Genomic DNA, 144,179 nt, shown 5'->3' on the forward strand with positions numbered 1-144,179 from the left:
GCCTGTAAGGCCAGAAATGTAGACATCAGTTAAGTTGGCATGGCTGCATAACACAGGATAGCGTTAGGGGCCAGGGAACAAGGGAACAATCCGTTATAGAGATGTTCACCTGTTATGTTCAAAATAAACACCTGTGCACAAAGGCTCCAAACTGCCTCGGTGCTCTTTCAGAGGGTGTGGGGGATGGGCTGTGCAATGCTAGGCTGGGCTGCGCTGGCTGCTGAGGGGCGCAGTGGGCAGGGGGGTGAAGATGGGCGGACGCTGGAGGTGGGAACAGGCTGGGGCCTAAGGACGGACAACGCCCCGGTACCAAACCCCTCTCCCCTCACCTGCTCCCCATCCCAACCTCCACCATCCCAAGGGTTCACTAGTGTGATCGAATAGCCAGCTTGCATGCAGAGATCATCCAGGTGGCCGGTATAAAGTGCTACCGTGGGCCAGAGTCAGACATTGTCAAACAATGCAGAGTGCCAGAGCTCATCGCAGAGCCAGTCGTTATCATCCTTCATCCCATGGACCAGACCCATTGTTACTGCCAACCCAAGGCCAGCACCCCATAGTGAGGCAGGTAGGAACCACGGATGGGATTGCAGGAGGGGGGTGATGCAGGGAGGGTGGTCGGCCGGGGGGTGTGGAGATGGGATGGGATGTTCGTGCCGTCAGCCAGGCCCCCTAGTCAGTGAACCTGACGGCGATTAGAGCATTTGTTGTGCTCCGGCTTTGGCCCACACGTTGTGGGTCCATCTGTGCTTGTTTGGGCCCCATGGCCACCCTGGCCCTCCTCTGCATCATACTCAGCAGAGAAGACCTGACATTCATCCCCTCCTCTAGCATGTCACACCTCTGCTGCATGATGTTGTGGAGGCCGAAGCAGGCCACCACAATGTGGGAGTCTCTCCTACTGCTATACTGGAGCGTCCCTCCAGAGAGGTCCAGGCACCTGACCCACATCTTCAGGACGCCAATGCACTACTCGATCACTGCATGGCCGCTGCATGGGCATCATTGTAGCGGGTCTCCACATCAGTCTGTGGTCTATGGATAGTCGCAAGCTGGCATGACCGCAGCAGACGAGGCAACCCATCACCTGGGGATGCGCTGCAAAGGTGTCAGCAACCATCGGTCTGCCAGGGTGAAGACGTCTGCACACTGCCCGGGTGTCGGGCACAGATATGCATGATTTGCAGCTCATGGTCACACACCAGCTACATGTTGGACTGGAAGCCCTTTCAGTTTTTAAAGACTGGCCTGGTACTCAGAGGGGGACATGTGTCCCATCAGTCACCCCCTGGACCTGGGCCATCCCGGCGATGCTGGCGAACCCCTCTGTACGAGCATCCTGGTGGGGTTGGTCCATGATGAATTTGATATATTGTGTTGACGGGGCATATAAGGCCTCCGTGAGGTGCGGATGCCCCTGTTCACTGAGCAAGATTCCAGTCAGGTCTCCACTCGGCCACTGGAATGACCCTGTGACGTAAATGTTTAGGGCGACTGTCACCTTGACGGCCAGCAGGAGCGGTTGTCCTCCCCCGTACCCGCGTGGTTCCAGTTGATAAGACGCACGGTCCTGCTGCTCATGTGGAGTCTTCGACAGCATGTCCGACCCAACAACCCATCCCCTGGTCATTGCCCTCTACTCCTCCCCAGCCCTGGCGGACTCCGTCCCCCCAGCCAGATATGCCAGAGGCTGGACCAGCCTCTGGAAACATGTCCAACTAACTCTTACTCTCCTTATTTCTGATACCTGCGCGTGTGTGTGTGTGGACTTGCATGATGGCAGAATGCGTGATGTTGTTATTATTTTTCTCAGGTTTAGTGGTTAATAAATTTGCTCTTTCTCTGAATCAAGAAAACAGTTTTTGATTGGCTCACTGCTAAATTAGTTACATTCTGAACCGGAAAAGACATACCTTTGTGAAAAAAAAACCCCAAACCTATGTTATCACCAACCGAGGAGGTTGAATATAGGAAAGCCAGTTCACCCCTTCTCACCTAGCCATACCAAGTCTTTTCCTAGCTTTCTTTCCATTTCCTGTAATGATTTTCACTCACTTTTCCTCAAAATTGTTACTCAGGAATCTGATGTTGTTTTCTGCCATAAATCAACATCCATCACTGGGTATAATGCATGTTATACAGTTGCCTGAATCAACTATGCAGTATATTTTTTATATTTTCCACTTGTTACACTAAGTGCATCAACAATAGTTAAAGATTGGAAAAAAGGTTTGATTAAAAAAGTAGTTCAAAAAAATGCTGAACTACAATTCATGGTTCAATTACATGAAAATTAGAAAAACGCAGTCATAACTGCAGCACGGTAGCACAGTGGTTAGCACTATTGCTTCACAGTGCCAGGGTCTCAGGTTCAATTTCCTGCTTGGGTCACTTTCTGTGCAGAGTCTTCATGTTCTCGGTGTCTGCATGAGTTTCCTCCGGGTGCTCCAGTTTCCTCCCACAAGTCCCAAAAGACTTGCTTGTTCGGTGAATTGGACATTCTGAATTCTCCCCCAGTGTACCCAAACAGGCGCCGGAGTGTGGTGACTAAAGGCTTTTCACAGTAACTTCATTGCAGTGTTAATGTAAGCCTACTTGTGACAATAACAAAGATTATTATTATAGGCTTCCAGTGTTACACAGGTTGTGAATTGCATAAATGTTCAATCAACAACTTGGACACCATAAAACATCAGATTTTCTGTGAAGCTTAAAGCAGTAGTCACTGCCATTTTGAAAACATTTCCTTATAAACCCCAGTTGCCAAATCTAAGAAATACTGGATAGAAATCTCTCTACTTGCTTTTGGTAGAACAAAGGTTGCCCAGTTGTTAGCTCAAGGTTGTTACAGGAATAAGAAGGTACTTGGGTTTGGGACTTTAGAGGCTGGAAAAAGGTCACATATCCCATAAAAGCAATAAGTATTCATGGCTGATACTGGAAGTCTGCAGAGGGATTTGGATAGTTTTGAGTGAATGAGCTAGGGTCTAGCAGATGGAATACAATGTTGACAAATGTGAGGTTATCCATTTTGATAGGAATAACAGCAATGGGGATAATTTTTTAAATGATAAACTATTAAAAATGCTGCTGTGCAGAGGGACCTGGGTGTGCTAGTGCATGAGTCGCAAAATGTTGTTTTACAGGTGCAACAGGTGATTAAGGCGACGAATGGAGTTTTGACCTTCATTGCTAGAAGGATGGAGTTTAAGACTAGGGAGGCTATGCTAGAAGGATGGAGTTTAAGACTAGGGAGGCTATGCTGCAACTGTATAAGGTGTTAAGTGAGGCTACACCTGGAGTATTGTGTTCAGTTTTGCTTGTTACCTGAGAAAGGACGTACTGGCGCTGGAGGGTGTGCAGTGGAGATTCACTAGGTTAATCCCTAGTTGAGGGGGTTGGATTACAAGGAAAGGCCGAGTTGACTGGGACTGTACTCGTTGGAATTTAGAAGGATGTGGGGGGATCTTAGAAACATAAAAAATTATGAAGGGAATAGATAGGATAGATGCGGGCAGGTTCCCACTGGTGGGTGAAAACAGAACTTGGGGGCATAGCCTCAAAATAAGGGGAAGCAGATTTAGGACTGAGTTTAGGAGGAATGTCTTTACCCAAAGGGTTGTGAATCTATGGACTTCCCTGCCCAGTGAAGCAGTTGAGGCTCCTTCATTAAATGTTTTTATGATAAAGATAGATCGTTTTTTGAAGAATAAAGGGTATGGTGTTTGGGCGGGAAAGTGGAGCTGAGTCCACAAAAGATCAGCCATGATCTCATGGAACGGCAGGGCAGATTCGAAGGGCCAGATGGCCTACTGCGCTGTTCTTATGTTCTAGTATAAAAGCACCATATTTACCATCAGATGTAAAAATATAGATGTCTATATCAGTAATGTTCAAGGTGCTACAGCACACTAACAAAGAGCCCCCAACATTTTGTATTACAGAATGACAGGTTAGTCAATTTGAAGCCTCTTCATACATTGGTTCCAATCTTAGCCATACCATAAGCCAGTAAGCAGAGCAGTTTCTTGACAGGTAACTTTTATTTCTTTGGAGTGAAGCAAAAGTGATTTGGAAAAAGTGCACCACCTATTGACCAATTAAAGAGCAACAATAGTAGAGGATAGGAAGCAGGTTCTCTACATTAAAGTATCTATTACAGCACAACGACCCTGAAGGATTGCAAAGGTCATTTTTGAAATGCAGAGAACGTTATGGATAATGTATAGAATTACGAGAAAGGCCAGGGTCTCAGACTGACAAATACCCATCTCTTCTCTTAAGAATAAATTTGTAATCGTTAATATATCATCTGTCAATCAAGTAGTCAAACATTTTGGGTTTCATCCTTCACTGTAACTGGAATGAGATCTTGAAGTGGAACTGAACAAACCAAAAAGGCGGTAGGAAAGTCAGAAAATGAGGTTAAACTATGAATCAATAGGTTCAAATAGTTTTGAAAATTGTTGTGCTTTGAACAATTATCAGGTGCTCCAAAGTGTTGTACCGACAATGAACAATTTTTGAAGTGTAGTCACTGTTATATTGTAGGAAACATGGCACCAAATATGCGCATGGCAAACTCCCACAAACAGCAATGTGATGAGAACCATAAAATCTGTTCCTGTGATGTTGAGTGAGGGATAAATATTGGCCAGAAATAACTCCCCTATTCATCACTTATGTTCTGAAAAACGTTCAAAAATACATCAGGATGTCAAAATGTAAAGTTTAATTGCAGAATGAAGTTTTATAGTAAATTGGGAAGTTAATAATACTTCCATGCAATTAAGCAAAATAAAATCTCATCCGTTTTCACTTGCTTTATTGTCATACATCATCAAGAAAGCAATCACACTCAAAACTGGGTGCAAAGTAATTAGCAACATCTAAGTTGCTATACATATTTTCAGATGTCCATTCACGTCAGCAAAAATTTCCATGTTAGCTTTTAGGGCATAAAAGTTCAATCATTCCCTAAGGTACAGAAATGAGAATACACCAGCTTGTTGCTCATGCTCAAAAATATTGCACATACTTTGTCAAAAGGTCTATTACGGAAATATCACTTATTCATACTATACCCACACTACATGTAACTGGAATGTTTGGGGCTAGGTTTTGGAGGCAGCAGCAGACCAGACACAAGAAATGTCACCACACTTGTACATCTACATATTCTGAAAATTAAAATCGGACAGACCAGAGAAAACATTTCACTTTTGAATTTTAAACAAATAAAAAGGTTTTTTATATATGTCACACATTTGAAATAAAAGAATAGAGAACACATCTGTGCTAGTTCGACGACGATGGCCAATAAAATTATCCAAATAAAATACTTAAAAATTGACATAAGCTCAGAAAGGACTACTTTCAGCATTAGCAGATTAATATTTAATACACTCATTTATTCCTTCACCCATGATTTTAGTGGTCATAACCAACTAGTGTTAACAATTCAATGGCTGTGTTAAGATATTAGATGGTGGAATGTTGCACAAGTGTAATGAGCATTTGTTTGCTAATACCGGAAACAGTCTCTTCAAGCTTACATATTGGTTTGTAAGGCATGTAACGTGAAAGAGGAAAAAAGATAGTAAACAATTGAAACTGGAGTAGATCAATTTTAATAATCTACAGTTTTACTTCAATCTGCTCAGTACCAAACCTATAATAGTCACACCAAAAACACCAAGTTTGAATTTGCAAATCTTCCTGCCCTGTACAACTGCACATAAGCTGAAGACAAATACTATATAGCACATGCAGTAAATGCTATGTTTGTTGTATTTTTGAAAGAAAACCTGAGCTAAAATTAATCACTGCACTATTTACCGTTCCATTTTTCTCCATGATACCCTGCAGGTTTTAATGAGCATTTATGTACACAAAAAGAACAAATCGGTGGGGAATTAATGGAAAAATTATATTCCCTTAAATAGAAAAATGCATTTGTCATAGCATGGAGTGTAAAAATAGCACAGTTGAACTCAAGTACTTACTGTAAAAGGATAATGTTCTGGTTACAATACTGATGGCTCATTGCAAAGATTTTGTTTATTGGTGACATATGCATGGAACCAGCTTTTAGAAAGTAAATTGGATTTTTGAAACATTGATTCTTTATAGACAGGAATACAAACTGGTTTACTACAGCAAAGAAGCAAAGTAAAGCAAAGTGAATTGCAGGTCCTTTTAATTTGAGGCACTTTCCCAAGCTACCAATCTTGGTTGTCCCATCCATCATCCGTAGTTCCTCCACTTTCTTTTTTTGGTGACTTTTTATTCTTGCTTTCCCCACCTGCGGCCCAATTATCATCCCAGTTGTCCCAGGCATTGCTATGGTTGGTTTGCTTTATCGTGTTGTTCTCCATGCCCCAGGCATCGTCATTCTTTTCACCCGAGCCCCAAACACCAGCACTTGGGGGCATCTTCACCTTAGAATTCTCATCCTGACTAAAATTGTCCCAGAAACCATCTTCAAGTCCACTGTTCTGGTAACTTTCTCCAGTTGGGTAGCTGTAACACAGAATATACCAAACTTTAGAAATGATTGGGTATTTCAAAATTGAGCATTTGCACTACAAGCTGTGCTTGTACAGAGGATTTTCAATGTGTGTATGTATGAAACATTTGTAAGTATGCAATAACATTCCATTTCTATTGCATTAGTGAATGCCACACATCCCATTAAAGAGTGATAAATGCTGCAACTGTTCAATAATTCACCTAATTCAGAGTCAGGGTATCATGTTGGTCCTGTAGGCATGCTTCACGAACAGAGATGGTTTTAATTAAAAGGCTGGGTGCCCAGGGCAGTGCAGTGGCACAGTGTGTAGCACTGCTGCCTACGGCGCTGAGACCCGGGATCGATCCCAACCCTGGGTCACTGTCCATGTGGAGTTTGCACATTCTTCCCGTGTTTGCGTGGGTCTCACCCCCACACCCAATGATATGCAGGCTAGGTTGGTTGACCACGCTAAATTGCTCCTTAATTGGGAAAAAAATAATTGGGTGCTCTAAACTTATTTTTAAAAAAAGGCTGGATGCCCTTCTGAGAGCACATCAATTAATACAAAACTTCAATATAAACGTACAAACGATAAACACCTTTTTTCTCATAATACCTAAATGGTAAATACCTTGCATTTTTTTTTAAAAATGATCCTCATCTCAGAAGACCAAGAAGTTGATTTATTACCTATGCAAGTTGTACACTACAAAATGTGATTTTACCGTAAATGCATGCAATTTCACTGTAACATACCTAAAAGCTATGCATGGAGAATATTGTGCAGATCAGAATCTGTAGGATTTGTAATCAATTTAAAAAACTAAGATTGTATTTTTTTTAAAAAGAGGAAGCTCTGTTGGCCTTACGCCAGGGCAATTCAAGTACAGGTTGAGCATTCTTTTTCCGAAATGCTCGAGGCCGAGTGTATTGGATTATGGAATTTTTCGGATATCGGAATATAAAGTGCATCTGCGGTGTGTCGGGAACTGGCATGTGTGGCGCACGTTCGGAACTACGCATGTGCGTCGCGCGTTAGGAACTGTGCATGTGTGTCATGCATTGGGAACTGCACAAGTGAGACATGTTTTGGGAACTGTGCACTTGCGGCACCCATTTTGAACTGCGCACCTGCGGCACCCGTTGGGAACTGCGCACGTTCTGCATGTGACGGGAACTGCGTAAGTGAGGCAAGCATTGGGAACTGCGCACGTGCAGTGTGTGTTGGGAACTGCACATGTGCAGCAAGTGTTGGGAAATGCGCATGTGTGGCGCGTGTTGGGAAGTGCGCATCGGCCGGGGACTCATGACATCACGACGGTGCTCAAAAAAAAAGTGCGGTTTTTAGTTTTTTAAATTTTGGATAAGGGATGCTAAACTTGTAGTTACTATCAGAAACATAGGGAAAATCATCCAGAGAACAGCAGAGAACATAATTTTGCTATGGACAAACATTGGTTTTTTTGGATACGTAACGATATACTAAAACATTTGAATTTAGAAATGTGATTGTGCATTAAGATTTAGTGCATTTAAATGTACATTACCTTTCAGAGGCAGCTGTTTCACCTTCCTTGTTGGTAAAAAAAGAACTGACGTCTTGCCACCCTTTTACGGTAACTCCCTGTACCTATGAATGTTAATAAAAAAGACTGAAATATCTTTCATAGTAATAGATGTTTTCAAATATGCATAATCATATAGACGTACAAAAATTAGATGCTCCAACAATAGCTATTAGCCTTCTGGCTCTTAGGTCCAGAAAATACTGTTGCTGACATTAACAAATACTATTGACATAAAGTGAATCCACATGATACTCATGGAAACTATCAGAAATTAGGCATTCACCAGTTCATTTTGAAGAGACTAGCCTCTCTCCTACAATAGCAAATAGCTATTTGATTACTAATATTATCAACAGTAATAGCTAGGTTTTATCTAATATACAATATATTTTGAATAAACATTACATTTAAAAATTATTCCAGAACTATGCACATTTTAAGGATAGCTATTAGGGATTAATTAAGGATTAACTATTTGGTCTAAGCAAGAGAACTAACTTGAAAATAATATTGGTTCCCTCTACAATTGATTAACAAATCACTTTTCAATATAGACACTCACCATGTCATCAATTACCAACGATAGCAAAACAAAAGGAAAACAAATTAGCACCAATCAAAAAGGTTTGTCTGGTCACAATAAGGCAGACTCCATATCTGTCAACTGTCCAGGTAAAACAGCATTTATGCAACAATTTTGATGTAAATTGTAATGTGACGTGGTTTGGCTTTACACTTCTTCGAAAGTTGCAGCATAAATCCAGAGTTTGGAAGGAGTCTCAGTCCATTTCAGTCTGGAGTTAGGTTGGACCCCACTATATACCTGCACAACAGATTTAGATCCACCCTATAATTGCGGTATAAATGCAACTTATACAGTTTCACATGAAATTGTTTCAATTACTTATCAGTTTGTATGTGTCAAACACAACTGACAGCCGTGATTTCTAGAACTTGGGGGAATTTTTTGCCGTCCAATAAAATGTAGTTTTGTAATGGTTGAGCAAGAAAATCAATCATTTTTCAAGAAAATTTTTAATTTATCTTTATTCTTAAGCTTCTATAGCAGTTGCACAGAATATGAAGGCTGGCTTTGAGACATGACCAGCCTTATCCTTCTGCATACCTTATTAGCAATCTGTGACACACCAACGGTCACATCATCTAAAAATTTTCCATCTTTCACCTGTGTATATAAAAATGCCTCCAATTAATTAAGCGTTGCAAATGATACATCAATTTACAGAACCAAAGAATGAATTACCCTCATAGGCAGAAATAAAGGAGTACATATATGGGAAGAGTTACATTTCCAGTCCTTCTTCAAAAGAGGAATCCAACAACACGATTATCGTGTTTTCAACAAAGAAAAATGCCCCAAGGGCACAGCCAGAAATGGATACTGAGCCAAAGGAGTTATCAGGATGTGAGACAAAAGCTTGTTCAAATAGATGGATTCCAAGGAGGAAAGGGAGGCAGAGAACGGAAGCAAGGAATTCTAGAGCAGAGTCTACGTGACTGAGAGAATGAATGTCTGCTAACTGTGGGGTGATGACTGAAGACCAGAGGCAGACAACAAAAAATTTCATTAAAGGATATGTATTAGAAATGAATATTTATCTTTAGCCATCAGTCAACAAACTTATAAACTTTCAATATGCAACAAATACAAATGTGGATGTGATGCTAGAGTGGATAGAGATGATGAGGTGCTATCCAGAGTTATCAGCTTCCACAGTTAAACGGTCTGTTGCCAGTAGCTGTCACAATTGAGACACAGGATTTAAAGAATATCACTTGGAAAAGATACTAGAAAGCCACGAGCAGCAATGGAACTGTATTGCAGCATTAATCAGTGTCTTCAGGTAAAAACACCCCCGAAAATTAAGATGCTCGCAGCTTTTGTTTGCTTCTTGAAGGGAAACATATTAGGTGAAATATTCTGTTCCACAAAAAACAAAGGGCAAAAAGGAAATTGTTAGCTGTATCAGATGTTGCAATTAGAGCTAGTATCAGGCCAGAACAAAGACTTTTCCTCTTCATTCATATAATACAGACTTTACCTGGATTATACATCTCCAAAACAAAATTCACCTCTGAATCTGTTTTGGTTTCCTGTCTCAAGGGACAATATTCCATTGATAGCAAAGGTTAATGGGCCACCATAAATGCCAGCTGATGGGGAACTAAGCTATTGGGTTAACTGTATAGCCAGCAATGTGATTTTCATACCACCAGGCTACAGTCTGGAACAATTTTGGTAAACATGCAACCAAGTGATACAGTGACACCAATTACAATGGAAGTAATCTGCAATAACATTTGATATGGTACTACTTAAAAGATTTCTTTATGGCAAAGACAATGGCACTTGGAATTAAGGGGAATGTGGCCAAAAGAACAAAGAAATTGTTGGAGGGCAGATCGCAAAGCAAAAAGGTAAATTGAAGTTCTTCGGAATGAAAAGGTATGCTGAATGGTGGTCTGCAGGGTTCAGTGTTGAGCCTTCTGTTTTATTTGCTGTATGCATAAACAATCAGGGTTTAAGATGAGAGGGAAGATTGAAAATTATTCACACCAATTGTGGGAAGAAGAAGGTATGGCAAATTATGAAAAACAATATCAAGACTGGGACGATAAATGGATAGGCTAGCAGAATAAGCAGCCAATGCAGTTCAATGTAGAAATGTCACAAGTGATACCTTCTGGAATAGTGAAAAGGAATACACTTTAAATGGGAAGATTTTAAATGTAAAGGAGCAGAAGAACATCATGCATCTACATGCACAAGGTGGCAATGGAAATAAATAAGCTACTAACAATATTGATACAGCAACAAGATTTTAATAAGGTCACTTGGAACATTGTGTGCAGTTGACACCCCACTATTGGAAGGACATGGAAACAACACCCACTGATAAATCAAATGTACTATGTCTCTGCTGTACATTTTAATAAAAATTGAATATTAAATGACCAGGTGTACATTAGTACAAACTGCCAAGGAAATAAGACAACAGCATGTGCAATTAAGCAACAACGAAACCATACAAATTCATCTGGAAAACAGCTGAATTGGTATTGTCATACGAGATAGCTAACAAGTACAAATGAAAATGGAGTCCACAATTTGTGAACTAGGTATTACATATTAGTTTGATTTAGGTATCCTTATGGAATAGAAACGCGATCATCTGAGTATGAAACGAGGTTTAGAATGCTCAACTAAAAACAGAATATAAATTCCAAAACTGCTCAAAAGTTAACAAGTACTCATGTGTACAAACATCATTAAAATAAATGCTAAAACAATGACAAAACTGATTTATTAATTTGCCTTTTCAACAAACTATTATAATTATCGATGATTTCACAACATGAGCAGTTCAAAAGTAAAAGAACTTAAAGGGCAAAATTTGTAATTTTTAAACTTTTAATTTTTTGAAGATACTCTAAAATTCAATACTCCAACCATAAAATGAAAAATATTTTTACAGCTAATAAATTCTAAAATGCGAAATGTGCAGATAAACAACCTGCACCATATCAATGCAGATAATGGTCAGAAATTGCTGTGAAGATATCCATGCTATTTATGAGCAAATGGAATATCTACTGCAGTTAAAAGCAAATATTCACAGCCATGGCTCACATTGGTAGCATTTGCATCTGAGACATTAGGGGCGAAATTCTCCCCTACCCGACAGGGCGGGGGGTCCCAGCGTAGCGGAGTGGCGCCAACCACTCTGGCGTCGGGCCTCCCCAAGCCCTCACATTGAGGGGCTAGGCCCGCGCCGGAGTGGTTGGCACCACACCGACTGGCACCCAAACCGGCTCCAGCGGCCTTTGACGCCCACTGCCCGCCACCGGGGCTGGCCGAAAGGCCTTCGCCGGTTCGCGCATGCGCCAGCTGCTGCTGACGCCACCACCGGCGCATGCGCGCTGGGGGATTCTCTTCCGCCTCCGCCCCGGTGGAGGCCGTGGCGGCGGCGGAAGAAAAAGAGTGCCCCTACGGCACTGGCCCGCCGGCCGATCGGTGGGCCCCGATCGCGGGCCTGGCCACCGTGGGGGCACCCCCAGGGTCTGATCGCCCCGCGCCCCCCCCAGGACCCCGGGGCCCGCTCGCGCCGCCGATCCTGCCGGCACAGAGGTGGTTCAAACCACGGCGGTGGGAGAGGCCTCTCAGCGGCAGGACTGCGGCCCATTCGGGCTGGAGAATAACGGCAGCACAGAAACCCGTAGCCTCCCGCCGGCCCCCGCCATTCTCCGAGGCGGGCGGCGAGATTGGCAGCACGCCGACATTTTTGCGGGTGGGATCATTCTGGACATGGCGGGGGCGGGATTTTCGGCGGCCCCGGGCAATTCTCCGACCCTGCTGGGGGTCATAGAATTTCGCCCCAGGTTGTGAATTCAAGTCCCACTCCAGAATTTGAGCACAGAAGTCAATGCTGGCACTCCAGTGCAGTACTGAGAGAGAGTGCTGCATTGCATAAATCAAAAAGTGCAGAGGATACTGGAAGTCTGCAGAGGGATTTGGATAGTTGAATTGAATGGGCTAGGGTCTGGCAGACAGAATACAATGTTGACAAATGTGAGGCTATCCATTTTGGTCGGAATAACAGCAAAATGGATTATTATTTAAATGATAAAATATTAAAACATGATGCTGTGCAGAGGGACTTGGGTGTCCTTGTGCATGAGTCACAAAAGTTAGTTTACAGGTGCAACAGGTGATTAAGAAGACAAATGGAGTTTTCTCCTTCATTGCTAGAGGGATATAGTTAAGACTAGGGAGGCTGTGCTGCAACTGTATAAGGTGTTAATGAGGCCACATCTGGAGTAGTGTGTTCAGTTTCGCTCTCCTTACCTGAGAAAGGACGTACTGACGCTAGAGTGTGTGCAGAGGAGATTCACTAGGTTAATCCCAGAGTTGAGGGGGTTGGATTACGAGAAGAGGTTGAGTAGACTGGGACTGTACTCGGAATTTAGAAGGATGCTGGGGGGATGTTATAGAAACATATAAAATTATGAAGGGAATAGATAGGATAGATGCGGGCAGGTTGTTGCTACTGGTGGGTGAAAGCAGAACTAGGGGGCATGACCTCAAAATAAGGGGAAGTAGATTTAGGACTGAGTTTAGGAGGAACTTTTTCACTCAAAGGGTTGTGAATGTATGGCATTCCCTGCCCAGTGAAGCAGTTGAGGCTCCTTCACTAATGTTTGCAAGATAAAGATAGATAGTTTTTTGAAGAATAAAGGAATAAAGAGTTATGGTGTTTGGGCAGGAAAGTGGAGCGGAGTCCACAAAAGATCAGTCATGATCTCATTGAATGGCAGAGCAGGCTCGAAGGGCCAGATGGTCTAATCCGACTCCTAGTTCATATGTTCTTATTGTCAGAGATGCCATCTTTTAAATGAGGCATTCAACTGAGGCTCCCAGGTTTGAGTTTCTGATAGCTTTGTGGCAGTTTACTGTCTGCCTCACAGTTAGTACATAGAACATGTACATAAAAATGCAGAGGAAGTCAAACTAATGACAGATGACATTGCAGTCAAATCAATCACAATTGGCTTGCTTCAGTCTACATTATATAGGTGGATTGCGAAAATAGTTGTCTAAATTTATGATATAACCATGATTTCAAGTAATTAGTGTACTGATCATCAGTTTGAGCTCCTTAAGCAGGACTATGTTACCTTGTCCTGAGCAGGTTTGATGACACTCTCATTAATTGTGTGACCTAACTCTGTAGCCTATTTAAAAGCAAGAAAAGAATTTATCAGTAATGAAAAGTGTACATCTTAGATATATGTTGCACATGCAGCAAGCAAACAACTCAAAAATACAATTATCTCAGCTTCAGCATGAACCACAGTACATGCAGACAGGACACAAAGACAATTTCAACACAACAGGCTCTCATGACATAACAAGCAAGACTTCATTCAGACATCTATTTTACCATATTGTGAATTTTACTGAATACATGAAGCACAAGATGCTATTATTAATTTAGTCGGCCATACAGTATAATTCTATTTCAGCTGAGTCTGAATTCTAAAGGTCTCTTCCAAATAGCAGTATAAAACCTGTTAAAAATCCTAAAAGGTTCAGAGGGCATTTTGTTTAAAGTTTCATTTTCAGTGCAGGAATATCTTACTTAAATAAGGTAAATTTAACTTTGATGGGGATGCAAAACGACCAAGAGCAGGTCAGCTACCTGTTACATGTATACAAGTCAGGTGGAGTGAATGGAGGGATGGCCAATTCACAACTGCTGGTTTTCCATTTCCACCAGTGTAGAATTTTACCCCAGAGCTCAAAGTAAAATTTTACTGGATAACCTTCAAACTCATTTAACAAAAATTGTTGACTAGTTAGCTAAACTTCCACTGTTGAAGGGAATTTCTGTACCAGTATGTAATCACATTTGTAAGCCATTAACTTTTTCAATTACACAGCCTCTATGACCTTTGAAGCTTTCTATCTAAATCAGTAATAAAGCTATAATAAAGCTCTAAAAAGGTCTTCCACAAAGGCAGGGAAGATTGTGCATGTCTGGAAAACAATGTTAGTATGCTTTTGTTACAGAAATATTTTAATTTTAGAAGGGATTTATTGGTGAGCAATTATATTTCTAAACAGCAGGAAATTGTCTCAATAATTCTCATTTTAATCAGAAAAGGACTACTAACAATCATAAATGCTATGCAGAGATTCTGCGGGTAATACACCTGTATGGTCAGGGTGCGAAAAGGATCTGATGATTGGAGAGGTCAAATATCCTGTCAAAAATGCAAGTTCCAGACCAACACAAAGTGCAGTTAATAGTACTGTTGGCCAGATCTCTTCCCAAGCAACTATCACTGCCTTCAGGACAGCAAGGAAGAAAAATAAACAAAACAATACCCTAATTTGATCTAACACCATTTCTTATTTTCACGTACAAAATATTGGATGTCACCTAACAACATGAACCTGGAATACAATATAGGAAATTGAGAGGGATGTGAGAAAAAGTAATGGGGATCTTTACACTGTGACAGATGTTAATACTGATGGTCCCTTCTGAAACTTGCAGACCGAAAAATGGAAGAGATAGACCACTGCTCAGAAATAATAACGGCTGCTACCATATACTTTAAAACACCTGATAAATACCTATTACTTGTGCAGACAAACATACGGTTCAAAATAAGTTCCTGAAAAATGAGTAACCACATGGGAATTATGGAATCAAAGCGATGATGACCAAAATAAAAGAAGAATATTGATGCCACACAATTAATGAATGGTGAACAATCTGGCATGCACAGAAAGTAGGCACTTTACCGGTTCTGGCTGTTGTTTGTAGCCCCAAACCTTTATCCAGCAAGAAAGCAACAAGGACAGAACAAGCACCATTTAGCAATGCACAAGTCCCCTCCTCTATTGTCTATCAAAAACAAGATTATTGAAAAAGAAATCATACAATGCTGTAATGCTGATCATATTTAAGGTGCTGTTCAACTTGAAACAGAAAATTTAGATTCTATTGGTTTTTTTTTTGCTCGAGCCTGTTAACTTTGGTACTGAGCTACTTCAGCCACATGTGGCAACATCTGACATACAGAATAGAGAACAAAATTGAATAAATGAACAATACCTTTTGTGTTGCCTGACTTCCGAGTTTTGCTGCCTGGTTGAGCAAAAGAATGATGAGTTTCACCCAAATATCTACACGCTTCTCAACAGTAAACCACTCATTTCAATATTAAGCATTGTTTAAACAAGTAAACTTGACAGAAAAAAATGACAATAGAAAAAACAATTGAACATAAAACATTTTAAATAAATACTCAGGCATTTAAATCTCTCCTGAACAAATTAACAGAATAGGAAAGATTTAACAAACTTGAATGATTGCAGAAATGATTGCTGCATTGCTATAGTTATCTAATTGGAAATGTTTATGCAACTTAATAAAATCAGGAATTGGAATAGGCTACTTACACCTTCTTTTGCTGCTGATGCAAACTTTGTGGCCCCAACAGTAAAATTGCTCCAGCCCTGAAAAACAGTGAACATATCCAAAATAACTGATTTTGTCATTCATTGTTGGTTATTTATAGTAGTCACATTAGTTTATGATTTCTCTCATGTTGGTTTGCAATTCCAAGTGCAATAATAAACAATATTTACAAAATTGGCAGGCATGTGAACCTTTCAACAATTCGGATATTCAACCATGCTGACTACAATTCTCCTCCATTTGCCCAAAGCAAGCAGTTTATGGGTCAATTAATTAATCAGTGCTTGCAAGTAACAAGATTCTCTACATTCATATGGACAGTTCAAAGGTTTGAACACTGGTTAACATTAAAAATTTAAATATCATATGTATGTGTACTTACTAAAAATTCAAGTTAGTGTTTGGAGTTTTATATTCTTCCAAAATAGGGTAGCCAAAAATTGAGACTTTACATTATTGAAAACATTACGAGCAGCCAGGAGTTATCTTATGATCCTTACTTTATATTGCATACTTACAAGCAGATCCCTCACCTTTAGTTTTGATTCATTTTAGCACATTCACAAATCCAGGCTGACATTTCTGTGCTGTACTGAAAGAGTGCTGAAGATTAATTGGTAATTTCAGCTTGCTTTTTGTGATACCTTGCTGTATACAAACTGGCTAGCATTTTGCCTATAAAACAACACTATAATCTGAAAATAATTAATTAATTGACTGCACGACATTGAGGGATATCCTGAGTACATTTTTGCTAGTTTTATCTTTCTTTTTCATGACATTGCTTATTGTTAATAAGAACCATACTATACTTTATAAAGCAGAATGTATTATTATTCTACCAGGAAAGTTTTTTTAAGGCTAGAAAATCTAATTGCTGTGAGCAAACACAAGCTAATATCTGAACTGAGTTAATCAATTTGTTCTACCCGTTCCAATAGGCCCAAAATATAACCTGCCTGGAAAGTATTGCTACAATTTACCTATTTTGGCAATTGCTGGAAGTTAGCGTGGTTAACTTTCAAAAAAGCCAATTAGACTCATAAACCAACAAGAAACATCCAGATGTGAATAATGCAACCAACAGAACAATATTTTATCTTGATCTTTTCTTCATAGAACAGAACACCACTGTATTGGAAAATCACTCTACAGCACAAAAATCTGAGCAGGTTGATAAAGCCAGCATAAAATCAATTTTCTTCAATAAACAGACATAACTCATTTGTACTACTAGTACGGAGTTTAGGTAGCAGGTACAAGGTTATTCCCAAATCTTTATCACACTACAAGATAAAATTCACATGAAAACAGTGGCACTTAGTGTCATGCATAATTAAAATTAGGTATTAAAATTAGATATTAACTAGCAGCCAAAGAATTCTCCCACTATCGTTCTAAGGCAAAACTATAACTGCAACAAAACCAAAATATTTTCATACCGAATAAAGAGAAGTCATGGCACTGTTGAGAAAATCATCTTCCTTTTTCTGAGGAGATGCAGTGTTTCCAAATCCAACATAACGATTATCCTGATTACCATATCCTCCACCACTTTAAATAATGAAAGAAAATTACCACTTGTTCAACTGAAAATAACAGCAGGAGGAATAACAAATCACATCATAGACACATTGATTTAATGTGTAATTTTACCTTTGATAGGAGTTATCATCATTCAGCCAGTCCTCAAACACTTTATCAGAGGATGACACAGAGGTTTGGCTTGGTCCAGAACTACTAATGAAAATAAATAAATAAAATAAATGTACTCTGAATAATGACATATAGATATAACCAGGTGGTACATTAAGAATTCTCAATTGCTTCTTTAGCTTGAGTCCCAAGGTTAGGTTCCTTGACAAGGTACTTGTTGAACAGACAAATAATGAAGCTACATTGTATTTTATAACATGGCTGTGGTAATACTATTGATATGTTTTAACCTATTTACATAATGATTGACAATACCTGCCATACTCCATGCATCACATTTCAAATATAATGCTAACAAATCAAAACTAAGCAATCTTAAAATATACATATTTTATAACAAAAGGAAAAAGGATCATCAATCTATTTAAAAAATAAATAAATTTAGAGTACCCAATTATTTTCTTTCCAATCAAGGGCCAATTTAGCGTGGCCAATCCACCTAACCGCACATCTTTGGGTTGTGGGGGTGAAAAGCATGCAGACACGGGGAGAATATGCAAACTCCACATGGGCAGTGACCCAAGGCCGGGATTAGAACCCGGGTCCTCAGCGCCGTCGGCCCAGTGCTAACCAGTGTGCCACGTGTCGCCCTGATCAATCTATTTTCAAAATAGAATTTGAGCCAAGATGAAGAGGAGCCTAGAGGGGTCAAATGAAAGATGCTTCCAACAACAATTAGGCTTTAACTGATCAAGCAACGTATTTAGATCACATCCCAACAGTAAACGCTTGAGCAGTGGCAGTACACATACAGCCAGATTAAATCCACAGTCTCAGAAGACCACTGCAGATCTCCACTTTGAGAGCTGACAGGTGGTGATTTAACCTGAGGTCACCACAACTCAGGCGAGGGGCAAGGCTGAGCCTACATGAATAACCTCAGCCGGTACAGGAATTGAACCCTCGCTGTTGGCGTCACGCTGCATCACAAACCAGCAATCCAGCCAACTGGGGTAAGCGACCCCCTTCAACAGATCAATCGTAAAATGTCTTTTGCAATTATGGTTCAACCTGAAACACTGCTCCAGATTAAACTTTTCTAACAACTCAAATCATACATACTTTGAAATGGTTTCCCTATAAGTGGTCTCTTTCACTCTTCATTTAACCCTACCCACTCTTTTGCTGCTGAATCCACTCTATCTGCATTAACGTCATTCAAATTCCATACAATCAAAGCTTGCACCAGTTCTGTTCAATTGGTAGTCACTACATCTATATAGCTTCTCACAAAGCGCTTTTCCCTAAAATACGTTTTTTTTTGTTTCATTCAAGTCTAACAAACAGCTCCTGCCTTTTGATGGTGCAACCATAGGCCTTCATCTATCCACAACTTGGTCTAGCTATCTCCTCTGAGCTCAAAGAGAACTCCCAAATCTCCTTCCTTACTAAAACTGCCTGAACTTTTGTGCCAAACAATTCTCTCACCAACATAATTATGTCATTGTTACCTCATGTCCAAGAGATGCAGGTGTGAATGCCACACAACTTGCTTAGCCATTGCTCGACCAATATTTTGTAAAGTTGAACGTAATCCCCTCACTTTTGTACTCTATTCCTCTATTATTAAAGCTAATGCTGCCATATCCATTTTCAACAACCTTGTCACTTCCTCTTGCTATCTTCAAAGATTTGTGAATACACACACCCAGGATTTTTCTTTCCTTCACCATCTTAAAGTTGTACCATATTGTTGATATTGCATCTCCTTATCCTTCAAAGCAAGATGCATTATTTCATACTTGTGTGTTAAGTTTTATCTTCCATATGACTGCCCATTTTACTTGTCTAGCCATATTCTCTTGTAATCTGTTACTATCTTCCTCACTGTACATAAAATTTCTGAGTTATGTACTATCTGCAAACTTTAAAATTATGCCCTATATACCCACCTCCAGGTAATAATGTATCGTTAAAATACAGATATGTGTAAGGTGGTACATTTCTGGTTGGAAGAATAAGGAGATTATGTAACTGTTAGAAAATAAGTGTATGTTAAGGAAACATAATCTTTGTATTTACAACTTTAAATTATGAAAGAAATTAGTATTACAATGCTCTCATTCAGAAAGTCAAAGTGTTTGACAGAATACTGTACAAGTAGTAAATTAAAAAGTTTATTTTCTGCATGAGAAAGATCTCATTATTTAATGTTTCAAGAAGTACCAGTTCCATAATTTGATTTCATGAGTTTCAGAATACATCCAATAACCTTGAGACACTTCATCTTCATAGTAATCATAGAGGCGAGTACAGATGGATGCAGGGAAGATATTCTCAATGTTGGGTGTCCCAGAAGCAGGGGTCACAGTCTGAGGATTCAGGGTAAACCATTTTGGATAGAGATGAGGAGACATTTCTTCACCCAAAGAGTGGTGAGCCTGTGGAATTCATTACCACAGGAAGTAGTTGATGCTAAAACATTGAATATATTCAAGAGGCGGCTAGATATAGCACTTGGGGAGAATGAGATCAAAGGTTATGGGGAGAAAGCAGGATTAGGCTATTGAGTTGGAAGATCAGCCATGATAGTGATAAATGGCTGGGCAGCTCAAAGGGCCAAAAGGCCTCCTCCTGCTCCTATGTATGTATAAGAGGCCAGAATTCCAAACAAATCACTGGCTTCTCCATCGCAAATTCCAAGTGCTTCTTTGTTATAGCTCGCACAGGTCGTATGGAGTAGGGATGATCCACTACTCCGTGGAGCTAGCAGAATATGAGCTCCTGATAAGGGGCGGGGATCCTTAACTAAGTCTACAGGTGATGAAGGATTTGTACTCCAAAAGCTAATGATTCGAAACAAACCTGTTGGACTTTAACCTGGTGTAGTAAGACTTCTAACGATGCGAATATTGTTAGCGATAGGAGGCTGAGAATCACATTAAAATGTTGAGGGGTAAGTTATATTTAACTGAATTTGTCATATCATGGGCCTGACGAAAGCCTACGGAGTCGGGGGTCTGGTTTTCCCAGAAGCCCTCGGAGAATACATGCCCCCTTGCTGAAAGGGGGCGGAACCTCAGAGAGCTTCTAGTATGAAGCCAGCCAGCTCAGAACCGGCCGGCACTCACTCGGAGGAGCAGCTTTGACTAAAGGCTCTATTTATAAACTTCAATCAACCTCCTGTTTATCCTGCAACCCGAAATGGACTTATTCCTTTGGGGGCGGTTACAATAGTATCATCTGAGCTGATGTAATTTTAAATACTTTTCGCACTGTTAGTATCAGTTCAAAAAGATTGAACTTTTCAAGTTTTTCAGGGGAGAAGGCAAAGATAGCAATTGATCGCAGATATGAAAACAATAAACCTTTTACTTATGTTAATTCTGGTTACTATGCAATAATGTAAAGACTCCATTATCTAAATGGTCAAACCGTCGAAAAAGAATCTTAAACCGAAGATTGTTGATTTCACCTAATATTGCTACAATATCCATTGTGGGTTAATTAAATCATGAAAGGTATATTGTCTACAAACAGGCATAAGTAGAGATAGAAAAGGCCCTCCCACATTCTCTTTTACACGTAAACAGAAATGGTAAGCTGTGTTTACATGAGAGCAACAAAAGCTGTCTAAATTTTAGAACCCAATCAGAACCCATCAGAACCCAACTTGGCTTTGAAAAGCATGAGAACTGGTGAACCCTAATTTAGCGGGTTCATAATGAGTGTCTTTTTCCATATCTAAGGAACAAAGAAAAAGTGGAGTCTGTTTTCATAGAAATTACAGTGCAGGAGGCCATTTGGCCCATCGAGTCTACACCGGCCCCTGAAAGAGTACCCTACCCAAGTCTATCCCCGTAACCCAGCAACCCCATCTAACTTTTGGATGCTACAGTGCAATTTAGCATGACCAATCCACCTAACCTGCCCATCCTTGGACTGTGGGAGGAAACCCATGCAGACACAGGGAGAACATGCAGACACAGGGAGAACATGCAGTCTCCGCACAGACAGTGACCCAAGCCTGGAAACGAAAGTGGGTCCCTGGCGCTGTGAAGCAACAGTGCCACCCCAATAGTTTCACAGTCATCATTAGACTTTTGATTCCAGATTTTTTTATTGAATTCAAATTTCACCATCTGCAATGTCAGGATTTGAAGCTAGATCGCTGGTCTCTGGTTTATGAGTCCAGTGACAATACGACTATGCCCCCCCCCCCCCCCCCCCCCCCCCCCCCCACCCCCCAACCTTGCACGCCAGGCGTACAACAGAGACATCCAGTCTGTTATAAAGGGAAAATGTGAGAGGCAGGACATAGTACATTTCACTAACCAATATATAGAACAACAATTGTCTGTTAAAATTCCACGGTTATGCTTTTAGAAAATATAGAACGGAAAAAGATGCACCCCATATTGTACAGAATTATGGATCCGCCTAATCAGGTGACTGTTGACAGTCCTAGAACCAAAAAAATGACTATGAAAAATCAGGTTGATCAAGGTTTGGGAGCTGAGAATTGGGAGAAGTTCAATCCGTTTATTTGGAGTAATTGGAGATCTGGATCTGCGGGCAGTGATGTGAACTATAGCAGTCAAATATAATTGTTTCCATTTTCTTTGCATTTAATGTGTTCTGACTTTAATAAAAAACGCTCTCTTTAAATTTTGGTGTCGGACTTCCGGTGACAGCCATGGAGTGAGTGGTCGCACACAGGGCAGCTCCGGCTCGAAGGCGTTGGTTTGTACCCGTTAGTGGGGTAGCTCCGGCAGGAAAGTGGTGCAGGTGTAGAGGGAGAGGTTCTATCCAGGATTGGCATGTCTACTGGCTACCAGACCCGACAAAAAAAGACAAAGACCTTGCTAAGGAACTGGCGGGCACCTGTGGCACAGCAACAATTGCGGACATGGCGGAGAGGGAAGGGTCAATGCCAGTGGGAACAGCTCAGATAGAACAATTGATGGCCTTCATCAAAGACGAATTTCAACAGCAAAGAAAGGAGCTGTATGAGGACTATTCAAAGGCCATCGAAGGTGCAGTAGCACCTCTGTGAGGGTCGATGAACCGAGTAGAGAAGTGCCTTGAGGCATAAGGAGCGAAGCTACAAGAGGTGGAGATGGTGGTGTCCAACCAGAGCGACTGGATCGTGTCCTTGGAGGCGCTGAGGGTGAAGGTGGAGGAGCAAGAAAACAGGTCCAGGCGACAGAACCTATGGATTGTGGGGTTGCCAGAAGGTGTGGTAGGAATAAGCGCCAGGAAATATATGTCAAGGATGTTGGCCTGCTGGAGGAGCAGGGAGTGCTGGACAAGGCCCCAGAGGTGGACAGGGCCCACGGGTCTTTAAAACAGAGGGCGAGAGCGGGCTGTGATTGTGCAGATGCACAAATTCGTGGAGAAGCAAAAATCCTACGATGGGCCAGGGAGAAGCTAGACTGTGAGAAACCTTGTCCAAATATATCAGGATATTGGTACATAGCTGACAAAGAGGTGTGCAAGGTTCAACAGGGCCAAGGCGGTGTTGTCACAAAGGCAGATCCGGTTTGGGGTGTTGTACCCGGCAAAACTGTGGGCCACTTTAGAAAGCTGGGAGTACTATTTTGAAAGGCAAGAGGCTAATGACTTTATAAGGGACCATAAACTGGGGGAGAACTAAGAGTTGGTGTGTGATGGAGCTGCTGCATTCTCAAAGGTTAGAGGTTATGGTTGTTGTATGTTGCCGTTGGATGGACGGTTTTCTTTTACTTTGTTTATTTATGTTATTGTATTTTGGGGAGTTATAAGTTTGTACGGGGGTCTGGGTCAGCTCCGGGGCCGGATGGCTTTCTGGCGGAGTTCTACGAGGCGTTTGCAACAGACTTGGCACCCCATTTGTTGGGGATATTTTGTGAGGCATTGGGGAAGGGGAAGTTGCCAGAGACGCTGACATTGTTCACGCTAATCCTGAAGAAGGGTAGAGATCCATTGGAGTGTGGGTTGTATAGGCCCATTTTGTTGCCGAACAGAGACGTGAAGGTGCTGGCTAAGTTGGTGGTGGGAAAGATGGAGGGATATGCGGCAGGGGTGGTTGTGGAGGATCAAACGGGTCTTGTAAAAGGCAGGCAGCTCTCCAGCAACATCAGGAGGCTGTTAAATGTGGTTATGATGCCTTATAGAACTCCGCCGGAAAGCCATCTGGCCTCGGAGCCTTCCCAGACTTCATCCCCCTAATGTTACCAATCACCTCACGGAGACCAAGTGGCTCCTCCAATGCCTGCCTCCTCTCTTCCTCCAACCTTGGAAACTCCAATCCATCCAGCAACCATCCCATATCCCCTTCTGCTCCACCGGCTCCACCCTGTATAACTTCTCATAGTATCCCCGGAACACCTCATTTATCTTCCCCGGCTCAGATACTACCTTCTCCATTCGCACCATTAAAATTTCCCTGGCGCAGCCTGCCTCCGTCGGTGGGGCGGGTGCCGGAAGTCATTGCCTTTATGGATGCAGAGAAGGTTTTTGATCAGGTGAAGTGCAGATATCTATTTGAGATCTTGGGTACGTTTGGGTTCGACCCGAAATTTGTGGCGTGGGTGCGCTTGTTATATGCAGATCCGGTGGCATGTGTATGCACAAATGGGACGTGTTCACAGAGTTTTGCGCCGCACAGGGGAACAGGACAGGGGTGACCACTGTCAGAGTTGCTGTTCACGCTGGCGACAGCCTTCGGGGGGGGTTTCAGCTGAATGGCAGGGGATTGTGAGGGGGAGCAGGGAGCACCGGGTATAGATCTGTTGTTGTTTGTGTCGGACCTGCTGGAGGTTATGGGTTGGATCATGAGAATATTGGAGAGGTTTGGGGCATTCTCTTTGTACAAGTTAAATGTCAGGAAGAGTTAGGTGTTTCTGGTGAATCCAGCAGGGCTCGGGACCAACTTGATGTTGTTATCAATACAGGTAGCTCTGGAAAGGTTCAGGTACTTGGGGTATAAGGTGACGAGGAAATGTGCTACGATGCACAAGTGGAATTTGACAACATTGGTGGAGGTGATTAGGGGGCTTTTAAGAGATGGGACACACTACACCCGACACTGGCAGTGAGGGTGCAGGTTGTGAAGATTAATGTACTGCCAAGGTTACTGTTTGTTTTCCAGACCCTCCCGATCTCTCTCCTGAAGGTCTTCCTTTGGAAATTGGAGACGGTAATTTCAGAGTTTATATGGGCAGGGACGGTGCCGAGGGTAAAGAGGGCCCTGCTAGAGGCAGGGTGCTCCCGAACCTGCTGCACTACTATTGGGCAACGAATGTGGAGAAGGTGACGCAATGGGGCAGGGGAGGGGGGTGCGGAGTGTGTTAGCATGAAGGAAGAGTCCTGTAGGGGATCCAGTTTGAGGGACATGGTGATGCCTCTGCTGCCGTTAGCTCCGGGGTTGTATACAGGGGGACAGGTGGTACAGTCGACCGTCAGGGTATGGAATCAGCTCAGAAGACACTTTAAGTTGGACGGGGTGTCAGTGTTGGTGCCACCGTGTGGGAACCACAGGTTTAAGCCGGTGGGGATGGATGGGTTGCACGGGAAAGTGGAGGTAGGCGGGAATGGAAAGGCTGAGCGACTTGTGTCTCGAAGGGCAGTTTGCGGGTCTGGATGAGTTGCGGGAGAAGTTTGAGTTCTTTCAAGGGGTGGCCGACGAGTGCGAGAAGTGTGGGCGGGGACGGGTGAATCCTGCACACATGTTCTGGGGTTGCGACAGGGGGAGCGAATTTAAATATATGCAATTGCAGGACTTTGTAAGAAAGGAATTGAGGGCGTTTTCCAAGGGTATACTCTATTGGAGCAAGTGCTGCTCCTGGATGAGTCGAGAGAGGGTAGGATTGAGGACATATGGGTGGTTGGCAGAGCAGGGAGGGGTTGCAAGTGGTGAGGATTAAGAGCAAGCGAGAGGAAGAGCTGGGGGGGGGGGAAATAGAAAGGGGTCTGTTGTGTGAGGCGATGCGTTAGGTGAATTCAACCTCCTCTTGCGCGAGGATGAGCTTGATTCAGTTCAAGGTAGTGCATCGGGTGCATAAGACTCGGGCGAGGATGGGTGGGTTCTTTCAAGGGGTGGCAGACGAGTGCGAGAAGTGTGGGCTAGGGCTGGCGAATCATGCGCACATGTTCTGGGGGTGCGAGAAGCTGGAAAGGTGCTGGGAAGTGGTGTTTGAGACGTTGTCTAAAATTGTGGGGGGTGGAGGTCAGGCCGGACCCGATGTTGCCAATATTTGGAGTATCGGTAATGCCGGAGTTGATGGAGGGGAAGGGGGCCGACATTATGGCCTTCGCTTTCTAATTGCCAGGTGAAGGATCTTACTGAATTGGAGGTCGGATACACCGCCGGTGGTAGCAGCCTGGCTGGGGGACCTTGATGACTTTCTCTGGTTGGAAAAGATCAATTTGAGTTGAGTGGATCGGAGGAGGGCTTCGAGACACGGTGGGGGCTGTTCATCACAATGTTTGAGGAACTGTTTGTCGTGGAGGATGGGGCTGTTAAAAAGGGGAAAAATTGTACTAACTGCAGATTGTGAGGTTGTGGAATGTGTTGTTGTATATATTGCTGTTTTTACACGTTTGTAATAAAATATATATTTTACAAAGTTTTGGTGCATGCCAAACCACTGACATATGTCACCATTGTCTCCAAATGACTTGACTCCTGAGTAGATAAAAAGGTTAGACATCCTGCTGGAACCTATTTGATCTCATCAGGTTTTAATTATATATCATCTGCTTTGGATAATTTTGAAAAAGTGATGCCTAAATACCGATGAGCTGAAGGTATAGATACTTTAGGCTGTGGTGGGGTCCAGTTCCGAGCTTCTGATGTTTCAATGGACCATTCTCTCCCCTCAGCTAGGGCAACAATCTAAAAAATCAATCAGAAAAATAAGTGTCATCTCTCAGATTGACAGATGAAACAGTTTGCAATTTTTGAACTCAGTTTCATAACATTATGAAGAGATTTTTTAAAACTACATTAATATGAACATTTACATTGTTAATGTTGCAGAAACTAGGTGGTTGTTAAGAAACAATTTGAAAATTTATGCAGAACCCCAACCTTCATTATTTGCTCAAAGTAACAGAAGATAAGTAAGATGAGACAACAGAAATGACACAAAAACACTGGCCCGTAACTTCCTGCTTGCGGCGAGCCGCCAATTTTGAAATAGACATGTGCGCATTACCCTGCGCTCCGACGTTACGAGAAACCTTCCTTTACCTTTGGCAGCCTGGGGCCTCAAGGTCCCAAGCTGCGCATGTTCCAGCGCGACGCAAGAGTTCAGCCCTGCCTGCTTGTGACGAGACAGCTTGGGAACGCCCATTGAGGGCAGGCATTTAAACAATAGATTTAGATAGAAAACAACCAGCAACTACTTTAACAAATGTTTTAAAGGTTTGCAGATGATTTTTAAACAGTTTTTCTGCTCTTTTAAACGGGCCTTACCACTGCTCAAGTCATTTAAAAAATTTTTAGGATTAGAGTTGATTATTTATATGTGAACGTAGGTTAGTTATTTGTTTTAAATCTGCGAAACTATTTAAATTTGCTTTATAATATATAATTTTGCGTGTGACATGCTTAAAAATGTTTGAATTTAGATTATGGTCATAAGATTTTAAAAGCTGCCCAGGGCTTTTTGCTATCATTGCTCTTGTAACATCTGATTTTTTTTTTGGATTAGTGTTTATAGGATCACTGCAGTGACGAAGAAAGCCATTCGGGCCCATAAAGTCTGCACTGACACTACCCAGGAACACGCCTCTGCCCTATCCCCATAACCCCACCTAAGGGACACTAAGAAGCAATTTGGCAAGGCTACTCACCTAACCTGCACATCTTTGGACTGTGGGAGGAAACTGAAGCACCCAGAGGAAGCGGCGGCGGCATGCTGGCAGAGAGCTTAGCACAACTGCCCCATAGCGCCAGGAACCCGGGTTCAATTCCGGCCTTGGATGACTGTCTGTGTGGACTTTGTACGTTCTCTCCATGTCTGCATGGGTTTCCTCCGAGTGTCTGGTTTCCTCCCAATCCAAAGATGTGCAGGTAAAGTGGATTAGCCATGTTAAGTTGCCCTAGTGTCCAGGAATGTGCAAATTAGGTTTCGGAATAGAGCGGTACTCTTTCAGAAGGTTTCCTGGCTATTGATGGGCTCAATGGCCTCCTTCTCCACTCCTTCTGCACTGTAGTAATTCTATGGTTCTAGGAAACCCATGCAGACACAAGGAGAATGTACAAACACCACACAGTCACCCAAGGTCCGAATTGAATACGAGTCCCTGGTGTTGTGAGGCAACAGTGCGAACTGGTCTGCCACCATGTTAAATATGTTTCTGCCTTGGTTATATCAATTATCTTATTAACTTATAATTACCTCAGTTGAATGTTGTGTTCTGATGTTTCAGTAAGAGATTTGTAGAAGCTTGCAAAGTTTAATGTAAAACATTTATTAACGAAAAATATTTTATAAATACAAAACTTCGAAACTAGTTAACATTTAACTTAAGGTTTAACTTTATCTGCTGAACAATGACATAAAACTGCCTCCACCTTTACAAATTTCTTGCAATAAAATATATTTTCTCACTTAAACACAACGGTCCCATCTATCTGTAAAGGGGAGGATGGGAAGAAAGAGGGGAAGGAGGGAGGGAAGGGGAGAGAGGGAAGAGGAGAGGGGGAAGGGGAGGGAGGTAAAAGAAAGGAAGGAAGGGAGGGATTTGACAATTGTTAATTGACAAGCCCAACATCCAAAAGCAGCAGCTGCTGAAGCGCAGTGTCCTGGCACACATCTCCTCTGCCATCATTTCAGGATGCCCTTTGACAGTACACTCTTAGGGGTGGGTGATTGGTTCACTGCAATACCTGCCAGACAGATAGTTCACATTAGCTTTCAGGAGGCTTGCATATATCAACTAAGGCAAACTTTGTTAAAACTTTGAAATAACCATTGAGGCGTCTAAAGATGAACATTACATCAGGGAGACTCGTAAACAAATCAGCTTAAAAAACATTGCAAAATCCGAATGTACTTTAGCTCTGAATCAGCTGGGAGGATAGACGTGCTAACATGAAGCAGTCAATAGCACCATTATTGAGGCCATGTCCATCCAAAACCAACTCTGCTGGGCTGCCCATATGCTTAGGATGTCAGAGTCCCAACTGCCAAAGCAAATTTTCTTCACCCAGCTCAAGGGTCCTGAACAAGGGGACAAAGGAAGATCTTCAAAGTCACCTTGAAGTTTTAGCTCAAGAAATGGAACATGGGTGTCAATGCCTGGGAGACCTTTGCTCAGATGAGACCTACTTGGAGGAACCTCCTGATTGAAGGGTCACAATTCTTCGAGAACACCGACGGCAAGAAGCAGCCCGGGAAAGGAATACCTGCGAATTAGTGTCCAAGGACCGATCCCATCTTTTGGAAACTCCTGCCAAGTGAGTGATTGAAGATGCGGACCTAGGATCGGGCTCATCAGCCACGCAAGGACCCACAGAACATGTGGCCAGTAACACTGAGTATCGTGGGTGGACAATCATACGAGATAGTAAATGATCACTGAATTCGATCCATTATAGTTCCTTTAATGGAATTAACAGCCTCATGTCAAACCAAAGTCTTAAAAAAAAAAATCTTCCTTTCATTTTCTTTGCATTTTAAAATATTTATAAACGCTGTGCACTAATAATATAAAACTTCAGCTGACCAAAAAAATGTCTCCCTTTGTCTCCTGCCTCTGCTAGATTGGAAAATTTCTGTGTAATTAAAAAGTGTAAAAACTCACCAAATATCCGGGTAAGTGGCCCATGTTCGCGATGCAGCTGGACGTTTCATTCAGCAGCGCACGGCTTCAAGCAGGGGGAAAAAACCGGCCGGGAGTTTAAACGCCACGGCACAGTAGCACAGTGGTTAGCACTGTTGCTTCACAGCGTCAGGGTCCCAGGTTCAATTCCCGGCTTGGGTCACTGTCTGTGCGGAGTCTGCACGTTCTCTCCGCTTCAGCGTGGGTTTTCTCTTGGTGCTCCGGTTTCTTCCCACAAGTCCAGAAAGACATGCTTGTTAGGTGAATTGGACATTCTGAACTCTCCCTCAGTGTACCCGAACAGGTGCCGTAGTGTGGCGACTAGGGGCTTTTCATAGTAACTTCATTACAGTGTTAATGTATGCCTACTTGTGGCAAGGACAATGATTATTGAACTCCCGCGCACTTCTGGGTCATCAAGCTGCACATGTGCGGCGCACCAGTGACTTAAGTTGTAAATCCTACAGGAAGTTACGGGCCGTGGTTTTTAAACATCTCCCAAAAAGATTTCCTAATGTTCTTTACAAGAAATTGTGGGAAAAGCTCTTGTAATAGCTATTTTCAGAATGAATTAAACTTATTTCCTACTTGGTTAATAATTATTAATACAAGACACAAGTAGGTTGCTCAGCTAGCCTCAAGAGGTGGATCATTTTGCATCACTGAATATGCACAATATTATTTTAAAGATATATTTTGGCTATTCTTCATGACAACACATTCTTTATGATATCCCACTGACAACATGCTGATGGAAGGCACAAGTAAATAGCTATCATAGGAGCTTTCAGAAATGGATAAAACGGCAAAGCACAGACATGGGTATTTATTGATCCCAATTACTGTTTCTATTTTGCACCTGATTACTTTCCTGTGAAATGCCTTGGGATGTTTTACTACCTTGAAGAGTGACATGTAAGTGCAAGCTATTTGTTATTCTTCTTCTATTTTTTCTTTTAATTTAGAGTGCCCAATTCATTTTTTCCAATTAAGGGGCCATTTAGCATGGCCAATCCACCTAGCCTGCACATCTTTGGGTTGTGGGGACGAAACGCATGCAGACATGGGGAGAATTTGCAAAATCCACACGGACAGCGACCCAGAGCCGGGCTAGAACCTGGGACCACAGCACCATGAGGCAACAGGGCTAACCCACTCCGCCACCATGCTGCCCTCCTCTTCTATTATGAAATACAACAGCGTAAATCCAATCCCAACTACCCCATATTGTCTTCCAATTTTCTATGATTTAGCCAATATTATAGCATCCAGTTAAGTGTCTTAAGCTAAATCGAACCCCTGGCCATGGCGCTGAGGGGGTCGAGGAACTGGAGGGGGATAGTGCGGGGGGGGGGGGGGGGAGAGAGACATCGGCTGTTGTTGTACGTGGACGATTTACTGTTGTACGTGGCAGACCCGGTGAGGGGGATGCCGGAGGTGATGAGGATTCTTGGGGAGTTTGGGGACTTCTCCGGGTATAAACTAAACGTGGGGAAGAGTGAGCTGTTCATGGTGCATTCGGGGGGACAGGAGAGAGAGATAGGGGAGCTTCTGCTGAAAAGGGCAGAGAGGAGCTTCAGATACCTGGGGGTCCAGATAGCCAGGAGCTGGGGGGCCCTGCATAGACTCAACTTTACGAAGCTGGTGGAGCAGATGGAGGAGGAGTTTAGGAGATGGGATGTGTTGCACTCTCCCTAGCGGGCAGGGTCCAGTCGGTCAAAATGATAGTGCTCCCGAGGTTTCTGTTCCTCTTCCAGTGTCTACCTATCATGATCCCGAAGGCTTTTTTCAAGAGGGTCAATAGGAGTATTACGGGGTTTATGTGGGCGCAGAAGACCCCGAGGGTATTCCTGGAGCGAGGTAGGGAAGTGGGGGGGATGGTGCTGCCCAACCTGTGTGGGTACTACCGGGCTGCGAACATGGCAATGATACATAGGTGGGTGATGGAGGGGGAGGAGGCGGCATGGAAGAGGATGGAGGCGGCGTCCTGTGTGAGCATGAGCCTAGAGGCACTGGTGACGGCGCCGTTGCCGCTCCCCCCAGCAAGATATTCTACGAGCCCGGTGGTGGTGGCTACCCTCAAAATCTGGGGGCAGTGGAAGCGGCATGGGGGGAGGTGAAGGCTTCAGTTTGGTCCCCGATACGGGGGAACCACCGGTTTGTACCAGGCAGGATGGACGGAGGGTTTTTGAGCTGGCACAAGGCAGGTATCAGGCGGATGGGGGACCTCTTCCTCGATGGGAAGTTTGCGACCTTAGAGGAGTTGGAGGGGAGGTGGGGTCTCCCCCCAGGGAATACCTTCAGGTATATGCAGATCAGGGCGTTTGTTAGGCGGCAGGTGGCGGAGTTTCCACTGTTGCCGCCAAGGGGGGTTCAGGACAGAGTGCTCTCGGGGATGTGGGTCGGTGAGGGGAGGATCTCGGCAATCTACCAAGTGATGCAGGAGGGGGAGGAGGCCTCGGTGGAAGAGCTGGGAGAGGAGATCGATGAGGGGACGTGGGCGGATGCTTTGGGGAGGGTGAATTCCTCCTCCTCGTGCGCGAGGCTTAGTTTAATCCAACTAAAGGTGCTGCAAAGGGCGCATATGACTGGGACAAGGCTGAGCCGGTTCTTTGGGGGTGAGGACAGGTGGGTCAGGTGTTCGGGGAGCCCAGCAAACCACACCCACATGTTTTGGGCGTGTCCTGCATTGGAGGGCTTTTGGAGGGGGGTTGTGGGGACTTTGTCAAGGGTGGTTGGCTCCAGGGTGGAGCCGGGCTGGGGACTCTCAATTTTCGGGGTAGCGTCAGAGCCGGGAGTGCAGGAGGCGAAAGAGGCCGGTATTCTGGCCTTTGCGACCCTGGTAGCCCGGCGCAGGATTCTTTTACAGTGGAAGGATGCAAAGCCCCCGAGCGCAGAATCCTGGATCAATGACATGACTGGGTTCATCAAACTAGAGAGGGTCAAGTTTGCCCTAAGGAGGTCAGTGCAAGGGTTCTTCCGGCGGTGGCAGCCTTTTCTAGACTTCCGGGCGGAGCATATGGGGTTGGTCAACTTCAGCAGCAACCCGGGGGGGGAGTTACTTGTTTGTTATGGGGGTGTGGTTCTATGGCTTCATGTTCGTTATTTTTAATTTATTGCTCTTGTATTGGGGGGGGGGGGAGGTTACTGTTTTTCTCCCTTGTTTGGTTGGTTAAAATTTGAATAATTTTTTTTTTTTTAATAAAGTGTCTTAGGCTAAGACTCCCCTAGTAGCACAGTCCGAGTAGCTGAAACTTTCACATCAGGAGGATCCAAGCTCAGTTCCCAATCTGTGCTAAATTAATTGGTCTCAGCCAGGCAGAGCTAGGCTTCTCTGAAACTAATCTATCGCTCCTAGGTTAGAGAATGAAAAGAATTGGGATGTCTTCCCACACCTGAACACAATGGAGCAGCCCCTGTTTGAAGTCTGTACATGTTGACAGTAATTAAATGACAAAATCAACAGCCAATCAAATTGGTAGCCAATATTCACACACAGTAGAAGCTCCTTGACCAAGATTCATAAGGACAATAATACCCATGAAATTGTACACCAGTAAGGAATCTTCTGAAGGAACCTTCAGAAGATCAAGGTGGGAAAGAGGAAGGAAACATAAATAGCAGCAATGGCAAGTTAAGAGCGATTATTATTTATACATTTCTGAAAATATTTGATGATTAAATTAAACTCGGATATTTATGCTTGTCCTTAAAGACTGTTTTTTTGTCAATAGGTTTTTGTCAAATGTAGATGAAATTTGCTTAAAATTGGGTCAGCCCAGTGTCTGATAACAGCTGTGAACCTTTGGAGAGATTAATTCATGTTTTTCTTTCCATTGCGCTTTCCTATGTTTCCCATAGTATTTTGCAGATAATTACTCTTGTCAAATAGTGCCATGCAGTCTTGTAAATCACGTGGGATACTGGACAGGAAGGCGTGACCTTGGTTTAATGTCTTATCCAAAGGATAACATTTCTGGCAATGAAGCACTCTCATATCCATGATTGGAGTTTGGACCCAAAATGTTATGACTCAAAAACAAAATTGCTCTCTTGAGAGCTAGGTTGATACTTAGAAGTTTAACATCAACAGGTTTTTAATTTATAGAATCATAGAATCACTACAATGCTGAAGAAGGCCATTCGGCCCATCAGGTCTGCTTCGACCCAGATTACCCTTACCAGGCCCACTCCCCTGTCTTATCTCTGTAACCTCATCTGACCTTTGGACGCTAAGGGACAATTTATCATGGTCAATCCAACTAACCTGCACACCTTTGGACTGTTGTTTAAAAAAATATGGAAGTGCAGTACCTCGGCTTTTCAGAAAATAAACAGCGCATTAACATTCATCTGTGCAGTAAGACTATGGATGACAATATATGAAAACTCATTATAATCATCATTAACTAGTGACAAACATAATGAAGGACAATTTATGCTTTTAGGCATATTTTAATACAAATATTGAGGCAAGTGATGCATCACACTTATCTGCCATAAATATTATGATCACTGGTTGTATGGCAACTGGGCAATAAACTATAGATGACCAAATGTATCTAAAGAGGAGAGCCAGAGCAAGCCTATTCTTTCGAAAATGTTGACATTTTCTAAATTTCTTGCACCAAAGGTTTTGCAATGAATGGAAGCTGGGAACAGGTTAGAGAAACAATATAAAGAATTTGAGCTGGGCATTCTAAGCATTAAAGCAATGAGAAATTAATGATGCGATAAAGTTGGTTTACAGTCTTGCGTAATAAGAGTATACATTTCAATCTTTGGAGGTTGTGCCTAATGCAGTCCAATTTATTTTAACAAAAAGCCTCAAAGTCTCTTAACCCATAACTTATGACCATGAAACAGCATTTAATCCACATTATAGCAACAACTATGGTACCTTGTCTCTGTAAAAAGCTGCAGTACGACTATTATACTTCTCCTGAAGTGACCAACATGAATCATAATCCTGCGACTCCAGAAATTGGCGAAATTTAGCATTGCCTCCAACTTTCATCTTCTCCAACTCTAAATCTTTCCATTTATCCATGGTGACAGACCGTACAAAGCTGGAGGACAGTAGGAAACTATTTTACTTCACCCATTAAACGTACATTAGATTCTCAAAGATTTTAGAAAAAAAGATTTGCCCTATATATTGAATAAAATGGGGACATTTGCTGTGAAATCAAAAAAAACAAAGTGACAGCACAATCACAATAATCGAGACATTAAAACACATAATAGGTTTGAATTTTGTGTTAACTATTTCCACCAGAAACAGGGTAACATGAGACCAAATAAATCAAAAAAGATTCTAAAAAATAAGATTAGTACAAAGTCTGTTTCATAGAGATGCAATTAACTTATCCAAATTAGGTTCAATTGGCCTACTGCATTAACTTCCATTTCTAGCAAGGCACACTTCCCAAATACATGCTACTTCAAAGTGGATGATGCAACATTGAAACCCACAGTTAAGTCAACTAAGCACAGTTGGTAAGATTTCTAAAATTGGTTTCAGCATCCTTAAGGAGGATAAAGAAACAAATTCAACCTACAAAAATATCTAGAGATAATTCCCCAATAACCTCTACTAGACAACATGATAGAATGAAGATAAAAGCAAATTACTGCGGATGCTGGAATCTGAAACAAGAACAGAAAATACTGGACAATCTCAGCAGATTTTACAGCATATGTGGAGAGAGAATGGAGCTAACATTTTGAATCTGGATAACTCTTTGTCAATAAGAGAATTAAGCTGGACACAGGTAGACATTGACCTTTCACTTTTGACAGCCATGTTAAAATTCAGCACAAGCTGATGGTTGCAAGATCTTCCCTCTCTTAAGGTCCTTTGCAAAACACGTTTGGGTAGTTCCAATCTGTTTTCTAATAAACATGGGTCTATGGGAAAACATACCTTTCAGTACTATTTGGCAATCTCAGCTTAAGTCATATTGTTGGGGTACAGAACAGAGTTACGGTTAGGAAATCTTTACCTGGAGTGCTTAATGGGAGTGTACTAGGATCTGAAATAAGAGTTCCATTCCTCAATAGCAACATACCTAACTATGATTTTTACAAAACATGAAAAATCTGCTTCACCAAATATAACACTCACAATATTAACATTTCTTAATATTGAATTAATTTAGCTTTAGTGTCCTAAATTATTAAATGCTTATTAGGGTACAGTTCGGTCATATTATGAAGCATCATTCAAGTGGTCATTGTCATACAAGTCTCAACAGAGCAGCAGACTCTTCAACAATGCATGCAAGTCCAGAAAGGAATAGAACCAGGACCACCAGGACCTAATTTTTCACTGTCCCCAATCAGGACATTGTAACTTCACCAGACAAATCAACTGAGGAATCAATATTTAACTTCCATTTTGCAGTTAACTTTCCTTCTTTTTTAACCCATGCTTTTACCTGAGGTGGACGCCCAGACCTCTGTGCTTTCCTGAGCACTCAAGACAAATCCATATTCCGTAGGTCACACTGACCCACTGTGGATTGAAAGCTCCACACTCAAAACAAATCTGGAAGAGAGAAAATAGACATTATACAAAACATAACACAAATATAATATCTAGCCGAATTCTCTCATTCTGCCTGTGGCGGGTTTGGTGGTAGGTGGAAGTGGAGAATCTAGAGGGAGCCAAATGTTGGAGGAGGGCTGTGCAAGGAGTGGAATGGGGGTGGGGGTGGAGTTGGCTGGCGAAAACATGGCTGCCTGAAAACCTCTCAAACAAAAAGTCAAACCGATATCTGGGGAACCAGTGGCGTAGTGGTATTGTCACTGGACTAGTAATCCACAGAACCAGGGTAGTGCTCTGCGGTCCTGGATTTAAATCCTACCATGGCAGATGGTGAAATTTGAATTCAATAAAAATCTGGAATTAAAAGTCAAACGATTAAATGGAACCACTGTTGTAAAAACCCAGCTGGTTCACTAATGTTCTTCAGGGAAGGAAATCTGCCATCCTTACCCGGCCTGGCCTACACGTGACTCCAGATCCAGCAATATGGTTGACTTTTAACTGCCCCCTACTGAAATGACCGAACAAGCCGCTCAGTTCAAGGGCTGATGGGCAACAAATGCTGGGCCCAGCCTGTGTTGTCCACATCCCAAGAACAAATAGAAAAATAAAACAATTTACTGGAAGGGGATACACAAAGACTCCAAGGCCCAATGGAGGGTGGTTGGATCAGGGAACAGACTTTTTTTTTAAAAATTCATTTTTACAGATGTGAGCTTCGCTGGCTAGACCAGCATTAGTTGCCCATCCCTAATTGCGCTTGTAAAGGTGCTGGTGAGCTGCCTTCTTGAACCGCTGCAGTCCATATGGTGTATGTACACTCACAGTGCTGTTGGGGGGGGGGGGGGAAGTTCCAGGATTTTGACCCAGCGACAGTGAAGGAACAGCAATATATTTCCACGTCAATATAGTGAGTGACTTGTAGGACAACCTCCAGGTGGTGGTGTTCCCATATATCTGCTGCCCTGTCCTTCTAGATGGTAGTAATCTAAATGGGTATGGAAAATGCTGCTAAAGGAGCCTTGGTAAGTCAGCGATAGAGGGAGTGAATGTTTGTGGAAGAGGTGCCGATCAAGCGGGCTGTTTTGTCCTAGATGGGTCGAACTTCTCAAGTGTTGTTGCAGCTGTACTCATCCAGGCAAGTGGGGAGCGAAGAACGTGCCGTATGAGGAACGTTTGAGGACTCAGAGTCTGTACTTGTAGGAAAAACTAGAACCAGAGGACACCATCTCAGACTATAGGGATGATTCTTTAAAATAGAGATGAGGAGGAATTTCTTCAGCCAGAGGGTGGTGAATCTGTGGAACTCTTTGCTGCAGAAGGCTGTGGAGGCCAATTCACTGAGTGTCTTTAAGGCAGAGATAGATAGGTTCTTGATTAATAAGGGGATCGGGATAATGGGGAGAAGGCAGGAGAATGGGGATGAGATAATATCAGCCATGATTGAATGGCGGAGCAGACTCGATGGGCCAAATAGCCTAATTCTGCTCCTGTCTTATGATCTTATGGGAGTATTCCATCACATTCCTAACCTGTGCCTTGTAAGTGACAGACAGGCTTTGTTGTTGAGTTACACACTGCAGAATTCCTAGCTTCTGCTTTGCTCTTGTATTTATATGGCGAGTCAGTTGTTTCTGGTCAATGGTAACCCCCAGGATACTGATAGTGGGGGATTTAGTGATGGTAATGCCATTGAATGTCAAGGGGTGATGGTTTGATTCTCTCTTATTGGAGTTAATCATCGCTGGCCACCTGTGTGGTGCGAATGTTACTTGCACTTGTCAGCTCAAGTTAGGAAATTGTCCAGGTCTTGCTGCATTTGCACTTCGACCTCTTCAGTGTCTGAGGAGTCACGAATGGTGCTGAACATTGTGCAATCATCAGCAAACATCCTCACTTCTGACCTTACGTTGTAAGGAAGGTATTTGTTGAAGCAGCTGAAAATGGTTGGGCCTTTTCACTCAGAATTGCTGACATCCTTCTCAGTCTGGTGACCAGGTGAGCTGGGGAGGGCGATATCAGTGCGCCCGACTGGTGTTTAAATAGAACACTGGGCCCTTCGAAACCGCCAGCTCACAGTGGGGGCAAACTAATCAGCTGCCAGCCCTCCAGGAGATTCAAAGCAGAACTCGCATAATTAATGAGGTACCAAGTGCAGAATATGGCACTGAATTCCCCATTCTGGTCAGCGGCAAAGGTGCCACCAGAACTGCTTGCCACTGCACTTTGTCTCAAAAACTGAGAATGCTCCATCAAAGACCATCACTTTGGTTTCTTAATGCATTTACAGTAATTAAAGCCACTCATTTGTGGTTTTCGTATAAACTGGAAACATTTTCAAATACTTATATTAACACAAATTAAGTTTGACCTGATTAATTACCATAAATCAACAATGAAAATTATAAACTAATAACAGGGCTATTTAAGTAGAGGCATAAGGAGCAAGTAATGGTGCTAACTGGCGTTCTGTGTTCAATTCTGGGCACATAACATCAGGAAGGATGTGAAGGCTTTGAATAAGATAGGGCAGAGATTTAATAGAATTATTAGAAGGACGAGGGATTACAGTTTCATGAAAAGACTGGAGAGGCCCAGGATTTTCTTCTTCGAGGAGAGAAGTAAGAAGAGATTTGACAGAGGTGTTTAAAATCATGATGGTGTAGGTAGGGTAAATAAAAAAACCTGTTTCCAATGGCTGAAGAGTCAATATCAAGAGGGCACAGATTTAAGATGATTTGCAAAATAATCAAAGGCGATATGAAGAAAAACATGCTTTATGCAACAAATGGTTGTGATTTGCAATTGACTGTTTGGTGGGAATAGTGGAAGCACATTCATAACATAAGAAATAGGAGCAAAAGTAAATCAGATGGCTCCTTTAACTTGATTCAATCTGATCAAGGCTGATCTTCTGACTCAACTCCACTTTTGTATCATTTCATATCCCTCGATTCCCTGAGACACCAAAAATCTGTCTATCTCAGTCTTAAATTTACTCAAGAATGGAACATCCATAACCCTCTAGTGTAATTCAAGATTCACAATTCTACAAGTGAAGAAATTTCTCCTCCTGCATGAATGAACACTTATCCTGAGACTGTGCCTCCGTGTTCTAGATCTCCCTGTCAGGAGAAATAACCTCCGAATGTCTACCCTTCAGAATCTTGTATCTTTCAATGAGATCACTTCTCATTCGTTTGAACTCTAGAGACTATATGGCCAATTTACTCAGCCTCGCATCATTGGATAACCCTCATATTCCAGGAATCAATCTCGTCAACCTTTGCTGTGCCACCTCCAATTCAAGTATCTTCTTCCTTAAATATGGAGACCTAAACTGCACATGCTACTCCAGGTGTGATCTCATCAAAGTCTTATTCAATTGTAGCAAGACTTCCTTCCTTTAATTCTTGTTCTTACTCAGTAGTAGCTCCCAAAAGGGAATTGGTTAAATGCTAGATGGAGAAACAAAGTGCGAGGATATGGGAAAAGAGCTGGGGAATGGGACTAAACTGATAGTGCTTTGAAAGAGTCGATTAGCCAAATGGGCTCCTATGTTGTGCTATTCAGTAATCCTATAATAGAATCACCAAAGAACTGGTAAATATCGTATACAATTAATGTAATCAAAACTGACATATTCAGCTGTCCCAAGAATGTCTCTGAACTTAAAAAATTGAGAAGATCTTGTATTGGAATAGGGTGGTAGAGAGGGTAAGGAGCTAACTGAGGGAAGAACACACTGAACACATACAAGTTATTGCAACTAACTATGCAAATCATCTGAAATAAATGATAGTAAACTAGCACATCTCTAAATAAGTATTTTAATGTATTAATTGCAGATATTCAACTATCACAAAGAAAAGGCTTTTCTCACGTGTACATTTTCCCTCAAAAGTTGCAAGATTGGAAATAATGTCCCATAGTAGACACCCATCTCCAATAAAACTAAGTTTATTCAGTAAAATGTTATTAAATTGCATAAAATAATGAGGCAATAGAAAACATACTAGATTGTAAAACTGTACAAATGTGTACAAACAGCATCCATTGACTGAACAAAAAAGTTAAAGGTACTAGTTCGAAATGTCAATTATTTTATATTTTCTTTTCACAGCCTCAGTTGTTTTAATGCATAAAAATGCAAGATAAAATGCGGAACTCTTTAAATAATTGTGAAACATTCATGTTTCAGTGAATTTAAACTGTTTTTAGGTGCACATTAGGTTAGTTTAACATTTCCTTCTGGTTACATACATTGTTTTCATCTTGAGTCCTCACTTCTTTGAGAACCCGCCTTGTTCTTGGACTTGCCATGGTGTCTAGAAACAAAAGAAGGAAACAATTACACTGCAGTACTTCACTGGTTCCCAACATGCCGTAAATTAACCCCCACAAGTGTGCCGCGAAAAAAGATTCAAAATTCATGTAATCAAACTAAAACTAATCTTCAACTTCAGCTCTTGTGGTTGGCATCTCCAAGACACAAAGAACCTTGGGCTGTCTGCACACACACGCGTGGGTTAAACTTTTTATGTTGGTCAGGCCCATGTGCATGACGATCAGGACTTCGAGCTGAGGACAAAGGTGCCATGCGTCTGCACTAAAAGCAAAAACTCAAGGGCGCACAATCCCTGGGAGAAGTGAGAGAGACAGGGAGAAGCGAAAAAAAAACAGGAGCGAGGACAGGGAGAAGTTAAAAACCAAGTTCCCAGCAAGGGAAAAAGGCAGAGAAAATAGGACGTGTGTCTCAAATTGTTTTTATTGTATGGAAATGTGCCATGACATATAAAAGGTTGGGAACCACTGCAGTACAGGAATTGGATAGTTACTGTTCAACTCTAGCAGAAAAGGTAAAATGTTGAAGGTTATTACCCTACCAAAAATGCAATTTTCATTCTTCATACCAATAAAATAATAAACATATTCACTGCCTAGCGAGAAGGCACAACAATTTGAAATGAGTAGTTATAAATAAGAAAAACGGCAAGACTGGAAATCTAAAACACATTACCTTTGGTCTGTATTTACATTTATCTACTGATTTTTAATATTGTACTTCAATCAATAAAAGTGAAAGGACCTAAACTTCTGCTGTCATATTATCTTTTCTGGTCTCTCTCTCCCAGGATTTTGTTTAGACAGTTAATGTTCTAATCAAGCAACTCTCAAAGTATAATTAAACATTCTTGAACTTTAAATGCATTTTACCGGAGATCAAGAAATAATTAAGAAATATTGATCGTTTTGTCAGTTGATAACAATGCCATCATTGACTGTCATAATCAATCAACTAAATTTATATTATTGAAAAACATCAAAATTAACTCTTATGGTTAGTTAAGTAACCAAACTTAATGAATTATTAAACACAACTGACAACACCAGTATGATAAATTTAATGATTTGCAATCAATTCTCAATGCAATCTCTTTGACAGTTTCAATTTATCAGACTAGTCACATTCTGAAGTTTGGTGATAAGAGTTTTTCAGAATCAATGTCCCTGTCCATTTCAGGATATCCCGCTTCCGTTGGTGCCTTATTGAACCAGTTTATCTATCCTACCACAATAGCCCTTTTAAGCAGTTTCTGTGAACCTTGCTGATTCCAGCAGTTTTATCCAGTATTTCTGAAGTGGTTCCACTTGTCACTGCATATAATAATAACCTTTTATTGTCACAAGTATGACGTTACAAGTCCCTCGTCGCCACATTCCGGCGCCTGTTTGGGTAAGCTGGTACGGGAATTGAACCCGCGCTGCTGGCCTTGTTCAACATCACAAACCAGCTGTCTAGCCCGCTGAGCTAAACCAACCCACATCAACTTCAGCATATCAACTTCATACCACACCAGCATACACTATATTGTTTTTCTGCCATTTCATAAACAGAGCAGGGCTGGAGACAAGCAGCTGGATTGTAACATTTGTGGGTTTGTGTAAGGCCAGAAATATTTAAATATTTGATGAGGGTTTCAACAGTGGAAGGGTTAAGATAGGAGTGCAGATACATAGTCCGAATAAAATAGTCAGACCCAAAAATATATAGGATGTAGAATCCTGCCTGGTCCAATCTAAACAAATGGCCATGCATGGATCTACCTGATAAAGAGACACAAAACCTGTACCACATCAGCATTTTCTATGCATTCCCCAAACCATCTCCCGATTTCTTCAAATTGTATCCCAAAGGAACTAAAATGTAACAGCTACGCCTATAGTTCTCCTAACATTTCCTCTTCAATTTCCCTTCAGTCTTCTTTTTGTTTTTCCCACAGCTTTAAAAGGCCTTTGACAAAGGCCTGCTACCCTCATCTCAGGACACAATTTCACAAAATGTCGCATTAAAAATAATGAATCACTCCCAGTTTCAACTAACCAAAGTAAAACAATGTCATTGCTGCAGAAAATGTGCATTAATAAACATAAAAAATTAATATAGAAGAAACCATAGAATTCTTACAGTGCAGAAGGAGGCCATTTGGCTTGAGTCTGCACTGATCCTCTGAAAGAGCAACCTACCCAAGTCCACTCCCCCGCCCTATCCCCGTTACTCCACCTAACTTGCACATCTGTGGACATTAAGGGGCAATCTTAATGTGGCCAATTCACCTAACATGCACATTTTTGGACTGTGGGAGGAAACCACACAGACACAGGGAGAATGTGCAAACTTCATAAAAGGCTGGAATTCGCCCACTGTGTCTATATGCGCAGAACTGAAAAATAAGAAGGGTATATCCTCTCTCTGTACTGCCGTAATACTGTTCCTAATCAAAAACGCAACTGCCCCTCTTCTCTTACCTTCTGTTCCATCTTTCCTATAGTATCTGTACCCCGGAACATGGAGCTGCCAGTCCTGCCCCTCCTTTAGCCATGTTTCAGTAATAGCTATAACATCTATGTCTCATGTACCTATCCATGCCCCTGAGTTCATCTACCTTGCCCATCAGGCCTCTTGCATTGAAATAAATGCAGTTCAATCTGTTTCTCTGCCTTCCACTTTTCTCCTTACTGACTTTTGTTTCTATCCCTTCTTTGCTACCCCCGGCTTCCTGCATTAGTTCCCATCCCCCTGCCACATTAGTTTAAACCCTCCCCAACACCGCTAGCAAACAACCCCACCTAGGACATTGGTTCCAGTCCTGTCCAGGTGTAGATCATCTGATTTATAATGGTCCCCACCTCTTCCAGAACTGGTTCCAATGCCCCAAAAATCTGAGTCCCTGCCTCCTGCACCACCTCTCAAGCCACACATTCATCCTGTCATTCCTACCCTGACTAGCACATGGAGCTGGTAGCAATCCCGAGATTACTACCATTGAGGTCCTACTTTTTAGTTTAGCTCCTAATTGCCTAAATTCAACACGTAGGACCTCATCCCGTTTTTTTCCCCCTATATCGTTGGTGCCTAAGTGCACCACGACAGCTGACTGTTCACCCTCCCCCTTCAGCATGTCTTGCAGCCGCTCTGAGATATCCAGGACCCTTGCACCCGGGAGGCAACATACTTTCCTGGAATCTCATTTGCTTCCGCAGAAGTTCCGGTCTACTCCCCTTACAATCAAATCCCCTGTCACTATAGCTCTATCACTCTTTTTCTTGCCCTCCTGTGCAGCAGAGCCAGCCACGGTGCCATGAACTTGGTTATTGCTGCCTTCCCCTGTTAGCCACCTCCCTCAACAGTATCCAAAACGGTATACCCGTTTTAGAGGGAGATGACCGCAGGGGACCCTTGCACTGCCTTCCTACTCTTCCTCTGTCTGATGGTCACCCATTTCCTATCTCCCTCAGTACTCTATCTGTGGTGTGACCAACTCGCTAAATGTGCTATCAACCACTTTACATCAAAGGGAAGACTTTTAACTACAACTTGATATGTTGAAAGAGTTTAATGATTTTCAAAGCTACAGAGGTAAGATCTGGCACACAACCCCAAACTGAGTCCCTCCAGTCTAGCCCAATCCCACCCCCGACTCCCATTTCCCCTGAAAGACTCCCTTCAGCATCCTAAAGTTAAGTGAAAAGAGGGTAATCTCCCCCTTCTCCCCCGACCCCGGAGTCCATGATGCATCGTCCCCACTTGTCAGGAGGAGATATATGCAACTAGTTTGACACCCAGCAAGAATCCCATTTTGGTACTTGCACCCAATTCAATGGGCCATCAGGAATCCCGCTTGGGTGTAGGGGCCCTGGGGAAATCGCAGACATCCTCTACTTTGCCTTTGCCACCCAAAGTTTAACATATTCCACGATGATAATAGGCTGGATTCTCTGGACCCCAGCCATGTTTTTCTTGGCAGCGCGTCACCAGGATTCTCTGCTCCTGGGTTTTCCCATTGAAGCCACCCCACACCACCAGGGAACCGACAGGTGGGGATGCGCTGTCAGCAAGAAAAGAGAATTCCAATGGCCAGTGAATTCTGGCCATGGCCTCACTACATCCTCCTCCCAGCTCCCCAATCTCTTACCTCTTCTACTGTCCCAAATTGGTTGGAGTCATATCTATCTGCCACACCTTTACATTCTGGAATGCGATCCCAGATTTCCCTCATCTCAAACTCTCCAACCATACATTCATACATTGTGATTATTTTCCTCCACTCTTCGGTCTTAGCCATCCCCATTTTGTGAAGCACTTTTTTTTTACATTAAAAGAACATTGTATAACTGCTGGTTGTTTTTAAGAGTAGTACTACTACAGAGCAGCTCCACCACATGGATGTGGCTATCAAAAAAACAAATCCAACATATGTACCACAACACAAGCTGTACACTATTACAGCACAATGTTTTACAGATTCTGATTTAAACAGAAGAGACATGAATTACATTAAAGGCACAATGTAATGTTAAAAGTCCAGACACTTCATTAACAGACACAAGGAAAATTGACAGAGCCATGAAGGAAAAGCTTAAGAGCTGCTCAAAGGATTAAACCTTGGGGGGGGGGGGGGGGGGGGGGGGGGATACAAAGGCTGTACCATTTAAAATATAATCAGCCATGCATCTGAAAAGGTTTATAAATGGATAAAATTAATTGAAAATACAGTAGACAGCTCCAGGTGAGGAGCTCATACCGACAGGCATATCAAATGGTTGCCTTTTGTGCTTAAAGTTCTACAACAGTTCGTAAGAAATCACATACGTTTTTGGTTGATTGTAAATGATTCACTCTAGGATGTCATTTCCAACGTTTAAAAATGGAAAATTTTGAAAATATACTGCAATTCATTCAGTCTGTGAAAAAAAAAGAAATGCTGGATCAATATTTCATCAGGGCTTTTCATCAGCCTTTTATTCAACGCAGTTAGGTGGCTTTTTGATGGTCACGGGAGTCAAAGGTTATGGAGGTCAGACAAGAAAGTGGAGTTGGAGACCACAATCAGATTAGCAATGATCTTATCGAATAGCAGAGCAGGTTCAAAGGGCCAAAATGCCCTACTCCTGCTCCAAAGTCCTATATTCCTAACTAGTCTCCCAACGTTACAATTTCCCTTTACGACTGTCAGCATTACTGGCGAACACCAGCGTTACCAGTCCAAACCAAAACTATGAGCCTGACATTTCCAATTACAAATACTCGTGCAACTGCTATCCAATTTGTAGCACTTCGTAGTTTTGATTTATTTGGGGTTTTTTTAAACGCACTTCCAAATCTGCTCTGGTGCAAACGTGGTAGAATAATTATGGTCCCTGGCTTCATGGAAGTGGAAGACTTCCAGGCTTGAGGGAGTGAGAGTGGCGATGGATGGGTTCTACTTGGTGAAGGTTGGCGGAGGCCTCGCAAGCCTAACTGCTGGAGCGATTGTGGGAGGAAAAACAATACTGAAAAAGATCAGGTTCTGGCCGAAGAGCCCAACATCAGCCTCCTCCTCTCCCTGAGTGCAGAGGAGCAGCTAACACTCGGAACGAGAGGCCTCAGCCGGCAAACACATCCTGAACTCAGTCATCACCCCGATTGACAGGCAGGCCTCGCGGACCAATCGGGAACGCCGCTGCCCCCCCTTCGGCCAATCAGCTGCTGGGGAAGGGGCGGGTCATGGCGGCCGCCGCCGTGTTAGGTTGAGTAGCTCGGGCGCGACAACCGGCGTTTTTATCCCGCTGACAAGATAGGGGGGGGAAAAAACTCACGACCGCCCAGTCGCCTCTCAAAAGTCACCGCTTTCAGCAGCAGCACCTGCCTCCGTTTTTAAAAAAGAAATACGCGTCGTGTCAAAATGAGAACGAACCGAGTCCGATATCCGCGAATGGGTCTGACACCGAACTGCCTCAGCAAGAGGCGGTCGCCATCTTGAGGACGTTGCATTCACAGAGGCTTTTGGGTAAAGTGGCCTCTGCAAAATATTGAGTGATGATGTGTAAAACTGGGTGGAGGTGTGTGTATGAGGTATCAGTGATGAGTACATAAGATATCCAATAACACGGACAGGTACATTAATATTTACATTAGCTCCTCCCTGTCTCAACCCATTTGAATCAACATTTCTCAATAAAAATCCCTATCTGCCAGGATGCTCCCAGGGGTGCTTATGAATAAAAGCAGTTAAATTTGACGCATGTGAATAAAGATCTAGAAACTGCAAGTCTGAAACCACAAACAAAAATTGCTGCAAAACATTCAGCCCATCTTTCAGCATCCTTGCCAAGACTGAAGAGTTAATAATGGACTAAATGTTCCTGGAGCCTCACAGTGTATGGCATTAGATTCCCGCAACTTGAAAAATGTTAATACTGTAACTTGCAGGCTGATAGCGCAAACAGGAATACTGAACTTTGACCATCTTATTAACAGAAATAACAACTTTGATTTGTGTATAACTCCTTTTAACAGAGTAGAACATCCCTAGGTGTTTCACAGAAGCATTCTCAAATAAAATTTCAAGCCAGAGAAATTACCAAACACATAGGCAAAGTGGTAAGTTTTTATTTTAAAAACTATCTTAAAGGAGGAGAGAGAGGTCCCTGTGACCAGCACGTCGTCTAAGTAAACCACAATGCGTCGCAATCCACGCAGGATGTTCTCCATGACGCACTAGAAAACTGTGCACGCCGAGGATGATCCGATCGGAAGCTGGGTGTACTCATAGAGTTCCATGGCATACTGCCATGATGATTTATCGAGCTCCAGCTGGAGATAACCGCTGTTCATGTCCAATTTTGTAAACATACAATGTTGCATACAGATCCTTGATATGTGGCAAAGCATAATGGTCTATCCTCAAAGCCTTGTTCACTGTCAATTTATAGTCTCTGCAGAGGCGGACGGACATATCTGGCTTCATTATGGGGACCACTTGGCGAAGCACACAGGTCTTACGATGCCCAAACAACAAAGTTTAGTCTCGGCTTTCTCCAGTAAAGCGTAGGACAGTCATTTTCAAACCCAGGGTGGTGAACTGCGGGTGGGTTGCGGGCGGGTGTCGGGAGGGCCGTGCGGCTATGCGCCGTGGCGTTCCCGATCGTGGGGCCATGCGCTACGGAGTTCCCGATTGCAGGAAGTTGTGCCCAACAGCACAACCGGCTTTTAAAATGCCGCCCATTCCGCAAGATCTTAACTCATCAGCTGAAGTCATTACTGGAAATGTAACATTTTTTTAAAAAAATAATTTTTATTGAAATTTTTTACAAAATATATAACAACAAACAGTAACAAACAACATAATAGGCATAACACCCCCAAGACCGTAGCACCGCATATATCGAGTCCCCCCAAACCCGGTAAACAACAAGAGAACTTGAAAATAAATTAAATTAAATAGACATAGTCAACACCCCCTCCCCCTTTTTTCCCCCTTCCCCTCGGGTTGCTGCTGCTGCTGACCTAGTTCCCTATCGCTGAGCCAGAAAGTCGAGGAAAGGCTGCCACCGCCTAAAGAACTCTTGTACCGATCCTCTCAGGGCGAATTTGACCTTCTCCAGCTTAATAAAACCCGCCATGTCATTGATCCAGGTCTCCACGCTTGGGGGTCTCGCATCCTTCCACTGCAGCAAGATCCTCCGCTGGGCAAAGGCCAAAACACCGGCCTCTCTCGCCTCCTGCACTCCCGGCTTCACCGCAACCCCAAAAATCGCGAGTCCCCAACCTGGCTTGACCCTGGATCATACCACCCTCGACACCGTCCTCGCCACCCCCTTCCAGAACTCCAGTGCCGGGCATGCCCAGAACATATGGGCATGGTTCGCTGGACTCCCCGAACACCTGACACACCTATCTTCGCCCCCAAAGAACCTACTCATCCTAGTCCCGGACATATGGGCCCGGTGCAGCACCTGGAATTGGATGAGGCTAAGCCGCACACATGAAGAGGAAGAGTTAACCCTCTCCAGGGCATCCGCCCATGTCCCATCCTCAATCTGCTCCCCCAGCTCCCCCTCCCACTTAGCCTTTAGCTCCTCTACTGACGCCTCCTCCACCTCCTGCATTACCTTGTAGATATCAGATACCTTCCCATCCCCGACCCAGACCCCCGAAAGCACCCTGTCCCTCACCCCCCTCGCGGGCAGCAAAGGGAATCCCTCCACCTGCCGCCTAGCAAACGCCTTTACCTGCAGGTACCTGAACATGTTCCCCGAGGGGAGCTCAAATTTCTCCTCCAACTCTCCCAGGCTCGCAAACCTCCCGTCAATGAACAGGTCCCTCAGCTTTCTGATGCCCGCTCTGTGCCACCCCAGGAATCCCCCATCGATGTTCCCCGGGACGAACCGATGGTTCCCCCTTAGCGGAGCCTCCATCGAGCCCCCCACTTGAAAATGAAAAAAATGAAATGAAATGAAAATCGCTTATTGTCACGAGTAGGCTTCAATGAAGTTACTGTGAAAAGCCCCTAGTCGCCACATTCCGGCACCTGTCCGGGGAGGCTGGTACGGGAATCGAACCGTGCTGCTGGCCTGCTTGGTCTGCTTTAAAAGCCAGCGATTAGCCCTGTGAGCTAAACCAGCCCCTGGGGGGCTAAACTTCCCCCCATATCGCCTCCACTGTCCCCAAATCTTGAGGGTAGCCGCCACCACCGGACTCGTGGTATACCTCGTAGGAGGGAGCGGCAACGGCGCCGTTACCAGGGCCCCCAAGCTTGTGCCTCCACAGGATGCCATCTCCAACCTTTTCTATGCTGCCCCCTCCCCCTCCATCACCCACTTGCGCACCATCGACACATTGGCCGCCCAATAATACCCCGAGAGGTTGCGTAACGCCAGCCCCCTACCATCTCTGCCCCGCTCCAAGAAGACCCTCTTCACCCTCGGGGTCCCATGCGCCCAAACAAAGCTCATGATGCTGCTAGTCACCGTCCTAAAAAAGGGATAAGAATGGGCAGGCACTGAAAAAGGGGAGCACCGTCATTTTGATGGACTGCACTCTACCCGCCAGCGATAGCAGTACCATGTCCCACCTTTTAAATTCCTCCTCCATCTGCTCCACAAGCCTGGTAAAATTAAGCTTGTGGAGAGTCCCCCAACTCCTGGCCACCTGCATCCCCAGGTATCTAAAACTCTTCACTGCCCTCTTAAATGGGAGCCTACCAATTCCCTCCTCCTGATCACCCGGGTGCACTACAAACACCTCGCTCTTACCCAGATTCAGCTTATAGCCCGAGAAGCCCCCAAACTCAGCCAACAGCTCCATCACCCCCGGCATTCCCCCCCACTGGGTCCGCCACATACAGCAGCAGGTCATCCGCATACAGCGATACCCGATGTTCCTCCCCACCCCGCACCAGACCCCTCCACCTCCCCGTCTCCCTCAACGCCATAGCCTGGAAATGTAACATTGATTAACAAAGCAAGTGAGATTGTGAGGACTGAGCAGGCGCACCTGTCATATTAAAGGTAAGTGAAAATAGTGGGTTGTGAAGTTCGGGCTGTGTGGGTTGTGAAGGTTGGCCGGCGTGGGTCGCAAAGGATGGCCGGTTGATAAAAATGGGGCCCAGGCAAACAAGTTTGAAAACACTGGAGTAGGAAACCAGGCGGGCACAAAAATATCAGGGTTGAGCCGAGGGGTCCATCTGGATGGTAATTTGGACATTCTGAATTCTCCCTCTGTTTACCCAAACAGGCGCTGGAATGTGGCGATTCGGGGCTTTTCACAGTAACTTCATTGCAATGTTAATGTAAACCTACTTGTGACAATAAAGATTATTATTATTATCTTGGCCACAGCCGCTTTAGTTGTACCCAAGCCAGGCTGGAAAACCTCGGGGAACTTGCTCAGTACCGCACGCATGCCGCCAGAACCCACTTGGAGGATATGTTGCCAATCCAATTGTAGCTGCTGTAGCCAGTCATGGCCCAACAGGCTAGGGCCATTTCCTTGCCAAGGAGAGAAAGGTGAACTGATTGGCGCCCATAAACTACCGGAGCAAGGGCAGACCTCAGAATATACAGCTATTCCCCCATAAGTGGACAAATAAGCCGCCGTGTCACTCAAAGTCAAAGTATGCACACCTCATTTTATAAAATCAAAGGTGCTTTGCGCCACCACAGAAACGGTGGCTCCCCTATCCAACTCCATTTGGTTAATATGGCCATTCACCTGTACCGGAACGTGAATAGGGGCCATACAGGACGATGCCAAACAGTTCAGTTGCATCTCAGCCTCATCCTCGGCCTCTTCTGGGTCATCCAGATGCAAGGCCCAGCCCCAGGGCTGACGCCTACCTCGACCAGGGCGCCTCGTGTTCTGGCCCTCCTGCTGCCTGCGTGTACGCCTGGACCGGCACCCAAAAGTTGCACACAGGCCAGAATTGCCTTCAGCCGAGTCTGATGTATTGCATGTCTCGGCAGCTGGCTCTTTGCCCAGAGCCGCCATGGGGTTTAGTCTGGGCCATGAGGATATCTCGTGAGGGGCGACAACCCAAAACGTTAACCTCTATCCCTTGCATCTCCTGGACGCCACCTGCGCTTTCCCAGCACTATGAGATCTGCAGTACCTGCTAAAAGGTCAGGGAGATTTTTTTGCCCAAAAGATTTTTATGTGTTTCCATATTGCTTATACTGCAAGCCAAATGATTGTGGAGTATATCAGATAAAGCAGTTCCACACTCACAAAACTCAGCTATCTTCCGTAGCTGTGATGCAAATTTGGTGACGGATTCACCAGGGAACCTCTCCACAGTATTAAACCGATTTCTTTGAACGCTTACTGACGGGGTTGGGTTAAAGTGTTGCATCATAGGTGCCATGAGTTGGTCGAACGATTGCGTATCTGATGCCGCCGGGTACGTGAGACTCCAGATCACCCCGAATGTGTGCGCTTCGCAGGCCGTCAACAGTATGAGCTCCTGCCGCTCATTCTCAGTGATGTTGTTGGCCCAGAAGAATTAACGCACCCTTTCTGCGTACTGGTTCCGGTCTTCAACACCAGCGTCAAATGCATCTAACCGTCCAAAAAGAGGCATGCCGGATCAAGTAAATCCAAACCTGGGCACAGGAAATCAGGGAGGTGGCTCAGCCAAGTAGATTGCACCATCAACAGCAAGCCAGTTTATTCCTAGTCGCCAGTTTATTAAGGACACAGGGAGTCCACATCGAGTAAAATAAAGAGACATAGTTTTATTCACACACAAAATTTACACTGCCTGGTAAATCCCTAACAGGTTCCGATCCGGGTTAGTGCCTTATTGACTGACCATTTATACAGAGGCTAATAGAGATCCCCCGCCTCTAGCAGGGGAGTTTGTACTCCGCTTGGACCACAGGATAGATAATCAATCCCACCCCGTAGGCCGCTTGCAGGCTAGGGAATTCTAGAGTTAGAGTTCAGGCAATCAGAGGCTTGGATGTCATTGGTGGAATTGTTCACGGTAGCACCGTGGTTAGCACTGCTGCTTCACAGCATCAGGAACCCGGGTTCGATACTCGGCTTGGGTCATTGTCTGTGCCTTCTGCCCGTGTCTGGGTGGGTTCCCTCCGGGTGCTCCAGTTTCCTCCTACAAGTCCTGAAAGACATGCTTCTTAGGTGAGCTTGACATTCTGAATTTTCCCTCAGTGTACCGAACAGGCGCCAGAGTGTGGCGACTCGGGAATTTTCACAGTAACTTCATTGCAGTGTTAATATAAGCCTCCTTGTGACAATAATAAAGATTGTTGGGATGTAGGCACTTACTGCTGTGATGTGCTACTTCTGAGGCAGTGTGAGCTTTAGAGTCATGAGCGTTCACTGGGACGTCCAACCAATTTGTTTTTTATGACGAAGCCGACCCCGTAGAGATGACTTTCTTTTTCTGATGTGGAGATGCCAGCGTTGGACTGGGGTGAGCACAGTAAGAAGTCTTACAACACCAGGTTAAAGTCCAACAGGTTTGTTTCAAACACGAGCTTTCGGAGCACGGCTCCTTCTTCAGGTGAATGGAAAGGCTTGTTCCAGAAATGTTTATATAGACACAGTCAGAGATGCCCCGGAATGCGAGCACCTGCAGGCAATCAAATCATCAAAGATGCAGAGAGAGAGGTAACTCCAGGTTAAAGAGGTGTGAATTGTCCCAAGCCAGTTCAGTCGGTAGGCCTCTGCAAGTCCAGGCTTGTTGGTGGGGGCCGAATGTAATGCGATATGAATCCCAGATCCCGGTTGAGTCCGCATTCATGCGTGCGGAACTTAGCTATAAGTTTTTGCTCAGCAATTTTGCGTTGTCGCGTCTCCTGAAGGCCTCCTTGTAGAATGCTGACCCGGAGATCAGAGGCTGAATGTCCTTGACTGCTGAAGTGTTCCCCAACTGGAAGGGAACAGTCCTGCCTGTTGATAGTCGCACGATGCCCGTTTATTCGTTGTCGCAGTGTCTGCATGGTCTCGCCAATGTACCACGCTTCGGGACATCCTTTCCTGCAGCGTATGAGGTAGACTACATTGGTCGAGTCGCACGAGTATGCGCCGCGTACCTGGTGGGTGGTGTTTCCACGTGTAATGGTGGTGTCCATGTCGATGATCTGGCATGTCTTGCAGAGATTACCCTGGCAGGGTTTTGTGGTGTTGTGGTTGCTGTTCTGAAGGCTGGGTAATTTGCTGCAAACAATGGTTTGTTTGAGGTTGCGCGGTTGTTTGAAGGCCAGTAGTGGGGGTGTGGGGATGACCTTGGCAAGATGTCCATCCTCGCTGATGATGTGTTGGAGGCTGCGAAGAAGATGTCGTAGTTTCTCCGCCCCAGGAAAGTACTGGACGACGAAGGGTACTCTGTCAGTGGTGTCCCATGTTTGTCTTCTGAGGAGGTCGGTGCGGTTTTTTGCTGTGGCGCGGTGGAACTGTCGATCAATTCTTTTTCTGGTTTATCTTTGCAGAAGAAGATGTATCCGTTACCTTCTTCTTTAAGCTGGCCTTCTCCTGCCAGTTGTGTTTCGCTCAGGGTGCCGATGTCAATATTGTGGGCGTCAGGCTATAATGGCGGTACAACGTCTAGGTTTGTTGCTGTTGTGGTTGTCCATAAGGGTTCTGACATTCCAGGCAGCAAAATTCACTTGGGTGGGTGGAGTGGCTTTGGGGTGGAAGATGTCTGTACGTGGATTCTTTTATTGTGGGGAGGTCGTTTCACACCAACCATCACATGGTCCCAACGGAGCGAGGCTTTGGTCCAGTGGCAGGGAAATCCGAGATGACTAGAGACCAGGCTTTGCTGTAGGGCGGGGACTAACAAACACCGATCATCTCCCTACCTCTCAATTAAGTCATTTTTAAAGGGTGATGTCATCTTTCCTCTCTCATGTGCCTTGCTGTCTTGCCCTGCTTGGACTACTTCTCTCACCCCGCTGCTGCTCCACTCTCCCCGCTGCTGCTCCTCTCAGCCCGCTGCTGCTTCTCTCAGCCCACAGCTGCACCTCTTGCCCCGCTGCTGCTCCTCTCACCCCACTGCTGCTCCTTTTGCCCTGCTGCTACTCCTCTTGCCTGGCTGCTACTCCTCCACCCCTGCTTGCGCTGCTCCTCTCGCCCCTGCTTGCATGGCTTCTCTCGCCCTTCTGCTGTACTCTCGCCCTGATTGCACTGCTCCTCTCGCTCCACTGCTGCTCTTCTCACCCCCTACTTGCGCTGCTCATATCATCCCTGCTTGCATGGCTTCTCTCGCCCTGCTGCTGCTCCTCTTGTCCCGCTGCTGCTCCTTTTGCCCAACTGCTGCTTCTCTTACTCCTTCTTGCGCTGCTCCTAACACCTCTGCTTGCACGGCTTCTCTCTTTCTCTGCTGTTTTAATTCTCACGCTCTTTTATCTTGTGTCTCTGAAACTCTCCTTTGAATCTTTTATCCTGTTTCTCTCCCGCTCTCCTCGTGCTCTTTTATCCTGTGTGGTACTCCACTAGTCACTGCCTGCCATTTGGAAAAAGACCCGTTCATTCCGATTCTTTGTTTCCTGTCTGCCAGCCAGTTTTCTATCCATCTCAATATGCTACCCCCAATCCCATGCGTTTTGATTCTACACACTAATCTCTTACGTGGGACTTTGTCCAAAGCCTTCTGAAAGTCCAGATAAACCACATCCACTGGCTCCCCCTCATCAACTCTACTAGTTACATCCTCCAAGAATTCCAGTAGATTTGTCAAGCATGATTTCCCTTTTGTAAATCCATGCTGACTCTGTCTGTTTCTACTTGTGCTCTGCTATAAAATCTTTAGAATTTTCCCCACTACAGACATCAGGCTGACTGATCTATAATCCCCTGTTTTTTCTCCAGCTCTCTTTTTAAATAGTGAGGTTACATTAGCTACCCTTCAAACTGTAGGAACCCTTCCAGGGTCTATAGAATCTTGGAAGATCACTAATGCATCCACTATTTCCAGGGCTGTTTCTTTAAGTAAGTCTCAGGAAGTTTAACCTTAAGTAAGGATGTAGATTATCAGTCTCTGGGGATTTATCGTCATTCAATCCCATCAATTTCCCAAACATCATTTCTTTACTAATACTGATTTCCTTCAGTTCTTCCCTCTCACCAATCTTTTTCTCTTCACGTACCTGTGAAAATTTTTGTAGTCAGCTTTTAAGTTTCCTGCAAGCTTACTCATCTACTATATTTTCCCTTTCTTAATCAATCCCTTGGTCTTCCTTTGCTGAATTCTAAACTGCTTTACCCACTGTAGTAATCCACGGTAGGCAGGAGTTCCGTCACCACACCAATATTTATTTACAATAACAATGTTACAGGAGCAGCTACAAACAGTGCTGCTAGCAGTCCAGTCAACTTAAGACTGCCCACAAAGCCTACACAGGTGATTATATGGGCCCCCTCAATGAGCTATCATTGAGGGAGCTCATACTCCAATTTGCCAACCAATAAAGCCAATTGGAGTTCATTACACCCACACAGATTCCACATGGTCGGAGCTAATAGCTATCCACACTTGCATTAATTTCCTCTCTAGCCAGCAATGCAACTCCACTGCCTTTTCCTTTTTGGCTGTAGTTCCTAAATACTGAATACCCCTGGATGTTCAATTCCCATCCTTGGTCACCCTGCAACCATGTCTCCGTAATCCCGACTATATCATATCCGTTTACATCTATTTGCATGATTAATTGCTAGTACATTAAGGGTAAAAGGATAACTAGGGAAAGAGTAGGGCCCATTAAGGACCACAGTGCTAATTTCTGTGTAGATTTGGAGGACATAGGTAGGGTCCTAAATGAATACTTTGTGCTGCTGCTCACTCGTCAGAGAGACGGTGTGGGTCCAGAAATCAGGGAGAAGGACAGTGATAAAATTAAAGAGATTAACATCGGCAGAGAGGAGATTCTGAGTGGTCGACACACTTAAAAGTAAACTAATCTCCAGGGCCAGATGAAAAGTATCCCAGGCTGGTGAGTGAGGTAAGGGAGGAAATAGCAGGGGCACTGGCAATAATTTTCAATTCCTCTCTGGCCTCAGGGGAGGTGCCAGAGGACTGAAGGATAGCCAATGTGGTACCATTATTGAAGAAGGGAGGAAGGTATACACCAGGAAACTACAGGCCAGTCAGTTTAACCTCAGTGGCGGGGAAATTACTGGAAGCAATTCTGAGAGACAGAATTAATCTGCATTTGGAGAGGCAGTTATTAATCAAGAACAGTCAGCATGGTTTTGTTAAGGGCAGGTCATGTCTGACCAACTTGATTGAATTTTTAGAAGAGGTGACCAGATGTGTAGTTGAGGGAAATACATTTGATGTAGTCTACTTGGATTTCAGCAAGGCTTTTGATAAGGTCCCACATGATTGAGATATATAAAATTATGAGGGGCATAGATAGAGTAGACAGGAAGAAAAGATTCCCCTTGGTGGAGGGATCAATGACCAGAGACCATAGATTAAAGGTCAGGGGCAGGAGATTTAGAGGGGATCTAAGGAAAAACCTTTTTACCCAGATGGTGGTGGAGTCTAGAACATGCTGCATGAAAGGGTGGTGGAGGCAGAGACCTTCATAACATAAGCAGTATTTAGGTGTGCACTTGTAATGCCTTCGAGTACTTCAGAGGGCATCAGCCGAGTCAACGTTGGAATCCTGATGGGGCAAACTGAGGGTGCTGGTGATATGAGGGGATGGTGATTTTGAGAGACGGTAGTGGAATGCAGTACGGTGAGATAGTCAGGGTATAGTTCTCATCCAGGAGATCATTGAGGGGAACAAGGATGGTGACACGGATCACATGTGTGGGGAGGTTCAGGGTGGGGAGAGGAACGGTGACTAGGGTGGGCTCAGTGGGCATGTAAGGCAGGTGCAGATTAACAATGATAGGGTACAGGGTGATGGGGGAGGCTCAAGGGTAACCAAGGGGAGAATGAATGTGACAGCGGGAAGAGGTCGCTGCTGAAGGGGGAAAGGCTGGTGGGTGACAGAGGGGAGGGTAAAATATGGAGGAGACAGTTTGAAAAGAAACATTCACCATCCAAGGATAAAGCCAGCTCCAGACCAAAGCAATACCCTTGATGTTCAAGTACAAAACATTATGGTGGGGTGAGGATCTGCTGAGTTGGGTAGAGTTGAAGGTCAGCATAACTGGACAACTAAAGAGAAACCCTAATAACCACATGGAGAAGGTATGAGAGCTTTCTCATTTGCTATTCTTCACTATTTGGTGAAACATGGCAGCAGGTTGGGCCTAGATGGTTCTCACGACAAGATCCAGCCAGGTATATAGCTGCTGTTCACTATGAGCCAGTGGCCATCTGCTCCAGGCCGAGGTAGGGAAGAAGTGGGGGAGGGAGAGAAGGTGTTGCCTACAAGGAGCATGCAGATGAATAACAGTCAAGTTGCAATTTCAAACCTCCATCCTTCTGTGGGAAAGGACTTGCTTGACAAGGGCTCATTTGGTTAGTATTTGGTCTTTTTTAACACCATTTTATTGATGTTATAATTATTACAGTAACATTTGCCATGGGTAACAAATCATAATAAGAAAAAAACAAATCTACAAAATGGCAAAATGGATGTTAGGAAAGGAAATAATGAAGGACAAACCAATATTTATACATTTAAGAAAACGAACCTACATGGGATGCTCTGTTTTTGAGTGCCCACCCCCGTAAGTCGAATACTATTTTACTTATGTCCCTGCTGCCTCCTGGTACTAGAACATACCAGGGAGCCTGTTTGGCATCAGCCCCGCATGCTTCGGCATTGGTGCTGCGGTCGCCCCACGTATGCCCTCGGCCGTCATCCCTTCTGGCACCCATGCCCTGCTTGCCCTGCGTTTTCTTTGCCGCCTTTTCCCCCCGTCTTGTCACCCCCTCTCTACCCTCTCCCCTCGTTCCCCCCTCCCACCTTTCTGCTGGCCCCTCTTTTTTTCCTCCCTCTGTTTTCCGATTCAGTCCTCCCTCCTTCCCCCTTACTCCCCTCACATATTGGTTGCTGGTGACGAACAAGTCTCGGAACAGGCTGGTGAATAGCTCTCACGTGTTGTGGAAGCCTTCCTCCGATCCCCGAATGGCGTATTTTATTTTTTACAATTTGAGAAACTCTGCCAAGTTGGACAGCCTGTCTGCGGCCTTGGATGGCGCTGCTGACCGCCAGCCGAGCAGGAGTCTTCTGCAGGTGATAAGGGAGGCAAAGGCAAGGGTGTCTGCTACTCTTCATGTAAAGCGTTCTGGCTGCTCCAATACCCCAAAGACTGCCACAAGTGGGCATGGCACCACCCTCACCCTCACAATCTTGGAAATGGCCTCAATAAAGACTGCCCAATACCCATCGAGTCAGGGGCAAGACCAGAACATGTGGGTGTGGTTAGCAATGCCAACCTAGCACCGTTCATATTTGTCTTGCATCTCCGGGAAGAACCGTTCATTAGTATTCTAATTAAGTGTGCTCTGTGCACTACATTTAGCTGCATTAGGCTCAGCCTTACGCCTGAGGATGTGGAGTTCACCCTGTGCAGTGCTTCGATCCAGAGTCCTCCCCCTATCTCTGTGCCTAGCTCTTCCTCCCACTTCTCCTGCGTCTCTTTCAGTGGTGATCGTACCTCCTCTAGTAGTCATCAACGCAGTTACCATTCCCTAGTTCGCACGCGGTCAGAAGTCTGTCCAGTAGGGAGTATCCTGGTAGCTGAGAGAATGTTGCTGTTTTCTTTCAGAGGAAGTTCCTTATTTGTATATACTGTAGCTCATTCCCTTTTGGGAGCTGGAGCTTATCCGTGAGTTCCCCCAGAGTCGCTACTATGCTGTCCACCCATAAGTTCCCTTCATCCTGTTTCCACCTTTTAAAGGAGGTGTCCATAGTCGCAGGGGGAATTTGTGTTTCTTGCAGATGGGGTCCATGGTGGACATTGTGGTCAGACCGAAGTGGTGTCTCAGTTGGTTCCATGTTCTCAGCGTGGCCACTACCACTGGGCTTCTTGAGTATCTGGCTGGGGGAATGAGAGTGGGGCCATGGCCATTGCTCGGAAGGATGGCCCCGTGCAGGAACTCTCCTCCATTGTAACCCATTCCACTCCCGGCTCCTTGAACCACTCCCTTAACCTTTCTGCAGTAGCTGCCAAGTAGTATAATAGGAGGTTTGGCAGTGCCAGGGTTCTTCTCCCCCCACACAAACGCCATGAATAATTGAATTATCTTCGTGAAGAAGGCCTTGGGTATGAAGAGAACCTACACAGCACTTCATTTCGATCGTCTGAACTCTCCCCATCAGGGAGAGTGGGAGAGAGACCCACCTCTGTAGGTCCCTCCTTATCTCCTCCATTAGATTTGCCAGATTCCATTTGTGGATCAATGTCCACTCGTGGGCTGTTTGGATCCCCAGCTCTCGGAATTTGAACAGCAACTTCCAATGCTCTGACCACCCCCCCCCCCCCCCCCCAACACACACACACACACACACTGTACACTAGTTTTACCCATAAGGTGAACCCCAGTCCAAACCCAAACCGAGGTTCCTCCATTCAATTCTGCCGAAAGCCTTCTCTGCGTCCAGGGAGATGATCACTTCTGGTGTGTTCTCCCCAGGTGGGATCATGGTTATCTGCCCTTGACTAAGCCTGTCTGGTCCTCCGTGACTACCTCTGGTACGTAACTCTTCAGTTGCCTCGCCAGGGCTTTCCCCAGAACTTTGGCATCCGTGTTTAAGAGTGAGGTGGGTCTGTACGACCCACACTGCTTTGGGTCTTTGTGTGTTTTTAGGGATCAGCGATAGCAAGGCCTTGCCAACGTGGGCAGCATGGTCCCTCTCGATAGTGAGTCATTGAACATAGTTCAATGGTGCAGGGACAGTGCTGTTGCAAGTTTTTTATAGAATAGTTTTTATCCTTGAAGGCAGTGGATGCAAGCAGAATTGTGTGAGTGGGAGGCTTCTCGTACATGGCGTACAACACCCCTGTCAAAGAGCGATGTCTCCATGCACATCCCTGTTTAGGGGACAGATGACCGATCCTTGGTCCACCCCTGGAAGGGGTGGAGTCGTTGCAACCATTGATCCGACTGGCAGCAAGAATGAATCCAGAAAGATTCCAAACAGTGCAGTATAACGTATATTTGGGAGTGCAGAAAGGATTTAAAATGATTCAAATCCCATGTTCATTCAATCCTTTTTAATTTTCCTTACTTTACTGCTCAATCAAGGTGCTTCCCTGACTCCTGCAGCAGAGGTGGAGGCAGCTTGCTGACGAGCATGCCCTGTTATCTGTGATGGATCTGATGGATGTCCAATGGAGGGCAAAGGCCTGGAGGGCCCCAGCTTGCTCTGAGTCTGCTACTCAGGGGCAGGTGCACCGTTCTCAGCCTGAGCAGCTGGAGCTGATAAGTTCACAAGCAGAGATGATTGGGAATGCTTAAAAACCCTTGCAGAATCCTGGGTGGATGCCCTGGGATGACCACCTGACGCTCCTCTGTTTTGGTTGTCCGAGGGCCTCACTCTGACTCGAGGAGAAGGGGTACCTGGAGGGAGGTCTAGGTGCCCCATCCTCCTCTCGCATAATCACTGCAAAAGCACACCCATGGCTACAGTGATGGAATGCAGGTCTGAACGCATCTTCGGAAGCAATTGGGTATTTTGCTGGACTGTGGTGTCCGCCATCCTCCCCATGGAGACTTTCATATGTTCAGATCTTGGAGCCAATACATGAAAAATCACATGAACAGATTCCTCTGCCTCGCGTACCACACCATTGAGGGCTGCCTGATGTTCTCCTGTGTCTTGCTGATACTCTAGCATCCTCTCCTGGCCACTTCCAGAGGCTCATCATCTGACACAGACTTAGCAGAGGCCTCTTCTCCAGTGCCCGAGACCTTGGCTGTCACTGCTTCCTCCTGCTGAGGACATGTGTATGACGGTTGGGGGAGGGAGGGGAGGGTTAGTTCTGTTTGGAGGGGGGATTTGGTGGCCATCTTGGGTGGGCCTGGTTTAGGCTCTGAGTGAGTAGTTGCTGGACTGCCCCACATGATTGGTAGACGTCCCTTGTTCGGCTGGTCACCTGGAATGTAAATGGGTTAAACAGCCCAGTAATCTCGGGTGTTTGTGCATAATAAGGGCGCAATTCAATGGCTGTGTTGCGCTCAAGTGAGAGCACAACGCGGCTGGTAGATCCCGGGTGAAGCCTCCCGCAGTCTTCGTACCTCGCGGGATCTACCAAGTCCCACAAGGCATCGGAACCAGAACTCAGCCCAAAACGGGCAGGACCAAACAGCGCTCACTAAAGTAGGTCTTAAACCTATTTAAGGCCTACCTACCCAGGATCTACTGTCCTCCCTCAATCTACCAGCCTCCCCAGGGAGGCTGCAGCCGGGTGCCGATCTGTACTGGTCCACAAGAACATGGATCCAGGCGGAACGACACCCGGATTGCCACTCGGGCCATTGGAGGCCTCTGGGTGGTCAGGGATAGTGTAGGGTGGGTTTGGTACGTTTCGGCGTGGCCAGTTCGGCGTGGCCGATTCGGCGTGGCCAGTTCGGCGTAGCCAATTCGACTAGGAATTTTTCGGCGGAGGGACGTTTCGGCATCAAATTAGTTATAGTCGCAAAATGTTTGTGCAGCCCATTTCTTGTATCTTTTCCTTCCAGCCGCCTCAGATATCGTGTTTGTGCACCAAACCGGGTCTCTTAAAGAAAGGCACCAACATTAAACCAGTTCTCCAGTGATCTACACTGCTGTCTGACTTTACACAGCCGGTGTTACTGAAGATATCGTGTTTGTGCACCAAGCCGGGTCTCTTAAAGAAAGCCGGTGTAACTGAAAGTATTGAAGCAGCTGCCCAGTGATCTACACTGCTGTCTGACTTAACACATTGTGTAAAGTCACAATATCTTCAGTAACACCGGCTGTGTAAAGTCAGACCCGGTTTGGTGCACAAACACGATATCTGAGGCGGCTGGAAGGAAAAGATACAAGAAATGGGCTGCACAAACATTTTGCGACTACAACTAATTTGACGTCCCTCCGCCGAAAAACTCCTCCGCCGAATCGGCCACGCCGAAACGTCCCATTCCAATCGGCTACGCCAAACTGGCCCCGCCGAATCGGCCACGCCGAAACGTCCCATCCCCGTGCAGGGTGGCCTCCTGGCCCTCCCCGTGAAATGTGGCAACTTGGCACTGACCAGGTGGCACCTTGGCACTGCCAAGCTGGCAGGAGCACTGCCAGGGTGCCAGTGTGCACACAAAATGCCAACCTGGCTAAACCCATGCCAACTGGCAATGCCACCTGGGCACCTTGACATTGCCAGGCTGGTACACAGGTGGCACAAGCAGTGCCAGAGTACCACTCTGCCCAAAGGGCATGCAGCTGGGGGTATCTCTTCATCAGCTGACAACCCAGAATTATTTGCATAGTTCATAGACATCTCAGAGGCAGCCTTACAAGGTCTGGTAAGTATGTGACCAGGGACTGAAAGTCAGGCAACATGGAAAGCTTTTGTGCACTTATAGTATTTCACAGGACAGACTTTTTATGTGTTGAAAAGCTAGGGACAGTGGAGGTCAAAAGAAATTCAGGTGTCTATGTACACAGATCAGTAGAGTGTCGTGGTAAATTACAAAAGAAAATATCGAGTGGAATGATAGCCTTTATAACTAGAGGTCTAGTTATATGAAGCTTTGATAAAGAGTCATCCGGACTCAAAACGTTAGCTCCCTTCTCTCTCCACAAATGCTCAAACCTGCTGAGGTTTCCCAGCATTTCCTGTGTTTGTTTCAGATTCCGGCATCCGCAGTAATTTGCTTTTATCTAAGAGGGAAGTTCGGAAACATTTTTTTCATGGCAGGATAATAGATATATGGAACCCTCCCCAACAAAAAGCTATAGAACATAGAACATACAGTGCAGAAAGAGGCCATTCGACCCATCGAGTCTGCACCGACCCACTTAAGCCCTCACTTCCACCCTATCCCCGTAACCCAGTAATCCCATCTAACCCCGACACGGGGAGAACGTGCAGACTCCGCACAGACAGTGACCCAGCAGGGAATCGAACCTGGGACCTTGGCGCTGTGAAGCCACAATGCTAATAACTTGTGCTACCGTGCTGCCCTATACTTGCCAGTTCAAATAATAGTTTAAAATTTGAGATCAATAGGCTTTTGTTCATCAAGGATATTAAGGGATATGAAACCAAGATGGAGATAGGGGGCGGGATTCACAGACCCCCCGCCGGGCCGGAGAATCACCAGGGGGCGGCGTGAATCCCGCCCCGACACCGGCTGCCGGATTCTCCTGCGCCGGCTTTTCGGCAGGGGCGGGAATCTCGTCGCGCCGGTCGAGGGCCGTTGGCAGCGGCCCCCCCTGGAGATTCTCCGCCCCGCGATGGGCTGAGGGACCGCCCGTTTTCGCCCGGTCCCGCCAGCGTAAATTACACCTTGTCCGTACCAGCGGGACTTGGCACTGTGGGCGGCCTGCGGAGTCCTCGGGGGGGCCCGGGGGGATCTGGCCCTGGGGAGGGGGCCCCCACCGTGGCCTGTCCCGCGATCGGGGCCCACCAATCCGTGAGCGGGCCTGTGTCGTGGGAGTGCTCTTTCCCTCCGCACTGGCCGGTGTAACGGTCCGCCATGGCCGGCGTGGAGAAGAACCCCCCCTGCGCATGCGCTGGGATGACGCTAGTACACGCTGGCGCTCCCGCGCATGCGCCAACTCAGCGGAGGCCCTTCCCCACCGGCCTAGCCCTGAAGGTGCGGAGGATTTCGTACCTTCCGGGCGGCCCAAGGCTGGAGTGGTTCACGCCACTCCTCAGCGCCGGTACAGCCCGCCCCGCTGGATAGCGGAGAATCTCACCCAGGATACATATCAATCATGTTCTTATTGAATGGCAGGACAGGCTGAACGGGCTAGATGGCTTACTTTTGATGCTACCTCCCTCAATATCATGCAACCTTTTGTATTTGTAATAAGAAGTTGTTATATTTCGCTTCCTAATTTATGGTTACATGGAATTTCTATACGGGTTCTCCAGCAAGAGATTGGCAGAATCCTTAGAGATATGGCTAAAACAGCCCTGTTCATGCTGTTTCTCCAAGACATCCACAAAGCTAGTGTTGAGAGATCAGGAGAACCTCATTGTATTTTCCAGTGTTATTCAGTTTTAAACTAGTTACCAAAAGTTTTATTTTGAAGTTAAATCAATCAACCTTGCCAAGCCTTTAACCGGTGGTAGGTCCTTTCATTAAATCAATTTTAATAAATCAACAGTTTACACAACTGTAAATGATTTAGCTACCTGTACTTGGTTAATTCTGTATTATGTGTAGTGTTTGCAATCAATCTGCTGTTAATGATAATATAATTTACTGTGGCTGCATTCAATTCAACAGAGCATTTTGCACCTTGTTAAGTTAACTGCTTTGTGCAGTAACTGCTAATTTGATTTTGACTCTTCCTTTTGTCAGTTTGGTGTCTCCTGCAAAACTCATTTAAAGACCCCAAACCAAGCTATTGATAAGCCCAGACAGGTGAAGTTTGTTTGCCTGATACAGAGTGAAAAAAGCAGAGACTTAGGGCTGGATTCTCTGATTTTAAGGCTATGTCCGGAGCATGTGTCCAGTCTTATGACCAAAACGTCGGCGTCGCCCCCACACCGATGCTCCGCCCGGTGGGGGGCTAGCAGCCGCCCCACGTAAAGCCCCCGGCTTTACCTGCAGCTACGGATGGAGAACTGCTGGGTCCACGGCGGCCACGCCGTACAACATAGCGTCGTCCGCGCGCGGACCCCGCCTGCCAGATACTGCCCCTTGTAACCCCACTTGCCACCCCTGGACCACCCTCCACCAGTCCCCCCCAGGCTCGCTGATGATCCCCTGGCAAGCGGAATGGTTTCCCCGCTCCTGACTGTGGTGGCGCTGGACACAGTCCTCAGCCGCCACATGAGGTCCCTGAAAACTGTGAGCGCATGCGACCGACGCCGTTGGGAAGTCGGCCCATTGAGGAGGGCCTCAGGTGATGGCAGAGGCCATCCCAACAACGGGGTATGGCGTACTCGGCGATTATGCCATTTTTGAGAGGGCGGCGAATGCGAAAAATGGCGCCGTCCCTGATTTCAGCATAAAAACGGATTCTTCTGCTGATCCACTGAACACCATTTTGGCATCTGCAATCGGAGAATCCCATTCTTAGGGTTTCAAATGCAGAAACATTTGTCAGCGAGAGGACAAGGAAATAAGGTTGTAAAAACAATGATACTCAAAATTATATCTAATAGGGGACAAGTTGTGAAAGCAAACAGATAATGCTAAACACTGCACGGATGGTGTCCGTGGTGGAGGCCTTGCGTGCAAAGGTTTCAGTCATGGGTCAAGATGTTCAAGGTCTGGGGCACAGTGTGCAGTCGGTGGCTGAGGCACAGAATAGGGTGGTCAGAGGGATGTGGCACGATCCCTGTGCTCCATGTTCGCGAGCATGAAAACCCTGGTCGAGACGGGAACGGGCCTCCAGCACTGGCAGCGCCAAGTGATGACAAAGCCCCCGGAGTTTGCTACAGCTGCATCCCCATCCAAAGGAGTAGCCCGGGGGCCTGAGGGAGGAGGAGGTGATGGGACCTGTGTTGGTGACACTGGCATAGGAGGTGGCGGAACTCTGCAACACCTCTGAATCCCCCCAACCTGTCTCTGGTACATCCGATGGGCAGCGGGCAGAGCAGGGTGGCACCACAATGGGCCCGGTCGCTCCAGAGGATGACAGTCAAAGAGGGCGGGTTACGCAGCAGGTCGCCTCCACTTCTGATGTACCGCATGTGGGACCACCTCGGAGGAGCGCTAAGGCATATAAGGTTAGAAAGTTAGACACCAGTGAAGTTGGTTCAGGTGCAGCACATAGGAGAGCATTAGGGGATAGGGCACAGTTAATGTACACAGCACTGACACCAATAAACACATGTTCACCGACATTCTGACCTGCCTCGGTCCGTAGGGTGTGAGGGATGGTGTGGACTGGGTGTGGCTGTGGGGGTTTTTTGGGGAGGGGGGGGGGGATGTGGGAGGCCAGTGATGTCGGGTGCGAGTGTTGCAGGTTCACACGGGCCAAGGCCCCCAAGGAAGTGGGGGTTACCCCAGTGGCTGTCCTCGGAGGCGAGAGGGGCCTGGGCCAGAGATACGGGGCCAACCAGTGCGTGACCAGTCACCGCTCGCTCCCCCCCCCCCCCCATCGCCCCTGACCCCAGCCTCCCCCCCCCCCCCAGAAAGGCTGCGGGCCAGTGTGATGGATTGGCTAGCAGGCATGCAGAGATCACCCGGGCGGAAAGTGGTATGTGAAGCCGGGACGGGAGTCAAATGTTGCCAGACTTTGCGGAGCACCAGAGCTCATTGCGAAGCGGGTCGTCATCCATGGACCAGACCCGCTAATGCTGCCGACCAAGGACCAACACTCTGTGGTCTAGACTCTAGTTAGGATGCTGTGTCCAGTTTGGGTGTTCCACTTTGGGAGAGTTGTAAATCCATAGAAAGGATATATAAGTGATTTATGAAGATGAAAGCCGAGAGATGAGGCTTTACTTATAATGAGAGTCTACAAATAAGGAGAATTTTCACTAGAACAGAAAAGATGAGCTATAACAAAAGTGTTCAAAATTATGAGAAGCATTGATAAGGTAAATCGGAAAAGCTATTTCCATAATCAGTGATTCAGTAAGTAGAGAACATAAATTTAACACAAAATTAAAATACTGCAAATGTTGAAAATCGGACAAAAAAACAGAAAATGCTGGAAATACTCAGCAGGTCAGACAGAAGCTGTGGAGAGAAACTAGGTGACGTTCCAGAGCGTGCCGACCCTTCACACATAAATTTAACTATCATCAATTCAATAAAGAGAGGTTTGAAGATTTATTTTATGTGGAGCATTGTTAGCACGTGAAAGGCAATGTCTCAAACATTGGGGAAGCAAAGTCCATAATAGCTTTTAAAAGGGAAGTGGATGAATATTTGAGGGGGGATAAAAGGCTCAAGAAATGCAATCAATTAGATAGTTGTATCAGATAGCCAGGGCAGGCTTGGTGGTCAAGCAGCCTCCTTATGTACTGTTACATTCAACATAAGAACATAGGAACTGAGATAGGGCATGCAGCCTTTTTGGAACAAAAACACCTCCATTAAATCATACCATAATCTTTCCTGTTTAATAAAAATAGCATCAGTTTTTTCTTTTAAATTGTGTTTCTTGATACCAGAAACCTGGGTAGATGCTCTTTCGGAGGGTCGGTGCAGCCTCAATGGGCCGAATGGTCTCCTACACTGTAGGGATTCTATAGTGAGTCAACACTATATTCTCTATTGTCTCAACATCCCTCCTGTATCCAAATAATTAATATATGGTGGTCTTAGGCAGAACCCTGTGGGACACGACTCACTTTTAGTCACTCTGAGAAACCGCACTTAATTATTTATTGTTCCTTCCCTTCTGAGCAGTTTTGACCCAATTTTCTACTCTTAATTCTGTATGCCCAAAACCTCTCTGATTGCATCCTATTTGGTAGCTTGTCAAAATATCTAAAAGGCTGTCTAGACCACATTTTCCTCAGTGTACCCAAACAGGCGCCAACGTGTGGCGATGAGGAGATTTTCACAGTAACATCATTGCGGTGTTAATGTAAACCTACTTGTGACAATAAAGATCATTTTAATATTTTCCTCATCCACTATCTCTGTCATCTCCTCAAATAACTTTTTTTTAAAATAATTTTTATTCAGATTTTCAAAAAATATCAAAAACAGAAAATAACATCAAGAAAACAGTATTAACAACAACAAAAAGAAAAACGCAATAACCCCCAAAACCAACCCCCCCCCCCCCCCCCCAGTAACTACAAAAAGAAGAAATAGATAAGCACCCGGCATATTCAATAAACACATATACACATTTCTCCCTTCCCCCGAAACAAATCCCCCCCCCTCCCCTCCTCTCCCCCCCCCCCCCCCCCCCCCCCCCCCCCCCCGGGGTTGCTGCTGCTGCCGGCCTATTTTCCTACCGTTCTGCCAGGAAGTCCAGGAAAGGCTGCCACTGCCTCCCCTCAGGGCAAATTTCACCCTCTCCAATTTGATGAACCCCGTCATATCATTGTTCCAGGCCTCCACGCTTGGGGGCCTCGCATCCTTCCATTGAAGCAAAATCCTCCGCCGGGCTACTAGGGACGTAAAGGCCAGAACACCGGCCTCTTTCGCCTCCTGCACGCCCGGCTCCACTGCAACCCCAAACATTGCGAGTCCCCAGCCTGGCTTGACCCTGGATCCTACCACCCTCGACACCGTCCTTGCTACCCCCTTCCAAAACTCCCCCAGCGCTGGGCATGCCCAGAACATATGGGCATGGTTCGGTGGGCTCCCCGAGCACCTAGCACACCTGTCTTCGCCTCCGAAAAACCTACTCATCCTTGTCCCGGTCATGTGGGCCCTGTGCAGCACCTTGAACTATATGAGGCTAAGCCTCGCACAGGAAGAGGAGGAATTCACTCTTTCCAGGGCATCCGCCCACGTCCCCTCCTCAATCTCCTCACCCAGCTCCTCTTCCCATTTACACTTCAGTTCCTCCACCGAGGCCTCATCCACCTCCAGCATGACGTGGTACACGTCCAAAATCCTCCCCCCTCCAACCCACACCCCCGAGAGCACCCTGTTCCGTACCCCACGTGGGGGCAGCAGAGGGAACCCCTCCACCTGCCGCCTGGCAAACGCCCTAACCTGCATGTACCTGAACATGTTCCCCGGGGGGAGCCCAAACTTCCCCTGTAACTCACCCAGGCTCGCAAACCTCCCACCCACAAACAGGTCCCTCCTCAAATAACTCTTATCAGGTTAGTGAAGCACAGGTTTCCTTTGTGAAATCTGTCCTGGCTGCTTGTAATTATTTTCTCTCCATCTAGATATTTTGTCATTTTAAATGTGACAACATTTCCCTTCCCACAGATGCTAAACAAAGTGGACCTTTGTTCAATTAAGTTTGTAGATTCCCAGACTCTCGGTAAAGGGGATGTGCTGAGCAGGCACATATCAGGTGGATCTCCTCCAGAACACAGTAAAATAGGCACTTTCAGCCGAATTTAGCCCTAAAATTCAGGCTTATTCAACTTCTGAACCAAAAAGGCAGAGAAGAAGAGCAATATACCAACAAGCAGTAGCTCAAGGCGGCAAGTTAGCACAGTGGTTAGCATTGTTTGTTCACAGCACCAGGGTCCCGGGTTCAATTCCTGCTTGTGTCCCTGTCTTTGGGAAGTCTGCACGTTCTCCTGTGTCAGATTTCTCCAGGTGCTCCGGTTTCCTCCCACAAGACCTATAAAACATGTTGTTAGATGCATTGGACATTCTGAATTCTCCCTCTGTATATCCGAACAGGCGTCCTAGTGTGGTGACTAGGGAATTTTCACAGTAATTCCATTGCAGTGTTAATTTAAGCCTACTTGTGACAATAATAAAGATTATTATTACTGACAGGCCGCAGGGAAGCCAGAAGAGGTGGGAAAAGACAGGAGCAGCAAGTTAATGAGTTGGCAGACCCAGGTGGCGGGGTACCTGGCCACTACGAGAGATGGAGACCAGCGACCCGGACAACGGGTTCCACTTCCCCCCCCCCCCCCCCCCCCGCCCCCCTCTCCACCTAGAGAGGGATGGAAGACATCCCTTACTAAGGAGCTGACTGCGATGAAGGAAGAGATCAAAGTGGACATCCAGGTGGCAGTCAAGGTGGGGGTGGAGGAAGCACTGGTCGCCATGCAGATGGCGCTCGATGTAATGGGGAAGAAGCTGGAGGCTCAGGGAAGAACAATCCAAGAGCTCGAAAAAACATCGCCCTGGAAGCAGAGATAAAAACGTTGTGGTGACCCAAGAGAGCCTGAAGGGGAAGATCGAGGACCAGGGAAGCCGATCTAGGTGACAAAATATTCGAATAGTGGGACTGCCAGATTGGATTGAGGGCAGAGACCTGACTGACTACTTGGCCCAGATTCTGGACAACTTGGTTGGAAGGGACAGCTTCCCCAAGCCACCGGAGATTGACAAGGCCCCCAGGTCACTCCAACTGAAGCCCAAGGTCGGGGAGCAGCCGCGGGCGATAATCGCTAATGTTGCACAGATACCAGGGATCGGGAGAGGATCCTGCGTTGGGATCGGCAGACGAAAGTGAGCAGTTGGGAAAGACACAGAATAAGACGCAGGACATTGGGGTAGACCTGGCAAAGCGCAGGGCCAAGTTTAACCACGTGAAGTCGGCCCTACCCAAGAACAATGTAAAATTCGGGACGTTATTCCAGAATAAAGGACACTATTTCACCACCCCGGCAGAGGTAGACGAGTTTGTGCATGCGAATGGCCTGGACAAAAGGCAAATAAAGCAGTGGTGAGGAGGATGCAGGGAGATAAAGAAAAAGGTATAGACATGGACAATTTTTGCACAGCATTGGCTCGCTATGAGTAGGAGCACCAGCTCATAGGAAAGAAGGAGAGAGGGCAACAGAGCACAGGAGAGGGAGAAGAGGAGATAGAGAGGACAGCAACGGATCGGCATAGAAGGGGGAAAGATCAGCCCCGAGAGGGGGTTCACCACACTAGCAGGGAAAGCTAGCGGCAGGAAGCATGAAAGAGATGGAGGCCATGGCGCATCTCCCAGCAGGTCATGGCTTCAGCAGGTCATGTTCGGGTTGATGGAACAAGATGGTACCGTAAGCAGCCTCTTTGGAGGGTCCCTATACAAAGGGAAACCCCTAGTGCAGAGGTTCACCCATGTGGCGTACATGTTGGGTGCATCCTGGACAAAGGAAAACCCCAGAGCACAGGAGCCCGGTCTCATGGTGAGAACGGTGACTGCAGTCATTTTGGACGGCCCCCTACCAAAGGGGAACTGCAGAGTGCAGGGGCGCATCCACCAGGTAAGTTTGATTGATCCTGCAGGAAGCAGGGGGGAACGGAAACTCCCCAGCAGGATAGTCACCTGGAACATTAGGGGCCTTAACAGCCCAGTGAAAAGACCCAGAGTCTTCACCCACCTGAGAAGTTTGAAAGCTGACATGGTCTTCCTCCAAGAGAAGCATCTTAGGAAGAAAGAGCAACTGCGGGTAAGGAAGGACTGGGTGGGACAGACCTACCATTCCTGCAGGAGCTAGGGGTGTAGCCAGTCTGATAAGCAAGAGGATGGTGTTCATGGTCACAATGACGGTTATGGACCAAGGGGGCGGTACGTCATGGTCAGCGGTGTCCTGGTCACGGCATCAGTAGTCCTGGTAAACATGTATGCACCCCACTGGGAAGACACGGAGTTTTAAAAAAAAAGACCATGAGATAAATCCCCAACACAGATGCAGACTGTCTAATCATGTATCATGTGGGGTGTTGGGGGCCGGGGGGGGGGGGGGGGGGGGGGGGGGGACTTCAACTGTGTACAGGACCCACAGACAGACAGATCAAAGCCCAGAACAGGGAAAACGACAGTCATGGCTAGGGAATTGGAAATGTTCATGGAGCAGATGGGGTCAGTGGACCCATGGCATTTTTTGCACCCAGGTGAGAAGGAATTCTTGTTATTCTCACCAGCACACAAGGTCTACACCCACATTGACCAGAATATATATCTGAAATCAATGGTTTTTGGCAGGCCGCTGCAGGCCGCCACCGTGTGCATGCACGGCCATGGACCCGGCAATTCTCCGACCGTATCCGCAGCTAGATCTGGGTGCTCTACGCTGCTTGCCTGCTAGCCCCCACCAGATGGGGGATCAGTGGCCGTTTTGCGCCGTTTCTTCGGTCGTAAAACTCCACCGTTCCACGCAGGCGCCAGCACTTCTCAGAATTGGAGAATCCAGCCCTTTGAATTTACGACTATTGCAGTGGGCCAGTGATTATATATAAATATGTATGACTGTTCTTGTAGCTGAGAAATAGAACGTTACCAGGGAAGAAATACCATTAGAATGCCATTTATACGCTAAAACCTTTCTCAGAATATGCAGAATATGTTACCCAAACAAATGTAATGAAGTGATTATGGAGAGATGACCATCAGGCTATTAACTTTCTTTGTCTCTCTACAGATGGCTGAGATAATTGAGCCAGGACATGGGCGAGGCAAAGGGTGAAGGACAGCCTCAAGGTTTGATGGTGACTCGCTGCAAACCCTCCTCCAGGCTCCAAGTGATAGGTGGAAGGTCCTCGTGTCTGCTGACAAAAAGATGACACCTCCCAACCTGGACAGAGGTTGTAGAGGAACTGAGCAGCTTTGGGGGTCATCTAGTGAACCTGGCTTCGGTGTCGTCAACAGCTAAATGGCCGGAGATCAGCAAGGGTGAGTGTGCCACCATTCTTGTGATGGACATATATAGAGGCTTGTGTTTTAGGCATTTTATGGGATGTAATTTGTGTTGCCAAAGTGTGTTTTTTCATCATCCAGTCATAGAATGTTGGTGTTGCTGACTAGACCAGCACTTATTACCCATCTCCTGTTGCCCTTGAGAAGGTGGTGGTGAGCTCACTTCTTGAACTGCTGCAAGCCATGTGGTGTAGGTACACCTGCCATACTGTTATGGAGGGAGTTTCAGGATTCTGGCGTATCGTTAGTGATGGAACAGCGATATATTTCCAAGTCATGATGGTGAGTGACTTGGAGGGGAACTTCCAGGTGGTGGTGTTCCCATGCATCTGCCACCCTTGTCCTTCTAGATGGTAGTGATAATGGGTTTGGAAGGTGCTGTCTATGGCATCTTGGTGAGTTCCTGCAGAGCACCTTGTAGATGGTTCTACTATGCATCTGTGGTGAAGGGAATGGATTTTCGTGGATGGGGTGGCATCAAGTGGGCTGCTTTGTCCTGGGCACTATCAAGCTTCATGAGTGTTGTTAGGAGTTACACTCATCCAGACAGGTGGAGAATATTCCATCATACATTTGTGCCTTGATTTGTGCCTTGTAGATGGTGGAAAGGCTTTGGGGATTCAGGAGGTGAGTTACTCGCCACAAGATTCCTAACTTCTGACCTGCTCTTGTCCCACAGTATTTATATGGCTAGTCCAGTTCAGTTTATGGACAATGTTAACCCCCAGGATGTTGGTGTTGGAGGATTCAACGATGCTAATGCCATTAATTGTCAAGGGACAGTGGTTAGATTCTCCCCTGTTGCAGACGGTCATTACCTGGCACTTCCATGGCGCAAATGTTACTTGCCACTTGTTAGCTTAAGCATGTTCATTGTCCAGCTCTTGGTGCATTTGGACATGGACTGCTTCAGTACCTGAGGAATAGAGAATGGTGCTGAACATTGTGCATCAGTAAACATCCCCACTTCTGACTTTATGATGGAAAGATGGTCATTGATGAAGCAGCTGAAGTTGTTTGGGCCTCGGACACTACCCTGCTGAACTCCTGCAGTGATATACTGGAATTGAGACGATTGACCACCAACAACTACGACCATGTTCTTTTGTACTATGTATGACTCCAATCAGCTGAGAGTTTTCTCGAGATGCCTATTGATTCGGGTTTTGCTAGCTCACTTTGGTGCCACAATTGGTCAAATGCTCCCTTGATGTCAAGAGCAGTCACACTCACCTCATCTGTAAAATAGCATGATGTATACATGGCACCCTGCATGGAAGAAAGTTATATGAAGGGTCGGGAAGGAGGAAACGCAACACCAGAAGTTAGGAATCTTGTGGCGAGTAACTCACCTCCTGAATCCCCAAAGCCTGTCCACCATCTACAAGGCTCAGAGAAAATTGAAAGAATTGTGCTGCTGACAGAGTACATAATGACCAAAGATTTGAAGGCATGATTGTATCACAGCATCATCATCATTACAATGGCCCTCTTTAATCGCAAGAGGAGAGGGTACACAATGTCAGGGACAGAAGCAGGATTGGAGGTGATATTTTAAACATGGTCATATTGACTTGCATTTTGGAGGAAATGCTTCATTGGCAACCAATGACTGAAGCAGGGCAATGGTTTGAAGCGAGATATGAGGAAGGCCTCAGGGTGATGAAATTGTAAGCGACCATTTTTATAAGTCCACCAAACACTTGTTGAGGGGGAATGGGGAGAGAGGGTGCACAAGGTTTGGCAAGCTGTCCGGAATGAAGCATTATTGGTTTATGACTTTGATGGCTTACGTGCATTGTGGAGGAAGGTGTGCCTCTATGTTGAATAGTGTGAGGTTGAAACACTGAGTCGCATCTCCCAGTGTTTACAATGAGGAAGCGTGTTGCAGCACACTCACCTTGAATGTTTAAGATGCCTTTAACTCTCCTTCCTTTTGTTTCCTACACAAGTGCAACTTCAGCAACTGCTGATACTAGCCCCAAGGACCCAATGTTAACTTCTGTAGAGAAAGAGATTCCTCAGAGGGTGCAGCATGACATCCTTGCTCCATATCCAGCACTAGTGCAGATATACACATCTTGGTAGGTATGCACACCTCAGCTGAAAGGAATACGCTCACTGGCAAAAGCACAGAATGTCGCAGGAATAGATGCCAGTGAATGAGAATGAGCAGGCCTCTAGAAGGCAACCTAGATGCTGAGCTCCAGTCTAATGATGAGCCTGCAGAGTGCGGGATGAGGTGTGTGGAAATGTGGCAGAGATACCACAGGGATTGTGAATACTGCCATGGACTTTGGAGGAATCCATCCAGACCATCTGTTGCAACCTCATTGCTTCATCAATAACCATGAATACATGGCTTCTTCAGTTGACGAAAGACTGCCATGAAGGGTCAATGCAATAGTGGTTATGCATTCTGATCTGTATTCTATCAACTTGTCTCTGAGCTTTAGCGCCCAGAGCCAAGGCGCAAGAGGATTGAGGGTCTGTAATCATATCCAGCTCCTGGTCCCTCTCAGGAAAGCAAGCAGGGCCAAATGAACTGTGTGGAGAATGAGCAGCAGCTGATGTCATCAGGGGCACCTTTCAGGGTGCATCTGATGGGGCAGCATCTCCTCTGCCATTGGCACAGATACCTTTGAGTGCCATGGCAATAGATGGGCTTCTTGTCACTGTGCAGGAGACTCTCACCATGTCAGGGCCCTCATGGCCTCAGGTAACCAGAGGACAGTCGTCAAATTCATCATAAACAAGGAGGCATAAGAGTTAACTGCCTGTTTCCAGCACAGCTGGCAGTGAGGGGTAGAACTGCACTGCAGACCTCAGAAAAGATTCAAGAAAAACATGCATTAGTTACACTTAGGTACATATGGTGCCTCTCTGATTTTAAAGGTTTGCACATGTTCATTACTTTTGTGCAAATAAATGAATGCATTTTCCCCACATAATATCCAGCTGCATCATTCATTGACTGTGTGTGAATGAATGGATAAAGATACAATTCATTTTTTTAAAGGTATTTTATTCCAAACATGTTCAAGATAGTAACACAACCTTAACATCCAACAGAGCATACAGTTTGTACATTTTTCCCTATTTACTCCCTCCCTCGCAATAAACAGCTCCTCAAATAAAGTCATGAACGACCTCCACCATACCACAAACCCCTCTCCCACCCCCAGGGCAAATTTGATTTTCTCCAACCTAAGAAACACGTACAAGTCTCCCAACTACGCCGCGACCCCTTGTGGCGTAGCCAAGCTCCAATTCAAAAGTATCTGTCGCCGGGCAATCAGAGAGGTGAAAGCCAACACGGTGGCGCATTGCTGCCTCACAGCACCGAGGTCCCAGGTTCGATCCCTGCGCTGGGTCACTGTCCATGTGGAGTTTGCACATTCTCCTCGTGTTTGCGTGGGTTTTGCCCCCACAACACAAGGATGTGCAGGGTAGATTGATTGGCCACGCTAAATTGCCCTTTAATTGGAGAAAATTAATTGGGCACTCTAAATTTATTTTTAAAAAAGAGAGGTGAAAGCCACAACATCTGCCCCCTTCCCCTCCAGAAGCTCCGGCTGTCTTCCGACACCCCAAAGATCACCACCATTGGGTCTGGCTTCATCTTAAACCATACAATCCTCGATCGGTTCCTAAACAGTGCCTCCCAAAAATTTTCCGATTCCTCACACCCCCAAAATATATGGGCATGGTTCGCTGGTCCCCTCCCACACCTCTCCACTACCTCCGGGAAAAGCCCACTCATCTGAGCCCGAGTCATGTAGACCCTATGCATCACCTTAAATTGTATAAGACTCATCATTGCACAGGAGGTTGCGTTCACTCAGCACATTACTTCGCACCAAAACCCCCATCCTATCTCCCTCCCCAACTCCTTCTCCCACTACCACTTGATCCTTTTCACTAAGGCGCCGCCCTTTTCTCCCAACCACCCATATAACCACCGGGGCCTCACGGTAGCATGGTGGTTAGCATCAATGCTTCACAGCTCCAGGGTCCCAGGTTCGATTCCCGGCTGGGTCACTGTCTGTGTGGAGTCTGCACGTCCTCCCCGTGTGTGCGTGGGTTTCCTCCGGGTGCTCCGGTTTCCTCCCACAGTCCAAAGATGTGCGTGTTAGGTGGATTGGCCATGCTAAATTGCCCGTAGTGTAAGGTTAATGGGGGGATTGTTGGGTTACGGGTATACGGGTTACGTGAGTTTGAGTGGGGTGATCATTGCTCGGCACAACATCGAGGGCCGAAGGGCCTGTTCTGTGCTGTACTGTTCTATGTTCTATGTTCTATATGTCCCCAATTCTACCATTCCCCATTCATCCGAGCAACATTTTCTCCAAAGGCATATATTCCGGTACCTGAGGGAATGAGGGCAACTCTTTGCGTGTAAAGTCCAACACCTGCCAGTATCTGAACTCACTTCCCCTTGATAGCTCGAACTTCTCCCTCTCACCGAGCAAACTTGCCCTCCACAAACATGTCTCTGACTCCCACTAGCTCTTTCTCCCTCCATCTCCTATACATACCAAAGGATACAATTGATACTATTGTTTAACACTGCTGCCTCACAGCACCAGGGTCCCAGGTTCAATTCTGACCTTGGGTGACTGTCTGTGTGGAGTTTGCATGTTCTCCATGTGTCTGTCTGTGTTTCCCCTGGGTGGTTCGGTTTCCTCCCACAGTCCAAAGATGTCCACAGATTGGCCATTCTAAATTGCCCTTTAGTGTCCAAAGATGTGCAGGTTAGTTGGGATTGCGGGGATAGGGCAGGGGAGTGTGCCTAGGTGGGGTGCTCTATCAGAGGGTGGGTGTCGAGTCGATGGGCCAAATGGCCTCCTTCTGTACTGTAGGGATTCTAGGGATTTGATTCTGTTATTACATTATCCGACCAATGGACATTTGTAGCTGAGTAAACATTTCCGATTCATGGCACAGGTGTTCATGTCATGGGAGTACATGGAGAAGGTGCCACTAGCTATGAAGTTGATTGGATTAGAGAGACTCCGCTACGTAAATTGATGATCAGAGCTTCCTGTGTCTCACAACCATCAAGGCCCTCCGTGGGACCAGATTGGACATATACCTGCTGCAGTTTGTCATGTGAGAGTACCTTTAAGAAATGAGTGTGTATATAAATATCTGTAGTGAGAGTACCTTTAAGAAATTAGTGTTTATTACTGCAGTGATGTCATAGAGTGGATGGAGCTGGGCTATCTGTCAGCTTTTTACTTTTGTTTCAGGCTGTTTGCTGCAGGGTGTGTTTTAGTTTCATTTTCAGAGCTGGATAGCTGTGGTCAAAGCCAGAAGGGGTATTGGTCTCTCTCTCTGTAATCTAAAAACTGTAAATCGATCCTTTGGTGATTTAAAACCAATAACTGCTCTCAGTAGTGACTTTAACCTGATGTGCTTCTGTTAAAAGTTATTTTTTAAGTGTTATGGATATTAAAAGGATAGCTTAAGGATTACTTAGTGTTGTATTCTTTGGGGGTTGTATTTGAATTAATGGTTGCTAAGATGTCCACTGTATGTTTTAAAAAGGTTAACTGTAGTTCATAGAATAAACATTGTTTTGCTTTAAAACATACTTTTCCATTTCTGCTGTACCACACCTGTAGAGTGGTCAGTGTGCTCCCCATACCACAATCTATTAAAAGTTGTGGGTCAGGTGAACTCCATGATACATTTTGGGGTTCTCTAAACCCTGGCCCATAACAAGCTCAACCTCTTCTTCCTCTGATTCCTCATTAGAAGACCAGCTATCTTCCTTGCCTCCTCCTCTGGAAGGGTTCCCACTATCTGCATGGCCAGGCTGTACATCACACTGGAAACTATAACAATAAGAGGGACTCTGGCTGACACATATTGGAGTAATCCACCTGATCTGTCCAGACATATGAATCTCGTCTTCAACAGACCAACAGACCTGGCCATGGTATGTCTTTCTTTGTAACCGCGCATAGCTTCCATCCTAGTGCTTGGAACTGGAGTCATCAGGTACAACTTCAGGGTGTAACCCTTGTCTCCGAGCTACCATCCATCCAATATCAGACTCATAAACATCCCTGGCACTTGGGTGTGTCTGAGGATGCATGAGTTGAGGCTGCTTGCCAGGTGCCTTGCACACACCTACATGTCTTGCTGATTGTGGTCACACACATTCCGCATATTTAGGGAGTGGTATCCCTTTTAGTTTATAAAAGCTCCTGACTGCTCTGCTGGTGTTTCGATGGCTACATGGGTACAATCAATGACCTCTTACGTTAGTAGGAGACCAGCCATGGCTCCAAAGCGTAATGCTCTTTCCAATTGACTGCTGCTGTCTGTAGTGAAATAAATATATTGATGGGCACACCTAAACATCGCACCTGTGAATACATTTATGCAGTGATGTCTTGCATGTTGGGTGGTCCCATTCAGGTTTCCATAGGAGAGCTTAAAATGACCCAGTGGTGAAGACGTTCAATGCAGCTATCACTTTTCATGCCAAACCATCAGGTAGCCAATCACACAACTGGAGGCTCTCTAAGGGACAAGCATCTCATATGGGGATGTGCAGTCTCTTATGAAAGTGAAGTCACTCCATCATCTGAAGGTACAACATTTGTGCGCTGTAAACGTGATAGACAGACCTGCGCCTATGTCTGAATGCCTGCTGATCTTTTAAAAATTGATTTACGGGATGTGGACATCTCTGGTTTCCCTTCAGAAGGGGTGGTGAGTTGCCTTCTTGAACCGCTGCAGTCCTTGAGGTGTAGGTACACCCAATGTGCTGTTAGGGAAGGAATTCCAGGATGTTCCCCCAGCGACAGTGAAGGAACGGCAATATATTTCCATGTCAGGGTGGTGAGTGACTTGGAGGGGAACCTCCAGGTGGTGGGGTTTCCAGGTATCCGCTGCTCTTCCCCTTCTACATGATAGTGGTCGTAGATTTGGAAGGTGCTGTCTAAGAAACTTTGGTGAGTTACTGCAGTGCATGTTGTAGATGGTACACACGGCAGCCACTGCTCATTGGTAGTGGAGGGTTTGAATGTTTGTGGAAGGGAGAAGCAATCAAGCAGGCTGCTTTGTCCTGGATGGTGTGGAGCTTCTTGAGTGTTGTTGGAGCTGCACTCATCCAGGCAAGTGAATTACACTCCTGACTTGTGCTTTGTAGATGGTGGACAGGAGGTGAGTTACTCTCCATAACATTCTTAGCTTTTGACCTGCTCTTGCAGCCACAGTATTATTATGGCTAGTCCAGTTCAGTTTCTGATCAAGGGTAACCCCCAAGATGTTGACAGCGGGGGATTCAATGATGGTTATGCCATTGAATGTCAAGGGGTGATAGTTAGTTTCTCTTTTGTAGGAGATGGCCATTGACTGGAATTTGTGTGGCGTGAATGTAACTTGCCATTTGTCAGCCCAAGACTGGATATTGTTCAGGTCTTGCTGCATTTCGACATGGACTGCTTCATTATCTGAGGAGTCACGAACGGTGCTGAGCATTGTGCAGTCATCCGCAAACATCCCTTCTGACCTTATGATGGACGGCAGGTCATTGATGAAGCAGCTGAAGATGGTTGGGCCCCCTGAGGAACTCTTGCAGTGATGTCCTGGAGCTGAGATTACTGACCTTCAACCACCACATCCATCTTCCTTTGTGCCAGGTATGACTCCAACCAGCAGAGTTTCCCCCCTGATTCCGATTGACTCCAGTTGAGCTCTGGCTCCTTGATGCCACACTTGGCCAAATGCACCCTTGATGTCAAGTGCAGCCACTCACCTCACCCCTGACATTCATTTCTTTTGTCGATGTTTGAACCACGGCTGTAATGAGGTCAGGAGCTGAGTGCCCCTGGCGGAACCAAACTGAGCATCCGTGAGCAGGTTATTGCCGAGTAAGTGTTGCTTGATAGCACTGTTCTTTTTTTAAGAAAATGTTTTATTCTCCATTTTCACATTTTCCTCCAAAATTCACCCCCCCCCCCCCACTCCCAAACAGTAAACGGTAATAAATACAAAGTCAATCCCCTTAACAATAACAACGATCCCATCCTCCCACCACCCCAAACAACAGCCCACCTGTCAATATGTGCATCCAATGAAACAAACCCTTCCACGGTGGAAACAAAAAACAAAGAGAAAAAGAGAATGGAGTCCGGGACCGCCCATGGTCACCCTAGAGTCCACCCCTCCCCCCCTCTTCCCCCGCCCATGGTCACCCTGGAATCCCCCCTCCCCGTACTCAACGCCGTCCAACCTCTGAAAGAGTACCGTATGTGATACCCGAAGAGTTGTAAACCCTCCCCTCCCCTCCCCTCCAGCTCCTCCCGCCCACTGCCTCTTGTAAACTCCTCCCCCCAACCTCGGTTCCTTCTCCCCAAATTTCCACCCCGGCTAGATCACTCGGACCCAGTTCTGCCAGGCTCCGATGGCCGCAGCTCCTCCCCCCACCTCACTCCCGTTCACTGACCAGTTTAAACCGGCCAGCGCAGAGGCCCCCTCCCGGGTCCCTTTCCCCCTTGCCCGGCCCTGGGAAAACCTAGAAATCCCCTTTTAACACACACACCCCGCAAATCCACCTACGCCCCAAAGAGCCCACACTTCTAGTGTAAGTCCCATCACTTCCCTTGTCCAAATATATACAACATTGGCCCCTTTAGCCCATACACCCGCACACAGTGAAACAAAAAAGAGACAAAAAAGAAGAAAATACAGTCCTGAGGTAACATCGGCACATGGCCATATCTCAATTTATCAGTTCTGCCACAGTCCTTCTGCCTTCATAAACTCCTCCGCTGCTTCCGCCGTTGCAAAATAAAAGTCCTTGAGCTTATAAGTCACCCTCAGCTTCGCTGGATATACAATGCCGCACTGCACCTTGCTGATGTACAGCGCCCTCTTCACCCGGTTGAACGTAGCCCGCCTCCTCGCCAGCTCCGCCGTAAAGTCTTGGTATACACGTATACTAGCTCCAGCCCACTGCACCACCCGCTTCTGCTTGGCCTAGCACAGGACCTTCTCCTTCACACAGTACCTACGGAAACACAAGGTCACTACTCTTGGTGGCTCACCCGCCTTCGGTACAGACCTCCCTGACCGATGAGCTCCAGCTCGTATCGGGAGGGATCCTCCCCCTCCCCCAATAGCTTCGCCAGCATAGCGGCAAAATACTCCGTTGGCCTCGGCCCTTCAACTCCTTCGGGCAGCCCCACAATCCTCAAATTCTGTCGCCTGGACCTGTTTTCCAGGTCTTCCAATTTCATCGCAGATCCCTGTTCACCTCCATCACCTCCCGCATCTCCTTCCCCATTGAGGCAAGTTGATCACCGTGCTGCGCCACCGTGTCCTCCACTACCTTCAACGCCTCTCCTTGCGCCCGCACCTCCGCCACTGCACTCGCCTCCGCCGTCGTCACCGAGGAAATCGCCTCCTCCACCAGCAGACTCAAAACCTCCCTCATCTCCTTCCTCAGCGCCTCCAGGTGTTTTGTAAACTGCCTTTCGAATTCTGCAGCCATTACCTTAGTTATTTCTTCAGCCTCCAGCAATGAGGCCTCTCCTGGTGCTCCAGCCTCCTTTTTTCCTGGTGACCCCGTGGTGACCTCTCCTCTCCTCGACGGGCCCTCAGCTGTTTTTTTAACGGCCGCTTTCTTACCGACCCTTGACATCTTCCTCTGCTGTGCGTCCTCTCCGTGACTTTCACTCCTCCGTGGACCTTGGAGCCGAGCTTAAAGCCCCGAAAATGCCGTTCCCAATCGGGAGCCCTCCGTTGCACGGCCGCTTCCCGGCCGCCGCCACCGGAAGTCCGCCTTGATAGCACTGTTGATGATTCCTTCCATTGATGATGGAGAGTAGACTGATAGGACTGCAATTGGCTGGGATGGATTTGTCCTGATTCTTGTGTACGGGACACACCTGGGCAATTTACAACATTGCCGGGTAGATGCCAGTTTTGTAGCTGTACTGGAACAGCTTGGCTAGGAGTGCGGCAAGTTCTGGAGGAGACGTCTTCAGCGCTATTGCCGGAATATTATCAGGGCCCATAGTCTTTGCACTATCCAGTGCCTTCAGCCATTTTTTGATATCACGTGGAGTGAATCGTATTGGCTGAAGACTGAGATCTGTGATGCTGGGAACCTGCAGAGGAGACTGAGATAGATCATCCACTCGGCACTTCTGGCTGAAGATTGTTGTGAATGCCTCAGCCTTGCCGTTTGCACATAAGTGCTGGGCTCTTCCAGCATTGAGGATGTGGACATCTATGAAGACTTATCCTCAGTGAGTTAATTTAATTGTCCACCATCATTCACGGCTGGATCTGGCAGGACGACAGAGCTTAGATCTGATGCGTTGATCTAAGTGCAATCACTTAGCTCTGTCTATTACTTGTTGCTTATGCCGTTTGGCACATCAGTAGTCCTGTGTTGTAGCTTCACCAGGTTGACACCTCGTTTTTCAGAATGCCTGATGTTGGTCCTGGCATGCTTCCTGCACTCTTCATTGAACCAGGGTTGATCCCCTGGCTTGGTGGTAATGGTAGAGTGGTGGATATGCCAGATTGTGAATGAATACAATTCAGCTGCTGCTGATGGCCACATGGATGCCCAATTTTGAATTACTAGATCTGTTCGAAGTCTAACACATTTAGCATGGTGGTAGTGTCACACAACACGATGGATGGTATCCTCAATGTGAAGACAGGACTTTGTCTCCACAAGGGCTGTGTGGTGGTCACTTCTACCGACATTCTCATGGATAGAGGCAACAGGCAGATTGGTGAGGATGAGGTCAAGTATGTTTTCCCTCTTGTTGGTTTCCTCATCACCTGCTGCAGTACCAGTCTAGCCAACTCAGTCTGTGGTGATACTACCAAGCCACTCTTGGTGATGGGCATTGAAGTCCCCACCCAGAGCATATACTGTGTCCTTGGTAGCCTCAATGCTTCCTCCATGTGATGTTCAGCATGGAGGGGGTACTGATTCATCAGTTGATGGTGGCCGGTAAGTCTTAATCGGCAGGGGATTCCTTGCCCATGTTTAACCTGAAGCCATGAGACTTCATGGGGTCCAGAGTCGATGTTGAGGACTCCCAGGGCAACTCCCTCACAACTGTATACCACTGTGCCTTCGTCACCTCTTATGAGTCTGTCCTGCCGGTAAGACAGGACATACCCAGGAATGGTGATAGTGGTATCAGGGACATTGTTTGTGAGGTATGATTCTGTGATATGACTATGTCAGGTTGTTGCTCAACTCGTCTGCTGCCTCCTCTCTGAAGCTCTTTGCTCCACAGCAGCTTGCCCGCCTTCCTGCACCTCATGTTGATCCAGGCCCTGACCACCTGGCTTCCTCATTCTCCTTCTCCTCCACACCTCCTCACTGGAGGACGTACCTCCCACAGAATATACAATACCCATAGGCCACATTGTTTCTCACCACAATTGGTGATGTGCTCAAAGATGACAGGAGCAAACGTTTTTTACACTCCCCTGAAAGATAGTCATGATTATGATGAAAGGTTTATGAAAAGCAAAGATTTCTGAAAGAAATAGCTGTCAGCAGCCTCTTCTGCTAAAGCCAGGCCGAGAGGTGTATTGATTTGCAATATCCTCCCCACCTTCAACGAGAGCTGTTTTAGGAATTTCGGCAGGCCAATGGCTTAGTGATGAAGGATGGTCCCATTGACGTGACTCATGTTGCCTCCCAGGTGCAAGGGTAAGTGATGTCTCGGATCGTGTTTTTCGGGTCCTTAAGGGGGAGGGGGAGCAGCCACAAGTCGTAGTCCACATTGGCACTAACGACATAGGTAGGAAAGGGGACAAGGATGTCAGGCAGGCCTTTAGGGAGCTAGGATGGAAGCTCAGAGCGAGAACAAACAGAGTTGTTATCTCTGGGTTGTTGCCCGTGCCACGTGATAGTGAGACGAGGAATAGGGAGAGAGAGCAATTAAACACGTGGCTACAGGGATGGTGCAGGCGGGAGGGATTCAGATTTCTGGATAACTGGGGCTCTTTCTGGGGAAGGTGGGACCTCTATAGACAGGATGGTCTACATCTGAACCTAAGGGGCACCAATATCCTGGGGGGGAGGTTTGTTAGTACTCTTTGGGGGGGTTTAAACTAATTCAGCAGGGGCATGGGAACCTGGATTGTAGTTTTGGGGTGCGAGAGATTGAGAGTAGAGAGGTCAGGAGCACAGATTTGACTTCGCAGGAAGGCGGCAGTGTTCAGGTAGATGGTTTGAAGTGTGTCTATTTCAATGCCAGGAGTATACGAAATAAGGTAGGGGAACTGGCAGCATGGGTTGGTACCTGGGACTTCGATGTTGTGGCCATTTCAGAGACATGGATAGAGCAGGGACAGGAATGGTTGTTGCAGGTTCCGGGGTTTAGGTGCTTTAGTAAAGTCAGAGAAGGGGGCAAAAGAGGGGGAGGTGTGGCGCTGCTAGTCAAGGACAGTATTACGGTGGCAGAAAGGGTGCAAGATGGGGACTCTTCTTCCGAGGTAGTATGGGCTGAGGTTAGAAACAGGAAAGGAGAGGTCACCCTGCTGGGAGTTTTCTATAGGCCACCTAATAGTTCTAGAGATGTAGAGGAAAGGATGGCGAAGATGATTCTGGAAAAGAGCGAAAGTAACAGGGTAGTTGTTATGGGAGACTTTAACTTTCCTAATATTGACTGGAAAAGATATAGTTCGAGTACATATGATGGGTCGTTCTTTGTACAATGTGTGCAGGAGGGTTTTCTGACACAATATGTTGACAGGCCAACAAGAGGTGAGGCCACTTTGGATTTGGTTTTGGGTAATGAACCAGGCCAGGTGTTAGATCTGGAGGTAAGTGAACACTTTGGAGACAGTGACCACAATTCGGTGACCTTTACATTAGTGATGGAAAGGGATAAGTATACCCCGCAGGGCAAGAGTTATAGCTGGGGGAAGGGCAATTATGATGCCATTAGACATGACTTAGGATGTGTAGGTTGGAGAAGTAGGCTGCAAGGGTTGGGCACACTGGATATGTGGAGCTTGTTCAAGGAACAGCTATTGTGTGTTCTTGATCAGTACGTACCAGTCAGACAGGGAGGAAAGGGTAGAGCGAGGGAACCGTGGTTTACCAAAGAAGTGGAATCTCTTGTTAAGAGGAAAAAGGAGGCCTATGTGAAGATGAGGCGTGAAGTTTCAGTTGGGGCGCTTGATAGTTACAGGGAAGCGAGGAAGGATCTAAAGAAAGAGCTAAGACGAGCAAGGAGGGGACATGAGAAGTCTTTGGCAGGTAGGATCAAGGAAAACCCAAAAGCTTTCTATAGGTATGTCAGGAATAAAAGAATGACTAGGGTAAGAGTAGGGCCAGTCAAGGACAGTGGTGGGAAGTTGTGTGTGGAGGCTGAGGAGATAAGCGAGATACTAAATGAATACTTTTTGTCAGTATTCACTCAGGAAAAAGATAATATTGTGGAGGAGAATGCTGAGACCCAGTCTATTAGAATAGATTGCATTGAGGTGAGTAGGGAAGAAGTGTTGGCAATTCTGGACAAGGTGAAAATAGATAAGTCCCCGGGGCCTGATGGGATTTATCCTAGGATTCTCTGGGAAGCCAGGGAAGAGATTGCTGAGACTTTGGCTTTGATTTTTAGGTCATCATTGGCTACAGGAATAGTGCCAGAGGACTGGAGGATAGCAAATGTGGTCCCTTTGTTCAAGAAGGGGAGTAGAAATAACCCCGGTAACTATAGGCCGGTGAGCCTAACATCTGTGGTGGGTAAAGTCTTGGAGAGGATTATAAAAGATACGATTTATAATCATCTAGATAGGAATAATATGATTAGGGATAGTCAGCATGGTTTTGTGAAGGGTAGGTCATGCCTCACAAACCTTATCGAGTTCTTTGAGAAGGCGACTGAACAGGTGGACGAGGGTAAAGCAGTTGATGTGGTGTATATGGATTTCAGTAAAGCGTTTGATAAGGTTCCCCACGGTCGGCTATTGCAGAAAATACGGAGGCTGGGGATTGAGGGTGATTTAGAGATGTGGATCAGAAATTGGCTAGTTGAAAGAAGACAGAGAGTGGTGGTTGATGGGAAATGTTCAGAATGGAGTTCAGTTACGAGTGGCGTACCACAAGGATCTGTTCTGGGGCCGTTGCTGTTTGTCATTTTTATAAATGACCTAGAGGAGGGAGCAGAAGGATGGGTAAGTAAATTTGCAGACGACACTAAAGTCGGTGGAGTTGTAGACAGTGCGGAAGGATGTTGCAGGTTACAGAGGGACATAGATAAGCTGCAGAGCTGGGCTGAGAGGTGGCAAATGGAGTTTAATGTAGAGAAGTGTGAGGTGATTCACTTTGGAAAGAATAACAGGAATGCGGAATATTTGGCTAATGGTAAAATTCTTGGTAGTGTGGATGAGCAGAGGGATCTCGGTGTCCATGTACATAGATCCCTGAAAGTTGCCACCCAGGTTGATAGGGTTGTGAAGAAGGCCTATGGTGTGATGGCCTTTATTGGTAGAGGGATTGAGTTCCGGAGCCATGAGGTCATGTTGCAGTTGTACAAAACTCTAGTACGGCCGCATTTGGAGTATTGCGTACAGTTCTGGTCGCCCCATTATAGGAAGGACGTAGAAGCTTTGGAACGGGTGCAGAGGAGATTTACCAGGATGTTGCCTGGTATGGAGGGAAAATCTTATGAGGAAAGGCTGATGGACTTGAGGTTGTTTTCGTTAGAGAGAAGAAGGTTAAGAGGTGACCTAATAGAGGCATACAAAATGATCAGAGGGTTAGATAGGGTGGACAGCGAGAGCCTTCTCCCGCGGATGGAGGTGGCTATCACGAGGGGACATAGCCTTAAATTGAAGGGTAATAGATATAGGACAGAGGTCAGAGGTGGGTTTTTTACGCAAAGAGTGGTGAGGCCGTGGAATGCCCTACCTGCAACAGTAGTGAACTCGCCAACATTGAGGGCATTTAAAAGTTTATTGGATAAGCATATGGATGATAAGGGCATAGTGTAGGTTAGATGGCCTTTAGTTTTTTTTTCCATGTCGGTGCAACATTGAGGGCCGAAGGGCCTGTACTGCGCTGTATCGTTCTATGTTCTATGTTCTATGTTCATTTGTCCTTCAGTTTTCTCAACCAGCATCTAGATAGCCTTTACTGTAATGTGGCTGAGATGCCAACTGTGATGTAATGTCAGCAACCTGGAACTTTGCTTCCCTCTTCATAGATGTTACTTGACCTGCTGAGTATTTGCAGCATTTTCTGTTTTTCAATCCAGACTATGAGGAAGTCCCAGCACGTTTCTTAAAGAGCGCTGGATTTATTAGTCAGTTTACAAATATAGATAGATGGGGGATGTAGATGACAGCCTTGCAAGATTCATAATGGAAGTTACTCATTTAAGGCTAATTTACATTTAATTATATTTTCCTCCATTTGAATCATTTTAAGTCTATCTTAGTATTTCCCTTTACAAGTTGTTAATGTATTTATATATGTTCAAATGTAGAATGGAAGCAATGGAGTAAACTTGTGTTATGTGACATTGGTACACAAATACATTAATAAAAACTTCCTCTGCTGATTACATAAATGAGTAGAAAACTTTGCTAAATTGATAGACCACAATTTTCTTTTTTATTCATTCATGGGATGTGGATGTTGTTGGCAAAGCCAGCAAATTTTGCTCATCGCTATACCCTTAAAAAGGCTTCTTGAACTGCTACAATCCTTGTGGAGAGATACACCCAGTGTTGTTTGGTAGAGAGTTGAAGGATTTTAACTCAAGCCCGATGAGGAAATTGAAATATATTTCTAAATGAGGATGGTCTGTGTGCTGGAGGGAAAATTGAAGGTGGTGGTATTCCCTGCACCTATTGACCTTGTTCCTCTCAGCAGTAGAGGTCACATGTTTGAATGTTACATGGATGTTAACACTTTCTTACACTGATATTGCAGTTTGATTTTGCTTTGTGAGTGTCCACTCCACCAGAATTTAAAACTGGATTCTAATAACACTGAAAATAACTCACGCCAGGGCAGCATGGTGGCACACTGCTTAGCACTACTGCATCACGGCACTGAGGTCCCAGGTTCTGGGTCACTGTCCGTGTGGAGTTTGCACATTCTCCTCATGTTTGCGTGGGTTTCACCCCTACAACCCAAATATGTGCGGGATTGGCCACACTAAATTGCCCCTTAATTGGAAAAAAGGAATTAGGTAGTGTAAATTTATTTTTTTAAATATGTTTTTGATGTTGTCATCAACACGTTATTTTAAATATCACTTTTCATTCACTATCATGGACATCATGGGCGGGATTCTGCCGTAATCCACGGGGCGGGCAACCCCGGCGGGATGGAGTGGCGTGAACCACTCCGACATCGGGCTGCCCCAAAAGGTGCGGAATCCTCCGCACCTTCAGGGGCGAGGCCTGCCCCAGAATGGTTTGCGCCCCGCCAGCCGGCAGGAAAGGGGCTAGGCGCCACGTCAACCGATGCCGAAGGGCCTCTGCCGGCTGTGCGAGTTGGCGCATGTGTGGGAGCGCCAGCGTGTGCTGGCGCCATCCCCACGCATGCGCAGAGGGCTTTGTTTCCGCACCAGGAATGGCAGACTGCTACAGCAGCCGGTACGGAACAATAGAGTGCCCCCACGGCACAGGCCCGTCGGCGGATCGGTGGTCCCCGATCGCGGGCCAGGCCACCGTGGGGGCACCTCCCAGGGTCAGATTCCCCCCACGCCCCCCCAAGAACCCCAGAGGCCGCCCGTGCCGCCAGGTCCCACCAGTGAGGGACCTATTCCAATTTACGCTGGCGAGACTGGCAGAAAACGGGCGGGACTTCGGCCCATTGCGGGCCGGAGAATTCAGGCAGCCCCGGGGCCCATTGAGTCGCGCCGGTTCCCGCCATTCTCCGAGGCGGGCAGCGCGATTCACGCCGGGCCGATTTTTGGGGGGCCGGAGAATTTGGAGGACGGTGGGGGCGGGATTCACGACGACCCCCAGCGATTCTCCGACCTGGCGGGGGGTCAGAGAATCCCGCCCCTTGTATTATTAACCAAAAGGTATAAATTTAGTAGTAAATGCTGCTTGTTCCCATTAATCAAATAATCAGGTATATGTCTGGAAAGTATGATACATCCAGATTACAATTTCCACTTATTTAAAAGTCAAGACAGGTGTCTTCACTATGACCGGTGCAATCATTTAAATAAAAACGGAAAAAGCTGGAACTAAACACCATCTGTAAGGCTTTGGAATTTGAAGGTAGAATCTTGCCAGATATACTATTTACACAAGCTACAAAACTGCATCAAATACATCAAGCTCAATAAAACGGTGTTCATTTAACTTTTCCATTACAAGTGAACAAGACTTGCGCAACTGATATACTCCTTACTGTTGTGGGCTGGTTTAGTTCAATTGGCTGGACAGTTGGTTCATGTTGCACAGTGAGATCAACAGCATCGGCTCAATTCCTGTACTGGCTGAGGTTATTCATGAAGGCCTTGCCTTCTCAACTTTGCCCCTTGCCTAAGGTGTGGTGGCCTTCAGATTAAAACACCACCAGTCAGCTCTCCCCCTCTAAGGGGTAAGCCGCCTATGGTCATCTAGGACTATGGGGATTTTGCTTTTACATTTTACTGTATTTCTGGAAAATGAATACAAAGTGAGTAATTGATTATTCACTTAACTTGCAAATACCTAATTAAATGTATTTGTTATTTTTTTAAATTTAGATTACCCAATTCATTTTTTCCAATTAAAGGGCAATGTAGCATTGCCAACCCACCTACCCTTCACATCGTTGGGTTGTGAGGCCGAAACCCATGCAAACACAGGGAGAATGTGCAAACTCCACACAGACAATGACGAGAGCTGATTTGATATTTTATATTGTTTGCCCTTGAATCTAACCATGTACTTTAAATAGGAAACTATAGCCACCCCAACTTTCTACGGCAATAGGTCTTAGCATGTAGCGCTGGGTTATTGCTTTCTTAAATACAAATCTGAAATATATTGTATCATTTTAACTTGTTGGATTTCTTTAATGTTTACTCAATTAACTTAACAACGACTAGAAGAAAACTACTAAAATATGGATACACAAGAGCACCAGCAGTAACTTCAGTATGTCCCAGAATGCTGCAATTACCTTCAATGTTCATGGATTCTTTTTGTTTCTGTTGATCCAGAAGTCGCTGCCTTGCTGGCATTTGACGCTGTTTCTGTTATCAGCCATGAAGCTTTCCATTTCAACAATTGAATTCCTAGTCAATGTTTAATCATCTAAACCATCTGAAAATGTCCATTGAACCAAAGCAGTCTTTGGTCTCAAAGGTCATTATTGTTCAATGATGAAAAAGAAAATGACTAGTTGGCAAGTTACTTTACGAACTGCAAGCCCAAATAGATCTATTGACAGAGTAGATGTTTCCAAACAAGCTATATGTGAGTTAAGACAGATAACGATTCCATGATTATACAGTGAAGGTAATTTAGGATAATTCTTACTCTTCCAAATGACCTGTAAATTCACACAATCTACAGAGATTCGCTATCTTTGAACTCACTTCAAAATCAAAAGCATATGACATGTATGTAATCTGTTAAATTTGACAACAACAGCATATGCAGTGATGCCATGATCTACTGATTCTTAAATGTAGATGTATAAATAAATGTATATGAAAGTTTGCATTAATTCTGCACCAAATGGATACAATCAATACAACGGCAACACCTTGCATTTATATAATGCCTTTAACACAGTAAAGTGGTGCAGGGTGCTTCACAGGAGTTTAATCAGACAAAAGGGAAGTTCACACCAGAAGGGAAGGCAGTTTTAGGAGAGGTGAAGAGGTCGGCTTTATGGGAATTTCTTCATAGAAGGAAAGGTGGAGAGGTTAGGGAGGGAATTCCAGAAGTTGGGGCATCACAGGTTGAAGGAAAGGCAGCCAGTAGTGAGACAAAGGATGTGGGGGTTGCACAAGAAGCCAGTTTGAAGGAACAGAGTTCTCGGAGAGCAAAAGGCAGTATTTTCTTTGAAATGCAGTTATTATATGGGGACTGTTTTTGCAATGGGCAGTCCCTTTGAATGAAGTGCACAGCCATGCACACCCATAACATATCATGGAACAAGACCTGCATTGTACCCTCCAGGCTGCTGTATGGCTGTACACATGTACAGCTTAGCAGGGACATTGGTTGAAGGAGGCTGCAGAGATAGGGAGAGATGAGTCTCGGGACCAATCTGAACTCAGGTTTGTGGATTTTAAAATCAAGCTATTCGTCAACCAGGAACCAACGTAAGTCAGCAGGAACAAGAATGTTGGATGAATGGGATTTGATAAATGCTATTATATGGGTTGCAAAGTTTTGGATGAGCTTCAATTTGTGGAGGATGATAAGGGGAAGACTACCAGGGCAACACTGGAATATTTGATTTTGAAGATAACAGGACTTTGAATGGATTGAGGCAAGGATGGGGACATGATATTGCAGAGGTAATCAGTCTTTGTGATGGAGAGGATATAATTTAGAGGCTTATCTCCAGGTCAAATATTAAGATGAGCAGTTTGGTTCAACATGAGACATTGACCAAGGAAGGGATGAAATACAGACTACAGATCCCTATTTTGTCCCTCTTGTGGCATATTTACAATAAATAAGGGAATACCACCACAAGACCCTTGTAAACTTTATTGTCAATTCTATTGAAGTTGAAGGAAACTATGGAGAATGAAAATTCCTTCACAATCTCAGAACCATGCACAATAGGTTCATCATCAATAATGTCTGAGCCTTACAATAATATAATAATCCCTCATCTGCACTAGATAATAGATCTTGGAGCACATTAAGCTGTTACAAAAATCCTTTGCTCCCTTGGTTTAGGAAAGGAGTAACAACTAGGTTCTTCAATATTGATCACTATCATATGAGTGCTGCTGGAATTAATATTCGGCCCATCGAGTCTGCACCGACCCATACCTAGGATCAGGTCCCACCCTATCCCCTTAACCCACCAACCCCACCTCACCTAATCTTTTGGACACTAAAGGGCAATTGATCATGGCCAATCCCCCTAACTTGTACATCCTTGAACTGTGAGAGGAAACCAGAGCACCGGAAGAAACCCACACAGACAGTGGGAAGAAAGTGCAAACTCCACACAGTCAGTATTAAACCCATGACCCTGGAGCTGTGAGGCAGCAGTGCTATCCACTGTGCCACCATGCCACCCCATTAACCTCATTGCTGTTTGTCAGGTAGCTGAAGGATCAATCAATCACCAACAGTAAAATAATAAAGTTGTATTTATATAACACCTCAGACAATTAAAAGGCCCTTCAAAATTGATTAATTATTTTAGAAGTGCGCTCACTTTTCTGCAGCCAAATGAAATGGCCAGTTTGTGCACAGAAGGGTCTCATCTCTCTAAGCAGCAGCGTCTCCTGCAATCCAACATTTTGTCAGCACTGCACTACACATCATCTTGGTTTATCTGTTTATGGCCTGGAATTAATCTTGAACCCACATCTGTCCAACTCATCAGCAAGACTGCCACCAACTAAGCCAAACTGAATTTCACCAAGAGCAGGAAGATTGGGGGGGGGGGGGGGGGGGGGGGGGGGACTGATCTTAAACCCGGAGAGGATTTTAAATTCAAGATTTGGAGGACAGAAGCCAATGCAAGTTAACAACAGTGGATGTAATCAGCAAATTAGTTCAAGATGCAGGTGACTGACTTCTGGATCCATTGAAATTTGTGGAAGATGGAGATCATGAGGAGAAATGTTGTCTGGAGCTGATGCAAGTCATGAATGTTGACAGCACTTGGGATTAAGGTAAAGGTGGAGGTGTGTGATGTTGAAAAGCTGCAAAATAGTTTTGATGCTTTTGGCTGTAAAATATAATTTTCCAAATATTTGTTCCTGGTTTTACCTACCAGGGACAATCCATTAAAGTTAATACTTGTAAAACTATAACCATGCCTGATATATACTCATGTCCTACAGAAGTGTGCAATTGGAAAATTAGCCTTGTGTGCTTTGTAACTGATATCTAAGTCAGCTTTTAATAGTCTGTCTCTCCTGAGAGAGCATCTAGGAAGAGGGATAAAGTGGCAGGGAAGTGGCAGTGGCAGTATTTTGGATTGGGACTGAAATTCATAGTTACAGAATTCCTGCTGAAGGAATTTATGTCTCAATTCTGTCTTAATGTCCAACATACAGACTACCAGGACAGAAAATATGGGATCTAGAAAAGTGAAGGAGTGAGAGAGCTCAATTTTGTCAATATCCTGTACACCTATAGAAACTGACCTTTCAAATGAATTGCAGAACAGTATGGAATAGATGAGGAGGAGTGGGTGAGACTGGGATGGAGAACTCTGAAGGCGATCATGGTAGAGAATAAGTCTTTGCGAAAAGCAAATTACTGCGGATGCTGGAATCTGAAACAAACAGAAAATGCTGGACAATCTCAGCAGGTCTGACAGCTTATGTGGAGAGAGAAGGGAGCTAACGTTTCGAGTCTGGATGACTGTGTCAAATAAGTCTTTGCTGCCGTGCCCGAATAAACAGACGATTTACACCAAGAACAAAAGGGTTAGCTTTGTGAAACCCCGGGGCTGTGAAACGGCAGACATGACTACTTCAGAGAATGCAAATCTCGGGAATGGTGGTTATGAGTTTACTAATAGCAGCACCTAGCTATGTGGCCCCGGGCTAAAAAAAAAAATCAAGTAATGTCAAAACCACAGCAGTCAGTGTTGGGAACACATGTAGGACCAGTGTTTAGGTTAGTGATCAAAATAAAAAGGCAATATTTAGTCGAAACAGATTAAATGCACGTGTTTGCTCAGTGCCAATAGTAAGCTCTCTTTACTTAAGATACTCAGCGGGTTGACTTTGTACTCACACTGATCTCCGCTGCACTGGTGAATGAAGTTGGCAAAACTGCTGGGACAGCAAGATTCCTGAAACTTGTTGCTGTTGCAAATCTTGCCCCGTTACAAAGCCTAATAAGCATTCCTCCCAGTCAGCTGCTATTTCTCCAAACTTTTGTTCCAAATAATCAGCGGGCGGCACATTGCGGACACTTCGGACTTTACTATAGTCAACTTTAGGTGTCACATGGTACCCTGCACTTCGACTCATCCCGGTGCTCAAGTCCCATTGACTAAACTGATCCCTGGTGGAGTGGGCACGAATGGGCTCGGAGAAACTGCTCAGCGATTGCACACTCGGAGGGGACCAGCACTAGCTGGGCTGGGCTGCCTTTGGAAAACGGTCGGGAGGGAGGTATATAACCGAATGGTGTCATTGGTTTGGTGTGAATTACAGTGCCTTTAATAACAAAGGGCTATTGCACAGGACACAACTGGAGGTTTGGTGTTCGATCCCCCCCCCCCCCCCCCCCCCCTTTAGAAAGTAACTTCCAAAGGAGCTGAACCGAATTATTGCAAATAATTGATTCTCTCGGCTCCTTACCGAATAGAAGATAAGCGGGTTGCAATGAGTGCTGAAAGTTGGAGTCACGTGCTGCGTTGCCGATATAAAAGTGCTGTTCCAGGTGCCCTGTCCAGCCAGTCAGCGCTAGGAGCGGAAAACCAAGCCGGACTGGTGCAGCGAGTCCAGTGCAGAGCAGCTACGCCGCTGCACACTCCGCGGGGTCCTCACACAGGAAGCTCAGGGTTGGGAGGGGGAGATGTCCGCTATCCGCTGCCGGCTGCCTTTCCTCGTCATCTTCCTGGAGGGGATTTTACTGGTGCTGATCGCGCTCTTTGTGACTTACGACGAGCACTCGGATGCTGCAGCGCACAGCAACCAGACGGACCACAAGCACAACCAGCTCTATGCAATCTTCCCGGTCTTCCAGGACGTGCAGGTGATGATCTTCGTGGGCTTTGGGCTCCTCATGGGCTTCCTCAAGAAGTACGGTTACGGGGGCATCGCCTTCAACTTTATGATCGCCGTGTTCTCCGTGCAGTGGGCTCTGCTGGTGCAGGGCTGGTTCTACCACTTCCACCACGGCAGGATCCACATCGGCGTTTACAACCTGCTCACCGCCGAGACAGCTTGTGCCACCGTGATGATCTCCTTCGGAGCCGTGCTGGGGAAGACGAGCCCAGTGCAGATCCTTATCCTGTCCCTGCTGGAAGTGCCCATATTCACTGCCACCGAGTGGATTATCATGGAGCTGCTCAAAATCAAGGACGTCGGGGGGTCCATCACCATCCACCTATTTGCTTGTTACTTTGGGCTGAGTGTGACCACGGTGCTGTACAGACCGGGGCTGAAAGGCGGGCACAAGGACGAGGGGGCTGACTACAACTCGGACAAGCTGGCCATGCTCGGCACCTTGTTGCTCTGGGTCTTCTGGCCAAGTTTCAACTCCGTCTTCGCCTCGACTGGCCACGGCCAGCACCGGGCTGTGCTCCACACCTATATCGGCCTCAGCTCCTGCACCCTCACCACGTTCGCCGTGTCCAGCCTGCTGGACAAGCGGGGCAAGATCAACATCGCCCACATCCAGAACGCTGCCCTGGCCGGCGGCGTGGCGGTGGGCTCGGCTGCGGACATGATGGTCACCCCGGCCGGGGCATTCACCTTGGGCTGCATCGCCTCGGTGCTCTGCACGGTGGGATTTAAATACTTGACTCCCTTCCTGGCTAAAAAACTGAAGATCCAAGACGTGTGCGGCATCAATAACCTGCACGGGATTCCCGGCTTTGTGGGGGCAATCGCCGGCATAGCCACCATTCTATTGACAGCCGATGAGAGCTATGGCCACGGCTTGTATGACACCTTCCCCGAGAGGGCCCCCAAGGAAGGGGATGGCAGGTTGGCCGAATTGGCTCGGGTGCTGCCGCAGCTGAAGCCTGGAGGGGGTCGCAGTGCCTGGGACCAGGCTCAGTACCAGGCAGCAGCTATCGGGGTGTGCCTGGGCATCGCTGTCTTAGGCGGGACAGTCACTGGCTTCATACTAAAACTCCCCTTTCTGGCACAACCCAAGGACGAGTATTGTTTCAATGACGACCCTTACTTTGAAGTGCCCGAGGTGGAAGAGAAGGAAGAGTTTGAATTTACCAATAAAAACAACGCGAACAATAACCAGCGACTCAAACTTCCGGTTTGATTTCTAAACTTCATTTTTAAAAAAATTTGTTCTTGGAATTCCGCACCGTCGTGTCTTACACCAGTTTTCAGGACGTGCCTGCAAAATAGAAAAGACACCTTGTGGTTAGCATACTTGATGCTAATTTGTCCAATACTTTACCAGATGTACTTATTAAAGAGAAGCCTTTAACCTAAGTTGAGTTGAAAATTACTGTTTCAGCGAACGCACAACGCCCCATAAACCTCCAAAATCAGGATGTGCCCACTCCTCCAAAACCAAAAAAAAATCATTCACAGATCCTGCATATTCTATGAGCTTTGCAAATAACACATTTACTCGGAATGTGAATCAGAACATATTTCTCACACTTGTTTAAAAAATGATTACTGTATTTTTCCTCCTACAACATTCGGCGAATGAGACACAAATGTACAAGTCTGGGGTACCTGCCTTTTGACACACAGTGACATGCTAATCATTAATGTCAGTTTCTTGTCTGCCAGCCAGGTCAAGTCTGCACAGATGAGCCATTCAGCCAGTACTTGTGTAAGAGTGAGTTTCTATTTTTCCTTTTTATAAGTCAGTAACCGATTGCTCTTAAACTGCACACTAGAAGAATTTAATGAAGAATTTTTAGACAAGGTAAAATTTAAAGAAATTAATTTACTCTGGTTAAGGTTATGGATAGTTTTAAGAAATTCAAATAAAGTTGTTCAAACACAATGATCAAGAGTGTTCAGTAATTTCCTGCGGTGTAATGTTTCCAGCAACCTTTTTCTTCCCGACTTTTATTCATTCTGTTTCAAATTTCTCCCCCCCCCCAAATCTATCTTTGCATGTGTTTCCCGCCCCCCACTTTCCCCCCTCTTCCTCTCCCAATGGGTGAAGTTTCATAGGATCCTCCAGAAGTTTCACAACTAAACCATTCTTAATGTGGAAGCTGAAATCATGAAACTTGACAGGTTGTTTAATAGTACGGGGAGGGGGGCTCCCATTCACGTCAGATCCTGTCATCATCTTGAAGTGAAACCATGCAGTTCATTAAACACTCAGCCTACACCGTTTCTGCACCCCTTCACCACCAGCTCCCACCCCTCACCCATCAAATACATTTTCTGGCAGGAGACACTGAATAGATAAGCTGCAGCAACTCTGCCCTATTTTCTTTCTTAGCCAATGGACACTGAGGCCAGGTATAAAACCCCAGTGACACCCCAGCTGATTACAGCAAACACAGCATAAACTGGAATCGAAAATTGTGTCTTTTAATCTTTACAAATCAGGTTTACATTGCATTTGCTGAGAGCAAACATTCAGTGTATTTCAATCTCTTTTTCATCGCCCCCTGTTCACCTTTAAGTCCTGAAGCTTCTACTTACAGCCCCTTATTTTTGTGACCTTTACTTGCTCTCTGAAGGTCACCAACAATTGCAGCAAAACAAGTCTAAAGTATAGGTCAGTTCATTTGCCTACTGATTATGGCTGACCTTTCATTCTTTCCGTCTTCTATTTCTTCAGTTAATGCTGTTTTCCTTCACTGGAGCAATTCTTCTTTGGTCCGCTTCACTGACTTAATTCAAGTCCGTTTCCTTCTTTAACTTTGATCTTTCCTACCTTCTCAATACTTCATTATTTGATTACAACTATTTACTTTATTATAAGTACTGATCTTTCTTGACATACTCTCCTTTAGCTTCTGCCTGCCTCCCCATCATTCCAATCTCTATATTTCCCTTGCTTTGTTCTTCGATTTTAAGGATGAATTTTTAAGAATTTTAAGGAATTCTGAAGCCTTCAAATTTTCAGTAGTGAGCACTTATCTTTGTCTTAACTTTTCCTTTTCAGGTATGGATTTTTAGATTACAGTTTACACTTTTGTACTAGTTATGTTATTCTCCTACACCACCATGCTCACTTTATCTGCTTCTCTTGCATTTCCCTCTCACAAAGGCAATGCTCACACGGAAGTACAGAAAGTGGCCCTCCTCTTCCTTGTCAACTTAATCACGTTTTATATGGTTGATGAGAGTGTTGATCAGCTATTCACAGAATCACACCCGAGCTCAGTCATGTCCTTTTGAATCATCTATACTCACAAGGTTTCCTGCAGGAACCATTCAGTAGCAACAGGAGCAGGAGCTTGGGCAAATTCTTCACCTTCTTCATGAAGGAACACTGCATCTAACTGCAGCACTCCCACCTCTGCCCCAGCTGAGAACAGTTCACATAACAAAGTCAGGAATTGAAACAGAGACTTTTCTGTTCCATATGGATCACACCAAATGGTATAAGTGTGCCAGAGAGAGTTAGATATTACAGCACTGTAGGAGGCCATCCATTCCATGTGACCATGCCTATATTTGAAGCAGTGCCAGCTTCACATTGGAACTATTTAATCCCATTTCCTTTCTTTTATAATCTGTAATTTTCCTCTTCTTCATAAGTTTATTTAATACCCTTTAGAATGTCAGAATTGATTAGCTTCACTATTCACTGGAGGTAATGAATTCCACACTCTAATAGCATTTCACACAGGAAATATTCTCATAACTTCTATCCTTCTATAACCATTGTTACTGACTCATAAATAATAATGTAATATTTCTCCTCAAGATTTTGAATACTTAACCTTCTCCGCTCCAACGAATCCAACCTAGATTTTCAGGCCTCATCTTTTCCTAATTAATCCACTTTTCCACAGCTCCAAGACTCTTTCAATTTTCGATCCTTTGAGCAATGGAGCTTTATTGTTTTCTTTTAAGGATGTTTTCTTCCATTAACTTCTATCCAGACTTTTTTTAAATCTTCCGTTCCAGGCTCTTGTTTGTTCCAACAATCGTCTCCCCCAAAAAATGAATTTTCTCTTCTCTTTTGACGTTTCTGTGTCAACATTTCATTTCCTGTTGCCTCTTCAACCCATTACTCCCCATCAGACTTACTAACTGCAACTAAAATCTCTTGCTTGCTAATTTTGTGAGCCATATTCCTGCTGTACGCTCTGTTGACAGCTTCAGCCAAAACCAAAATCTCTCCTCCACTCAGGCTTAAGAAAAGTCATCTCATATGAGCTGTTATCATTCACTTTACAAACATGAAGCTCAAGTACAGAAATTAATGATCTTGGGTTCTCAGTTTAATCAGACCACCATGGCTATACAGTGCCCTTATAGTTTTGCAAAAAGTCAAAGGTGATAGTCTATTATATATGAACAGATTCAATTTCACACATTTACAAGGCACAAACATGTATGACATTTTGTTGTTCAGCAAAAAATATTATATTATGGGCACTATTTTACATTAAACTCAGTCGATATTGTTTTAGTACACATAAAATGAAGAATTTCGTACAAAAATGGACCTTGAAATGATTTGTGGCATAGCAGCCCAATTCTATGATTTGTTTAAAATGAAAATATGCGTTATACTCAAAGATATTTACTGGAAGGTATATGCTATATTTTTGTGCACATTGGAAGTTAAAAGTAATCCTCTCTGGTAGTTCATCCACCAGAATATGTGAATTCAAGTTGTAGCAGCAAGTAATAGCAGGTAACAATACGACAATGGAATACAGTTGGATCAGGAAAGGAGATAATCCACCAGCCTACTCATTAGTGGGTTGTGTGATGGCTTCATAGTTTATACCAAACGTTTTATCCCAGATATGTTTAATCAATATCCAAGTGCAATCCCTGCAATAGATACCATGGGGAGGCGGTGGAATAGTGATATTGTCACTGGACTAGTAAACCAGAGACCCAGAGTAATGTCCTGGGGACTCAGGTTCAAATCCTGCCACTGCAGATGGTGAAATTTGAATTCAATAAGAAAGAAATCTGGAATTAAAAGTCTAAGGGTGACTATGAAACCATTGTCGATTTAAAAAACATTTTACCGGCTTGGGTCACTGTCGATGTGGAGTCTGCCCGTTCTCCCCGTGTCTGTTTGGGTTTTCTCCGGGTGCTCCAGTTTCCTCCCACAGTCCAAAGATGTGCAGGTTAGGTGGATTGGCCATGCTAAATTGCCCTTAGTGTCCAAAAACATTAGGTGGTGTTACTGGGTTACAGGGATAGGGTGGAGGTTTGGGCTTAGGTAGGGTGCTCTTTCCAAGGGCCGGTGCAGACTTGATGTGCCGAATGGCCTCCTTCTGCACTGTAAATTCTATGATTCTATGATTTGGTTCACTAATGTCCTTTAGGAAAGGAAATCTGCCGTCCTTCCTGGTCTGGCCTACATGTGACTCCAGATCCACAGCAACGTGGTTGACTCTTAACAGCCCTTTCAAAGACAATTAGGGATGTGCAATAAATGCTGGCTCAGCCTGCGATGTCCACGTCCCATGAACGAATAAAAAATGATAACCTTCATTATTATACTTGTCCAGGAGGCATAGTGTTTATCTCGCCACATTTTCTCCAACAGTTCTGTAATACCCCTACAATTCACTTGTTAAGTCCCTGTGGTGTAAGCTAGATCTGATTGCGCATTTTCTTAATTCATTAAATTTGCGGAGCACATGTATTCCCATTCCTCTTTCAGATATTCTCCAAGTTATATCAAAAGACATATTTGGCTGTCTTTGAAGCAAGCATTTTCATGAGCAAAAATTGTTTAAAAATGGGTGAGGCAAACAATTTTTCCTTTTATTTCTTTCCCTTTGGATCGTTATTAAATTTATGAAATAGTTGTTGATGTTGATCTATTTAGATCCAGAGTTCCAACAGGCAGTAGAATGATTATTCATCTTCTGGCTTACTGTAAATAATTGAAAAGAGATTTAGGCAAATACTAATATTACAACGAGTACTGCAGTAATTATTTGCTAATATGGACATTTTGCAGAAAAAGCCCAGTTAAGATAATTATATTAAGCAATTCCTAATCAATACTCCTATCTGAATGAGTTTACAACATATGCCAGTGAATATTTTAAAAAACCCTCACTATTTGTTCTTAGACTGTTCAGTTTAAATGTCATGACTTTGCACTTCAGATGATACTCCCCTCCTCCCCCCACCATGAAAGTAGATCTATGGCCTTCAAAGAAAGTATTCTGAAAAACTCAATTTATAAACAAAATTGAACCCAATGGATTGGGATTGGGAGGATCTCGAAATCCAAACTTTGAAACTGTGGAATTTCTGTAATTAGTCAGTTTGTCTAGAAACATTCCTACAGTGTTTGCTTGTGATTTGGAAAGTTGATTGCAACATCTGTAAAGGGGCCAAGCTGTAGAAAACACTAGTAATATCTATAATGGAAATGCTAATTACTAACGGTGTCATTCGAGTGCACGGTTTACTCCAAAGTTCAAGGTATTGTACCTTTGGTGAGACATTATTTCCATAATCAGAACCCATTGTCCTTCGTAGAAACCAGTTCTCTTATATTTTCAAAGATTTAAGATTTTGCATTGGGATAAATAAACTTAGTAATGAACATTAATTAGATCAAAGTGTATTATAACTATAATTGTAACTAGTTTATTTTGCACTACTTTTAGTGGCATTGTGTTTGTGACCAGTGGAAGAAACACAGTTGTCCTATTTTTCTGCCATCTGCCCCTGCTTTCCTGTCTATATCCCACAATGGTTTTGTTCAGGTTGGCTTAGATGACTGCATCTGAGGAAACACTTCAGGAGAATTTTAATAGAGCCCACAATGTTCATAGTATGTTGCATCAGAGTAGAGGTATAAACAATAAATATTGGAGAATTACAGAGATGTAAGAAGGTAGAATGTTTGTTTTGGTGGAAATTTCTGATCACATAGGATAAGTAGTATAAATATGTATATATTTGAAAACCCAGCCCCAATGGGCAGAACCAAAGATGTGCAGGTTAGGTGGATTGGCCATGATAAATTGCCCTTAGTGTCCAAAATTGCCCTTAGTGTTGGGTGTGGTTACTGGGTTATGGGGATAAGGTGGAGGTGTTGAGTACCCTTGGGTAGGGTGCTCTTTCCAAGAGCCGGTGCAGACTCGATGGGCCGAATGGCCTCCTTCTGCACTGTAAATTCTATGATAACCATAGAGGAATCCCATCAGTTTCTTGCTAGTGAGCCATAGCTGAAAGGTCTACAGATCACTAGATTGCTACACTAAAAAGGAAAGCCAATATTGATTTTGTTCTCCACCATGGAGAATGATGCACCTACAGGGAGTGATTGGGAACTGTTGGACAAAGAGTCAAACAGTTTTCTTGATGAGGTGAATTTTATTCCACTGATTCTGCCTCACTTATAAGACTGTGATTCGGTGTGGCCATTGCACTCTAGTTACAACCTGTTCTCCATCTTCAGTTTTGGTGCAATCTGTTGGAAATTACTGTCACAAGAAAATGTCAATGCCCCAAAAAACAAAATAGTACATAATCAATGCTGTGTGCTACAGTGATGACAAACAATGGACATGTATCTATAGAAACACATTAATATGACGATTAAGTTCTATTTTAATCATTGTAAACTTTAAATATTAAAATGGAAAAAATGCATAAGCATATTAGTGACATAAAAGATACTTCAAGTGAATTGCTGTAGTAGGCTGCTAAAAAGTCTGAGAATCTAAAATAAGTCTTGTTAGAAAGCAGAACAATTTACAATGCCCTCAGCACAGGATGGGGAAGTTAATCAGGAGAATCTGTTCAAACCCAACCAGCAGGTAGTCACCCCACTTGTCCCAGTATAGAGATTAGGATCTGTTAGACAACAACATATCACTGCAATATTGCTTTCAATCTAATAATAATTTGCAATGTTTATAATGGACAATTTTTTGTTTTGAAATGCCATACAAGGAATGATGGTCAAATGCACAATATTAAACCTGTTTTGATGGACAAACCAATTCAGCTCAAACAAAGGTGTACCCTCGGTTTCACCTGGTGGTGACCAGTGCATTTCCTTAAGCAGCATAATCACCAAGTTATGGTGAAATTTTAAAGCAATCTTGCTAATGGTAACATGCCTAAACTTCCTTACAACCACATAACTTACACTGGCACATAAAGACACAACCTAAATTAAGCAAATATCAGTTCACAATCAGGGCCTGAGGTACGTGCAAAATATGTTCCATGTTCTTTCCTTTATGAATGAAAATGTTAGGTTTGGTGCCATCAAACCATACTTTAATTACATTCGTCACACATGTTTAACAATATAGAATCCTGAAAGCCACTCAAGTTTAATTTTTTAAATTTCCTTCTGACACTAAAAATACACTCAAAATACATTTTAGATACTAGTGAAGAGAAATCTTTAAAAGTTTCTTAAAAATCACAATAAAGCATAAGAAATGTAAAGTTTCAAACTCACATTTTCTGGCCTTTTTCATATGGCAGGGCTATGTTAATGAGCAAAGGAGGATTTTGGCAAAGGTTTCATTGAACTGGTAAAAAAGATTGGGAAAATTTGGGTAACAGGCATAAGTCACTTATGTTGTATTCCAGAAAGCCAGGTTTTAGGGGATAGAATTTTACCCATTTTAATTTACAAGAGATACACATTTTGGACAAGAAACTCCTCACCCAAACACCACAATTTTTATAGGAGCATAGTTAATGCGCACCACCTACATGCAATTAAATATAATCAACAATTTGCACTTCAATTTCTTTGATATTTTGCATCAAAACTTCTGTTACAAAGCACTTCGGCTGGCTGCTTTTTCAACTCATGTTTTCAAGAAATTCTGAACCATAATATTTAAAATAGATGGGCCTTAGAATTGTGCCAAGGAATTAAAGTACAACTTCCAGCAGTCGGTGCAGAGCTCAATGTAGCTCAATGTATGCACACATTTTACCAAAAAGAAAAGCTGTTTCTATCCACTTGGAGTAATACTGTCTCTATCTGCTCATAGAGAGTTCCAGCACGCTACTTCAGTGTGGCAGCACACATCACTTCTGGATAACCTGCAATGAAAGGTTTGGGTTAAAGTATGTTAATAGAAAATGCATTGTGAAAGACCCACACAGCCTGATTCATAATAACAGTGAGGAAATGCTGTATGTCTGAGCTGCCCAAATGGACTTTCTGCCATCTGAATTATAATATTCAATCTGCTCCTGATGGTGTTTGCAAATGCAGAATGGAAATAACATGATCATCATGTTTTGTGAAGATCCTTGTGTGGTTTGTGCACGTAAGTGTGGTTTCTGCCCATGGTGTAGTAGTACCAATTGTGTTTGTACCTAATGTTTTGTGCCCATCATTGTGGTTTATGTCCATATTGATACTTTTGCCCATTATTATCGGTGCAAATGTTGTGGGTGTGCCCATTGTTGTGGCTTGTCTGAGCTTTTCTTTTCATCTTCAAATTAAGTTCTTATTGCTGAACCCTTAGAGAACAATTTTGTTTATTATTTGACCTGTTTAAAGTAAAACTATTTTGCCTTGTTTTCTTTTTTTTAAGAAACACCACAACAGATAAATAGCATGCAGGCTCTATTGAATATTTGTGCACTGAGACAATGCTGTCAGAGGTGCTGTCCTTCAGCTGAAAGATGAAAGTGAGGCCTCATGCGCCTTCTCAGATGAATATTAGAGATTCCATGGCATTATTCAATAAAGAACAGTGTCTCAGTGCACTGACCAAACTTTATCCCATAGTCAACACATTAAACAGGTTATCTGGTCATTGTGTTACTAATTACTGAGCAGTTTGTGTGTCTGGACTGCACTAGTCAGTGAGACTATCCCATGTGAAATGTCTCTCTCTGGCTCAGAGTCATTGAGCTGGGGTACGAGCTGGAGACGTTCCAGCACTTAAGGCAGGGAGTGCAGTCCCCAAAACAGTTTGATCCGGACTTCAGTCACATGCAGAGAAGTGCAGTTTCAAACTGAGGTTGGTGTGACTGACAGTGTGACAAGTAAGGGAAATGCTGGATGAGATGGAGAATGAGGATCTGCAGAAACTGATCTTATCCAACAGGCACAATGTACTTGCTACCTGTGAGGATGAGATTATAAGGACTGTTGGAAGGATAGCTAGAATGTGGACCATGGCAACTTGGAGCAGGAAGCAGTTCAAAGGGGACTGCAGGATGGGGAGAACCATAATGTGGTGATTGGGAAGTCTATGTTGAGGGGGAGAGATAGCATTTTTTCTAAGCAAGATCAAGAGTCCCACATGGTAAGTTGCCTATCAGGTACCAGGGAGCAGAACATCCCGAACAGCTTAAAACGCTATTGTGAAAGAGGGAAGAATTCAGTCATTGCGGTCCACATTGGGACCAATAACATTGGGAAGTATAGGCATGGGATCCTGTTTGAACAGTACAAAGAACTAGGAGTTAAATTCATGAACAGGACCTTCAGGGCTATAATCTCTGAATTATTACCTGAGGAATGCTCAAATTGGAATGAGAGTAAGCAGATTAATGAGATGGCTGATGAAGTGGTATGGGGAAAATGGATACCATATAATGGGACATTGGCACTGGTACTGGGAAAATAAGGAACTACACTGTTGGAATGGACTCCACCTATATCAGCCTGAGACCATAGTCCTAGCAAAAGAGTTGAACAAGGCAGCCACAAAGACTTTAAACAGTAAGTGGTGAGGAAGGCTTAGGTGGAAAAGGTAGCATAGGTAATAGTATGAAAACAATTGAAAGGGAAGACGGTAGACTAACAGTCAGAAATTGTGGTTTAGGCACTACAAGTAAAGGACAAATTAAAGATGTAAAGTAATTAAACCTTGAGAGGTGAGTGAATGAAACTTTAGAACAGAAGGCCAAATTATGGTATGTAGCCAATATAGGCAAGCATTCTTTATGCAAATTTATGTGGATTCAACGTGCAGAGTACAGCATGCTAATCGTTGCTGAAACATATGCTGCAAATCAGCCACAACCGTGAACTAAGGATACCAGATTGTAAGGTCTACACAAAGGAAGCGATATTATAGAAGGGGGAAACAGTAGCTTGACTGATTATTGATGGAATTATTTCAATACTAAAAGATGATGTAACAAGAATAGGTGAGCACTGGAGATTTTATAGGTGAAATTAATTAAGAAATGGAAAAGACTATAGTTAGAGTTGTGTGACTGATACTATTACAAGTAAGGGGACCCTAGATGAGATAGAGAATGGGCATCTGCAGAAACTGGTCTTTTTCCAACAGATACAATGTACTTGCTACCCTTGAGGATAAGGTTAAAGGCTGCTGGAAGGATAGCCAGAGTGGCCCCCTGGAAGCATCTGAGAAGTGGCTGAGTGTATAAATGCAAAGATTAGACAAGCATGTGTCAAAGGCAGAGTGGTTTTATTGGGGGAATTTGACTTTTAATATAGATTGGAATAAGCAAACCAGCGTATCTGAACTTCTTGAGTGTGGCCAGGATAGCTTTCTCAGCAATATATCCAAGAAACAACAATTTTGTAATAAGTAATGAGCCAGATTTAGTTAACAGCCTAGCAGTGTGTGACCGTTGATTTAATATCATTCACAATATGGATGAATTCTACATAGTGTTTAAAAGGGGGAAACACAAATCTGCTTCAAAACTGCTATGAAAAGGTGTACGTTCAGTGACTGTCCACAGTAAATGGAACAAATTTGTTAATGGGTGAATGAGAAAGGATCAGTGGGAGTTGTTCAAAAATGTAATGTAATATGATACAGAACTAATTTGTACCCTGAAGGGGCAAGAGCTCTACTTGCCAAGGAGACAACCATGGACAACTTAAGAGGTAAGAGATTACATAAAACTAAAAGAAAAAATGGACAAGAATGCAACAAATAGCCAAGATAAACCGATAGGAAAGATACAAAGAACAGAAAAGGGTGATGAAACAGATATTAAGAGCTATAAAAGCAGAGTAGAAAAAGGGAATATCACAATCAACACGGAAAATATAATGGTTATACTGTATTAGAAAAAAGAGGGTGATCAAGAGCAGTGGGCCCCTGGAGTACTTAAAAGGCTGTATTGTAAATGAAAATAAGAAAATGACAGAAAAAGCTAAATAATTAAGTTGCATCAGAATTGGTACTTCAGGAAGAAGTCAGCATGCCAGACACCCCCCCCCCCCCCCCCCCCACCCCAAAAAAAACTTGTACTGAATCAGGCATAGGTTTTCACCAACAATAATTATGCAAACTTAGAGGAATGGAAAAAATAGTTGTACAAAAGAGTGGCAAATCTCCAGGACCAAATGGTTTACATTCCTGGAATTTAAAGGAAATAAATAAGAACATTGCAGATGTCCTAAATATAATCTTCCAAAGTCCTCAGGACCTTTAGATTGGAAAATTTAACATGTCGTTCCACCGTTTTAAAAAGGCGACACAGGGAAACCAGGAAATTGTGCTGAAATTTTCTAGCATCTATTATTACAGATAAGGTGACTGAACACCTTGAAAATTTTAAGCTGCTGAGCAAAAGACAGCTTGGATTTGTAACAGATAGATCATGCCTGATGTGCCTGTGCAGGAAACTGGAGGCTGACTAGAAAATTGCAGTGTGCCTCCTTTAATGGTGGTGAGCAAAATACTTAGTGAACCAAATCAGCTACCCATCTCAGTGGCGGGGTGGGTAGCATTGCCAGTCCAGATCCCATCCCCTCTATAATGGTTGGTGCAGGGGGTAGCATCAGGAAACCAGCATGCTGGCAGAGCCAAATTCTTTGTGCCTCTTCTGCCTTTGTTCCCTCCTTCCAACTCTGAAATACCCTTCTGTGAAATAACTGCAATGTTAATAAACATCTGGCTATGATTGACAGCTCGTGACCATATCAAAAACAGTTAAGAGATTTCTGCTGAGAAAAAGAGGAAGTGAAAGCACTTAACCTCTAGATTTTTATATACATTGGGGGTTAGTTTCACAGCAGGATACTTGAGATCCATTCAAGCGTGAAGGGAATGAAATTAAACAATCAATTACAGCCAAGTAAAAGTGATTTTTCTTTGAAGTGAGTACAAGCCTTACAGATCAAAAGGAACTGAAGGTATTTAAAGCCTTGTCATGTGGTTTTGCTTACTATGAAGTTACAGCTGCTTCTTTCTAGATATCTGCTTGAGGCAGCAGCTGTAAGGGACAGATAAGTGAAAAAGCGGTGATTGTTTTCACTGTTTCTGCCTGGAATGCTCTTTAGCTTCCAAGCAGGGATGACTGTTTGGGGGTGGGGGAGGTTACTGTTATGGGGAGGTTCTCTAATATTGGGGTTCTTTGATATGAGGGTGTCTCTGAAATAGGGGGTCTCTGGTGAGGTGTCTCTGATATGGTGGCCGACTCTGATGGGGGACTTTGGGGGCACCTACCTTAAAGCGTACCCAATGGTCCACTGTGCCAGTACCATGTTGGCAAATATTTGTACCAATACATGCCCATGTGAATCCTTGTACTGAGGGCCGGAGAATCACGGAGGTGTTGAGAATCCGGTGCCCAGCCTGTTAATAGGAAACAAATGGGTCATTTTGACCTCTTTGCATCCTTCCACTGATGCAGGGCACGAACTTCTATTCTGCCACCAGAAATGGCCTGGCGCTGGATTCTCCGTCACATTGGGAGCTCTGCTACTGGTGGCGGGCGGTGGAAAGTGCAACCTCTGGAATCAAAGAATTAAACTACACACGCAAACTAGGGTTATATTCCCTGTAATTGAGAAGGTGAGGGAGTGATTAACCCAAAGTTATCAAGATAAGACGAGCAGCTGGGATAGGTGGAGAGAAACTATTTTGTCTTGCTGGGAGTCTAGGACTGAGGGGTATAGTTTATTACTGAGCGCCTGACCTCCCAGGGGTAAAGGTAAAAAATAATTCAATACATAAAGGGTGGTAGAAGTTTGGAACTCTCTTCCAAGAATGGCAATTGATACTAGATCAATTGTTACATTTAAACCTGAGATTGACAGATTTTTGTTATATTTGTTTCAGATAATTGCTGTTGGTGTTCAAAATCATCATCTGAAGCGCTGAATCGCCGAAACTTCAGCACTCTCAAAACAGTCAATTTGTTTGGCTTGGCCCATGTTCCATTTCAGGTACCTGTGATATTCTGTAGGAATATCATACTGAATAAGTGAAGACAATTATTGAACTGGATTTTTGGGGGGCAACAGTGAAGGAAAAGACTGAAAAACGGAGTGGATATAGAAGATCAGCCATAATTGTCCTGAATAGTAGAACAGGCCCAAGGGGCGATACAGTATATTCCTGTTCCTAATTCTTGTGCGTTATTAATGTCACCTGCCATTCAGTCAGCCTACGGCTGCTCACACACATTTGTTTGGTGGCTGTTGAGCATAAACTTGCTGTCATTGGTCATCTCATTCAGTGCAGCACCTTATACAGGAGATCTGTGCTATGTGTGAGTAGGTCAAGCAATGGCGAGGCCCCTCAACCAATCACTATGATTTTCCCATCCTGGAATGGGAGCAGGATAGGGAACAAATGGTGTTGGCAGCTTGCGTGATGATCCTCTGTCTGCATTTCAAACTCTGCAGACATTCCTGAGGATGGGGGGAGAGCAAGAGCACGCCTTCTGACTTGCCAAGATTTTCACAGAATGGAAGATGGTTACGAGCTCTGTGAAGCTGAATAGCTGCAACTTGGTGGGAACAGGGGCATGAGCACTGAAACAGCTTTATTTGACGGCAAAAAGTGAAAGTTGGGACAAAATAACGACTGAGCAGCAATGGCATTTCAATTAGTAACTTTTTCCTACCCTATCCTGATTCCCAGCAATTTCTATTTGCCATGGCTGCTTTGATGATGAAGATTCTCTCATTTTTCAAGACCTCAGCATTGGCTGCCATCCGGACCAGAAGGTGGCCCACTTCCCTGCTGTCCCGCCTAAATTCCTGCCCTAGCCCCTCTCTCCCCACAGCCACGAATTTGGATGATGGAACCATATCTTGGATCATTAAGACCCCATCCCTATGTAAATTGTGCAGGTTAGTGATGGGGGTGCCATCACAATGTGGGATTTTCTAGATTCCCGTCTCCAATGGAAAAATCCAAAAATCCAAATCAGAAAGGATAAAACACGAAACAGAAATTAGATTAGGTGGATTGGCCATGCTAAATTGCCTCTTAGTGTCCAAAAGGTTAGGTGGGCTGTGGGTTACAGGGATGGTGATAGTGTGGGGGCGGACCTGGTAGGGGTGTGGCCTAGGTGGGGGCATGGACCTAGGTAGGGTGCTCTTTTGGAAGGTCGGTGCAGATTTGATGGGCCAAATGGCCTGCACTGTAGGGGTCCCATGAGTGCAACAAGATCCAAATCATGCAAAGAAAACAAAATTAAGATTGAGAAAGAAAGTATGTAGAATTCAACAGGAATGAATTGCCCGTCATGCTTTGGGATGTCTTGAAGGTGGCGAAGAGAGGAGAGATTATATCGTACAAGGTGCATATGGAGAGGGAGGTAAAGGTGGAACGGCAAAGGTTGTTGGATGATATCTTGGAGGTGGACCTCAGGTACTCGTGCAATCCTACCCCACAGCTCCCAGCAAGCAGGACATGTTGGTATTTTTAGATGGGGTAGTGGGGTTGATAGATGGGAAGAGTCGGAGGCCCTGTTAGGCCTTGAAGAGATTTTGACTAGTATTGGGCGGATGCAAACGGATAAAGCGCCTGGGCCTGATGGGTTTCCAGTGGAATTCTATAAAATGTTCGCAGGTTAGTTAATTCCATTGCTGGTAGATATCAGGATCCAGAGGTTGTGGGTCATACTGGCTATCTCGCTGTTAAATGTGGATGCCAAGATACTGGCTAAGATATTGGTGGCAAGGCTGGAGCCCTGTCTTCTGAGGTGATTGTGGAGGATCAGACAGGCTTTGGCAAGGGCCGGCAATTGTCAGCCAATAATTGGTGGCTGTTGAATGGAGTTCTCTCCCCGTCTGAGGAGCCCGCGCCGGAGGTTATAGTGTCTTTAGATACTGAAGAGGCATTCGACAGGATGGAGTGGTGCTACCTTTCTAAAGTTCTGAAGAGGTTCAGCATAGGGCCAAAATAGATTTCATGGGTACGGTTTCTGTATTGGGCCTCCTTGGCTAGTGCTCGTACCAATACCTTGAAATCAGGGTACGTTCATTTGAAAAGGGAGACCAGACAACGGTGTGCGATGTCTTCCCTCTTATTTGCCTGAGCGATTGAGCCCTTAGCTATAGCTTTGAGGGCTTTGAATAAGTGAAAGGGGATAAAGAAGGGAAGGGTAGAGCATAGGATGTCCCTATATGCCGCGATCTGCTGCTTTATTTTACAGACCCGGTTCCCATTATAAGTGATATAATGGAGCTATTGTGGATCTTTGGTTCATTTCCGGTGTTGCAAGTTGAATCTGGAAAAGAGTGAGTGTTTTCCAGTTAACTCCCCAGGCAGGGAAGCCAAATTGGTGGTTTTGCCTTTTCTCTTGGCCGTCTCTAGCTTCAGGTATCTGGAAGTCTGGGTGGCCCATGATTGGGCCCAGCTGCATAAACTGAACTTCGCAGGTCTGGTGGACAGGGCTAAATCCAATCTGCAAAAGTGGGACAACCTTCCTCTGTCCCTGGCAGGCAGAGTCTAGACTATTAAAATGAATATTCTGCCAAGGTTTTTGTTTCAATGTCTTCCTATTTTCCTAACTAAATCTTTCTTTGTGAAGATTAATTGGTTGATCTTATCCTTTATATGGGCGGGCAAAACTCAAGAGGATCCGTCAGCTAGTTGGGGTACGCAGTCGTGGGCCTAGCTTTTGCTTTATCATTGTTGGGTGGCCAATACTGAGAAGATTCTGAGGTGGTGCAGTGACCCAGGTTCCGTACGGGGACAGATAGAGGCGAGGGCGTGTAGGGGGTCTAGTCTGGGGGCGTTGGTAACGGCCTCATGCCGTTTTCTTCAGCTAGGTGCTCTTGGAACCCGGTGGCTGTGTCTACTTTAAGTATTTTGAGATATGTCAGGCAGCATTTTATGCTTGGAGCCGTCTAGAGGCTGGCTCCTATCAGTGCCAATCATTTATTTGAGCCGTTGAGATATGATGCCAAGTTCAGGGTGTGGGAAGGAAAAGGGCTGGGGAAATTCAAGGATTTGTTTATAGAAGGACAGTTTGCCAGCATTTCCCGAGGCACCACGGATGTCATTGTTGGACAGGGTACTTTCACTGGCAGGATCAGAGGAGGGTAGCACATTTGGTATTTATGGGCGAATTTTGTCTGAGGACTCGGGCTTGGTGGATGGGGTGAAGGTGAAGTAGGAGAGGGAGCTGGGGCCTATGTGGATAATGAGGTATGGAGTGAGGTCCTTTGCAGGGTGAACTCCACGGCTTCATGTCTAATCCAGCTTAAGATGGTTTATAGGGCACACTTTTTTTTTAATAAATTTAGATTACCCAATTATTTTTTCCAATTAAGGGGCAATTTAGCGTGGCCAATCCACCTACTCTGCACATTTTTGGGTTGTGGGGGCGAAACCCACACAGACACGGGGAGAATGTGAAAACTCCACACGGACAGTGACCCAGAGCCGGGATCGAACCTGGGACCTCAGCGCCGTGATGCGGTTGTGCTAACCACTAGGCCACCGTGCTGCCCTTATAGGGCACATCTGACCAAAACTAGGATGAGTGTTTTTTTTCCACAGGTAAACAACAGGTGCGAGCGGTGTTCCAGGGGGCCGGCCAATCACACACACATGTACTGGTCTTGCCCCAAACTGGTAAGCTTTTGGGTCTCCTTCTTCAACACCATGTCGGCGATTCTGAATATCGATCTGGAGCTTTTCCTCTGGTTGCCATTTTTGGGGTGTTGGGAGCCGCCAGAGTGTAGACGGGAGTGAAAGCAGATGTCCTTACCTTCGCCCCGCTGATTGCTTAGAGGCGCATTCTGCTGGGATGGAGGTCTTTTTTTCCGTCCAGTCCTTTGGTATGGTTGGGTGACCTAATGGAATTCTTGTACCTGGAGAAAGACAAGTGCACCGTTAGGGGGTCGGTTGAAGGGGTCTACCTGAGATAGCAGCCATTCATTACCTACTTTAAGGAATTAGTCACCGTAAGTTGCTAGTGGGCTGGGGGGGGGGGGGGGGGGGTGTTTAAGGGTTTGATTTGTTTTTCAGTTGTCTTTCAGATCTTGGTGGATGGGGTGGGTGTGTTGGCTGGGGTTTTTGTTATGTCGGTTTTGTGCATCATTTGCTGTGGGTATTATGGATTTTGTTGTAAACATTATTTGTGAAATGGAAAACCTTTAATAAAAATATTTTTTATAAAAGATTGACGATGAAAGATAGAATTGAGAGAGAAAGGTAAATAGGACAGGAACAAAAACTTTTTAAAAAGCTGCGGGATTCTCCATTGGCGGGATCCACTGCTTCGCCGGCAGTGCACCCACGCTCGCGAGTTTCCCGTCAACATGGGCTGGCCACAATGGGAAACCCCACTGGCCGGTTGTGAGAACCAAGAATCCCGCTGTTGGCAAGGGCGCGCCCCGTCGGAAAATGGGGCTGGCGGACGGAGAATCCTGTCCAATGTTTTTGAATTTGTAAAATCAATTGAATTCAGAACGAATATGATTCCATGCCAGACACACTGTTTGGCTGCAATTGTGATTGATTGCTCCACTATAAAATAATTTACATCTTAATGCACAAGCTCTTTTTCCCCCTGCCTTGTTTATAGGTTACCATTGGGTAAGTACCACAACTTCACACCCTTACATCAATTTCAATGCTGGGTCTATTGAGGAGATACTGTTAAAGCACAGCTTGTGGAGGAGCAGGTAACTCAAGACTACAGCTACTGGATTTCCATGTAGTTCCAACTGAAATGCTCTGGAATTTGCTATCCAATTTACTCCATAATGATGGTAAGTGCTGTAGTATCATTGTTATTCATGGTACAAAATCCAGGTCACTATACGTTATTTATTTATTAATACTGGATATAATAAACAAAGGAAGGCAGTGGCTTAAAATACCTCAGTGAATTTATTTCTTTGTCTTAATCTAGGTGATAACAACCTGGTATCTAGTGGTTAGGATTTGAAAAATTAATGTTGAATATTTTGTGAATGACAATATGCAGGATAGACAACTTATTCTGTAACTTTGGGACTAATTTTCAAGCATTGCAGAAAGAAGGTGCAGAAAAGTAAATACATTTGACAGGATTCCATTGATAGCAGACAACCACGTTGTGACCTATGACCTGAAATGCAGCAAGCCTGAATCTCTACTTGCTGCATTTTGCAATAGATGTTTTTGTGTAGCAGAATGGGCCTGCACTATGGACAAGCAAAAGCCTCACTGGCACATAAGGGAATCAATATTGTGCAGTCGAAGTAGAAGATCAGCCATGATCTTATTGAATGGGGTTCACAAGGCTCAAGATGGCCTACCTCTGCTCTAATTTCATCTGTTTTTGTAATATTTATTAAAATGAAGCTTCCTGCCAAATTTCATGATGGGGGGGGGGGGGGGGGGGCAAGGTTTGGTTCACAATGTGCAACTTGTATAAATCACATTGCCACATCAAGAATTTTTTTAAAAAGTGTTTTTTCTTTCGAATTTTCAGTTATATCATTTTGCCATTTTCATTATTTGGTTCTGCTGTGTGGTGGATTTTGCATCATTTGTGCCAAGATGTGTGGCACTGTTCCTGATTGCAATTGCATTTAAATAGGACCAAAATGATGAGGATGGGATTTTCATGCCATTGACACTACATGATATAGAATAGGCAGGTACACTCATGGGGGGAGAACAACGCAGGTGCATTGGCACAAAAGATGTTTCACTTCTCCAAATCCAGCATTTATGCTCATTTCCACAAGTTATTCATATTGGCGGAGGTCTTGCTTTGCCACCTGAATCACAAGTCCCAAAGTCATCCAATTTGCTGCATGCTGAATTGCTGACAGCATCGAGAACAGGAACAGCTACCATGGGGGATGCATGCCACATCAATGCTGAATTTTTTGACAACTAAATGTCAAGAAGATGAACACATTTACCTTTACACCTGCAACAAGGCATGAGGGACTTTATGACTTTATTGACTGAGCTGGCAACCTTCTTTCATATAGCTTGTATCTGAATTTTTCATGGAAGGTGGCTAGAAGGACACTGTGAACAATTAATCTACCTTTTTGCCATCAATACAACCTTCCTTTTAATGCATTTAAGAGCTGTAGCCCTATCATATTTTAACTCTCACCAGATAAGCCAGCCAACAATCGATACTCTCTGGACAAGCTCTCATGTGCCAATAGCCTATTAATTATAGGGGAAGGAATACCCATTCCAAAATTTAATGTGATCTTTCTTCTGTGCCGCTAGCACAGATGGCACTGCATTATGGTGCTAGCTCAACATTAGCACATTTGTGCAAGTTATCACATTCGGAAAGCCGCCTCAGAAAGATTTACGATAGTCGGACAGGAATGCAGGGGGGGAAAACAGGTGGATGGAATAGAAAGGCTGGGATGGTGGACTGAAGGGAGAGCTTTGAAGGGTTCTTGGCATCAGTAGAGAAGTGCATGTCAACGGTGGAACAAAGGGAGTGAATTCTGAGAAGAAGTCTGGTGTTTGGAAAAGTGCAAGAATCCTGCAGGGATATGAGGCAAGGGAAGACTCCTAACAAGGCCATGGAGAGATTTGAGACCCGTGACTAAAATCTAGAAATCAAAATGCTGGGGAGAGGAGAGCCATTGCAACCTGGTGAGGATGACGAAGAATATGATGATGGTGTAAATAGGGACATGACCTATCCACAGTTGTTTTGGGTTACTGCAGAAAAACAAACTAAAAGGGTATTGGCAAAGTCAAGCATGAATGTTTCAACAGCAAAAAGGATACATGGGGTGGAAGTGGAAGAAAATAGGTATGGCATTGGAATGGAATGAGATGGAAGTTAATTTCAGGGTAGTCATTTTACTCACATACTAAACTAATTTATCAAAATTTGAAAAGCAGCAAGTATTTTGAAGGAAGATTTTGGTAGTCAATGCATGGGATAGCTTTGAATTGGTTTGGTTACTGGGGTTTTAATAATTAATGGAAAAGTTAATTGAAGCACATATTGCATTTTGTTGTATTGGAAAGTGGAAAAAGGTCATTTTCTCGGAAGTGAAAAGAAAGATAACTTAGTCGGATAGACAGTCATGGGGGGGGGGGTAGTTGGCACTGCCTGATTTGATGTGATATCACTGGGTAGGAAATGTTGAGAAAGTACGGGGGCGGTTTAAGGAACCGGGTTCACTATGGGGGCAGATGGAGGCGGTGTCTTGTATAGGTTTGTATTTGAGGGCACTTGTTACGGCTCCTCTTCTGTTTTCTCCGGTTAGGTTCTCTTCGAGCCCAGTGGTAATAGTCTTTCTGAAGAACTGGAATCAATTCAAACAACACTTTAAGTTAGGATCTATGTCATTACTGGCATCAACCTGCGAAACCATAGGTTTGCACTGTGTCATGTGAGAGTATCTTTAAGAAATGGGTGTTTAAGAAATGTACCTTTAAGAAATGAGTGTGTATCAGTGATGTCAGAGTGTGGGTGGAGCTGGGCTGTCTGCCAGCTTTTTACTTTCATGTTAGTCTGTTTGCTGCAGGGTGTGTTTTAGTTTCGTTTTCAGTGTTGGAGCTGAAGCCAGACAGAGCAGGTGTACTGTTGATCTCTCTGCCATGAAAAGACTATCTCTTGATCATTTGGTGAATTCAGAATTATAAATGTTTTCAGGAGTTAATGTAAACCTGATGTGCTTCTGTTAAAAGGTGTTTCTTCTGTCTTCTGTGTGTTTGGGATGTTATTAAGGATTACTTAGTGTTGTATTGTTTGGGGGTTGTATTTGAATTGATGATTGCTAAGATGTTCACTGTATGTTTCAAAAAGGTTCACTTGAGTTCATAGAATAAACATTGTTTTGGTTTAAAAAATACTTTTCCATTTCTGCTGTACCACACCTGTAGAGTGGGCCGTGTGCTCCCCATACCACAATCTATTAAAAGTTGTGGGTCAGGTGAACTCCATGATACACTTTGGGGTTCTCTAAACCCTGGCCCATAACAACTGGCAGGGTTGGATTCAATGTTTAGGACAATGGAGAGGGAAGGGGTAGAGTGGTTTACAAATTTGTTTGCAGAGGGTAGGTTTGCTGGGCTGGAAGGATTGGTAGAGGAATTCCAGCTCCCAAGAGGGAATGTGTTCCGGTATTGGCAGGTGCGAGACATTGGGCGCAAGGAACTTTATTTCCTTGGTTATCGGCACCCTCATTTATGGATAAGGTTCTATCTCTTGACGAGTTGGGGAAGGGGAAGATTTCAGATATCAATGGGCTGAGTGATGGAGAAGGCTTCGCTGGAGGAAGTGAAAGAAAAATGGGAGGAAGAGCTCGCTTTGGTTTTGGAAGCAAGGGTGTGGAGTGAAGCTCTGCAGAGGGTCAAATTCACCTCCCAGTGTACAAGGTTAAGTTTGATACAATTTAAAGTGGTGAATAAGGCGCACTTGACCAAGGCACATGAGTGGCATGGTGGCACAATGGTTAGCACTGCTGCCTCACAACTCCAGGAACCCGAGTTCAATTCCAGCCTCGGGTGATTGTCCATGTGGAGTTTGCACCTGCGTGGGTTTTCTCTGGGTGCTCAAGTTTCCTCCCACAGACCACAGATGTGCAGGTTAGGTGGATTGGCCATGTTAGTGTCCAAAAGGTTAGGTGGAGTTACTGGGTTACGGGGATGGAGTGGAAGTGTGGAACCAAAAGAGAAAACCCTGGAACATCTCAGCAGGTCTGGCAGAATCTGTAAGGAGAGAAAAGCGCTAATCTTTCGAGTCTAGATGACCCTTTGTCAAAGCTGGTGGAGGTTTGGGTTTGATTCTGGTGCACTTTCCAATGGCCGGTGCAGACCTGTTGGGCCGATTGGCCTCCTTCGGCATTGTAGAGATTCTATGGTTCCTGGGGTAGAGGATAGATGTGAACAGTGTTCTAGGGGACTGGCAAACCACTCACACATGGTTTGGCTTTGCCCCAAGCTGGTTAAGTTCTGGACCTTTTATTTGAAACAATGTTCGAGATTCTGGGGTTTAGATTGGAGCCCTGTTCGATGGGGACTATCTTTAGTGTGTCGGACTCACCAGTGCTGCAGGAGGGGAAAAAGGCAGATGTCCTGGTCTTCGCCTGTCTAATAACCCAGAGGAGGGTCTTGTTGGGGTGCAGGTCACCGGTGCCACTGAAGACTTCAGCTTGGTTGGGGTATTTCTTGGAGTTCCAGCATCTGGAGAAAATTAAGGATGCCACAAGGGGATTGGAGGAACGGTTCTATTCTATGTGGCTACCGTTCATCACCTTCTTTAAGGAGATGGGTCTCATCAGCAAATGGAGTGATGTGGTTAGAAGGTGGGAGGGAGTCGTGGGACGGGTGTAAGGAGGTTACATAACAATTGATCAGAACTTGCAAGAAAAATTATGGTGTGTTAAAGTTTTAGAGGTGCCCCCTAAGTAGCAAATCTCCAGAACTTGCTGGTCAATTTATATTGTTTTGCAGTTTGCTTCACACAAACAGCATCTCGGCCTTATCCTCCATGTTATTTTTAAGAACACACTGCATTTTCACATATAATGTCCATCAAACTCATCAGAGAATTTTAAGTTGGTCATTCAGATTGTAAGTACTCACACAGTGCAGAAGGAAGCCATTCGGCCCATCGAGTCTGCACCGGCTCTTGGAAAGAGCACCCTACTTAAGCCCAACTCTCCACCCTATCCCCGTAACCCCACCTAACCTTTTTTGGACACTAAGGGCAATTTATCATGGCCACTCTGCAACTGGATCCTTGACTTTCTTTTTTTTTTAATATAATTTTTATTGGAATTTTTTACAGAAAATATAAAACATAACGACAAACAATGAAATGCAACAAAATAACCCATAATAACCGTACCACCCCCAGACCGTATTGACGCATGTATCCCATCCCCCACCCCCCCAACCCCAATGAACAACAAAAGAACTTCAAAATAAATTTAAATTAAATAAACAAACATAGTCATCGTCCGCCCCCCCCCCCACCTTTTCCCTCCCCCTTCCCCCCCTCTCCCCCCCACCCCCCCCCCCCCCCCCCCCCCCCCCCGGGTTGCTGCTGCTACTGTCCCCGTACCCTATCGTTGAGCCAGAAAGTCGAGAAAAGGTTGCCACCGCCTAAAGAACCCTTGTACCGACCCTCTCAGGGCGAATTTGACCTTCTCTAGCGTAATGAAACCCGCCATGTCATTGATCCAGGTCTCCACGCTTGGGGGCCTCGCATCCTTCCATTGTAGCAAGATCCTTCGCCGGGCTACTAGGGACGCAAAGGCCAGCACACCGGCCTCTTTCGCCTCCTGCATTCCCGGCTCCACCCCAACCCCAAAAATTGCGAGTCCCCATCCTGGCTTGACCCTGGATCCCACCACCCTCGACACTGTCCTCGCCACCCCCTTCCAGAACTCCTCCAGCGCCGGGCATGCCCAGAACATATGGGCATGGTTCGCTGGACTCCCCGAGCACCTGACACACCTGTCTTCACCCCCAAAGAACCTACTCATCCTTGTCCCAGTCATGTGGGCCCGGTGCAGCACCTTGAATTGGATGAAGCTAAGCCGCGCACACGAGGAGGAAGAATTAACCCTCTCCAGGGCATCAGCCCATGTCCCGTCTTCGATCTGTTCCCCCAGTTCCCCCTCCCACTTAGCTTTCAGCTCCTCTACTGACGCCTCCTCCGCCTCCTGCATAACCTTGTAGATATCAGATATCTTCCCCTCTCCGACCCAGACCCCCGAAAGCACCCTGTCGCTCACCCCCCTCGCGGGAAGCGAAGGGAATCCCTCCACCTGCCGCCTAGCAAATGCCTTTACCTGCAGATACCTGAACATGTTCCCCGGGGGGAGCCCAAATTTCTCCTCCAACTCCCCCAGGCTCGCAAACCTCCCATCAATAAACAGGTCCCTCAGCTGTCTGATGCCCGCTCTGTACCAACCCTGAAATCCCCCATCAATGTTCCCGGGGACGAACCCATGGTTCCCCCTCAACGGAGCCTCCATCGAGCCCCCCACTTCTCCCCTATGTCGCCTCCACTGCCCCCAAATCTTGAGGGTAGCCGCCGCCACCGGACTCGTGGTATACCTCGTAGGAGGGAGCGGCCACGGCGCAGTTACCAGGGCCCCCAGGCTTGTATCTCCATAGGACGCCCTCTCCATCCGTTTCCATGCTGCCCCCACCCCCTCCATTACCCACTTGCGCACCATCGACACATTGGCCGCCCAATAATACCCCGAGAGATTGGGTAACGCCAGCCCCCCCCCATCTCTACCCCGCTTCAAGAAGACCCTCTTCACCCTCGGGGTCCCATGCGCCCAAACAAAGCTCATGATGCTGCTCGTAACCCTTCTAAAAAAGGCCCTAGGGATAAAGATGGGCAAACACTGAAAAAGGAACAAGAACCTCGGGAGAACCGTCATTTTGACGGACTGCACTCTACCCGCCAACGACAGCGGCACCATGTCCCACCTTTTAAATTCCTCCTCCATCTGCTCCACCAGCCTGGTAAAATTAAGCTTATGGACAGTCCCCCAACTCCTGGCCACCTACACCCCCAGGTATCTGAAACTCTTCACTGCCCTCTTAAATGGGAGTCTCCCAATTCCCTCCTCCTGATCACCCGGGTGTACTACAAATACCTCACTCTTGCCTAAATTTAACTTATAGCCCGAGAAGCCCCCAAATTCCGCTAACAGCTCCATCACCCCCGGCATTCCCCCTTCTGGATCCGCCACATACAACAGCAGGTCGTCCGCATACAGCGATACACGATGTTCCTCCCCACCCCGCACCAGACCCCTCCATCTCCCTGACTCCCTCAACGCCATAGCCAAAGGTTCAATCGCCAGTGCAAAGAGCAAGGGGGACAGGGGGCACCCCTGCCTGGTCCCACGGTAGAGCCTAAAGTACTCCGATCTCCTTCCATTTGTAACTACACTCGCCATCGGAGCCGCGTAGAGCAGCCTCACCCATTTGATGAATCCCTCGCCGAATCCGAACCGCTCCAGCACCTCCCACAGGTACCCCCACTCAACTCTATCAAACGCTTTCTCCGCATCCAGCGCCACCACTATCTCCGCCTCCCCCTCCACTGCCGGCATCATAATAACATTTAGCAGTCTCCACACATTCGTGTTGAGCTGCCATCCCTTGACAAATCCTGTCTGATCCTCGTGTATCACCCCTGGCACACAGTCCTCTATCCTGGTGGCCAGGATCTTCGCCAGCAACTTAGCGTCAACATTGAGGAGCGAGATAGGCCTGTATGATCCACACTGCAAGGGGTCCTTATCCCGCTTTAGGATCAGAGAGATCAGTGCCCGCGACATCGTCGGGGGCAAAGCCCCCCCCTCCCATGCCTCATTGAAAGCTCGCACTAACAGTGGGCCCACCAGATCGGCATACTTTTTATAAAATTCCACCGGGAACCCGTCCGGCCCCGGCGCCTTACCTGACTGCATTTGTCCAATCCCCCTGACTAGCTCCTCCAACTCTATTGGCACCCCCAGCCCCTCTACCAGCTCCTCTTGAACCCTTGGGAACCGTAGCCTGTTCATGAAGCTCTCCATCCCCCCTCTCCCCATCGGAGGTTCTGACCGGTACAGTTCCTCGTAGAAGTCCCTAAAGACCCCATTTACTTCTGTCCCCTTCTGCACTACATTCCCACCCCTATCCGTCACTCCACCAATTTCCCTAGCCGCATCTCGCCTGCGGAGCTGATGCGCCAACATCCTGCTCGCTTTCTCCCCATACTCATATACCGTGCCCTGCGACCTCCTCCACTGTGTCTCCGCCTTTCTGGTGGTCAACAAGTCAAATTTGGCCTGCAAACTGCGCCGCTCCCCCAGCAACCCCTCCTCCGGTGCCTCCGCGTATCTCCTGTCCACATCCAGGAGCTCCCCCACCAGTCTCTCCCTCTCCTTCCTCTCCCTCCTTTCCCTATGGGCCCGGATGGAGATCAGCTCCCCCCGGATCACTGCTTTCAGAGCCTCCCAGACCATCCCCACCCGGACCTCCCCCGTATCATTGGTATCAAGATACCCCTCAATACTCCCCCGGACCCTCCTACACACCTCCTCATCAGCCAGCAGCCCCACATCCAGGCGCCAGAGCGGGTGCTGGTCCCGCGCCTCCCCCATCTCCAGATCAACCCAGTGCGGAGCATAGTCTGAGATCGCTATGGCCGAATACTCTGCATCCTGCACCTTCGGGATCAATCCCCTGCTCAGGATGAAAAAATCTATTCGGGAATAGACCCTATGGACATGGGAGAAAAAGGAATACTCCCGCGCTCTCGGCCTCCCAAACCTCCAGGGATCCACCCCTCCCATCTGGTCCATAAACCCCCTCAGCACTCTGGCCGCCGCCGGTCTCCTACCCGTCCTTGAACTGGACCGGTCCAGTGGGGGATCCAGAACTGTGTTAAAGTCTCCCCCCATGATCAGGCCCCCAGCCTCCAGGTCCGGAATGCGCCCCAATAAGCGCCTCATGAAGCCGGCATCATCCCAATTCGGGGCATATACATTAACCAGCACCACCTTCTCTCCCTGCAGCCTACCCTTCACCATAATATATCTGCCCTCCTTGTCCGACACCACCTCAGCCGCCTCGAACGCCACCCTCTTCCCCACCAGGATCGCCACCCCCCGGTTCTTTGCGTCCAATCCTGAGTGAAAAACCTGCCCCACCCACCCCTTCCTCAGACGAACCTGGTCCGCCACCTTCAAGTGGGTCTCCTGGAGCATAGCCACATCCGCCTTCAGCCCCTTCAGATGAGAAAATACCCTGGTTCTCTTAACCGGCCCATTCAGCCCCCTCACGTTCCAGGTAATCAGCCGAATCAGAGAGCAACCTGCCCCTCTCCCCCGCCGGCTAGCCATAGCTTATCGACTGCTCGCCCCAGGCCAGCTCGCCCCGCCTGACCCGTTCCCCATGGCGATAACGCCTCTCCTCTACCCCCCCGGCCCACGCCAGCTCCTTCCTGGCCATTCCAGCAGCAACCCGGTATCCCCCCCACCCCCCCAGGCTAGGACCCCACCTAGCCGCGACGCACCCTCCATGGTACTTCCGTGAGTCAGCTGACTTCTGCTGACCTGGCAGCTCCTGCCAAAACCCATCTCCTCCTGGCATGGGGTCATCCCCCTCTTGCCACACCTCCTTGGCACCGCTTCAGCGCGGGAAATAAAACCAGTAGAGGCTTAGCCCCCACCTCCCGCTCCCCCCCCCCCCCCCCCCCCGCCCCGCAGCGCGGACAACCAGAGGAAAGCCCGCGCTTTCACACTGCCACACCCCACCCTTCCGACGCAGCTCCTCAAAATCCAGTTTCACCCCAACCCCCGGCCCCGTACAGAAGAGAACATATAAAGCACATGCCCCCAACGTTTCCCACATACCCCACACCCATACCCAACAGACAAACCCACCCGGAAACAGAGCAAAAAGAAAAGCAGCATAAAAAAACATGTGTCAAAATTGAAGAACAGCAACAGCGAAAACAGCAACGGCCATAGTGTGTCCCCAGATCCTAGTTCGAGTCCAGTTTCTCCGCCTGTACAAAGGCCCACGCCTCCTCCGGGGACTCGAAGTAGTGGTGCCGGCCCTTATATGTCACCCACAGATGCGCAGGCTGCAGCATTCCAAATCTGACCTGCTTGGCATGCAGCACCGCCTTCGTCCGGTTGAACCCGGCCCTCCGCTTTGCCACCTCCGCACTCCAGTCCTGGTAGATTCGTACTACCGAATTCTCCCACTTGCTGCTCCTCTCTTTCTTGGCCCAGCGCAGCACACACTCCCGGTCACTAAATCGATGGAACCGCACCAGCACCGCCCGCGGGGGTTCATTTGCCTTAGGCCTCCTGGCCAGCACTCTGTGAGCTCCCTCAAGCTCCAGGGGCAAATGGAAGGACCCCGCTCCCATCAACGAGCTCAACATCGTGGTCACGTACCACGGGAGATCCGACCCCTCCAGCCCCTCCGCCAGGCCCAGGATCCTCAAATTCTTTCGCCTCGTGCGAACGTCCAGCTCCTCCAAGCGGTCTTGCCACTTTTTGTGAAGTGCCTCGTGCAACTCCACTTTCCCCACGAGGACCACGGCCTCCTCCTCCCGCTCAGCGGCCTGCTGCTGCAACTCCCGAATAGACACCTCCTGGGCCGCCTGAGCTCCAAGCAGCTTGTTGGTAGTCGCATTCAGTGAGTCCAGCAACTCAGCCTTCAGCTCTGCAAAACAGCGCAGAAGAGCAGCTTGCTGCTCCTGCGCCCACTTCCACCAGTCCTCGGGTGTTCCGCCAGCCGCCATTTTGTCCTTCTTCCCCCGCTTTTCTTGTGGAGCTGCTGCAGCCTTTTCCTTTGCCCCACTCTGGATGTGCACCATAAATTATGGGGAATGCTCCTCTAGACACCTTCCCCCACCGGGATTCGTTGCGACAGCGCCGTTTGGGGCCCTCAAATCGGCCCAAAAGTCCTTAAGTAGCGGGAGCTGCGGTGCGGCTTAGCCGCACCTGCAAAGCCGGTTTTCTGACCGCTCCACTCCTAGTCCAGGCCATCCACCGGTGGAGAATCTGAGAAGGAGTGTTCCCACACGGGGAAAATTCCAAACAGCACCACTACGATCCCTTAAAAGAGCCCCAAAGTCCGAAATAGTGGGAGCCACTGAACGTGCGGCTTAGCTCCGCATCACCGCTACCGGAAGTCCGTCTCCGCTTCTTCAATGGCCTTGGTGAGATCTTTTCACAGTTCTTCCCTCTGCTGCTAGAATTCAGCTTTCATAAAGGCCCTCAGGTCAGCTTGAGACCTATAAGCTGGCCCTTCCCCCGCTAGCATGCTTGCAGAGGCTTTTGTTTGTTGCTGTTCAGACAAATCTTGCACTGTTTCTGAGGGTCTGATAACCAAGAAACATCCTATTCCTGGGGGAAAATACTCCTTAAACATTCACCCCCACGCCTTTTCATCGAAATTCCAACCCATGCTGCCCAAAAATAAGCTCTTTTCTGCAACCTTAGGCAGGAGCTGCCTTGTGTGCTCACTCACTTCATGATGCACACCGGAAGTCTCCCCGGATCCTTGACTTTCTGACCAACAGACCACAATCAGTAAGAATGAACACCAACTCCTCCTCCACAATAGTCCTCAATACCGGTGCCCCGCAAGGCTGCGTACTTAGCCCCCTACTCTACTCCCTGTACACACACGACTGCGTGGCAAAACTTGGTTCCAACTCCATCTACAAGTTTGCTGACGATACGACCATAGTGGGCTGGATCTCGAATAACGACGAGTCAGAATACAGGAGGGAGATAGAGAACCTAGTGGAGCACATCACCAAAAATCTGTCCTGGTCCACTCACGTCGACGCTATCACCAAGAAAGTAGTATTCCTGATCATATGGGTAGTTTATTCAATACATGGCCGTCTTTTTCCGATACAGAATTCGCGGGTGTTTTACTTGCCGTTTTTATGAATGGAAACGTCAAGTGGCACATCGACGCTAGTAAAGCCAGCTGGAAAGCTGTTCGATTCGCGAACAGCTTTCACAACAGAATCCACTCTGCAGAATCCACAGACAATGATACCATTTGGAAGTTTTAGTTTGGGCATTAATTTCCAAAAAAGTGACTCGCATGATACATGAGATAGAGCATAAAATCATGTTTTGGAGACAAAAATTTAGGGTCGCATGATACGCGAGATTGCATGATACGCGAGTATATACGGTATTTTCTTGAATTTTGTTTAATTCCCTTTTCTTCCATGTACTGAATGATCTGTTGAGCTGCTTGCAGAAAAATACTTTTCACTGTACCTCGGTACACGTGACAATAAACAAATCCAATCCAATCCACCTAACCTGCACATCTCTGGAATGTGGGAGGAAACCGGAGCGCCCGGAGGAAACCCACGCAGACACGGGGAGAATGTGCAGATTCCTCACAGACAGTGACCCAAGCCGGGAATCGAACCTGGGACCCTGGAGCTGTGAAGCAACTGTGCTAACCACTGTGTTACCGTGCCCCCGTTAATGATGTGACAATTGTTCACACAACGCCAATCAGCTTCTCTGGCTCAGAAAAATAACAGTTCAAACTTTTCAATGGAGTTCGCACATATGGCAAATAATTGTTGGAGATTTTTGAGATATTAATTTAAATGAAAAATCTTTGTCTCTTTTGTCACTCTTTTTTCAGTTTAATTTTTCATTCCTTTTTTTTTTCTGGTACATTGTTGTCAGTTCACCCTTCCAGCAAGTTAAAAGACTGGAGCTGACTAAGCTGAAGGCTGAACGAGAAAGTTTAAATTAATGGCTCAGGTTGTGGAGATGCCCTGCTTCAGCAAGATCCAGTCCATTGTGTAACACTCCTACTATAAACCAGAATATTCCCTATCTCACTATGATCAATACCACCCAAGATTCACTTAGTATTATGTATATAGTATTGCCCATCTATCACGCTTCAAAGTGTCAAACTTGCACTCGATTAAAATAAACGTTGGAGCCAATCATTTTCCACAAATTATTGCTGACCAGGTGGGGTATGTGGCTAAAATGTATATTTAATTAAATGGCAGCAAATCAATCAACTGGATAATTAGGGAACATGCCAGTCAACATCAACAAGTGTTTTGTGCCCTGGCAATTTTTTCTGAGCGCTCCTTAGTGTGACATCCTGCCTCAAGTGCTTCCTGACCCTGAGTGATCCTTGCTGCCCTGACTGCCTCTTAGCCTGTCCTAAGTGTTTCTATTCCCGCAGAGCTTCCTGACCTATCCTGAGTGCTTTTCAGAGTGCATAACATCCTGACTCCAGGCTAACTTTCTTATTTTTTTTCCTTCTGGTCAGCTAATTTTCATTTCCTGCTGTCAACCTGCTCCAATGCACCCTTAGCCTTTCTTCCTCTTTCAGCCAGTCTTGCCACTGCTGGATTTTCTCTTCTTCTCCCAGCTGGTACGTGGGGCGGATTTCTCCATTTGAGAGACTAACGTGTTGAAGGCGGGACCGAATTGTGGGAGTTCCGCATTGTCGTTGGGGGCGCCAGTTCCAGAGCGATTCAGGACATGGTAATAGACCAGCACTTTGTCCACATGAAACTAGTGCTATTCTCACCATTGCCCGCATGGGATTCGCTGGGGCCGGAATCAGCACCGAGAGATTGACAAGCTGGAGCTACACTTCACTCCCCACACACTCTCATTCCAAGCAATAAGATGGTCCTGTGATGAGCTACCCCCTCCCCCCAGTTCGCCGATGCAGAGCTGGAGAGAATGTCGGAGGCGGTGGAGGAGAGGTGGGATACTGTCTCCCCCAGAGTGAGCAGGAAGCTACCGTCCACTGACATCAACCAGGTCTGGATGGAGGTGGCAGAGGCGGTGAGCGCCGTGGGCCTCACCAGGCGGTCTGGCACGTAGCGCTGCAAAAGATGAACAACCTCCTTAGGTCAGCTCGGGTGAGTCGCCACCTTTGTGCCCCTGACATCACTCCCCCCCCTCACTCCTCACCGCCCCCCCCCCCCCACCCCGATAAAGGCCAATCAAAAAACATCTGCCGGTATTCTCCATGCATCCCACCCTACACCAAACCCCAACACCTGTTTTGTCCTCTTTGGCCAGCTGCCTTGCACACACATGCCCTTCCTGTTGGCGAAGGGCACCCCCTCTCCCCTTACGTAGGGGGATAAGTCTCCCATCTATCAACATTGGACCTGGATGGGAGTGAATCCCACTTCCCGGGCATCCTGGTGGGCTTGATCCCGATTGAGGTTTGTGTAGTCTGCTGCCCGGGCTTATTGGGCATTCGTAACAGTGTAGATGTTTGAGATATCGCAGAGGGGTCACTGGTCAGCGCTTGAAAAGATCCTGATGCAATAAAGCTCGGTCGCCCGTCACCTTGAAGGCCACTGGGAGCGGGTGTCCTCCTCCATAGCCCTGCGGTTCAAGGTGCGCCATCATCTGGCACAGATGTTGCGCAGTCTCACTGGCTAGCTGAAGTCTTCGCAACACGCTCGGTCCGACAGGTCCTCGAAGGACAGATGGCGACAGTATAAACGTGGCCTGATGTGGCACCTCCTTTGCACCTCCCCTTCGGCCTGTTGGACGGCTAGCTCTCCAGGCTCGCTGGTGACCCCTGTTCTTCTGGGGCAGGCTCCTGTTGTGCAGGGTCCTCCCCGAGCAGCATCTATGCCTGTTGCCTCCGTTCGTGGCAAGGGAAGCTACGGGCTGTTAAATAGCAAGCATTCCTGGCTGCACTCCAAAAGAATGTTAACAAGATGGATTCCCTTTCCCATCCAATTCCAACAGACTAAATGGCAACCCCGAGTTCTACTTCAGCTCCACCCTCCACATTGCCCCCCCCTCTCAACCCACCCCCTCAGCGGTCCACCATGATATGTTGCCTGCCACACTGCACCCCGACCCCATCAGAGAGTGTCACCAGGGAGCGTCTACCCTCACCCTCCCATCCCTGTGGCTGCTGCTACCCATGTCAGGATAGGCTCTGTTGTCCCGTCCCGTCTCCCCGGTGGAGTCCACTGTGGTTGTCCTCATTGGGTGGGCCATGTGTTATCCCACCAGCGGTGTGTCACTTGGTTGTGCTGTGGAGAGGATCATGGTGTACCACTAACCTCATCAATGCTTAGAGGCTTTTGTGCAGATGGGGATGAGCAAGGGGGTGGGCGTTTGTTGGGGACTTAGCTGCAGTGTGATGTGGGTCCTGGGTGTGACACACAGGCTGTGACAGCCCCTCCAGGGGCAGGATGGATGGGAACAGGGGCACCGTGGACAGGCAGGACTTGGAGACAGCTGGTGGTCCTGCAGAGTGGGCTAGCTAATAGTGTCACTGGTGAGGCCTCTGCCCTGAAAGGGATGGTGTGCCAGGGAGGGTGCCATGTGAATTTATCCTTTGTTTGGGGTGAGCTCTGCTATTCCCCTGCAATGGGGCTGCACTTCGGTTGAGTGCACTGAGGAGGGGTGATGCGACCATCAATTCACTCAGAGACACGAGTTGAAGTAAACTGTGGCTTTAATCGACTTACAACTGAGCCTGCCTGCGAATAGCTGAACTGAGGGCAGGCTCACAAGACCGCAGCACTTTATACTTTCAGTTGTGGATGGAGCCAAGGGCTCCACATGCTCCTTATCTCCCCCTGTGGGCAGAGCCGCGCAACGGCTCACAGATGGAGCCCACAGCGACACAGTGATATACAGTGTGGATTTATATGTTATACATTCGCCACATTCACCCCTTGTTAAAAAAAATCAAGTCCGGCAGGGGTGACAGGTCTATAAGTTTAGTCGGTCCGGTGCTCGAATCGTGCGTTGGGACCGACGGAGCACCGGAGTTGCAGCCGCTTCGGATGGTTGTGGACAGATGTTCGGTGCAAATCCAAGGGTGGACTCCGGGGGTGGTTCTTCCAGAGCTTTGTTTCTGTGGACCGGTGTGACGGGTGAAAGGGGGCGCAGGAAGCCTGTAGGTGCAGGGGCGCAGGGCGTGGGGGGTCGGGTGGGGTGTAGTGTGAGGGGTACTTCAGCGGTAGTAGTAGTAGTGGTAGATCCTGCAGATGCCAGGTCCCGGAGGGAAATGGTGTCCTGTCGGCCATCGGGGTGCTCGATAAATGCGTAGTGGGGGTTTGAATGCAGGAGTAGAACCCTCTCTACCAGCGGGTCTGTTTTATGTGTCCGGACGTGCTTCCGAAAGAGGACAGGGCCCGGTATCCTCAACCAGGATGGAAGCGAGGCCCCCGTGGTAGTGCCCCTAGGGAAAACAAATAATCGCTCGTGAGGAGTCTGATTTCTGGCCGTACACAGGAGGGACCTAATTGCATGGGGCGCGTCGGGGAGGACCTGCTGCCAGTGGGAGGTCGGGAGATTCCTGGACCGTAGGGTCAGTAGGACGGTCTTCCAGACCGTCGCGTTCTCCCTCTCCACCTGCCCGTTCCCCCTGGGGTTATAGCTGGTAGACCTGCTCGAGGCGATGCCCTTGTTGAGCAGGTACTGACGCAGCTCGTCGCTCATGAAGGATGCACCCCTGTCACTGTGGACATAGCTGGTAAAACCGAACAAGGTGAAGCCACTATGCAAGGCTCTGATGACTGTATGGGAGGTCATATCGGGGCATGGGATGGCAAACGGGAAGCGAGAGAATTCATCTATGATATTGAGAAAATAGATGTTACGGTTGGTCGAGGGGAGGGGCCCTTTGAAATCAATACTCAGTCGTTCAAAGGGTCGGGATGCCTTTACCAGGTGGGCCTTGTCTGATCTATAGAAGTGTGGTTCACACTCCGCGCAGATCGGGCAATTCCTGGTGACAGCTTTAACCTCCTCGGTGGAGAAAGGCAGATTGCGGGCCTTGATGTAGTGGGCGAGCCGGGTGACCCCCGGGTGGCAGAGGTCATTGTGGATAGCCTGTAGTCGGTCGTCTTGCATGCTGATGCATGTGCCGCGGGACAGGGCATCTGGGGGCTCGTTGAGCTTCCCCGGACGGTGTACAATATCATAATTATAGGTGGAGAGTTCGATCCTCCACCTCAAGATTTTGCCATTTTTAATTTTGCCCCGCTGCGAGTTATCAAACATAAAGGATGGTCGGTGATGAGGGTAAACCTCCTACCAGCGAGGTAGTGCCTCCAGTGCCGTCTGGCTTCCACAATGGCTTGTGCTTCCTTCTCGACTGAGGAGTGTCGAAGTTTCGAAGCGGAGAGGGTTCGTGAAAAGAACGCTACTGGCCTCCCTGTCTGGTTCACAGTGGCAGCGAGAGTGACCTCTAGGCGTCGCTCTCCACCTGAAATGGGACGGATTCATCCACCGCCCGCATGGCGGCTTTGGCGATGTCCTCCTTAATGCAGTTGAAGGCCTGGCGGGCCTCGGCTGACAGTGGGAAGAGTGTAGTCTTAAATAGTGGGCGGGCTTTGGCCGTATACTGGGGGACCCACTGGGCGTAGTAGGAGGCACCTCTTGAGGGCCCTGGAACAGTGAGGGAGAGGGAGTAGTAAGAGGGGGCGCATACGTTCAGGGTCGGGTCCGAGGACTCCGTTTTCCACGACGAAGCCGAGGATGGCTAGTCTGGTTGTGCGGAAAACGCATTTCTCCTTATTGTATGTGAGGTTGAGTTTTTGGGCGGTTTGGAGAAATCGGTGGAGGTTGGCGTTGTGGTCTTGCTGGTCATGGCCGCAGATGGTGACGTTATCCAAGTATGGAAACGTGGCCCGCAGCCAGTACTGGTCCACCATTCGGTCCATTGCTCGTTGGAACACCAAAACCCCATTCGTGACGCCAAAGGGAACTCGGAGGAAATGGAAAAGGCGGCCGTCTGCCTCGAACGCCGTGTAGTAGCGGTCCTCCGGGCGGATTGGGAGCTGGTGGTATGCAGACTTCAGATCCACCGTGGAGAAGATGTGGTACTGGGCGATCTGATTAACCATGTCTGCAATCCGGGGGAGGGGGTACGCATCGAGGTGCGTGAACCGGTTAATGGTCTGGCTGTAATCAACCACCATCCAGAAGTTTTCCCCGGTCTTGACGACCACCACCTGAGCACTCCAGGAGCTATTACTGGCCTCTATGACTCCCTCTCGTAAGAGCCGCTGGACTTCGGCTCTAATAAATCCCCTGTCCTGCAGGCTATACCTCCTGCTGTGGTCACTGGTTTGCAGTTAGCGGTGAAGTTAGCGAAGAGTGGAGGGGGGTTGATTTTTAGTGTTGCTAAACTGCATATAGTGAGAGGGGGAAGGGGTCCGCTGAAGCTGAGTGTTAGGCTCCTGAGGTTACACTGGAAATCCAGTCCTAGGAGGAGGGGGGCAAAGAGGTCTGGGAGTACATACAGTTGGAAGTTGGTATAGTTGGCACCCTGTATCGCTAGTGTTGCAATAGTGCGCCCTTGTATCTGAACAGAGTGCGACCCCGAGGCTGTGTTGGAAATATCGGAAGCGAGCAGCGCCTTACCAGGTCTGGGTGAAGGAAGCTCTCGGTGCTCCTGGAGTCGAAGAGGCACAGTGTCTTGTATCCGTTGATTTGGACGGACATCATGGAGCTTTTGAGGTGCTTTGGCCGTGACTGGTTCAAAGTGACTGCACTGAGCTGCGGGTAGTCGGTGACGTGGTCAGCGGTGCTGGAGCGGCCCCGTGATGACTGTCCGTGGAGGTCGTAGTCGTCGAGTGGCATATCGGGTGATGGCCAAGATGGCGGCCTCCGTTGATCGCACGTGGCGGGCGGCGAGGAAGATGGCGCCCAAGAGGACGGCCCCCATGAATCACACATGGCCGGCCACGTGGGGGAGGATTGCCAAGATGGCGGCCCCCCATGAGTCGCACATATCATGCGGAGGCGGAGTTGGCAGACATGCTACCACATTGCGGGGTCTGCGGGCCTGTAAGTTGGAGGGGCGAGTGTTCTGGTTAGTATTCGAGTTGGAGTTTTTAGTTTTAGCCAGGCAGACCTTCGCACAGTGTCCTTTCCGCCCGCAGCTGCTGCAGGTCGCGTTTCTGGTCGGGCAGTGCTGCCGGGAGTGTTGGGGCTGGCCGCAAAAGTGGCACGATAGCCCTCCGTGGCGGGCGGGTGGCCGTGCGGCACAGGTCTGAGGCAGTCTCTGGTCGGGGGTCCATGATGGGGTCGCGTGATCGGCCGGCAACGAGTTTAAACTTTGAAAAGCGACCTCTAACGAGGTCGTTAGCGTTACCATGTTCTCCAGGTTCTGGGCCCCTTTTTCGAGGAGACGCTGGCGCACATAATTGCACCGGACCCCTGCAACATACACATCTCGGATGGCGAGTTCCATGTGCTGGGAGGCTGTCACGGCCTGGAAGTTACATTCTCGTGCTGGAGCTTTAAGGTCGCGCAGGTAGTCTTCTAGCGACTCTGCAGGGCGCTGGCGGCGAGTTGTAAAGATGGGCCGCGCGTAAACTTCATTTACCAGCCGCACGTACAGGCGCTCGAGTATCGCGAGGGCCTCGGTGTAAGAGTCAGTAACATCAAGTTGAGTTGAAATACGATGGCTCACCCATGCATGTAGAAGACTGAGTTTCTGTTCTTCTGTAACAGCGGGAGGTAGTCGCGCAGCCAGGTAGGCCTTGAAGCGTTGAAGCCAATGCAAAAATATTTCCTTCGCTTTTGCGGCCTGTGGATCGAGTTCCAGTTGATCAGGTTTGAGGGCTGATTCCATGGTAGTTTTTTCAAGTCGATTAAATTGATGCGACTGTCAATTCACTCAAAGACACGAGTTGAAGTAAACTGTGGCTTTAATCGACTTACAGGCAGGCTCACTGCCTGCGACGAGGTGAACTGAGGGCAGGCTCGCAAGACCGCAGCACTTTATACTTCCAGTTGTGGGCGGAGCCCTATACATGCTCCTAATCTCCCCCTGTAGGCAGAGCCGCGGAACGGCTCACAGATGCAGACCACAGTGATATACAGTGTGGATTTATATGTTATACATTCACCACAAGGGGCAACACCTGGTGGGCCACGATTGAGCTTGGTCATACCCATCCTGTTGATGATACAGCTGTGGTCTGAGTGTTTCCAAAGGGGTGGCCTGGGTGGGCTCTAAAATGACCAGAGGCTTTGTAAACATTTACAGGACACAGTAAGCATTCAGCAGAATGAGCAGCCAGGGACCTGTAACTTGTACCGAATGATTGATTTAAAAACAAATATGCAGCAATGACAGTCAGTACTCAGCCACCCCGATCCCGAGCGGGATACCCCAAATCCACTGATATGTCAGCATGTCATTCCCAGCTACTCTCCCTAACCCTGGCAGGCACTCCCTGCAAGCGCTATGGTTTTTTAATAATTTGACAAACTTCTCTTACCTTCTCTCTGCCTCAGCAGCCATGACGCCCAGTCCACGTTTTTCAATACTTGTAATGAACCGCGCCCACGTGACTTCCACCTGGGAGGGGCTGAGAATCGTGGAGACCCAGAGCTTATCAGGTCAAACCTGGTAATGATATATAAATGCTGGTTACGCATGCCCCCCCCGGCGCGGGGCCCAAACCGTGGGCGGGAGTCTCCGGTCTCTGACGCCAAAATCGCGTTCGGCCAGAGAATCCCCAATGGCGCCGCTTTTGTGCAAATGGGGTTGAGCAAGGGGGGGGGGGGGGGCGGCGCCGCTTTTGCAATGCTCTGCCCCCTCCAAACGGCATACTCGCAGAGTACACCGCACGCCATTTGGACGGCCACAGGACGTCACCTGAGGCCCTACATGATGCTCCGCCCCCAATGGGCCGAGTTCCCGATGGCATGGATCACTCATGCTATTTTTATTCCGGTAACCCGGTGTGGTGGCTGTGGACTGAGTCCAGCGCCGCCACAGTCGAGGGAGGGGGGTAGAGTAGATCCGTTGGCAGTGGGGCCTTTGGCAGGGGCTGGGGGCACTGGTGGGGGATGGTCCGGGGGTGGCGAGCCTGGTCAAGGGGGCATTATTTGGCAGGCCGGGTCCGAGGTGCGTATGCGCATCCACGGACTCGCCAATTTTCCGGTTGTATCCACAGCTAGAGCCAGATTATGCTGCGTGCCTGCTAGCCCCCCACCAGACGGACGATCGGTGGAGATGTTGTGCTGTTTTTGTGGGCGTAAAACGTCACTGTTCCCACGCTGGCGCCAACACTTAGTCTGCAAATCGATGAATCCAGCCCCGTGTTACCACGACCAGCAGGGCCAGTTCGGCACTGGGTACGAACCTTGATTTTCAGTGGAGGCCCGATTCTCCGCCTGATCACGATTCATGTTTCTGGCATCGCAGGGCGGAGAATCCAGGCTGTGGTCTTCAGTTCCTTCCTATTGTCTCCCATGGGCACGTTCCTTGACTCAAGTGTGGTTTGTCTTCTGGCTTAGTCGCTCATGGAATTAACCTGCTGCTCACTAATATTTTTTGAATGATGATCATCCATGAATTTTATCTTTCTGAGACTGTAAAAGCATTATATTTTGGGGGATCAATTAACATCAAACATTAAAAGGAAATACATATCATTATAAACCAAATAAATTAATTGGGAAAGTTGCTTTTTCTCAGTGACATTCCATGAAATATATTTGAAAACTTCCCAGATATTTTAATCTCCCCCTCATGTGGTGCTGATTTTTTCTTGGTAATTCTCTGGTCTGGCAGTGACCCTATTTGGTTGATCTGCTTGAATTTATTCACAGTGTCAGTTTTGCAGTTTTACATGGATTATGTCTGAATTTGCATATACAGTACTTACACTGTGCTGTCAGATTAATGTTAATGTTTTTGTGAGTTTTTACCCAATTGTTTTTCCTGCCACTAACAGCAGGAACTAGATTTCAAGTCGCTTCATCAGCAAATATGGTCAGAAATCCATAAATAGGTATAAAGAGCAAATTCCTGCAGTCCAGTTCCTAATGCAGAATCTGACAGTCCATGCCAGCCCCATTTCATGTTTCAGTTCAGTCTGATTTTCTTCTCTTTTTGAATGTTCCTTAAAGAATGATCTTCGTGTGTCGGATTATGAACAGAGTATAAAGACTACTAAACCACCAAAATGAATTTTAAATGTTCCTTGGGTGTAGCTGGAGATTCGAGATTTGGTGGAAAATATTAAACGCCTCGGCAATAGGACAGCACAGTGGCACGATGGTTAGGACTTCTGCCTCACGGCGCCGAGGTCCCAGATTCGATCCTGACCCTGGGTCACTATCTGTGTGGAGTTTGCATATTCTCCCCGTGTTTGTGTGGGTTTCAGTTTCACCCTCACAATCCAAAGATGTGCAGGGTAGGTGGATCGGCCACTCTAAATTGCCCCTTAATTGGAAGAAATGAATCGGGTACTCTAAATTTATTTTTTCAAAAATGCCTCATCAATAAAGAAGCACGTGCTACAATTCCAAAGCTGACTTAACCTAAGTGAGAGGCTTATGTTACTTTTCTGTCAGGGTAGGATCTGAGATGCTGTGATGCAGGCTTCTGATTCCTCTGTTCTGCATAGCTGTCTTTCAGGTGAACATGTTCAAACTTTGAAAGATCAGCAGTTGGGAAGCACTGGTATAAATGTGCCTTCTCGAAGTCAGTCCTCGGTGAATCTCAGCAAGCTATCGTAGGAGCTCACAACACAGAAAGAGGCCATTCAATTCTTCATTTTCCTTGGGTTACAGCCTTCTGTGCAAGATATTTGTAGCACAGATACCAGACCGATAGAAAACAATTACTGACAGTTTCAAGAACTCAGAGTTAAAAATAAAAGATTTGATTAATTTAGTTTTCCATAACTCCTGGAAAGAAGTAAATTTTCTGTGAGTTAATCATAACTTTCAATTTTTATCCATATAAATGAATCAGTTCTAAGAACACGAAGGTCTCCAGTCTGAGAATAGTAGACAGCTTTTTGAATGGTAATACACGTGTTATAGAATAATCATATAGGAACATTGAAAATAGGAGCAAAAGTAAGCCATTTAGCCCATTGAGCCTGCTCCGCCATTCAAACATATCAGCCAGAATATTTGCCGCTGCCAAGAAACACACAGCTGGGAGGCCAGAGAATTTTATCCGTCATTTACCTCTTTTTCTCACTATCCCATATCCTTTGATGTCAGTAAAATTCAAACATCCACTGATTTCTGTCTTAGACATTCTCAATGATTGAGCTTCCACGCCCACTAGGGTAGAGAATTCCAAATATTCACCATCCTCTGAGTGAAGAAATTCCTCCTCATCTCAGTCTTAAATAGACTGCTCTAATTCCGAGACTGTGTCCCCCAGTTCTTGACTCACCAGCCAGGGGAAACATCTCTCCTCATCGACCTGGTCCCATCCTGTCAGAATTTTGCAAGCTCCAATGAGATCACTCTTCGAAACTCTAGAAAATACAAGCCCAGTTTCCTCAATCTCTCCCTTTGTCTTAAATCTTGCCATCCCAGGAATTAGTCTGGTGAATCTCTGCTGCACTCCCTCTATAGCAAGTACATCATATCTCAGATAAGGACATAAAAACTGTACAAAATACTCCAGTTATGTTATCACTAAGACTCTATACAATTGCAGTAAGACATTACACCTGTGCTTAAATTCCCTTGCATAAGGGTAACACGGTGGCACAGTGGTTAGCATTGCTGCCTACAGCGCTGAGGATCCGAGTCCAAATCCTGGCCCTGGGTCACTGTGTGGAGTTTGCACGTTCTCCCCATGTCTGTGTGGGCTTCACCCCCACAACCCAAAGATGTGCAAGGTTGGTGGATTGGCCATGCTAAATTGCCCCTTAATTGGAAAAAATAATTGAGTAATCTAAATTTAATAAAAAAAAAAAAAATACGCTTGCCTCTCACAGAGTGTGGTGAATTTTTGGAGTCTGAATCATTAAATGGTTTAAAGAAGGAGATAGAGACATTTCTGATTTTAAAAAAATGCGTAAAAAGGATATGGTGAACAGGTGGGGAGGTGGATTTGAGACCAGGAAGAGATCAGTCATGATCTGATTGCCAGAGCAAGCTCGAAGGACTGAATTGCGCACCCCTGCTCCTAATTCCTATGAAGGCCGACATGCTGTTAGACTTCCTAATTACTTACTACATGTGCATGCTAGCTTTGAGTGATTTATGGATTAGGAAACCTAGATCCCTTTGGGTGCTAACATTTCCTGACCTCTCACCATTTAAGAAATACTCTGCCTTTTTGTTTTTCTACAAAACTGGGAGGGGGGGGGGGGGGGGTAACTTCACATTTATTCACATCATATTCAATCTGCCAAGTTCACCTAGCCTCATCAAATTCCTTTGAAGCCTCTGCATCCTCCTCACAATTCACATTCCCACCTAGATTTTTGTCATCAGGAAATTTGGAAGTATTACATCTGGCCCCCACACACATATCATTTAGATCGTGAACAACTGTGGCCCAAGCAGAGACTTCCGGTTGCGGCTATGACCAGCTAAGTCGCACATTTGGCAGCTCCTGCGACAAAGGTGTTTAAGGGCCGATTGGAGGGCCCCGACGGTACTGTAAAGACAAATCCCGGTGGGGGAAGGCTCCCTGAGGAGAGTGAGACCAACTTTATGGTCGGTACTCGGAGTGGGGCGACAAAAAAAGCGGCAGCAGCTCCCCGAAAAAAGCGGGGGAAGAGGACCAAAATGGCGGCCGGTGGCGCACTAGAAGATTGGAGAAAATGGGCGGAGGAGCAGCAGGCCGCTCTCCTCCGGTGTTTTACGGAGCTGAAAGTGGAACTCTTAGAGTCTATGAACGCGACGACCACAAGGCTGATGGGGGCCCAGGCGACCCAAGAGGCGTCGATAAGAGAGCTGCAGCAGGAGATGACTGCAAGGGAGGAGGAGGCCACGGTCCTCGTGGGAAAGGTGGAGGTGCACGAGGCACTCCACCTGAAATGGCAGAGCCGCTTTGAGGAGCTGGACACTCGAATGAGGCGGAAGAACTTGAGGATCCTGGGCCTAGCAGAAGGCCTGGAGGGGCCTGATCTCCCGAAATATGTAGCGGAGATGCTGAGCTCCCTGATGGGAGAGGGGGCCGGTCCATCGCCCCTGGAGCTGGAAGAAGCATATCGGGTCATGGCTAGGCGGCCTAGGGCGAACGAGCCCCCGAGGGCGGTGCTGGTGCGATTCCAGCGTTTCTGTGATCGGGAGAAAGTGCTGAGGTGGGCCAAGAGGGAGAAAAGCAGCAAATGGGAGAATTCGACGGTGCGGATATATCAGGACTGGAGTGCGGAGGTGGCAAAGCGGCGGGCCCGGTTTAACCGGACGAAGGCGGTGCTGCACGCAAAGAGGATCAAGTTCGGAATGCTGCAGCCAGCGCGTTTGTGGGTCACCTACAAGGACCAGCACCATTACTTTGAGACCCCAGAGGAGGCATGGACTTTTGTTCGGGAGGAAAAGCTGGACCTGAACTAGAACTTGGGAACGCCGGCGGTCGAGGCCGCCCGAGTACCCTTGACTGATCAAGTGGCCCATGTCTTTCTTAGGCCAGGTCGGAACTTGGTTAAAGTTGATGGATCGTTTGGTTTCTTTGAAACTTGTGTTATGGGGGGTTTCTTTGTTCCTTTTTGTGTGTCTCTTCCCGTTGCCAACTTCCCTTAATTATTGTTGTTGTAGGGGGGGCTTTTTTTACTGTTTTTTGATCTGTTCTTTAAGGGTTATGGTTACTGTTCTGTTCGATGGAGGGTGATGGTTAAATACGTTATTATTGGGTAGTTATTTAGTTGTGCAGGCATAGTTATGTATTTATGTATTTATTTGAGATTTGTTATTTATATTGTTATATTGTTAAGTTGGGGAGGCGGGACGGGGGGGGTGCAAGTTGGTTATGCGTGTTTTCTTTTTCTCTTTTTCTTCCTCTCGTTCTAAGGGGGCTTTTTTATGGGCTTGGATGGGGACGGGGGTGGAATTGAAGATGGCGGGGTAGGGTGTGGCCGGGCGAAAGCGCGGGCTTTCCCCTGTTTCCCGCGCGCGGGACGGAGGAAGGGGGAGGAGAGAAGAGTGGGGTGTGGCCAGCAATGGCGGCTTTTCCCGCGCTGAAGCGGGGTCAGAGAGGGATGGCAAGGGGGGGGGGAGGCCCCTCCCCCCCCACATCGGGAGGAGTCGGAGTGTGGCAGGGGCAGCCGGGTCAGCGAAAACCAGCTGACTCTCGGGAGTACGATGGTGGATACACCGCGGCTAGGAGGGGTCCTAGCCAGGGGGGGGGGGGGGGGGGGAAGGGGGGTTACGGGGGGATACCGGGTTGCTGCTGGAAAGGCCGAGGACGGGAAGGGAAGAACGGGAGGAGAGAGGGGGAGGGGCCATCGCCATGGGGAACGGGTCAGAAGGGGAGGGTCGACCCGGGGCGAACAGGGGACAGGACATGGCTAATAGACAGGGGAAAGGGACGGGTCGCTCCGCGACCCGGTTGATTACTTGGAACGTGAGGGGGCTGAATGGGCCGGTCAAGAGATCAAGGGTTTTTTCACACCTAAAGGGACTGCAGGCGGATGTGGCAATGTTGCAGGAGACTCACTTGAGAGTAGTAGACCAGGTACGCCTGAGAAGGGGGTGGGTGGGACAGGTGTTCCACTCAGGCTTGGACGCAAAGAACCGGGGGGTGGCAATTTTGGTGGGAAAGAGGGTGTCGTTCGTGGCGGCGCAGGTGGTAGCAGATAAGGAGGGTAGGTACGTGATGGTGAAGGGTAGGCTGCAGGGAGAGAATGTGGTGCTGGTGAATGTGTATGCCCCGAATTGGGATGACGCGGGTTTTATGAGGCGCCTGTTGGGCCTCATTCCGGGTCTGGAGGCAGGGGGCCTGATCATGGGGGGGGACTTCAATACAGTGCTCGACCCTGGGCTGGACAGATCAAGTTCCAGGACGAATAGGAGGCCGGCAGCGGCAGAGGTGCTAAGGGGGTTCATGGAGCAGATGGGGGGGGTAGACCCTTGGAGATTTGGCAGGCCAAGGGCGAGGGAGTATTCTTTTTTCTCCCACGTCCACAGGGTGTACTCCAGAATAGACTTTTTTGTACTGAGCAGGGGGCTGATTTCGAGAGTGCAGGACACGGAGTACTCGGCCATTGCGATTTCGGACCATGCACCACACTGGGTAGAGGTAGAACTGGGGGAAGCACGGGACCAGCGCCCGTTGTGGCGCCTGGATGTGGGGCTGCTGGCGGACGATGAGGTGTGCGGAAGGGTCCGGAAGGGCATTGAGAGATATCTGGGCACGAACGACACGGGCGAGGTGAAGGTGGGGATAGTCTGGGAGGCCCTGAAAGCAGTGATCAGAGGAGAGCTGATCTCCATAAGGGCACACAGAGAAAGGAAGGAGAGGCAGGAGAGGGAGAGACTGGTGGGGGAACTTATAGAAGTGGACAGGAGATATGCGGAGACACCAGAGGAGGGGCTGTTGAGGGAGCGGCGCAGTTTACAGGCCCAGTTTGACCTACTGACCACTAGGAAGGCGGAGACGCAATGGAGAAGGGCACAGGGCGCGGTCTATGAGTACGGGGAAAAGGCGAGCAGGATGCTGGCACACCAGCTGCGCAAGCGAGATGCAGCCAGAGAGATTGGGGGAGTGAGAGAGAAGGGAGGGAACGTAGTGCAGAAGGGGCAAGAGGTGAACGGGGTCTTCAGGGATTTCTACAGGGAACTGTACCGGTCTGAGCCGCCCAGGAGGAGGGGGGGAATGGAGAACTTCCTCGATAGATTGAGGTTCCCAAAGGTCCAGGAGGAACGGGTGGAGGGGCTGGGGGCGCCGATAGAGCTGCAGGAGCTAGTTAAAGGGATAGGCCAGATGCAGGCGGGGAAGGCGCCGGGGCCGGATGGGTTCCCGGTGGAATTTTATAAGAAGTATGTGGACTTGGTGGGTCCAGTGCTGGTGCGAGCCTTCAATGAGGCGCGAGAGGGGGGGGTTCTGCCCCCGACAATGTCACAGGCCCTGATCTCCTTGATCCTGAAGCGGGACAAAGACCCTGTACAGTGCGGGTCCTACAGGCCTATCTCCCTCTTGAATGTAGATGCCAAACTGTTGGCAAAGGTCCTGGCAACCAGAATAGAGGATTGTGTGCCAGGGGTAATCCATGAGGACCAGACGGGGTTCGTAAAGGGACGACAACTTAACACAAATGTCCGGAGACTGTTGAATGCGATTATGATGCCAGCAGTGGAGGGGGAGGCTGAGATAGTGGTAGCACTGGATGCAGAGAAGGCATTCGATAGGGTGGAGTGGGAATATCTGTGGGAGACGCTGGAACGGTTTGGGTTTGGGGAGGGATTTATCAAGTGGGTGAAGCTGCTGTATTCGGCCCCGATGGCGAGTGTGGTTACAAACGGGAGGAGGTCAGAGTATTTTGGGCTCCATCGAGGTACCAGGCAGGGATGCCCCCTATCCCCCTTACTATTTGCATTAGCGATCGAACCGTTGGCGATGGCACTGAGGGGTTCAGGGGGGTGGAGAGGACTGACAAGGGGAGGGGAGGAACATCGGGTATCACTCTATGCGGATGATTTGTTGTTGTATGTGGCAGACCCGGAAGGGGGAATGCCGGAGGTAATGGAAATACTAGCGGAGTTTGGGGACTTTTCGGGATATAAATTAAATGTGGGTAAAAGTGAGGTCTTTGTGATACACCCGGGAGATCAGGGGGAGGGAATTGGGCGGCTCCCCTTTAAGAGAGCAGTAAAGAGCTTCAGGTACTTAGGGGTGCAGGTGGCAAGGAACTGGGGGACCCTCCACAAGCTGAACTTTTCAAGGCTGGTGGAGCAGATGGAGGAGGAGTTCAAGAGGTGGGACATGGTACCGCTGTCGCTAGCAGGGAGGGTGCAGTCAGTCAAAATGACGGTCCTCCCGAGGTTCTTGTTTCTGTTCCAGTGCTTGCCCATCTTTCTCCCCAGGGCCTTCTTCAAGAAGGTAACTAGCAGCATTATGGGCTATGTGTGGGCACATGGCACCCCTAGAGTGAGAAGGATTTTCTTGGAACGGAGTAGGGACAGTGGAGGATTAGCGCTACCCAATCTTTCTGGATACTACTGGGCGGCGAACGCATCGATGGTGCGCAAGTGGGTGATGGAGGGGGAGGGGGCAGCTTGGAAACGTATGGAGAGGGCGTCCTGCGGCAATACAAGCCTGGGGGCGCTAGTAACGGCACCATGGCCGCTCCCCCCCACAAGGTATACCACGAGTCCGGTAGTGGCGGCCACCCTTAAAATCTGGGGGCAGTGGAGGCGACACAGGGGGGAAGTGGGGGGTCTGATGGCGGCGCCACTGAGAGGGAACCACAGATTTGTCCCGGGGGACACTGGCGGGGGATTCCAGAGCTGGCACAGGGCGGGCATCAGGCAACTGAGGGACATGTTCATAGAGGGGAGGTTTGCGAGCCTGGGAGAGCTGGAGGAGAAATTTGAGCTCCCCCCGGGGAACACGTTTAGATACCTGCAGGTGAAGGCATTTGCCAGACGACAGGTGGAAGGATTTCCCTTGCTTCCCGATAGAGGGGTGAGTGATAGGGTGCTGTCAGGGGTCTGGGTCGGAGAAGGGAAGGTCTCGGACATCTACAAAATAATGCAGGAGGTGGAGGAGGTATCGATAGAGGAGCTGAAAGACAAGTGGGAAGCGGAGCTGGGAGAGCAGATAGAAGATGGGACATGGGCGGATGCCTTAGAGAGGGTCAATTCGTCGTCGTCGTGCGCAAGGTTGGGCCTCATCCAATTTAAGGTGCTGCATAGAGCCCATATGACGGGGACTAGGATGAGTCGGTTCTTCGGGGGTGAGGACAGATGTGTTAGGTGTTCGGGAAGCCCTGCGAACCATGTACATATGTTCTGGATGTGCCCGGCACTGGAAGAGTTCTGGGAGGGGGTGGCGGGGACGGTATCGAGAGTGGTGGGAACCAGGGTCAAACCAGGGTGGGGGCTAGCGATTTTTGGGGTTGGGGTGGAGCCAGGAGTACAAGAGGCAGGGGAGGCCGGAATATTGGCCTTTGCGTCCTTGGTAGCTCGGAGAAGGATCTTGATTCAGTGGAGGGACACAAGGCCACCAAGTGTTAACACCTGGTTAAACGACATGGCAAGCTTTATCCAATTGGAAAGAATCAAATTCGCCCTGAGAGGGTCGGTACGGGGGTTCTTCCGGCGGTGGCAGCCCTTCCTTGACTTTCTGGATCAGAGATAGGAACTGGAGGCCGAAACAGCAGCAACCCGGGGAGAAAGGGGGGGGGGGAAGGGAGGGGGGGGGGGGGGGGATAGCAACGAAGGGAGCACGTCAGCGGGGGGTCGCGGGCAATGACTGCCCGAGGCCATCGGCAGAAAGGAAAAAACGGTTTGGTTGCTAGACTGGTAGCGCGGGGGGGGGGGGGGGGAGGGGGGGGGGTGCGCGCGGGGGGAGGGCGTGGGGAGGATATTCCAGGGGGGAT

General features: G+C 46.5%; 2 protein-coding genes across 16 annotated transcripts; one reads left to right on the plus strand and one right to left on the minus strand.

Moving 5' to 3' along the window:
• Nucleotides 1-4,720: 4,720 nt before the first annotated feature.
• arfgap1 (ADP-ribosylation factor GTPase activating protein 1) lies at nucleotides 4,721-46,493 on the minus strand. Of its 15 annotated transcripts, none has more exons than XM_038803274.1 (15): nucleotides 46,353-46,493; nucleotides 45,269-45,360; nucleotides 40,378-40,442; nucleotides 36,005-36,114; nucleotides 34,465-34,633; nucleotides 26,528-26,628; nucleotides 17,751-17,831; nucleotides 17,537-17,648; nucleotides 16,076-16,132; nucleotides 15,729-15,761; nucleotides 15,416-15,445; nucleotides 13,780-13,836; nucleotides 9,209-9,268; nucleotides 8,062-8,144; nucleotides 4,721-6,522 (listed from the first exon to the last, which is right to left on the minus strand). In XM_038803274.1, the coding sequence occupies exons 3-15, from the start codon at nucleotides 40,435-40,437 to the stop codon at nucleotides 6,222-6,224; spliced, it is 1,254 nt and encodes a 417-aa protein (XP_038659202.1). In that variant the 5' UTR covers nucleotides 40,438-40,442; nucleotides 45,269-45,360; nucleotides 46,353-46,493; the 3' UTR covers nucleotides 4,721-6,221. The 15 variants fall into 15 exon arrangements, with proteins under 15 accessions (XP_038659202.1, XP_038659203.1, XP_038659198.1 ...); XM_038803275.1 differs by having other exon boundaries at nucleotides 8,062-8,138; nucleotides 17,751-17,834; XM_038803270.1 differs by having other exon boundaries at nucleotides 17,751-17,834.
• A 48,355-nt stretch (nucleotides 46,494-94,848) lies between these two features.
• On the plus strand, nucleotides 94,849-97,092 carry rh50 (Rh50-like protein). The gene has a single exon (XM_038803286.1). It carries the CDS (start codon nucleotides 94,957-94,959, stop codon nucleotides 96,385-96,387), a length of 1,431 nt encoding a protein of 476 aa, XP_038659214.1. The 5' UTR covers nucleotides 94,849-94,956; the 3' UTR covers nucleotides 96,388-97,092.
• The last annotated feature ends 47,087 nt before the right edge of the window (nucleotides 97,093-144,179 follow it).

The sequence above is a fragment of the Scyliorhinus canicula genome, chromosome 7 (genome assembly GCF_902713615.1).
Source record: "Scyliorhinus canicula chromosome 7, sScyCan1.1, whole genome shotgun sequence".
Classification (NCBI taxonomy): Eukaryota; Metazoa; Chordata; class Chondrichthyes; order Carcharhiniformes; family Scyliorhinidae; genus Scyliorhinus; species Scyliorhinus canicula.

Excerpts from the sequence above, each read along its gene's own strand:
- arfgap1 (XM_038803270.1), bottom strand. The coding sequence starts at position 40,437 with ATGGCAAGTCCAAGAACAAGGCGGGTTCTCAAAGAAGTGAGGACTCAA. Across the intron at positions 26,629-34,464 it reads CAGCTTTTTACAGAGACAAG|ATTGTTGCCCTAGCTGAGGG; the intron begins GTACCATAGTTG and ends TTGATTTTTTAG. Across the intron at positions 16,133-17,536 it reads CCATGACTTCTCTTTATTCG|GGCTGGAGCAATTTTACTGT; the intron begins GTATGAAAATAT and ends ACTGTTTTTCAG.
- rh50 (XM_038803286.1), top strand. The coding sequence starts at position 94,957 with ATGTCCGCTATCCGCTGCCGGCTGCCTTTCCTCGTCATCTTCCTGGAG.